Below are 121896 nucleotides of genomic sequence, written 5' to 3'. Positions count from 1 at the left end.
CCTCTCCTCTCCAGCCTCCACTTCTGGACTGCTCTCTGCCCCAGCCCCTTCCCACTCACTAAGCCCTGTTGCCTCTTATACAGTAAACAGCTCTGTGATCCTCAAAGGGCAGTATAGAAATTTAATGACTAATACTCAAGAAAAATGTGGAACAGGACTGGGGCAGATTCCCAAGGGAGGCCTGAAGTGCTACATTTGGCCCAGAGGTTCCCAATCCTTGCACTGTCGTGTCAATTCAAACTCCACCCTCCAAGCTGGTCACAGCTCTTTCCAATGTTCATCGAGCACACAACCTAGGAGAAAGATCTCCTGCACAACCCACCTCAAAATGTGTGGGAACTGGGCAAGCAGAACTACTGTGTTCTTGATTTCAGTGGGACTCTGGATCGGTCGATACACACTGTGCCCGTGCCTTTTCTTTGTAACCCTTTTTAAAAAAAAAATTAAGGAAAAAACATTGAAGCAAATTAATACAATACACACCAATTAATTCAAAGACAAGGTAGTTTAATGCCCTAGGAACCACACGCAGAAGGACAATTTTCAGCACAGGAGTATTTTCAAGTAGCAGCAGAGGACAACTCTGCCTTTGGACAGATGGTTAACATTGTATTAAAGAGTGTTTTATATAAAACATACACAGAAAGGTTAAATACCTGCAAACAAACTTTTGGATTAAAAGGATCTGAATGTGTTCCTGACTAGAAGTGTGATTTGGTCCCCAGCTGGGGGAGCCTTGGGTCTTTCAGGTCAGGGGCCTTGCAGGAGAGAAGTGGCAAGCCGGCTTGGAGAAACGGTGGAGCAGATCAGGGCCCTTCTTTGCAATGCCCACGTTCTCTTCGCATACCTTTAGGAAACTGGAGCTTTCTTCATTCAGCAGGCTAAGCGTGTGTGAGAGAATTTCTTACTGCTGGCTGCACATATCGTTATTGTGTAGCCTGCTGCTAGAGTAATATACTCTCTGTCTTCTCCTGCTCATAAACTGCTCTTTAGAGCGCTTCCTGGTTTGAAAAGTTCTTTACTGTGTGGAAGTGGGAAAGATATGCACTCCTTTAAACAAGGCAAGTGTGGCTCTATGCTGAAGATTTCATTCCTCTCATAAAGTGCATGTCGAGGTCATATGCATGCTGGACATGCAGGTGCATTCAGACGTGCACATGCCTGCTTTCTGCCAGTTCCCACTCCATACATATGGAAACAAGTTTCGTGTTCTGCCATCCACTGTCTCCCCCTGATGCAAGGAGATTCCAATGGGAGGAATGACTGGCTTGCAGGTGCCATTAAGGCTTCATGTTCTCCTGAATCCAGCTCAGATAGTGAACCACCTTTGTGTAGACGCCCGGAATGCCTTTCTTCCCACAACCCACGCCCCAGCTGATGATCCCCAGCAGGTTCATTTGGCCATTGTTCAGACAAACCAAAGGCCCACCAGAATCACCCTGCAAAAAGAAAAGAAAAAGGAGGGGTGAATTAAGTGAGCAACAGGTTCATTATTCATTTTAAAGTTCACTGAAGACAAGTCTTTAGCCACAATGAGCCACCTAGTCCTCCTACGATCAGCAGATCCAGGAACCAGTATCTAAATAAGCTACCTATACCCAGGTGCCAAAATGAGCTAACCTTTAAGTGGGTCAGTGGGCTTCCTTGCTGCTTTCATGACCGCTGTTTGCAAGGTCCATGCCAAAGAGATATTGTGATCTAGGAGGAAAGGGTGAAGCAGCCTTCCCCAGCCTGGTACCTGAAAGCTAGTTCAAAATGTTTGCATCCACTCCAAAAACTATATTTTAAAAAGGCCCCCAAAAGGAAATACAACAGAATCACAGAATTGTAGAGTTCATCATCACAAAACTCAAGAGGTTACTCAATTAAATTGATTGGCAGTGTTTCTCAAACTTGGGTTCTCAGCTGTTGTTGTACAACACCCATCATCCTTAGCTAGCAGAAGCAGTGGTCAGCCATGAGGGGAGTTGAAGTCCAACAACAGCTGAGGACCCAAGTCTGAGAAACACTGCTCTGCGCGATTCACTGCTGCAAAGTGCAGGGATGGTCGACAGCTTAGGCAGACAAAATTCATGGCGGATAAAAGGCCTTCTGGGTAGTGGCATCCAACCTGTGGAACACTCTCCCATCATATGTCAGATAAACAAATGGCTTTTAGAAGACATCTGAAGGCATCCCCTGTTCTGGGAAGTTTTTAATGTTTGGTGTTTTATTGTGTGTTTATATTTTGCTGAAAGCTGCCCAGAGTGGCTGGGGCAATCCAGTCAGGTGAGTTGCATATAAATATCATCATCATCATCATCATCATCATCATCATCAAACCATGGCTATAAGCCACAATGGCTATTTATTTTTAAAAATCCTATGTCCAGCTTCCCCCACCCGCTCTGAAATATGGGATCTCCAAAGTCAGATGTTATTTACCTCTGATCCTCAGAATCTAGAGACAAAAAATAGGACATTGCTTTGATATCCTCCTTGTGAGCTTTGCAGGGTGCTGGTCTGATCCAGAAGGGCAATTCCTAACATTCCTAGAACTGGGATTACCTTGCAGGCATCGTCAATCTCCCTGGTGTCTCCTGCACACAGCATGTTCTCCGTGACTGTCCTGTTTGAAAGGAGCTTGGGTGTGCATTGGCTGTCTGGATAGAGCCTCACATGTCCTTCCTTCAGACGCTCCGAGAAGAAAGCAGAAACTGTAGATAGAAAGAGAACATATTCATCTGGATTATTGTCTTAATACATAATCACAGTGAAGAAACTCTGGAGTGAATAAAGAGCAAGGACTGAATACTTCTTAATATTAGAGCAAAAGTTGCGATGTTGGATTGGCAGAAGGTTATGGCTGATGTTTATCTATAATAATAATCAGAGAACCTCTTTTGGACTTCTTGTCTTGAAAGAAAATTGAATGCCTGAATTGAAGACTGGAAAAACATCACCTAGCAGAGGGAAGAACAGCTGGAAACAGGACTTTGAATCATTCTTCCACCCCTCTTTTTTTCTTTGTTTTTGCTTAGATTAGTTTGTTGTTTAATTGTATGTATTATGAAAAGTCTTTAAAAAATCTTTTTTAAAAAAAGAAAAAAGGAACAGGTGCATATAGCCTAAGCACAGCACTGGGGCTGTTTGCAAAAGGCTTTCAAACCGTCCCATACTGCACTTTGAAGTCCTGGCAAATTGGAGCGTCAAAGTGCAGCATCACCTGACATCATAGTGATGTCAAGCGACTGACCCAAGTCTGGCCGGGCAGGGGTGGGGAGATAAAGATATTGCCCCCCAGTCAGAAAAGGTTCCCCACCCCTGATTCAACAAGTCTCTGCACCATGTTCTGCATACTGCAGGATATATATGATCACTGACTGTAGAGTCAGCCATGAAGGCACTTAAGAGTCAGAGGCTCAAATGCCAGAATGTTCCTCAATACCAAAGAAATCAAAGAATTCACTGCACACAGAAAACTAGATTTCAGAGAAAAGCCAGGTTTCTGCATACAGAGATATGCTTTTGTTTGAATGAGCTTTCCATCATGCAAGCTCTCCACCCCAGCCCTCTGAAGAGAGGCATCCCAGACACAGGTGGACATGCAAGGACCAGGCCCATGCGCTGCCTGCCTCTGCTCCAGGTAGCTGCCTTTTCATTGGCTTTGGAAGCCATGGCACACAGAAATTTGAAAAGAAGAAATGAAGTTCCCAAAACACGTAGGATAAAGGTCACCACTTTCGGGATCTGGCTAGCTCTAATAGAAGCCAGATGCTCTGCTGGTGTAAACTTGGTTCAGTCATATAGATCAGTTAGTAAGCAGATAGGAATTCAGCTCACAGACAAACACTGCATCAAATTAGGAGCAGGGAGATGTTTGTTGAGAGAGGCTGATTCTGCAGCTGTGCAACAGATGAAATCTGGCAACTGGACAGTCCCATTCCAGACCAAGTGACCTTAATTTCAGCAAGTACATAAGACATTTGTGAAACAACCCCCCCCCCCGCCCCGCTGCCACCTAGGTGAGTGGTGGTGAAGCTAAGGCATGCGTGCACTCAGAGCCCTCTCTGTGGGCACGCACCCCGTCGCCCTTTCCAACTCCCCACACTCCTATGATTCAATGGCTAGCCCGCCGGGCTGCACTTCTCAAGCCCACTTGTGCAGGAGGGAACAAAATGCCACCCGGCTTACTGGCACTTCTGCACCGAGGCGCTTTAAGACAGCGGAATGGAACCTTCCCGTTTCAGCTGCAGCCCGTGGATGGCAAACCGGCTACTCGCACATGCGCAGCTCCATTCAGTGCGCATGCTGCCCCTATGAACTGTGCTGGGGCTCCTCCCTCCCAGGCTGTGACCGAGATTTCCTTTTTGCCTGCTTGGTCAGGCCGGGAAGTAAACTTTCGAGCTGAACTCTCTCCCATCGCCATGGGTAAGTGCAAGCTCCTCCCTGCCAGGGGACACACAGTGGAGGGCAAAAGAGACTGTTTTGGTTTTCTCATAGGATTGTGGGGAGTTGGAAGGGAACCCGAGGGTGATCGAATCCAGCCCCCCTACAGCATCCATGACAGAAGGCCATGCAGCTTCTGCTTTGAAATCTCCCAAAGAAGTTTCTGGAAGGGAAACTATCAAAATGGCCATGTTGTCTGGGAGTAGTTCCCCTTTTCATGATTTCCCAAACAAGGATAATGCAAACTTTTACCTTTCAATAAAAAGTTGTTTGTATCATTGAAAGCTCTGTTATTGTGTTTTTCTTTTAAGACAAAATATGTTAATGTACAAGTTGTTTTTTTCTAAACTAAAACCTCAGTATTCAGGTTAAATTGCCGTGTTGGCACTTTGCGAAAAATAAGTGGGTTTTGGGTTGCAGTTTGGGCACTCGGTCTCTAAAAGGTTCGCCATCACTGGCCTAGGACTACTGCAAGGAAAGAAAAGGTTGCAGAGTTGTTGTTTTTTGGAGGGGAGGCTGTCAAAGGCAGTGAGAGACCCTCAGAATCCACTGGCAAGTTCTCCAACACTGCTCAACATTGCTCAAAATGCAGAAGGGGTTTGGATGCAGACTAGGAGAGGGAGAAATTTGCTTGGTTTGATCTGAAAAACTAACTTACATATTTGCATTTCCCAAACCACAATACAGTTATCTTTTGAGATTCACCCTTCTCCAAATTTTGCAAAGCACTTTTCCATACAAAAGATGCATACACCTTAATAAACAAACATTAGAAAAATCATGCACAGGAATGCCTGTATTAGTTAAAATAAGATGACTTTCATTATTTTAGGGGAAACTGTTTAGAAAATGGACATGTACAAAAATTCTCAAACTGATGCAGAAGTGTAACAAACTGGAAAGATGAGAAAGAGAAATGGACGGGGTTGGTGTCTCCCCAGCTAGCTACTGGGATGGTGCTTAGTCCTTTGAGCACAACTCTCAGAGGCCACCGTTGGGAGCAAGCCAGAAGTTCTTACATTCTTCATGCTTGCCGTAGCCTGAGATCTCACATTCTGTCCAGTCAGGCAGCTTCAGGCCAGGCTCTGGGAGGCAGACAGGACGAACGGAATCTGTTTCCATTGCACACTCATTGTACAAGGACTTCAGCTTCAGAAGAGCTAGCAAAAAGAGAAAAAGCAAAGAAAAACGCAGGATGGGTCAAGGCAAGAGGCTGGAGCAGGTGCAGATCTAGGTCTGTGTGTAGGGAGGGAAAGGTCTTACCAATATCGTTGTCAAAGGTGCTTTGCACAAAGCTTTTATGTACAACGTATTTCTCCACTGAGAATGTCTGTTCAGACCATTCCGGGTTTCTGCGGGAAGTCCTGCCCAACACAACCTTGAGACGACTGGTGTCAAACCTACAGAATCGGGGGGCGGGGGGGGGGACAGCTTTGGTGACTGCCAAGTTCAGGTGTAATTTATGCTTCTAAAAATACAGACTTCAACTTCCTTGCTCAAGCGTTCAAGGCCTTCAAGGTCCAGTTGTAACCATGGCTTTGCAGCTAACTGACCACCGTGGTTGTCCAGAAGAACTGGAAGGCCTCTGCTCAAGCTTCAGCTCAACCATGTGCAACATCCCTTACAGGGGGAGAAAACTGGCTGCCTTGCAAAGTTGCTGGATGGATTTTCATATAACAACAAAGCAAACATTTTGTGTCTTGGGGAAAAAAACAAAAAACCCTGCCCCAGACCTTGAAGGGATGTTTTCTGCCGGGGGGGGGGGGTATTGAGGTAGATGGAGAATTGGGACTTGCCTCCCAATACAAATAGCAGGAACAGGAGTGGGGGAGATCTGGACTGCAGCAGCAAACCCTCCCTACAGTAGAATCCCACCTGCTATTTTTACTCCAAGAAAAACCTGCACGAATGGCACAATTGATAAATGCACGCATGTTGCTGCCTCCCACTTGGCCCTTCATCTCCAGAACCACAAATTGCCTCTGACTTCAAGAGGCTTCCTGAGGGGGCAGCAAGTGCAGAAGAGACGGCAAATTGGGCGCTGGACTCTTACCTTTCCACAAAGCAGTGGGCAGCTGAGAGGACCCAACAGGAATGGATCAGGACCCCACCACAGAGGTAGGCCTCCACTCCTTGTATCCTGACAAAGATGGCCGCCTGCCACGGGTGGGACTGGATGTACGAGTAGAGGCCTCCTTTGATCCGAAACTGAGACTGACGGTACTTTCTCGTTCCACACGTGGCTGTAGGTGGCCAGGAAAATAAGGAAAATGTACCCCAGACTCAGATAGAACGTTAACTCTCCGCTTGGGGCAAAATGCTCTCACAGGGCCAACCTCTTCATTTATTTAGCACGTTGCTATCCCATCCGTCCTCTCAAAGGAGCCCAGGGTGGCAAACAGTTTAATGATAAAAGCATCTTCAAAACAATTCCACTACAGATGCAGACACAGAAAGATCTCTGCTTAAAAGTTGGAAGAGGAAGGTCTTTGGTCTCATAAGACAACAGACAGCAGTAGTATTTATCCCACCTTTCCTCCCAAAGCTAGAGCCAAGGTGGCTCACAACATTTAGAAACATTATTATAAAATACAAAGCAATGAAAACAATAGTAAAGGTACATCAAAACACCATCGGAGCCAGCAACTGAAATGCAGTATGCTGGCATTTTGCCCCACGGATAGGGCAGGCACTTACAGCAAGCCGGCACATTGCAGTATTCCCATTTCCTCTTGCCACCCCTGAGCACGTGGCACCAAGGCTGGGTGCTATTATCAGGATTCCTGCAACACAAAAGTGGAACAGGATTACTTCAGAGATCAAAAGCTCCCCCCGCTCTGCCCCTGCAAAGAGCAGCAGTGTGGGCTACCCAGGTTTGTAAGTCCCCTGAGGATGATGTTCTGGAGTTTACAGAGGGCTGCTTTATAACCTTCTTTGTTTTTTGCATGTACTTAGAACAGCTTTTTCCCAACACTCCTGACGTTTTGGCCATCAGCCCCATTCAATGCAGAATGGTCAAGGCTCTAACGAAGGTGCCACATTCTCACCATACATTTAAAACACTATGATACCACTTTAGAGGGCTTCCTGCAAAGAATTCTGGGAGCTGCAGTTTGTTAAGTGGCCTGACGGTTAGTAGAAGACTCCTCTTCCTGATCCGAGAGCTAGAATTCCCAGAGTTCCCTGTGAAGAGGGATGGGAATTGTAGCTCTGGAAGGCGAATATGAGTCTCCTAACAACTCTGAGCACCCTTAACAAACCATATTTCCCAGAATTATTTGGGGGAAAGCTATGACTGTTTCAAGCGGCCCTCCAGATGTTGCTGAATGATAGTTCCCAACATCCTTGGCCGTTTTTGTGGGTGCACGGGAGTTCAGCAACAGCTGGAGGGCCAAAGGTTCCCCACCCAGCTTAACACAACATGAATTTGAAACTGGTCCATGCCACAGAAAGCTCTGCATCAGCCGTGACTTCCTGTGTCCATCCATTCTTCCATCCATCCATCCATCCATCCATCCATCCATCCATCCTATACTATAAAGTCACAGGCAGGCCTGGAAACACTTGGGGATAGTCAAAAGCCATTAAATCCAGCATCATCTCCTCCTCCTTGTCAGCTTTCACAGACACTGTGTGAAGTGGCCTTTGGCCTCAGCTGTGATTCAAAGCCTCACTCAGAGTCCTTGGGAAGGGGGCGCTTGAGAAATTGTCCTCATCCCAATTTTATTCTAAAAGATCTGAATAGTTTCTGCACTGGAAAGCAATGCTATTGAAACTCTCCCTTGTTTTTACTGTTTTCAAGTTGGACAGAGCACTATGCAGGCATGTTTTGCAACAGCTTTTCCTTCTTTTGCACTTCTTCCCTTCCCTGCAATGCGTTCCCGGTGCACAGATGTGCCCTGGTAACACACTACCAATGCATTGCCACAATGCATCAAGGTCCCCTTGGGACAAGCCAAGGTACATTCAGGGATGGACCACAGATGCAGAAGGTCCCATGTTCAATCCCTGAAATGTTCAGTTAAAAGGATCTCAGACAGAAGGGAATTCTCAGTGAAAGTTGGAAAGTGGCTGCTAAACATGCCCTCCAGATGTTTCCCACCCAGCCAATGGTGGGATGCCAAGGGACCCACGTTCCATCTCCAGTCAGCGCCAATGCCAGTCAGTGCCGTATTGTGGTGGGTGCAGGGAATGTACAAGTCCACTTTCTGAGTTTCTAGATAACTGCATCGAGATTTATTGTGTGTGGTGTTTTTTTTTTACCAGTGTGCAAGATCATATATGCGTACACCAGTGGAACACACACCAAGACCCTGAATGCAATCCTACACAAGACCACATCCAAATTTGGGTTTTCACCAATATTTTATCAACAACCACATAGGCATTTGTAGCAAACATGAATGAAATGGCACAAATGGATTGGATGACCCCAAAAACACAGCCTCATCTAATTGCAGAATTATTTCTATGAATTCAGTAAAAGCAGCACACAGGGCAGAGCAAATCAGCGGGTTATTGTTCTTACACTAGATAAGGCAGAGCAGTCCAAACACATATCTTATCCATAAGCCATGTTTTGAATTTAGTTTTTCTTTTTGGACAGAAAACTGCAAGGAGAAAAGGTGAGGGTCTGCTTACCTGCAGAAGTTGTGGCTAGTGAGACCGAGCTGCTCTGCATCCTCCCTACGGGAATTGAAGACCAGCCCAGTAAGGAACTGGGAATCCCACCTCAAGCAAGCAGCACCTGATTCCGTGCGGTTGTGGGGACCTCGATAGTTGTTGCCTCTTCCAGAAATGCAAGTATGGCTTTCTGTGACAAAAAAGGCAGGTTTGCATCAGTCCCGAACCACATTCATTGGGGATATAGTTTGAGGTTTTTTCTCACTGCAGATTTTCAATTGTGAAGCCTACATTAAAAGCACCCCCCCCCCCCAAGAATCATAGGAGCTCCAGTTTACCTTTCACAGAGCTACAACTCCCAGCACCCCTGATGACCCACCAGTGGCGTAGCATGGGTTGTCAGCACCCGGGGCAAGGCAAGTAATTTGCGCCCCCTAACCCATGGATTTGCGCGCCCTAACCCTAACCCCCAGATGTTGCGCCCAGTGCGGCCGGCCCCCCCTGCACCCCCCACGCTATGCCACTGTGACCCACAGTTTCCAAGTTGAGGGGGGGGATGTGCCTTAAATGTATGATCCTTGGGGCAGGGATCCACTTTTCATCTGTAAAGCCCCATAGATGTTACAAGGGATGGGGCTGGTTCTTAAATTAAATTTTACATATTTTATTTAACTAGAAAAGTTTTAAATGATTTTTATTTAACTAGAAAACCAACACAGAAAAAGCCGAAAGTTACTGTACATGTCTTAGAACAAAGCTTACACATACCTAATGAATACGAGCCCTATTAAATAATTTGTAATAAACAAGATAATACATTTTTGCTGCAAACATGAAGGTATAAATATCCAAAATGCAACATTAAGAAAATGTTTAAGTTGAATGCCATCAGAACATTGCAAAATGGTTATTTGAAGCCAGCACCCTCCCATTTTTATTTAATTCATAATCAAGTCTCTTTTAGTATATATTGTATCTTCTCATCTTCTCTTTTTTTACCGCAATGAGCGAGTTTGGTCATTGAGGCCAACTACCACAAGTTTTCTACTCCATTTTCCTGCAAGCCTGGCAATAACCATATATGAAGCCAATGCTTTGTTTCTGCAAAACTAAACATGCTGCACAAATAGGGAATGATTGTGATGGAACTAGAGCTCAAGATTCCACGCAAGATTCTCGGAGTCTGGTGCATATTTCTTTTGAAAAGGAGCAGACCAAAATACAAGTGTGTGGGTGTGGAATTCACACAAGTTAATTTGGATCAGGGCCGTGATGTGGAGAGAAACTGCTAACAGCCTTCTTCCCTTTGGCTCCAATGCTCATAGCACAACATTTTCACAACCCCACCTGGCTCTGCCCCACTACAGAGGAGCCTTGAACCTACTGTTGGCGCAGGGAGGGAGGCTGCAGAACTCAAAGCTGTACTTGTTTCCTTTGTAGACAAAGCACCAGGGCATGGTGTCGGAATCGGGGTTTCTAGAGGAAAGGAAAGGCAAACACTGGGCATTTTGTACCATTAAGACATTTATCATAGAGGTGTGGAATTGTAGAGCTGGAAGGGACTCCAGGGGTCATCTAGTCCAACCACAAACCTTCTGGTTGATAGTCAGATGCACTGGCCCACTGCACCACTGGAGACGGCTGCAGACTCAGCTGCAACCTCAAAAATAAGGGAAAAAATGGGGGGGAAGCCAACATTTATGCTCAAAATAATGCACTGATAATTTTAAGGATGTAGGAAGAGTCTTGCTAGTTCATACAAAGAAACATCTAGACAGACGCTCGGTTCCCACAGCAGCCAACTAGAAGTCAGTGAAAGGCTTGGAAGCAGCCTTTCCTGGGTGCAACAGCACTTGCCCTGTCCCACCCCCCACTTGCTATTCAGAAGCCGACTGCCTCCCCCCCCCCCCAGGGAAGCATCACCTCCGTCAAGGCCAGTAGCCACTGACAGCCTTATCCCCCAGGAAAAGGTCAAGAAAAGGGCTGCCAAAATAATTAAGGGATGGAGTGACTCTCCTATGAAGAAAGGCTGTTGCATTGGGGACTTTTTAATTTAGAGAAAAGGCAAGTGTGAGGTGACACGATGAAATTTTATGAAATTATGCAAGGCATGAAGAAAGTGGTTGGAGACGTTTTCTTCCCTCTCTCATAACACACCCAATGAAGCTGAATGTTGGAAGATTCAGGATAGATTTTTTAAAAAGTATTTCTTCATGAAGTGCAGAATTCAGCTCTGGAACTCACTCCAGAGCTCTTTAAAAGAGGATTGGACCAATTCATGGAGGAGGAGGAGGAGGAGGAGGAGGAGGAGGAGGAGGAGGAGGGCTCTTGATGGCTGCTGGCCATTTTGACTCTGCTTTGCCTCCACCAGCTCCTCTTAGGCTCGTGGGAATTGATCTTCTCAACCCAAGTTGGTGGTTGACACTACGCTGCCTTCCTTGGGGGAAGGAGCTCCACAGTTTAATTCTAAGCCCTGAGGGAAGACGTCTTTCCTGTTGTCAGCCCTGAATCTTCCAATCTTCAGCTCCACTATATGGCCTAGATGTCTTCCTGTTTATTCCCTTTCTCCACAAAGCGCACACAGTTTCATGACATTATGATGAAATGATATTATACACCTCCACCTTGTGTGTCTTCCCCAAAGTCTCACTTACACTAAAGTAAAATGTTGTAACCTTTCCTCACAGTGGAGATGCTCTCAACCATTTTGGTTGCCCTTTTCTGAACCTTTTCCAGCTCTGCAGCATCCTTATTTGACAATGTCTCAATATTTCTCCCGCTCAGAGTAGATTTTGCCTACAAGGATGTATTTGTGGGAATGGATTTAGGCACAAGGGGAGGATACATGGTTTAGTTATTATCCTTCCTTGCTCACATTTGTGAGATCAACAGAGTACCATCCTTTGCAGCTTAAACTTTGAAGCTAAGAAAAGTTTGATTTAAGCTTCTACAAACAATAGTCCAGGATGCTCTAAAGGCAGACTGGATTTTCCTGGTATTACCCATTGTCTACCCCTTAAAAACAACAATCACACATTGTTTTGTAAAGAAGTAAAAGTAGTATTTACTTACATAATCTAGGTTGAGGTAGCAATTGCAGCACCAAATAAAAGCATGTTTATAACTACAGTTGTACCTTGGAAGTCGAAAGGAATCCATTCTGGAAGTCCATTTGACTTCCAAAACGTTCAGAAACTAAAGTGTGGCTTCTGATTGGCTGCAGGAAGCTCCTGCAGCCAATCGGAAGCCACAGAAGCTGTTGGAGGTTCAGCTTCCAAAAATAGTTTGCAAACTGAAACAGTCACTTCTGGGTTTGCAGCATTCAGGAGCCAAAATGTTCAGGAAATAAGCTGTTCCAAAACCAAAGTACGATTGTAACATCTAAGTTACCAAAGTACAAAAGGTAAGTTCAAAATTATGTCTGAGCTGCAGACCTCAGACATGGACATGTGGTCAGCTTGGAAGCATGACGAAGAACGAGGAGGCTGCCCAGGCTGGAAGGATGTAGTGCTACAGCTTCCTGCCAAAGCAGACAAAGGAAGTGATCTCACAGAGTTCTCTCTAGCAAATTTGACAAGAAAGCTCTATGAGCTTCCACCCCTTCATGTACCTATCTGGTAAAACATGAATTATTGGTTTGACTGCAATAATGTCCCACAGTATTGGGGGGCAAGAAGATGGGGGCAGTATTGGGGGGCAAGAAGAGGAAGAGGCCCCTCCTAAACTCACTTTCTCACCTGCAATAGTTGTGGTTTCCAAGGCCCAACCTAGCGGCATCTGCCCGGTACGCATTGTACAGCTTATTCCTCAAGGAATCGAGCTTCCAGTTCAAGCACTTGGCTCCACTCACAGTTGTGTTCCATGTCCCCATGTAGCCCTCTCCAGCGCCCTCGTAACACTTGGCTTTGGTATCTGAAAAAGGAGGAGCAGAGTATTCAGTCTCCCTCCTGTTCTCCAAAGGTACTCTGCACACATCTTGCATCCATGGGGCTGCTCAGGATCAAGATGGGAGATTGCAGCCGTGGTCACTGGGGGCTAGACGGCAGAGGCCTGTAGGCCACATGTGACCCCAGGTCTATTCTGTTTAGCTCCTGGGACTATCTCCAGGCCCCCCGGCCCTCAGCATCTCCACCCCTCTCACTAGCCCTACTTTGCAGCCTCTCCTCAAATGTTTTTGACTTGCTGGAATGTGGTCTTGAACTCTGATAATGGTTCTTGCTTGTCTGGCTGGAGGATAGAGAGGAATGCCACAGTTTGTGTGTAGAAACCAGCCTCATGAACCAAAGCAAAATTCACATTTCCTCCTGTGCCCATTTTTGCCCCCTGCCAGATGAGGTGGAGGATGGAAGAACCACAAGGCAATCTCCGCCAATATCTTCCCTGCTCTGTGATGCAGAACTCCTCCTTCCCCGCTATTCCAGCCATCATGGACTGGAAGAAACAGGAAGCTCATGACACTTTATGCCAGATCCTGCTTCCACGCTGCCTCTCCCTCACAGGCACAGCTAGCAAAGCCAGCAGGCCTGGCAGCCAAGCTACATACAATTTATTTTTATTATAATTTATTTATTACCTTTCTATACCACCTTTTTCTTCCAAGGAGCTGCTTGGGAGTAAAGGTGGTATATAAATGTAATAAACACACACACACACACACACACAGTGGTGTACACGGTTCTCCTCCTCCCCATTTCTTCCTCACAACAACCCTGTGAGGTAGGCTACAAATGCCGAGTGGCCCAAGGTCACCCAAGGTGCTTCCTGGCTGAGTGGGGAATTGAACCCTCCTCTCCCGGAGTAGGAGCTGGCACTCTGACCATCCCACCACAGTCACATCTTGGAACAAGGCTGCTTAAACTTGCTCGCTTTTATTGGGGGGGACGGGGACTGCTGCAGGTATACCAAATTCAGGTATTACTTCTAGAAATGAAAGGCCGCATATGCAGTCTTGTACTAATTAATCATAACAGCAGCAGCAGCCAGGCAGGGGGCCATTTTCAGTGGGGAACCAAAGCAGGGTTCTGATCTGGTTCAGGAGTGTTCTCCAGATTGGGGACCCACAGCTATTTTCCCCAAAAAGGCTGCAGGCAAAGAAGTTTCCAGTTCATATTATGGCTTCATTTGTGTCAAACGCAGATGTGGTCTTAAGCAGACCAGAATTTTTCTGTGTAAGCAACTGCAGCCATTGGTTTTATTTATTTTAAACTGCTTTTTGTATGTTGTATTTTTAATTGTTGGATCTTACGCTGAGGGAAGGTAATAAATCAAATGTGGGAACGTTGTGGATACTAGGAGATGATATATTGATTAAATATTATCCTTCCTAACTCACGCTTGTGAGTCATACAGCAAAGTTCATTCCCCAATATATAGCAGGAAGCTAGTTGGTGGATTCGGCTGAATCTCTATACTTAAGTAATCCAATCTGGCTTTGTTCAGGTTGGATTTTGTTCCTGGTAAGACCCCTTTTATCCCTCCTAAAAAGAATAAATACACAAGAAGCTTCTTTTAAAAGTAATACAAAGTTTACTCACATTCAGTTCACAGCTGGATCCTGAAGGCAAGCTTCAGCTTAGAGTTACGGAAGAGAGTTTGAGTTCATCCCATATGGGAATGAGCCCCTGTCCTGGTGGCTGAGAGTCAGCAGACAGCAAAATGCATCAGGATCAGGAGAGCATGGCATCAAGAGGAAGAAGCAGCATCAAGAGAGGAGGGCGGCTGCGTGACTGGACCTTTTGTGGGGTCTGCAAGGGCCACGCCCACCTACCTGGTCACATGCAGGGGGAGGATGTTCCAGACCAGGTGTAACAGGAAGTTCAACTGGCTGGATCAACATCCCCCTGTCTGTGTCCACTCTAGGCAAACAAGGAATGTTGTATTTGATTTGCCAATGGATTACTGTATTGGCCCAAATATAAGCCGCACCCGCAAATAAGCCACACCTTTAAAATTCAAGACTTATTTGCAGGTGCAGCCCACCTCCTGGCACTACTGCCCTCAACGGGGGGAGGCTGGCACCAGTGCTTGCCACCCCACTCCCCAAGCCGGTGCCGGTGCTCAGTTCTGAGGGTGCTGCGCGCCCACCTCCCAACACTACCGCCTCCTGGCACTACCTCCCCAAGCCGACACCAGAGGAGGCTTGGCAGTGGTAGGGGGCCTGTGCGCCACTGCCCCACACTCCCGGGCTGCTTCCTTGCGGGGGGAGCCACACCGTTTTGCCGGAGGCCTGCCCCCCTTCCCCCTTCCTTACAGTGGCTTAGGGGAGGCTTGAGAGACACGGTTGGGACGGGAGCTGTTGTCCCACACCCCTGATGGCCTTCGTGGGCAGCTGTTTCAGCAGTGATACTGTAAGGTCACAAATATAAGCCACACTTTAACTTTTCACAATCAGAATTTGGGGGGGGGGGAGTATGGCTTATTTTGGGGCCAATACGGTACAGTGGTACCTTGTATTAAGTACTTAATTCGTTCCGGAGGTCTGTTCTTGACCTGAAACTGTTCTTAACCTGAAGCACCACTTTAGCTAATGGGGCCTCCTGCTGCTGCCGCGCCGCCGGAGCACAATTTCTGTTCTTATCCTGAAGCAAAGTTCTTAACCCGAGGTAATATTTCTGGGTTAGCTGAGTCTGTAACCGGAAGCGTATGTAACCCGAGGTACCACATCAAATGCACCCAATAAAAGAGAAGCAAGGCAGGGGAGAATAATGCCTGCCTGCCACCTAGAACTGTTGTAAGGATTACCCAGATGAAAGCCAAATAAAGGCCAAGCGTCTACACAGTGGCTTTCAGCCCAAGTCAGGGCTCCTTATATTGTAAAGGTAAAGGTAAAGGTACCCCTGCCCGTACGGGCCAGTCTTGACAGACTCTGGGGTTGTGCGCCCATCTCACTTGAGGCGCCAGGGGCCAGCGCTGTCCGGAGACACTTCCGGGTCACGTGGCCAGCGTGACATCGCTGCTCTGGCGAGCCAGAGCCGCACACGGAAACGCCGTTTACCTTCCCGCTGGTAAGCGGTCCCTATTTATCTACTTGCACCCGGAGGTGCTTTCGAACTGCTAGGTTGGCAGGCGCTGGGACCGAGCAGCGGGAGCGCACCCCGCCGCAGGGATTCGAATCGCCGACCTTTCGATCGGCAAGCCCTAGGCGCTGAGGCTTTAACCCACAGCGCCACCTGCGTCCCATCCTTATATTGTACCCCACAATAAATGTGGTGCAGTGGTTAGAGTGTCAGGCCTCGGAGAGTGGGGTTCAAATCCTGTTCGATACGATTGAAGCCAAACTGAGATATCTACTAATTGACGATAACCCCCTAAGATCACTCATGGTTGCCAGATTCTTGATCAGCGTCCTATCCCTAAAGAAGAGAAACAGTCTCCTGTGTGGCTCGGATAACCCTTTTAAACCATGATCTATGTTTTAGGTGATATCACCATTGTTTTAAATCATGATCTATGTTTTAAGCGATATCACCATTGATATCCGTGATTAATTTATGAGCAGAGGGCGATGTATAGGTTACAAATTTATTGTAATGTATGATGGTCGTCCTTGTTTTTGTTTTGCTTCGGTTCCTGTTTGTCTTTTGTAAGTTTAGGCGATTTTAAATCTGGAGGTCTAAGTATAACATGTTGGTATGGGGAACTGTTGTGTAACGGGCCAATGGCCGTAATAAAGATCAATCCAATCCAATCCTGTTCGACACGGAGCCAGTCACTGCCCCTCAGCTTCACAGGGTTGTTGTGTGGATTAAATGAGGAGGGGGAGGCCCCCGTATAATACCTTCAACTCCTTGGAGAAGAAGGTGAACTATAAATGCAATCAATCAATTAATCAATCAGCCGTCCAACCACATTGCATACCAATTACTCACCAATCTCACAGCGCTTCCCAGAGAAGCCTGGGCGGCATAAGCAGATGAAGAAGTTAGAAGAGTATAATGCTTGCTTGCAGCGGCCCTCATTGAAGCACTGTTGCCTCCTGCTGCAGGCTGTCAGACAAAGAAGAAAGAGAACCTCAGGTTTCCCCCGCCAGCAGTCAAGTGCTTTCAGTTCCTGGGCCCATAACCTCTTGGGGTGGAGGAGCAACTCAAAGGCAGAGCGGCTACGTGGCTTGCAGAAGGTCTCAAGTGCACTACTTGCTGGCCTCTGCAGTTAAAAGGGGTTCTAGGGAGCCACATCGTGGGTCAGGCGTTTTCAACTACCCCACTCACTGCCTTTGGAAGCCTAGCAAGTTGCTGCAGGAGGAGGACAGTGAGCAACATCACAGGAGAGGTGTTCCTAGGACCAAGGCTAGACTGTCATGCTCCCGCCATCGGGTCCCAGGGCCCTATGAAAGAAGCTGCAAAAGTTTGGGTCACCCGCTTCATTGTCGCATCCTGCACCCAAACTGTCTCCCATATCTACCCATCTAATACCCACCTGTGCCTGGCACGATATGACAAATGATGCTGTTGGTCGCACACCGACAATATTCAAGTTCTTTTTCTCTTTGGCGTAGCCAGCTGTCCCTGAACTGGTAGATCTCTTGTGTTACTGGGTCTTTGCATACAACTGCAATCAGGAGAGAGGAAGGGCTCCTGAGAAGAGTCCCCCACACCACCACTTCCCACCCTCCAGGCACCAAACTCCCCTTTGCTCCCTGCTCAGCAGCAATGGTGGCTGGAAGTGGGAGGACATAAGCCAGGAGGCCAACAGTAGGTGGTGCCAGGTCTCCAGTGACAGGCAGAGCCAGCAAATCCTAGGTTTGTCACCATCTTCCTCCTCCCTGCAAAGCTCTACAAGGGGGACACTGAGATGGAGGAGGATGAAGCAGACCAACGGGTTACACGTAAGAAGGCAGGCAGGTGGGGGTTGTGGGACATTATTATGGTCAAACCAACAATTCATGCTTTGCTAGATAGGCACATGAAGGGGCTGAACTGATAGAGCTTTCCTGTGAAATTTGCTAGAGAGAACTCTGTGAGATCACTTCCTCTGTCTGCCTTGGCAGGAAGCTATTACACTACATCCTTCCTTCCTGCCCGGGCAGTCTCCTTTTTCTTTATCCTGCTTCCAAACTGACCACACGTGCCCATCTGGGGTCTACAGCTCAGACGGCACTTTGTACTTTGGTAACTTAGCAGTTTTAAACCTGCCTTCATTTTGCTACTCTAAACTCCTGCTTCAAGATTTAGATTATGTAAGTAAATACTACTTTTATTTCTTCACAAAACAATGTTTGTGTGATTGGTGTTTTTACGGGGGAGAAAAGGAGTAACACCAGGATATCCAGTCTGCCTTAAAACATCCTGGATTATTGTTGTAGAAGGTTAAATTAACCTTGCCTTAGCTTCCAAGTTTAAAAGCTGCAAAGGATGGTACTCTGATCTTACAAATGTGAACAAGGAAGGATAACAACTAAACAATATATCCTCTCCTAGTGTCTAGATCCTTTCCTTGAAAGCAGACTGAGGATGGTAGGGCACTGCCCCATATGCCCTCATGAACCAGCCTCCACTGCTCAGCAGTCACCCTCTTTCTGCCTCACTGCTGTCTGTGGTTGATGGGGCCATTTTGGAGCCTGCCACTTGCCAAGGTCCATGTGTGCTGTAAAGGAGAAAGGGAAATGTCTACCTTCTCTTCCAAGTTCTTGGAAATACTTTCAAACCTTGTCAGCCAAAGGGAGGGTGGTAAATCCAAAATATTTTTCCTTCAGGGCAGGGCATTATTTGCATCTGCATAGGGCTGCCAAGTGACCATAACAACTAGACAGTCCCTGTAATACTCATATTAATCAAAAGCAAGCTTCTGCCTGGTCCTCATGGCTGCAGAGAAAAGTTTGAAAAACCATGCTGGGCAGAGCCTCCTGACATCCCAGGAGCCTTGGGGGGCAAGGAGGCAATAGCTGGTGATTTTGGCCAGGGGGAGCAATGCAGGATTGGCAGTTGTGCTGCCTGATTTAAGCAGCCTGCTTTCTTCCAGTACACTCTGCAGTTTTAAAGTCCCCAGTGCTCACTCTTGTTGCAAGCAAACGGATCGTGCCATGTGCGTATCCGGGGTCAGCAACTTGGAATACTTGTGCAGCTAGTCCTGCTTGCCCGTGACCATTCTGCTTTGGCCCTACATTTCATTTATCCTCAACTTCATAAAACTGCTTGGCATTAAGCAGTGTATGAAATATTAATATTAATGGTGTTTCCTAGTATCCAATGCTAGTCAGGCTCCAAGTAGCCTCATTGAAATTAAAGCAGCCCAGCCATGTCCATTAACTTCCATAGGTCTACTCAGAGTAGAACTAAGCTCTGGATAAATCCCAATATTATCATTAACAATAGCTACTTTTACGCTACTTTTGGCCTTGCCATTTGAATCCCAACTTCATTCCATTTACAAAACCCAAGTTATGAACAAGTTTTTGAACAAGTTAGGTCACAGATTTCCATGCTTGCTTAAAATTCCAGTTACAGATCCTGAGCACAGAACGGGGCTTAGTTTGGTGCTCTGTGTGGGGACCCCTAGGACCGGGAGAGCAAAATCAAAATAGACCACCCAGTTTGTTTGTGTCTATCTGCTCAAAATAGCACACCCCACTCATTCATTTTGGAACTGGGGTGCTAATCCTGGCTACTTACCCTTTGACCGAGCTCCTAGTGCAGCATACCAAGAAAATTCCTGCCAAGACACAGAGGGGAAACGTTGGCTTTTTTAAGGAAAGACATTGTCAGAGAAAGTCCTATTTCACAGCTACTTCCTAAGCTCTGGAGCAGCCTTCCCCAACCCGGAGCCCTCCAGATATTTTGGGCTGCAACTCCAATCAGTCCCAACCAGCAAGCTAGAGATGCTTTGCAGCAGGAGGTGGAGCTCCATGTCCTGCCATTCCCAAGTGACGCAAAATGAGTTACGGTTTCTCTGGTGGTCCCTTTGTTGTTTAACTCACTTAAACACTGTTTTTTAAGAAGAGATAATTTGGCTGAGTAACCTAGTCACCCCCCCCCCCCACCAGAGAGAATTTGATTGGGTGGAGGTGCCACTACAGGCTAAACTGGCATCCTGCCTGAGGGGTGACCCAAGTGTCACTCCACCAGTGCAGAGCGCCCCCCCCTCCAAATGTCCAGGCAGGTGGTGTTCCAGAGGCAAGGAGGGACTGAGTCAGCCCAGGATCTACTGGATCCCAAGCAAGTCCCAATGACGTTGCATGATAGCATGGGGTCCAGTTGGACTACTTCAAGCTGCTGCAACAATTGTCTGCCTCTCCCCCAACACATCTCCGCCTGCCAGCTGCTGCACCAGTTAGGATTGCTCCCCCAAACAGTGTGCAGCACAGGACTTAAAACTAAGCACTGCACACTTACAACATTCTCTCTTGCTCCTTCTTGCCGTTCTGGGGGGCGGGTGTGTAAGGGATTGAAGCAAGAGGCCATGCCCCATTGTGCTGTCAGGGTTGGACTTTGGGACAGACATCAGCAGCAGGGGCAGAAGGGGTCCCCCAACAGAGCAGAGCTGGCCTTGTAATGGAAGTGAAGCAATACATGACCATCTCAAGAGGCTCCCCATCCCTCAAACCTGCTAAGGTGATTTAAGTCCAGAGTCTAAAATTACCCAACTGCACCGCAAGCTGGAAGTCTGCTTATCCCTCTTCTAATGCGCTGCTAAGGCGGCTGGAAAGAAAAGCCAAAGTGAACAGACAGGTTGGCAGGATGAGCTCTTACCTGGCACTGAATTGTGGCAAACCCTCCCAGCAGCAGGAGAAATGGGGAGAGTCCTTGTCCCAGCCTCATTCTGAAGTCTTTTCAAGGCCTTCTCTTCCAAGTGTAATCAAGAACTCTAAAAGAAAACAGAGGTAGGAGAGAATGCAGCTAAGGAAGACCTAACCCATCATAAAACTGCAGACCTCTACTTGGAGGAAGGGAGTTGCGATGGCAAACTCTGGCCCGGGAGCTGACTGGCTTCTTCTAGGAACTTTGCCCAAGACTCGTGAAGCACACACAACAACGGATGGCCGGGCAGCAGGAGCGGATCTCTCAGCTGGAGAGCTGAGCCTGGAAGCGCAACAGCAGCTGCCGCCGCAGCAGAACATATTTACTGGTAGATTCCAAGCCAGGCGCATCTGCTCCAGCATTTCAGCCCAGGCTGGCTGTTTGCGTTCTGGTCCCTCCCTTTGGCTTGCTGACGAAAGTAGGTTACTTGGCCTGGGAGCAACGGGGCTTGTGGTCTTGGCTCTCTGCTCATCCGGGTGGCGGTGCTTTCACCTCCTTGACTCACTTCCCTGCAGCCACAACAAGCCTCTTGTAGCCTTGAGTCGAGGCCAAGAGCCAGGCCTTTGACTGCTGCCCTTCTGGTTTAACTCTCCTGCTGCCATATTCACAACATTGTGCCCACCCCAAAAGAAGTTGTGGCTGTGGGTGCTCCATTATCCAAGTCTTCCTCCAAAGGCAAAATTTATTTTCTCCTTCCCCTTATCCCCATACTTTCCCTATTTTAAAATTGCCCTCTAAAGCTGCCTTTCCAGATGCTTTAGGCAAATTGGCTGAAACTGAGGGGAGTTTTGGTCCAAAATCTCTGGATGGAAATTTGAGCCCAAAACCTTGGAGGGCACACGGTTTAGAAAGGTGCTGCCATCCAGCCAGGTCACTGAAGGTTTCTGAAGGCCTCCTCCTGCAGAGCATCTTGGCTGTGAGTCCTGGAAGACTTGACCCCTGCCTTGCCGGCCTTTTCCCACCTGGCCTGGGAGGAAGGGCCCTGACTGACTCCAGCTACAAAAGCTGGGGCTGCTGAAGAGGCCAGAGACCATCTTGGTTTTCTCTTAGCACAGACGCATTTCTTCAAGCCTGAGCTTTCACAGCCAGCACCAACCACCATTGGCAGGACTGGTAGCAACCGCAGCAGGTATGTTCTCTGTTTAAGACAAGTGCTTTTTTCTGGGGGGACGCAGATCCCTAAACATTTTATGACACTAAGTTTGGCCTCATTGGGGGGCAGTATTTCAATATGAGTAGGAAAATGAGAGTAACCCTAAACATTTTTTTTAAGAAAAAAAGCACTGGTTTAAGGTAAAATTTTATTCTCTTGCTAATTGTGCTGTTTTAAATGTGCATTTTATATCAGACTTCCTTCTTTGAAATGTTTAAGTTTTTTTGTTAACTTTGCTGCGTTAAATGCACATTCTGTGGTTGACCACCTTTATAAGGTTTTGTTTTGAAATCTTTAAGGTAATGCTTTAGTTTCCTGTTAACTACATTACTTTGAATACATACTTTATCTTTGACTTTCTTCAGTAATGTTTTATTCTGGATTGTTATATTTGATGTTTTAATTTGTTACAAACGGCTTTGAGACTTTTTCTTAAAAATATGAAGCGGTATAGAAAAGAAAAGAAAAGAAAAGAAAAGAAAAGAAAAGAAAAGAAAAGTAATAATAATACTCTGCAAACATTTTATTTGGATGTCCACAAAAACCTGAGTTTACTGAGTGAGGGTAGCACTGTACTTTTTGTTAATGTTCGCATTTTAAAAATCATATTTATCTACCTCAAGCCTGAGGCAGAAGACTGGAGAAAGATTAATTAAAACCCTTGCTTAAAGGTAGCCACCTGCCTAAGGAAAAGAAAAACCTCCCAAGAGGTTTGCATTTGCATTACTTCATTAAGCTACCATCCTGGAACCTGAAAATCAAGGAATGGCTGGTGAGTTTGCAAGCAAAAGGAATACGTGTGTTTCAGTTTGCTTATTAGCTTAGGAAGGGCATATTAGGTTTGCATGAATGAATCTCTCTTTCACAGCCTTATTGAGAAGCTGTCTGCTTTCTATAGGCACAGAACACACACATTTCTTTTGTCTGTGAAAAGGTTTTGCGAACCCACAAACCACAGGCAAAAGCGGGATGAGCAAACTCTTCCTTCAACCTCTGCACCCTCCTTGTCTGGCTGGAATATGTCCTTGAAAGCTGAAAGTGACTCTCAGCTTGCAGGGATGGAGAACAGAGAGGTAGGTTTGTGTCTGTGTGTGTAAACCAGCCTCCTGTGCAAAGGCAAAATCCACATTTATTGCTCTGCCCCCCCCCACAGCATGTGTCCCCCACCCCAGAAGGCAACAAGGCCCGTGGACAAAGAAGGGGCTGCTCTACACAAAGTGACATTTTGCAGGGCCCCACAAGGTCCTTTTCCATGGTGGAATTGCTTCCCAGGGAGTCTCTCTTACCTCACTTCAGTACTCGCACTCCAGCAGAGAGACTGAGAGGGCTCAGTCAGTGGAGAAGGAGACTCAGGGTTGTGAGTTTGCGCCCCATGTTGGGCAAAAGATTCCTGCATGGCAGAGGGTTGGACTAGATCAGTGTTTCCCAACCTTTGGTCTCCAGCTGTTTATGGACTACAATTCCCTTAATCCCTGACCACTGGGTCTTGCTAGCTAGGGATGATGGGAGTTGTAGTCCAAAAACAGCTGGAGGCCAAAGGTTGGGAAACACTGGACTAGATGATCCTTGTGGTCCCCTCCAACTCTACAATTCTATGATCTATATCCTCTGCACTTTGCAAATGGATTTGAATCTGCACTGTTGCCCTCTGTTTTTTAAAAAATCATTATTGCTGTATTATGGTAGAAAAGTATTACGGCGATTTGCACATCTGAGTGCTTGGCACAAAAAGTTGACCAGCATTTTTTAGAAAAGAAACCCAGACACCACACCTGCTGTTCCCAGTGGCCAATGATGTGCAGAGCCCACTTTCTGTATGCTGGTGCCTGCGCCCTTTTCTCCAGCCAGCAACAAGGATGTTCCAAAAAGATAAAGCAATCTAACTGGATCCACATGTCAGAGATACAGCTGTGTTTACAGGGGTGGAAACTGAGTTTGGCAAGCACATCTCAAGGAAGCAAATGGTTCTAAGAACTCAAAGGCTGCCAGCTCCAGCCTGCTTCCTGCCCCCAAAGCCCCTGCCAGCCAGCTCCAAGGATCAGCCCCACCAGAAGGGAGTCAGCCTGATGCTTGTATAGAATATAATCCTGTATTAGAAAGAAGGAGAAATAACTTACTGAGCCACAAAGAGAGAGCTGCCTCTTGTAGCTCCCTTAGCAAGGCTCTTGCTTCCAGCGTAGGACTTGGCCGAGCCTGAATGGAAATTGGGAGCTCTGTAAGATGGTCTTAAATAGACTGAAAGCAGAAGGTTTGTTTTTAAAGAACTGGTTCCTAGTCTGAATTTAAGGAGGACAAACAGCAGACAGCTGGCCTTCCTCTGAGGTACCAGAGGACATTAGGAAAATGGGGATCTGCCTTCTGTTGAGGCAGACCGTTGATCCACCTAGGTCACTATTGTTTACACTTCCTTCAGCCCCATCCTACAAGTCAAGGATAAGGGAAGTGGTCGTGCAGCAGGGCCTGTGGCGGCACAGGCTGGCTGCCCCTGTTGTCCACAAGAAGCTTCCACTGGCCCATCGAGAGCAGTGCAGTCTACACTCTGCGGCAGCAGCTCCCTGGGGCTTCAGGGCAGGCCAGCCACACCAGGATAGGCAGACGACTGAAGCCAGGACTTTCTGCATGCAAATCTGATGGCACAGATGTGTCCTGTGTCCTGTGGCACAGAGCTATAGCTGCCCTTCTGTGACTGAGTTAGACCTTCCCCAGGCTATTAGATTGCATAGTTAGCTGGATAAAGAGTGGCACAAGCAAATACTGACAATCAAATAACAATACAATTACAGTGGTACCTTGGGTTACATACTCTTCAGGTTACAGACTCTGCTAACCCAGAAATAGTACCTCGGGTTAAGAACTTTGCTTCAGGATGAGAACAGAAATCGTGCGGTGGCGGCGTGGCAGCAGCAGGAGGTCCCATTAGCTAACGTGGTGCTTCAGGTTAAGAACGGTTTCAGGTTAAGAACAGACCTCCAGAGTGAATTAAGTACTTAACCCGAGGCACCACTGTATTTTCAAAAACTTATTTGGGCTCCTTTTAAAAAAACCTCATACATACACACAAACACCCACCCACTGTATTCTTGCTTACTGTGTCCTAGTACTGAGTATGAGAAGTAGATCCAAAATCTAGTATTTTGGAGAATGAATTAACTGTGAAGGGTAAAATATACAAAGCAGATGCCCAAGTCCAGCTTAACTAACATGGTCGTCACATAACTCAAAACTGAACATCTACTGGGTTATTTTGCACTGCATCAGAGTGGGTTGTTGCCTTACTATATTATTTTCTTGTTATACAAGTCTTTTATTTGTTTCCAGAAGAGACCAGCCTCTTTGAGGTACCCACCCAATTCCCTGCCCAAACAAGTGATCCAAAAGAATTGCTTTACAAGATAATAAACCAGCCCTGCTGTCCTTGGGGAACTTCATGCTCTTTAAGAACCCTCCTGGGTTGGTCCAAAATCCTACCTAATGCGGCACCTGTATTCTTAGGGTGTATTCTTAGTTTTAGATTTTGATTTATGTGGAAATTGTTTCCCATTTGGTTGTGTATTTTTTTGATGTGGTTTATTTATTGTTTATGACTTTTGTAATTATGTAAATCTTGTTATGCTGTAAGCCGCCTTGAACATTGTTTTTTTAACTGTGGAAAGGCGGCATACAAATAAAATATGATGATGATGATGACCTGTTCTTCCTGGAAGCCCCTGAACTGGGCCTTGGGGCAGTGACCCTCTCCCTCACAACCCTGCCTCTGATCCTGGAGATAAATCAGTGGCCACTGATAGCTTTATCCTCCACTAAGTTGTCCAAACCCCTATTAAACCATGCACTGAGTTCAGCAACCAGAGCTACACGCAGCAATCCAACTGCAGTTGCACCACAGATTTGCATTCAGGCATCCTTGCATCCTTTTCTCAGCAGTTTTATTTTTTACTCCTTTGTTATTGATCCCCAACATGAAATGTGACTTTTTCACAGCAGCTGTTCAGCATTCACACTGAGCTGTCCACCACAAAGCCAAGATCCCTTTAGTGGTCAGTTATTGCCCATTCAGACCACAATCATATACACACACGCGTGCAAAGTTGGGATTCTCCCTCCACCCCCTGCCTGTGCAACATTTTACCCCTGCATGCATCAAACCCCATTTGCCATTTGGCCTCCCAGTTACTCCTTTAGAGAGACAATCTGGAAAATCCAGCACCTCACAGCTCGCCCTGGACTCTGGGCTATTTATGAGGAAGTTAAAAGGCAAAGTGAGACAATACAGATTTTCTGTGACAACTGTCCATACTTCCATTCTGCTTCCTGCTGTTTCAATTGGTTATTGATCCACATGAGGATGCCTTAGCTCACGGCTGCACCCCACATACAAAAACATTTAAAACATGTGGTTCCTCCCCAAGAATCCTAGGAGCCATAGTTTGTTAAGGGTGCTGGAAACTGTATCTCTGTGCCAGGTAAACTACAGCTCTTGGGTGGCAGAAGCCATGCGTTTCAAATGTGTGGTGTTGTTGTGACCTTGGTTTACTCAGGACGGGAGCCTTGGGTGAGGGATTTCATGGAAAGAAAGCTCTCTAGATTTCTCATCACCTGAGGAAGTGGGAAGGCTAACAGGCCTTGATACCAGCATCTCACTGGCAAACATAGTAACGCAATAAACAAAATAAATAAAACGGCATTGATTGTGAACAGGCTGCACAATAGCAGCATCCTTGGCCCATCTGCGTCCTGTGCTGACACAGGGCTGCTCTGGGGGATCCCCAGAGCAGAGAAGCCCACTACAAAACCTTAAGAGGGAGCAACTGGGCATCACAATGATGCATCTGGACAGCCTGGCGTCTCTCTTCGCTGCCTCTTTATCTCTCTTCTCATTCAAAGGTTTCCTGCCCTTACAGTCTTCGCATTATGGGTACGGCTCACTAGCAGTGTATCAAAAGAGAGAACAAACACAGCTTTCCAAGTATTGCTTTCTAGAAAGGACTCAAATAGCAAAGACTTGAAAAGGAATAGCCATCCAGAAATGGTATAACAGAGAGTCCGAGAAATTGGCTTTAACCAAAAACCCAACCCAGAAGTCGTGCATCAGCAGAGGACAAAAGACAAAGGGAGCATTCTCTGCAGTCTGGCGAACCTTTGTTGCCTTTACAAACAAAGGAGAAGATAGTAAATCCAGTGCCAAAGGCAGTCTAAAAGCATGTGGACTGGATGGCCTTTTGGGAACATCTATTTTCTGCAAAGGCAGCCAGAACCCTCAGAAAGACAAAACAACATTATGTGACTCTCAAATTCCTGAGTGCTGTCTGTGCAAAAAGGGGAGGAGGGAGTTTCCCCACTCCCACTTATATGTAGTTGTAAAGATGTATGATGATAATTTGGATATTTTATTTTTAATTTTAATTATAAACCACTTGGAGGTGGTTAAAAAAAATTAAGCAGAATATCAGTTCTGTCCTGGATGCTTTGCTGAGATTCCTGCACTGCAGGGGGTTGGACTCAATGACCCCCGGGGTCCCTTTCAACTCTACAACTCTGTGATTCTATGAAATAGAATTAATTATTTACAAAATAAAGTGTGGCTTTCAGTTCTATTAGCCGCGATGGCTACTTTCAGTAGCACTGAAATCTCCAGAGGAGAGACCAGTTTGTGTCTTAGAATCATAGAATGATAGAGTTGGAAGAGACCACAAGGGCCATCGAGTCCAACCCCCTGCCAAGCAGGAAACACCATCAGAGCACTCCTGACATATGGTTGTCAAGCCTCTGCTTAAAGACCTCCAAAGAAGGAGACTCCACCACACTCCTTGGCAACAAATTCCACTGTCAAACAGCTCTTACTGTCAGGAAGTTCTTCCTAATGTTTAGGTGGAATCTTCTTTCTTGTAGTTTGGAACCATTGCTCCGTGTCTGCTTCTCTGGAGCAGCAGAAAACAACCTTTCTCCCTCCTCTATGTGACATCCTTTTATATATTTGAACATGGCTATCATATCACCCCTTAACCTCCTCTTCTCCAGGCTAAACATGCCCAGCTCATAAGGCATCGTTTCCAGGCCTTTGACCATTTTGGTTGCCCTCCTCTGGACACGTTCCAGTTTGTCAGTGTCCTTCTTGAACTGTGGTGCCCAGAACTGGACACAGTACTCCAGGTGAGGTCTGACCAGAGCAGAATACAGTGGCACTATTACTTCCCTTGATCTAGATGCTATACTCCTATTGATGCAGCCCAGAATTGCATTGGCTTTTTTAGCTGCCCCGTCCCACTGTTGGCTCATGTCTTGATCCATTTATGCCCGGTGCTCGTGGCAGAAGGCATCTATATATGCAAGAGGGTGCTGAGTGGGAGACGTGGAAGTCCTCAGGGCATTCGCCCCGCGCACAGAAAGTTAGAGGGTCGGGTTCTGTGTAGGCTTCTTCGGACAAGCCGTTTCCCCCTCCTGGCAGGGAGGTTTGGCAAGGCGGGGGTCCCCCCCAGAAGCAGCCCTCCCCAAGAGAAGCTTCGCCCGTCCTCCCGGGAGGCGGCGTCGGGGGCTTCCCCGCGGAGGGCGGATGCGAACCTGCCTCGGCCGCCTTGGACCACGACGCCCCGCAGGCGGTCGGAGCTCCGGCGCTGGGGAAGGGGGAGGGCGGGAGGGCGGGCCGAGGCCCCGGCGCCCGGGCTCGCTCGGCTCCGAGGGGCTGCCTGCCTGCCTGCCTGCCTGCCTGCGCCCCAGCCGCCCGGAGGGGCTCCCCGAGCCCCGCGCAGCCAGGGCCGAGGGAGGGGGCATCCCGGCCCCAAGTCCCGAAGGGCCGCCCCCTCCCGGCCCCACGCCTGCTTTCACGCGGCCCCCTGAAATCTCTTTCCTCGACTCGGAAACAAGCAGCACGTGCGGAGCGCCGTGCGAGTCGGAAGGCGGGGACTCCTGCCGGGACTCCGGCTCCGCTCCCGCCCCGCGGCCCCCGGCCGGACTCACCTGCCTGCCTGCCTGCCTGCCTGCCGGGTGGGCGTCCGCGCGTCGCGCTCCCGTCGCGGCTCCGTCTTAAGCCTCGGGCGGGCGGGCGGGCGGGCGGGGCCAGAAGAGCCCTGAGCTGCCGGCGCCGCCCCGAGGCGGGCGGAGGCCGCCGGCGACCCCCTCGGGCCGCCCCTTTCCTCCAGGAAGGGGCCGGCCAGGCCCTCGATGCTCCCCCGAGAGACCGCGTCCCCCTCGCCCCTGCCGGGCCAACTTCGAGGGGAGGGCGTCTCGAAGTGGGCCGGGCCGGGCCGGGCCGGGGGGCGATGAGGCTGCCAGCCCCTTTCCGAGGTCACTTTCAGAGCCTCTTGAGTGTCAGGCGCGTTGCGGAAATTGGGCTTCATTTTAAGAATATGGGGAAAGATTTGTTACCAATGAAGACTATCTGAGCGGGGTAACTTGTATGGTCTTTTATTCCAATGAGAAGCAGGGGTGCGGCGAGGTCTCCTGCTGTATTTGGGGGCCCCCTTCACCCCTTCACTGCCTCCAAGGCCTTCAGCCGAGGACTCCACGAAAACCCCTTCCATGGTCGGCGGGGAGTCAAAACAGGGCGTCATCCTCCACATCCCAGGTGCTGCGCCCGCAGAGAAAGTCCAGGCCGACTGCGGCAAAGAGGAAAGCCTTTGACCTGTCCCAATAACTCACCACCAAGAGGAGCCCGGCTGCAAGCAAAAATATTCTGCTGGCTTTTCATGGGAAACTAGGGTGGTGGCTGCAAGAGGCACACAGCTGCTGGGCTGGAGAAGGAGCAAAGGAAAGCAGCGGACAACCGTGTGGTGGCCCAGATGCCTCCAGAAACACTCGCTCTGGGGTTGGGTCATGGCCATGCTAGCTGCCTCACCACCAAGGGGTTGCCACCTTCTTATTTGTAAGCACACCCTCTGCCCTTGTGCTAATTAAGTTGATGGCTCACCATACCATAGAATCATAAGAGTTGGAAGAGACCCCGAGGGTCATCTAGTCCAACCCCCTGCAAGGCAGGAATCTCAGCTACAGCATCCATGACAGATGGCCATCCAACTTCTGCTTAAAAACCTCCAAGGAAAGCGAGGCCACAACCTCCTGAGAGAGTCTGTTCCCCTGTCAAAGAGCTCTGACTGTCAGAAAGGTCTTCCTGATGTTTAGTCAGAATCTCCTTTCTTGCAGCTTGAAGCCATTGGTTTGAATCCTCCCCTCCAGAGCAAGAGAAAGCAAGCTTGCTCCATCTTCCATGTGACAGCCCTTCAGATATTTGAAGATGTCATTCATATCTCTTCAGCCACCTCCTTTTCCAGGCTAAACCTACCCAGCTCCTTCAAGCGCTCCTCACAAGACTTAGTTTCCAGACCCTTGATCATTTGCATTGTCCTCACCTGTCAACGTTCCAGCTTGTCAGCATCCTTCTTAAATTGTGGTATGTCCAGAATTGGACACAGTATTCCAGGTGTGGGATGAGCAAGGCAGCAGAGAGTGGTAGATTTGGATTTGTGGGCTGCGATACCAAAAGTTTGAGAAGCCCTTAGGGTGGCTTAACAGGAAAGGGTTATCAAGGGTTATCAATTTCATTCAGTGAGCCAGCTGTGTGTGTCACCAGCATTAGTCTCATTGAACTCATTGGAAGGTGCTAGCCAAGATGTCTCATTCAAAGACTTGAAACTTTAGTTTAGTAGCAGTGTACACTACATAAAAATAGTGCAGAAATCAGAGGCACACACCAGAGGTCTTTCCTTGGACTTAAGGTATGGTTAGGCTTGGATTGTTGCCAAAGCTAAAAAATTAAGCTGTCTGCTTCAAAAAGCACAAAGATGCACAAAAACAGACAATTTCCCCCTCACTTGGTTTCATAGAATCATAGAGTTGGAAGAGACCACAAGGGCCATCGAGCCCATAGAATCAGAGAATCATAGAATCATAGAGTTGGAAGAGACCAGAAGGGCCATCGAGTCCAACCCCCTGCCAAGCAGGAAACACCATCAGAGCACTCCTGACATATGGTTGTCAAGCCTCTGCTTAAAGACCTCCAAAGAAGGAGACTCCACCACACTCCTTGGCAGCAAATTCCACTGTCAAACAGCTCTTACTGTCAGGAAGTTCTTCCTAATGTTTAGGTGGAATCTTCTTTCTTGGAGTTTGGATCCATTGCTCCGTGTCCGCTTCTCTGGAGCAGCAGAAAACAACCTTTCTCCCTCCTCTATGTGACATCCTTTTATATATTTGAACATGGCTATCATATCACCCCTTAACCTCCTCTTCTCCAGGCTAAACATGCCCAGCTCCCTTAGCCGTTCCTCATAAGGCATCGTTTCCAGACCTTTGACCATTTTGGTTTCTTCTTCAGTTGATTAGTTCATCGGAACAGAGGCAGCAACCACCAGCCACACCTAGGCACATGTGGCAGTTCAGTGCCACTAATGCAGCGGTTTGACTTCACCCCCAGAGGTGCACTCCACTGTCTCAAGTCCAACAACAACAAACAACAACACCACCACCACACTAGCAGCCGGTGCACAGAGTGAGGAACTACCTAGCAGAAAGGGTTGGTACATATAATTTTTATATTTATTTGCTTCCATTTCTCTTCATTTATACTCAAAGCAGTTAATAAATGGGTGAAAACACAGCATTCACAAAATGTTCATTAGAGGTTTTTAAGCAGAGGGCTGGCTGACCACCTAGCAAGGATGTTGTAGGCTAGGCAGTGGGTGGACTAGATCACTTGGAGATCCCCCCTCTGTGATTCTGTAGTATACACATTAAAGTCAGTTCAATTTGTATCCCCTTTTACAGCCCAACCCAGAATTGGCTTTATTACTTGTATTTGATGGACAAATACTCGGCAACTTTTTAATTCATCAGTTCAAGACTTATTATTGCTAAAAACTGGAAGGTTCTAAAACCCAATCTACAGTATTACAAAGCTGGCATCAAGAAGTGTGGAAACTAATCTGATGGGGAAATACACACATAAAAGCACAGTGAAAAGGAACAGAGACTAGCAAGTTCACTAGTAGAGGGAAATATAAGTGGAATCAGATTTATTGTGAGATAAAGCATTCTATTGAACTTTCATAAGAATAAGACTTTGGGAAAGCAAACTATTATTGCCAGCATAGAAAGCCAGCAACATCCTGCTTTTCATAAACACATCCTGCTATAGAAGGCAAGGCAAGAGAGGTTAACTGCAAAAGTGTGTTACAAATCTCCAACAGCCAGTTTATGTAAACAAAGGCTGCATATGTACCATGCATTTAAAGAAGCCTGGGAAATGCAGGGGTGAATGCAGTTCCCAGCATTCTGAGGGTGGGGGGCCATGTGCTTTAACTGTGCTTCCAATATATGGTGTGTGTGCAGCCAAAATGTGGGGCGGGGGGAGGGCACACTTTTGCGTAGAGAAATAGTGCAAGTGATTTTTTGTAAGCCACTTTGAGATTTTATTGCAATCAAGCAGTATATACATCTTGTGATATAAATCAACACATTAAAAAATGTGTTTTTCACCTTTTCCCTGGCCACCATTTCACAGTTGATGGGAAGGTTGTCACTTCGTGGAAGAAAATATGCTTTGCTGCAGCGATAACCACACAGGAACAACAGGAAAGCTGATTCACCTTAAATCTCACTTTGGATCTCGGCAGCAGTTTTTATGCAAAAACTGCAGATCAATTGCTCATCCAGGGAAGCCAGGGAGAGAAAAGGGCTCTTTCCATCAGGAAAAAAGTTGGAACGCCCTAGGATGAAATGTCATGCCCTAGCTTTCGCAGGGAGGAAATCCTGGTGAATCTCCAAAGATGACATGATTTCCATGTGTGCCCCATCTGTAGCTTTGCCCACGTCAGTCCTAGGCCTTATCACAACACTGGGGAGTCGTCACAGGACAACAATCTGATAGGAGTCACAGAGACACATAATGTATCTGGACCTAGTTATGGCTCCTAACGGGCAGTGATTCAACAACTAGAATCATGATCACCTATTGCTCATGCCAAGGAGAAACTGTACAAGTTAGCCAATAAGTTGTTGGCATGAAAGAAGTAAACAGTGAGGAGGACTCCATTTCCAGTACAAAGAGCCTTGTGACTTGCAATAATACTTTTGAAAATGTCAGGGTACAAATAATAGACTGTTACAACTGGATTTTGAAATGTTACCGTGTGAAAGCTTTTAAAAGTTGTGGGAAAGTGAGCTAAGGCGGGAGCTGATGACAGATAAGCAAGATAAAGATGTCACAGACATATGGGGCAAATAAATCTAGCATCAGGATTCTTGTAGCTTCACAAAGTGCAACCAGACTCAAAAGAGATATTGCAGAGATGGGGAAAGTCAGAAATGGCACTCAGAATGACCAGGGGATTGGAGCAAATGCAGGGGGGAAGCAGGCAGAAGCTCCAGACAGAATGCAAAATAAATCCAGTCACTGTGGCTCTAAAACTGAACTAATCCTAACATATTCACTCCACTCATTCAAGTTTACTCACAATGAATCACAGAACCAAGACAATAATGCCCATTTACACCACAAAGAGCTCGTAACTAGAACTCAGAACTCAGCAGCCAGAAACACCATAACCAGACACTGGAGAGACCTGTCAGGAGTAAGCATGGACCAATGGTACCAAATAGTATGGGAAACGGCCTTATTAGAAAAACTAACCAACAAACTGAAACTGACATGGGGACAAATAGAAGAAGACTTTATCACATACACAGCCTTTATCACATACACAGCCCAACAAGACAGTAACAAAAATCCACCAACAGCATACAAATCAATACAGTGGTACCTTGGGTTACAGACGCTTCAGGTTTCAGACTCCGCTAACCTGGAAATAGTACCTTGGGTTAAGAACTTTGCTTCAGGATGAGAACAGAAATCATGCTCCGAGGTACCACTGTATGGCTAACCTGATCCAAAACACCCACCCACCCCACTCATACTTGAAAACAAAGACCACCACAGCCAATCACAAATGAACAGCCACACCCTAGGCCACCCCCAACCTCTCTCACCACCAAAGGAACACAAGCAAATAGCAGAGAACCTGCACAAGCGATGCTGACACAAAAACCCATACATATATTAAGTAAAATAGAAACATTGCCACCTGACCCCACCCACCTTTCCCCCTCCACCTCTTTCCCCCTTTTCTTCCTAATGTTTCAACAAATGAAACTGATCTGTAAAAAATGTTACTTGAAGAAAGAGAGAGAGACATTGCACATACTTTTGTAAACCAAGAAAATATTTAATAAAAATACATTAAAAAAAACCAATGAATCACAGAATTGCAGAGTTAGAAGGGATCCAGCGGGTCATCTAGTCCAGTCCATCAGGTCCAATCAGCAAGACTGGGCAGCTTCATAGAAGATCCCCTCTTGGAACTCTGGCGCTGGGAAGGGAGCTGATTTTTCTGGTGATGGAAGGGGCCCTTCTTCACAACCAGGACGCCAAGTGGAAAGCTGCCACGTCATTAGCTAAGAAGCCAAATCGGGTCCTTCACTCTGAGCCTGATGCCAGAGCAGGACCCTCACAGGCATCTTTCTTTGAGCCCAGGGAACCACATTCCCCTCCCCCTGCGCCACCAGTTCACTGGCACAGAGAGCACGCCAGGTGGGAGGCCACAGAGGCCATTACCTGTCCAGTTCAGCCCATGATAATGACCTGGCCCACAGAACCCACAAGGGGTTCCAAACAGCCCAGCCCTCTGTGTGTCAGGGATTGGGGGGCTGGCCCTCTTAAGCGTCTCAGTGTCATTGCCTCCAGATGAGGGCATGGACTCTGAAGTGGAAGGGTAAGCAGGGCCAGCCCCACAAAGGCTCTCGATGAATCTGTGGTGCCAGTGCCCCACCCATTCCTGCCTGGGGATGTGGCACTGCCATTCTCTGACTCAGAGGACTCCGCTGGAGAAGAACAATAAAGACCTGGGGCTTCCCCCACTTTGTTGCAGTAGATTACTAGATTACTGGAGGAGGCTGGGCCCCTTTAGGTGGAGCTAACAATTATGTTGCACCTGCTGCTACTTCTGTAAATGGACTCAGTTTCAGTTTGTTCCTTGCTGGAGCAGCTACAGAGCACAGCCTTCAGAACCTTTACTTACACCCATGTTGGGCTTTGCTGCACAGAGGAACACAACAAACACTCCGGAGAGCTTACTGAAGGCAGAGCAAGTTGTTCCCTAGGAGCTCTCCACGGTGCTGAGACAACAGGCCTGCCTTGCTCAAAAGTCCTCCGTCCTCAGAGGAAATGACTCACTTGAGATGTCTTCCCTGCTTCCTAGACTCCGAGGTGGGACCAGAACAGGGCGGCAGTCTTCCTTGGAAACATAAGAAATGCACTGGGACTAAACTCGACAAACCAAGGATTCAAATTTGGCCTGTTAGGGTATTTTCCCTAAGCTATGCTCACCTGCCTCACAATTGATGGCATACCTGATGTTAGATGTGAGGGCAGGTAGAGACAGGGCTGCCAGTGCACAACTAGGAGCCTGAAAGAGCACTCCCAACTGTGCACCTGGAAAGGAAAGCAGGTGGCAGATTCCCTGTGAAGCACCTTCTCAGTCCACCCAGGCTGGCCACTGGTTCGTCTAGAACAGGAAGTATACAGGGGCTTCCTGTTCTAGCTAAGCAACAAGATCTCACTGAGTTGCGGTGTTGAACCTGGGACCATCTGTGTGCAAAGCAGATGTTCCAACTCCTTTTTTTTTTTTTTTTTAACAGAGCACATAGTTAAACTATGGAATTTGCTACAAGATGTCATGGTGGACATTATTCAAATCAGTGGCTGCAAGTCATGATGGTTGTACGCTGCCTCGGATGTCAGTTGCTGGGAACAAGAGTGAGAGAAGGCTATTTCATTCATGTCCTGCTCTTGTCCCTGACCCTTTCATGGGTATAAATGCGGGGGAAAGTGTGCATGCCTCACTCTACCCATTAAGCACATTAAGAAGTAAGCAGGCTTCAACTAGTCAAGAGTTGGGCCAAAATGGGCAGAGCCACTGAGATAACAGGCACAGCCCAGGCCCTTATTTGTAATTTGCAGGCTGCAATCCTATAGACACTCCCCTGGGAGTAGGATTGAACTCATTTAATTCTGAATATAGGATTGCACTGTAAATGCTATTTTATGAATATTTGGCTTTATTTCATAAATTTGAACATATTAGGCTGCCTGCATTTGGGACGTGACTGTTCTGCCTCAACCCTCCACCTCCAGCCTCTCCAAACTGGTGTTTGTGGTGGATCTATTCTAGTTTATCAGTTGTTCTAGGATGGGCTCTGATTGCTACCATATTGCTGTCTGGGAGGGGGGTGGGCTATCATACAACAAAAGCTTGACAAAAAAAACACCCTCAGAACATTTGTGGTATGAAAAGTTACAAGGTATGCACTGGTTGGAAATGAATGAGTAGGCCTACCCCAAAACCTTTGCAGGAGCAAACAATACAGTGCTGCTGCTGCTGCTGCTGCTGCAAGGCTATTGAAGAGAAGAAGTCGGTTGCAAATGGCTGCTTAGCAGAGGACCAGCTTCATTGTAAAAGAACCTTGCACAGGAGCCGCCTTGACTCCCGGCCTCAGCTGGACACAGCGCCACCTTTAGTTGAAATAGCCATATAACCGTTAGCTCTACACCACAACTGCTTAGAGATGCTAACAATTCCGTGATATATAAATGCCATAAATAAACAAATAAATAAAATGGTGTTGAAAGTGGGAATGTGTATGACCACCCAGATCGCATCCTGAGCACATCCTGAGTGCATAATGAAAAGGATGTCTGCAAGGACCTAGGTGCTCCTTTAGGTTCCCCACTACAATACTTCTGCAAGAATCCTTTCTGCTTCGCTGCTCAGGGGCAGAACTGAAAAAGAGGAATTTGCTGGTCAATTACAAATTCACATTTTCTCAATCAGTTGCTACTGATGAGTTTCACTGCAACAAAATGCTGCTTCCATTGCTTAATTACCAAGTCACGTTGGAGAATATCAAAGAACCATGTAATCTTTGTGATATTTTGATAACTTGCCGTTCCATTAAGCAATTGGATGACATCAGAACATTTTATCTGTGCAGCACACATCTGAAATGGCATTTCCCAGTAGATATGAATGCAGCCGGAAAGTCTTTCACCCCTACCCCTCTTATCGGTGTCATTTTAACATTCCTTATGGGAGCCAAGGGAGGGGCAAAAGCCTCTACTACTGCATCATCCTCATTCTTTTTTAAAAAAATAAAAGCATAGGCACATGAGAGGAGCCTGACTGCTGGATCAGCCCCACAGCCATCGAGCCCCACTTCCTGTTCTCACAGTGGCCCCTGGATGACTCCAGGAAACCCATAAGCCAAACCTTAGTCCATCAGCTCTCTCTACGCGGGAGACTTCCAGCAACTGGTATTCAGAGCCCGTTTTTGAGCCCTCTGTTCTTTGTGCCCAAATAAGTAGAAGGCTGGTGTGTTTTTTATTTGGTTTTCAGTTTATCCCCAATTTTAATTCTTGAATGTGTTAAATAGTTGTTTTTAACTGTTTTACCAATAATTGTATTGTTTCATTTTTTCGTAAACTGCTTTGAGGTGTATAAATTTTATGAAATAAATAAAATAAAGTGCAGTGCAGCAATGAAGGCAGGTCATTGTAAGAAGCTTACAATCAACTCATTTACATTTAAGCCCTACGTGATTTTTCCAGTTCCCCACACAATCAGAATTACACGGAGAGGCAAGGACGGCCACGTTATTGGTCCATGATATGAAAATGCAGCTCTGGGGCAGACTCAGAGGAACAAGAGACAGAGCCTTGGAGCCAGTGCCCCCTCTTCATGGACCATCCAGGCCAGAAGATGGAGGACTGCCTTCCCGGCCAGCCTTCCCCATTCCCAGGGCTGCAGAATAGGGCAATGGTCCTTTCAATCCTTAGAGTGGCAGGGCTAACAGGAGGTATCAGGTCAGTCTCCATAAGGCAGTGCTTCTCAAACTTTGTTCTCTGGGCCACACTTTCAGAATAAAAATTTGCTAGTGCCACACCAGTTTTTTTAATAGATAATAAATACATTGGAAAACAAAAAGAAACAACTCCTAGTAGTGCTTGATTTATAACTTGGAACACAACTGTTTTAAAGTATGATCATGGCACATCCAGAAAGTATAAAACAATGCAGCTACATAAGAACATGAATCATTCCTAGAGGTCCCAGGCCCTAAGGAAGTTAGATTAGCCTCAACCAGAGCCAGGGCCTTTTCAACACTGGCTCCAGCCTGGTGGAACGCTCTGTCTCATGAGACCAGGGCCCTGCGGGATCTGATTTCTTTCTGCAGGGCTTGTAAGACAGAGTTGTTCCACCTGGCCTTTGGCTTAGAATCAGTTTGATTCCCTCCCCCTCTTTCTTTTTCCTTTCTCCTCCTGTGATGAGGCTGCATTTTAATGTTTTAATGTTGTATTTTAATCTTGTTTTTAAGTTGTATTCATTCAACTTGTTTTTATTATTGTGGGGTATAAATAAAATTTTTATTATTATTATTATTATTATTATTATTATTATTATTATTATTATTCCAGAGGCGTTGACTTATGCCCAAGATTGTGTCTGACGTCATGTGCCTGGCCTGCAATGTGCGGGACATTACATTGTCAGCCTAGAGCGCTGTGGCTTCAATGGCCAGCAGCCCCTCCTCTCCTGCTCAGGAGGAACTGACCACTGAAGCTCTGCTCCATGCTTGGACTCCTGTCCCAATCAGCATTGAGGGGGGCCAGCCAACAGATATTGGGGGAGCAAAAGCACCTCGTCCCCATAGAGTTGGTGGCCCTGAATCATTCCAGAAATATAATTATAAAACGAGTCTCTTACATATGCACCTTAAGTATGTCTACAAACTCAATGAGAGGTGCAAACTTGTTTTAGCAGGGTAAGCGCCACCCTCTTAATCATTTTGCTTGTCCTTTTCTAAACCTTTTCCAACTCTACAATATCTTTTTTGAGGTGAGACAACCTTAACTTCACAGTACTCCAAATTATGGTTCCCACCATAAGGAACTTATGAGCTGAACCCAAACTGAAACTGTACCAACATTCGGCATGTGATGTTATCCAACGTGGAATGAACAAAAGTCACAGCTGGAAGCGAGGTGGGATCCTTCCTGCTATTGAGAGAGGAAAGAAAGATATGCTGTGGAGCCATAAGAATCCCTGCCCTCGTGCTTTCCTGCAGACAACAGCCTGGACGGCCCTCAAAGAGAAACCTTTTCCATAAACAGGAGCACCTGGCCTAAGTGGAGGTGCAAACCACATAAGATGCAGGAGTCTAGTGACTGGAGCTCCCAAAGGCCGCCCCCCCCTTTTAACCTTAAATGCAGGTGTGGCATTTAATCCAGATCTGATTGGAGCAAGGACAGCAGGGGAGCAAGGTGAAACATTTCCTTTGCAACATTTTTCCAATTAAATTGGTTGTGGTTATTATTCTGTATTAAGTTACATACAGTTTGCTTGCCGAAATGGCTTCTAGACTCTCAAAGATAGTTATTAAACCTTCTCTGAAGATTATTAGACCTTCAGTAGAAAAAAATTACCCTCCTTTCCCCCCATTCTAATATCAGCTTGAGTAACAATTCTTTGTGGGGGGGGGGTTGAAACCCCTTTCCCCTTGCAACCCTTCTCCAATCAGTTTCTGAAACACACACTATGGCTGTTTTAAGGTACTTAGGAAGCTGCCTTATACCAATTCAAAGCACAGGTCCCTCTAATTTAGTATCGTCTACACCAGTGGGTCTCAAAGGGTGTGGCAGGAGAAGATGAAAAGTGTGGCAAGAAGATTCAAGGACAATCAAAGAAACATTTAAACATTTATGTGTAGTATAATATAGTACACACACACACACACACACTTATTTGCAGAACATGGATAGGTATCTTTTCAAAATGAGAGCAAGAGCATCAAGTGATACTGAGGACCATCCTAGTTCTGATCGAGAATCACCATTCATACAGAGTGCTGGAGAGGCCCGTTTTATTCAACACCAGTAGCAGGCCCAAGCAAACCTCCAAAAAAGGAAGTTTGTCAACAATATATGGATGGCTATCTGAGTCTCAGTTTCAGGGGGAATGGAGATGACGATGTCCCTCAGCCTATAGGTTTGATCTGTGGTAAGAAGCTTTCAAAGTCCAATATGGGCCCAAACAAGATGAAAAAACGTCAAAATATGGAAATCTGGCACACATGAATATTTTGAAAGGCTTTTGGAACAGCAGAAATGCCAACGATCATATGTAAAAAAATGAGTAAAAGATAAGATTCAAATATATTCAGTGTGATGAGAGCAAATTTTTATTCTGAAAGTGTGAGAAAAAAGTTTGAGAACTACGGTCCTGCACTGACTGGCAGTGACTCTTACTCAACAGAAGGAGTTCCTATATTCTGGGTGCAGACTAGGAACATTTCCTACCTAAGATGTCAAGGATCAGACCTGGGACAGAGCCAGCCCAATACATTTTGCTGCTTGAGGCAAAACAGAAAATACCCCTCCCCCACTGCCACTCTTGCTGCTGCCTCCTCCTCTGCTGCCCCTGGAAAATTGTGTCCAATTCTGGGCACCGTAATTTAAGAAGCATGTGGACAAGTTGGGACATGTGCAGAGGAGGGTGACCAAGATGATCCAGGGTCTGGAAACCAAGCCTGATGAGGAAAGGTTGAAGGAGCTGGGTATGTTTAGCCTGGAGGAGACTGAGAGGAGAAAGGAGAGCCATCTTCAAATATCTCAAACGCTGCCACGTGGAAGAGGGAGCAAGCATGTTTTACCCTGCTCTGGAGGGAAGGACCCAACCAATGGCTTCAAATTACAAGAAAGGAGATTCCGACTCAACCTCAGGAAGAACTTTCTGACAGTAAGAACTGTGACAGTGGAAGAGACTCCCTCGGGACGCTGTGAACTCTCCTTCCTTGGAGGTTTTCAAGCAGAGGCTGGGTGGCCACCTGTCAGGGATGCTTGAGCTGAGATTCCTGCATTGAAGGAGGTTGGACTAGATGACCCTCGGGGTCGGTCCCAACTCTTAAATTCTGTGACTCTATTTTTATTTGTTTGTTTGTTTATAAATATTTTTTATTGGTTTTTACACATATTTTCCAGCATATCATCCTTTTAAACATCATTTCAAAATCTTTGGCTATCACAGCCTTAAATTTCCTTCAACCTCAACTGATGGTTTTCTAAAATCCTTTCTAATTATGCATTTTGTTACTACAGTTATTGCTATAAATTCAAATCTTAATACCTATTCTTAGTTCTTTTCACAATAATTTATATATTATTCCTTACAAAACTTCTTTTAACCCTACAAGCAATGTCAATTGGTTACAGTTACTTTCCAAATATGTTGAAAGCTTCTTCCATTCCTTTAGGAAAGCCTGGTCCTGCTGGTTCCAAATTTTCCAGGATAATCTCGCCATCTCAGCATAACACTGGGCTACAGCCCTTCCCTGCTGTGAAAATACGGGTAACAATAGGAACATTAGCTGTTCCAATAATTGATTGCCTGTGCAGACTGACCATCCGATCCACCAACGATCCAAATTTTGTTTAGAAATCCTTTGCCAAGTCTTTGCAGCGGTGGAGCAAGCCGATCGGGTGCCTGGGGCAGCGCATGTGCCACCGCGTCACTCCCAGGAGAGACGCGTGGCTTGGGCGCACTGCAGGCCCTGCCGTGAGTGCCGCCCAGCATTTTGTCACCCCCCTCAGTGGTGACACCCAGGGTGCACCGCCCCCCCTTCCTCCGCTCCTGAGCCTTTGCATCTTTTAGCTTTGTAATACAGTCAAAGAAAACACTGCCATTTCATTTGAAAGATATTTGAGTATCATACAGGCAGGTGATGCTCCTGCCCACAAAAGTTTGGAGGTAGGTGTTCAAGTATCACATGTTACCCAAGTGCCCTGTGGTTATTGTGTCTTATGAGCTGGAGTGGGAGAGACGCTTGAACGATTTCCTGAGAAAGCAGCTGTGGGTGGAACTTTTGTACCTACTCAGTGAATGCGGATTCCAAACAGCTCTTGCCAGAACTACTCATTGCGCTCAGCATCACACATACTGTCCCCACCCTGATTGCACATGGTCTCCTACCGGGATCCCAATGACCAAAAAGACACCCTGTTGCTACCAGCAGAAATGTACCACCCTCCCCACATTCTTCCTGAATTGGAGCTATCCAAAATACGTTGGGTATTGAGGAGATGCCCCCCCTGCCAGGCTACCATTGCTGTCTGTTGCTTCTTTCTGTGATGCATTCTTGTCTTCTCCCTTGGAAGGTTCTGCAAATGCCAGCCTAAGCCAAAGGGTGTTGCTTTCCTTTCACAAGGGGCCAGCTAATTAGATAAATTCCTGGGATTCCTGGAGGCTGACGGGGCGCCGAGCTGTACTCCTCTCCATGCCTGCAAATGCAGGCCAACTTGCTGAGAGCGGAGTTGGTGGCTCTGGGCCCCCGGCTGCCCAGGAAGTCTGCAGAGGGAGCCGCCTGGCTGCGCCCCGTCCCGGGCCCGGGGTCTGAGTGCGGCAGATGAAGCCCGTGCTCGGCGGGGAGGGGGGGCAGCGCGGGGCGCCCACTTGGAGGGAAGGGCCCTCCCCGCGGAACTGCGCCAGCCGACCCAAGAGTGATGCCTTTCTTTGTTAAATCCCAGCAGGCATTTGAATCGCATTCTGTTTTTTCATTTGTGTTACTTCTCTGTCTCTGCTCTCCCCGGTCCCGCAGGGGGTGGCGGCGATGAAGGCCTCCTTCCCTCCGCGCCAAGGAGGCGGCCCTTTAAGCGCCGGCCCGGCCCGGCCCGCCTCCCGGCGCCTCTCGGGCAAGGCGGAAGCCGCGGCGGGAAGGAGGGAGGCCTGGGCCATGGCGCCGCCTCTGCAGCCCCAGGGCAGCTGCGGACCCTGGGAGATGCGCGAGCGCCTCGGCACCGGAGGCTTCGGCAACGTCCTCCGCTGGCAGAACCAGGTGAGGGGAAGAGGCGCCCACGCGCGCGCGCATTCACACGCACACGTGTACCCCGCGCGCGGCTCTCGGGCCTGCGACGCGGAGAAGGGGAGCCTCGGAGGCCTCCGGGACCCGCTTCTGAAGTCCGCCTTTAGAAACAGCCCCTGGGAAGGCGGCGGCGGCGGCGGCTTCGCTGACGGGGAAAGGAAAAGACTTGGCTCTGCCGCTTCGCCTCCCGCTTGGTTTCCGTGGCAGTCTCCCCCCCCCGTCTCCCCCCCCCCGGCAGGAGGCCACCTCGGTAAACTCCAGATACATCTTCAAAAGGGTCAGCTTGGCCCGATGCGTGCTGTGTAATCCACAACTGTGTCCTGGGTCCGATGAAATGGACAGGTGGCACTTGAAGGCGCCATTTGCCTCCACTTGCGCTTTTAGGGCGGCGCTGCTGTGCCAAGACCTAAGAGAGCAGCGTGGATCCTGAGTGTGTGGACTCTGGGAGTTTTAGGAGATCTTTCACATGGCAACATTTCTACCTGCAAGGTATTTCCACATTGGATTTTTAATAAAAAAAACACCCGGCTGCAGATAGATAAAACATAGGAAGCTGCCCTGCACCAAGTCGGAGTATTGCTCTGCCTGGCTCTGTGGACGCTTGAGTGGCAGCCGCTCTTCAGGGCTGGAGACCAGAGCCTCCTTCCCAGCTCTGTCTGGAGATGCCAGGGACCAAACCCGGGCCATTCTGCATGCAAGGCAGCTGCTGCACCACTGAGCTAAAGCCAATTGCCACACGTAATAATGGGCGTCACTTCTACGCGTGGGGTTACCAAAGGACGTACAGGGAGCATGCCACCCTCATTTACAGATTCACACACCTCTGTGCTCATTCCACACATAACTCTATGCCAAACAATGTCCAGTGCTGTTGGCTCTTTCCTAACTGCTCTGAGTCTGTGTTCTGTTCATTATCTCTGCAATAACTGCTCCAGCACTGGCTTCTGAAACAGGGCAAGTTAGTAAATTGACCAACAGTTGGCAGATTTATTACTGAGTAGATTGGCTTCAGTAACTTGTGTGTGTGCATACACAACAAAAGGGCTGTTTGTAAAATAATCCTGATAGAGTCTGCACTTGGTTTTCTCCTCAGAGAGCCAGTGTGGTGTAGTGGTTAAGAGCAGTGGACTCGTAATCTGGGGAACTGGGTTTGCGTCTCCGCTCCTCCACCTGCAGCTGCTGGGTGACCTTGGGCCAGTCACACTTCCCTGAAGTCTCTCAGCCTCACTCACCTCACAGAGTGTTTGTTGTGGGGGAGGAAGGGAAAGGAGAATGTTAGCCGCTTTGAGACTCCTCCGGGTAGTGATAAAGCGGGATATCAAATCCAAACTCTTCTTCTTCTTCTTCTTCTTCTCGGATTCATATAAGAATGGCATAGGAATTTTGTAGCATCTGCAGCAGTACTAACGCTGTCACGGTTCTGAGAGTTTGAAGGCCAGAGCACTTGTTCCCATGAATAAACTCCCCCTTTTTTAACAGGAGAGTGGGGAAGAAATTGCTATCAAACAGTGTCGTCAGGAGCTGAGCCCACGGAACAGAGAAAGATGGTGCTTAGAAATACAAATCATGAAACGGTGAGCAGTATTGGAAAATGTGTGGCTTGTGTAAATATCACGGGCAGTGAACTTTGCCTTCTAGTAAATGCATTTAGCACCAGGATTTTAATCCTGTTTATTTACAGAGTTATCTTTTAGTTTGCCCCATCTTGAGAAGGAAGGTGTGGCAGCATTAACCCATTAAGCCAGGCTTTGGTTTTCCAAGTGAGGATGGGGAACTTCTGGTCCACAGGCCAAATCAGGCCCTGCACAGGTCCCAGTCTGGTCCACAAGGCCATTTCCCCCAAACTGTGCCCACCTGCCCAAGCCATATGTGGCATTAAGGGAAGCACTGCAAAGGACAGCCAGGAGCCTTCAAGTGGCAAGTGACGTTTGCTGTCAGGACCAGTCAGCTGACTGACAGTGACAGCAGGCCCCAGCTCTGCCCAACATGATGCTTCCTCCAAAGAGTTTAATATGCAGAATCTTCTTTCATGTTTTTGTCTTCTTGATGAGAATGGTAAGGACATTTATTTTAAAAAACCCCACCTCCTGCAACATGAAGCTCCAGGAGAATGTTTTAGAGCACACTGTCAGTTCACATGGGGGGATTGTGGGGCCCAGCAGGACGACCTGTTCTGAAGAATATGCTCCAGAATCTGTTTCTACACTTGTTTCATGGTGGACATTCAGGAATTGCATAGCAAGACAGGCCAATGTAGAAAGTGTTTCTCAGAAAGTTAGAAAGCCATTGCTTAAAGGTAAAGTGAGAGATCCACCTGAGATCTTACTGTGTTTTCTTTTCCTCAGGCTAAACCACCCCAATGTGGTGGCCGCCCGGGATGTCCCAGAAGGGATGCAAAACCTTGCCCTGAATGACTTGCCATTGCTGGCTATGGAGTACTGCCAGGGAGGAGATCTCAGGAGGGTGAGTGAGGGGCGGAAAGGGGGGGGAGACTGAGAAAATGGACTGGGTTTAATCAAACGGCTGCTCTGTATTCCCAGTCATAGTGAGGGCTTTGCCTGAGTTTGTGGCACAGAGGGAGGAGCTTTATTCTTCTCAAATAATGTGCCACCCATTAGTGGTTTCTTCTGAAGTTATCATTTAAGAGATATTTATTATTAAGCTTACATACAAGGTACGAGTATCTGCAGGCAGCAAGTGACAGGCTAGTTCCAAGCCCTTGAGAGCAGGGATAGAGTGTTGGTGCTGTTTTATGCTGGAATGCCCATTGAGGCCTAGATAGTGGAGAGGCAGGTGGTCAAGACTTCCTCCACTGTAGGGAGGAAGCAGGAGGCCCTGAGCATTCCTGGGAATCACAAGTGGGGGGAGCTGCTGCTGCGCTCAGGTCTGGCTTGCAGGCTTCTAGAGGCATTTGGTTGGCGGCCGCAGGAGAACAGAAGGCCTGATCCAGCAGGACACTTTTTGTGAATTCTGCTTGAATACCTTCCTGCTGCAGTTGCCGTCTTGCTCCCAGAGAAGGTTGCTAGAAATATGTGGTTGGTTTCTGCCGGAGGTTAGAGAAACTGGGGAAAACAGGATGCCAGAAGGACTGCTCTTATGTTCTTATGGGGAAAGAGGCAAATATGTTATTTGTTGCATTAAAATCCTAAATGTCTAAATTTATATTATTCTGCTTACATTACTTAAGAATGCAGGTGAAGGATAGCATGAGTGAAAATTCCACTATATCAATTTCTCTGTGGAAAGCTACTTTGAAAAGTGTGTTCTTTTCCCTGATGTGGAGATATTGTGCCTTCAAGATAGCTCAGTTGGCTAGAGCGTGGTGCTGATAATCCCACCCCCTTGTTGTTATATGCTGATGACGCGGCCATCATTTCACGTTCCAGACCGGGTTTGAATTATCTGCTGAGGAAATTATCTGATTACTGTTCTGGAAATGGTTTATCCATTAGTTATGAAAAATCTAAAATTTTAGTCTTCGAAAGAAGACTTTCCCGGTCTAAATGGGTGCTGGATGGCCATAACCTTGAACAGATAAAATACTTCAGTTATCTAGGGCTCACATTCCATCATACAGGATCTTGGAAACACCATTGGCAAACCTCCCTTCAAAAGGCGGAGATTACAAAGCTAGCCATACTCAGATTCTTCTTCACAAAGGGTGGCAAATATCTTCCAGCAGCCTTAAGGGTTTTCAACGCAAAGCCCGTTTCCCAACTCCTGTATGCAGCAAATGTCTGGCATAATGGGGACCTGCCAAAGCTAGATGGCTTTCAGGCAAAATTTCTACGATCTCTGCTGCAGGTACCCAACTCTGTCCTTCTGTTAGAAGCTGGTGAATGCCCAATTTCAACTAAAGCGTGGTGGGCTGCCCTAAAATATTGGCTCAGGATTTCAATGTTTAACCTAGGGAAGGGTTTGTACCAACACCTGACCAATGAGCAATTTGTCAGCAAATGGCAGAAAACCATGGCTAAAAAAGCCCCCTCTATTGGTCTCTCTCCCCCCCCCAACTGTATTACCTGGGTTATGAAGGCGCCCAAAAGATTTTAAATCAAAGATTATGGGATAATGCACACAGTGACTTGCGATCTCAATCACACGCAGTCTGTAGTCCGCTGGCAGTAGGAGTTCAATATGGGTATGTCTTTAAGTCAACATTTTACATTAAAAATCTGACAGTACCAAACTACCGAAGGCTTTTCACCAAAGCCAGACTAAATGTCTTTCCCTCTGCAGTGTTGGATGGCAGGTTGAGAGGAGTTCCCTACCAGGACAGACTTCGCTCATGTGCTCAAGACATCGATTCCATAAAACATATTTTGCTGCATTGTGCAAAATATGAGCAGGCCAGGGCTGAACTGATATTACCCTTGCTGGTACCTTTCCCGGGAAAATCAGAGGCTCACTGTGTCAAGTTCCTACTGGAAGACTGGACATATGCTAGAACATTAGCAGTGGCAAAGTTTTTTTTTTTTTAAAAAAATAATATTTATTAGAAGTTTCAAAAATTACAAAAAAAAGGCAAAAGAGAGAACAACAAAAAATTAACAAAACATACATAACAGTACATCAAAAAAGAAAAAAAACACATAAAAACCAATACACCAATAACAATAAAAAAACACACATCCAATATTCCATATCTCCATCCTTCATTTACTTGTTTCATCGACCTCCTCACACCTCCCTTCTTGTATTCTAGTTTAGTTATTTGTTTCCGCAAATTCTTTCCATCTTTCTCAATTTTTATTGAATAATTTGTCTTAACATTCTAACCTATTAGTTAACTCAGCAAATCCTTTCCATCTTTCACTATATTCTGTCATTCAATTTACCTTAATTTATTTTAACCTTATCTTTCTATAAAATACCTTAAAGCTTAAAACTTAATATTTATTTGTACATAATTCCTTATATCATTTCTACTAAAGCCAAATATTTTCATTCCAACATTTTCCTAATGCTCATTAATTTTACACTAATTCCCAATATAAGTAAAAAAATTTCTTCCAGTCTTCCTCCAGTGTCTCTTCTTCCTGGTCTCGGGTTATGTCAGTCCCTACTGTCCATTCCATCTAGTCCATCAACCTGGTAATCTTATGTCCGAGGCTCTTAAGTCTTTTCCATGTCCCTTCTGCAGATCTTCTTCTTGTTTGTACTTGCACTTTACCTTATCTTTTGTTGATCTCTTTCTTAATTCCTTTCCTTTCTCATTGAGGAGTAGGTCTTGGGGATGTTCCAACTCAAAAATATCTCTGTCTCTCCTCAGCAGATCGGCCCATTCCCCACAGTCCCATTCCCCACAATCAACAGTGTAGTCCAGAAAATATTTAAAGGCATGTTTCAAAGTCCCTCCAAACTTAAGGGCCCCCACAACTCCAGACCCCCCCCTGGCCCACTCCAGATTCAACCTTCAACAACAACGGCTTATGCTCCTGTAGGGCCTCGGGCTTCTCCATTTGTATTACTTGAGGTTCAACAGCAGCCTCCTCCATTATCTTCTGCGCTTGCACTTGCTCTGTCAAAGCAGGTTCCTGAGTTGGCTCCTGGATGGTTTCTGTATAAGTATTCGCTGTTTGTCCAAAATTTTTGATTGCAACAGTCATCAAGTCCATCTTCTCATGTATCTGCTCCAACAAAGCGCTTGTCTTGCAAAAGGCAAGCACCAAAACTTCTTCCAAACACATTTTTGTTCAAGGTCACAGTCTGATCCCACGATCCTTATCACCGCAGCTGTAGAGTCCCCAGATCGACTCCAGCAACAATTTAACAAGCTCCCTCTAGAGAAGACAATTTCTATTTGTATCCATCTTTTGAAAGCAGATCCAACAAAAGAAAGTTACTTTCATTTTTCAGATTTCTTGTTTCTTTTAAATGCAAAAGGCAACATTGGAGACAATTTGTTTCTCTTCTTTAACTATCTGTCAAAGGATGCTCCTTTCACAGTCAATGAACTTCACCAAAAATCTCTGTCTCTGACACCCCGTTCCCAGGTTTGAGACGGTGGAAATTTATCTTTCTTTACTCTCTCTCCTGCAGGCTTAAACAGTCAAAATTCCCCCTCTTTACTCCTGCTTCCAAGAGGGGTTTATATGGTTAAAACAGGAGGAATTTTAAACCTTTATGTACAACTTTCCAGACTTTAGCTTGCACAATTTTTGCTTCAGGCTATTTACAAAAGCGGAAGGTGGACTTCCTGTTTAGAACCTTCCCGCTCGAGTGCCAAATTAAAATGTTTCTTAGCCCAATTTTCCGTTCTACTCACGGGTACTTGTTTAGAGTCCAATTGTCCACAGGAAAAAGTCAGCGCTCTCCGGCAACGGCTGTGCAGCTTCACTCCACAAAAATAGCGGTCGATTCAAAACACCGCGCCGCTCACCCCACGTCGCTTCGGATCCCCGAAAAAGGGGTTTCCTTGCGTGTAGGGGGGGCGCTCCTGGTGTCAGCCGAATCCCACGTTCCCAGGCTTCCTCCGCCTGGGATTTTTAAAGGGTCTCCGCCTTCGCCGTGGCGGCAAGACCCGATTTTCGCGGAGTGGGTTCCTCTGGATCAGAGGAATTCCGCCATTGCCGATGGCGCTAACCCGGAAGTCTTAGCAGTGGCAAAGTTTTTATCGGTGCTTGCAAGAACAAATGAGCCCTATATTCTAAACAAAATGCTTGTTTAACCTGGAGGTAGGCTGTATGAATTGTGTATTGATTTGTAATGATTTGTTGGGTCTCTGGACCGTAATAAAGATTGATTGATTGATAATCCCAAGGCCTCAGGTACAATCCCCATCAGGGTGGATAAAAAGCAATAAATTTTGAAAGAAATTTTTTAAAAATGGATTTTTTTTATTTAAATCAGATTTTCTTGATTTAAATCAGATTTTTTTTTAAATAAAATGCTTTTGGAGGAAATTTTTCTCTAAAGAAAGTTTCTATTTAAGTTACATTGTAGTACAAAGGCTATTCATCAAGAAATAAGGATCTGTTGGGGGGCCACTAGGGGCGCATTGGAAGATGGCTGACAATAACATCTCTCCGGCCCACACGAGGTAATTAAGAGGCTGTGATGGGAGTATGCAGCCTCCCTTGTTGCCCCAAGGATATGGGGAACACTGCCCTTGCCTGCTGTGCCCATAAATCACCCCCAGATTCGAAAGAAGGGGGTGAGGGCACTAGGCAGAATGCCCTTGTGTGGACTCCGGCTCTCCTGGACGCTGTCCACTAGCTGCAGCAATTTGTAATAATTAATTTGGAAGAAGCAAATGCACATATTTCAAGTGAAGAAGGGGAGTGAAGACTGCTAACTGAAGGGACCTCCTTGAAAGAAGAGCGACGGGTCGGAGTAACAGGAATATTTCATGGAGAAGACACATTAAAGGCTGGGTATGTCAGCAGCGGGACTGGATGGGGGGGACGACTTTTTTTCTTTTCTTCTATGTGATTAACCAAGAACCCCTCCTCATACTGGATCCGTTGGCTAACTGACCTAAGCAGGATGTTTAAGGACTGTGTGGAAATGAACTTTAACCAAAAGTATGTTTTATGGAGATTGAGTAAAGAATAAGAGCTTTTGGAGTGATGCAGCAATAAAAACAGTCGCCAGGCTTTGTCAAAGGATTTACAGCCGGGAGGAGGAATGGATTTGTTTTCGGACTGCATTCCTGGCGAACCTCCTCAGAGGTTGGGAGAAAGGCGACAGACTTGTGAAGATTAACGACGGTAAGACTGTTTTTATTTAATGAAGTGATGATATACGGAAACCGTCTGAATATGGTTCTTGGATGAATAAAAATATCCACACAGGATTACAACTTGTTTTAACCCGCTTTGGAGAGCATCAGAGGTCACAATGAGAAAGGAAAAATATATGAGAATAACAAGAGATGTGGAAAACAATAAGAAAGGACTGGACAGTATTGTGAACATCATATGGACAGATTTGTGGACATTAAAGCAGCAGCAAGAAGATGACTGGATCCCCTTCAGAACTTGAAATATGGGTACCCCCAACAAAAATTTAAAATTTGGCTTTGTAATTTATGTAATTTGGTTTGATTTGATGTGATTGGTCGGTTAATAAAAAATATTTTTTTAAAAAAAGAAATAAGGATTTGTTTTAAGTTTTTCGTGTGTGCTAAAACTCAGTCTAAGTTGGGGTTTTTTTTAAACCGTTTAACCACATAATGGTTAACACATATGGAAGCTCAACAGAAACCTTTCTCATGTCCTCTCGTTACACCTTTCAGCACCTGAATCAGCTTGAGAACTGCTGTGGCCTGCGGGAGAGAGCTATCCTTATCTTGCTGTCAGACATTGGTAAGTGACCAGAGGTGGCCCTGTGGGGAGGTAAGGAGCCTCAGATGGCGGGTTTTGAGTGGAATTAAGGACAGCATATTGGGACGCGGGTGGCGCTGCGGGCTAAACCACAGAGCCTAGGACTTGACGATTAGAAGGTTGGTGGTTTGAATCCCCGCGACAGGGTGAGCTCCCATTGCTCGGTCCCTGCTCCTGACAACCTAGCAATTCGAAAGCACGTCAAAGTGCAAGTAGATAAATAGGTACCGCTCCGGCAGGAAGGTAAACGGCGTTTCTGTGTGCTGCTCTGGTTCGCCAGAAGCGGCTTAGTCATGCTGGCCGCATGACCCGAAAGCTGTACGCCGGCTCCCTCAGCCAGTCGATCACGACTGGACCTAATGGTCAGGGGTCCCTTTACCTTTACCTTAAGGACAGCATAGTGAGATGCAAACACCTGTCAGGGAACAAGCGCACTGAAATGAACAGGTGTGTGCAAGAACTCCTCATTTCAATGAGGATTTGGTGTCCCCTGGGTGGTGTGGTTGCAGATGCCTATCAGATTTTATGTCTCGGGTACTATCTCATCTTTTGAATATGTCCTTATCAAAAAAAAGATGTTCTCATACATGCAAGGGCTTTTTCTTCTATCCCTTGGCTAGAGTAGGAGTTAGAAATCAGGGCAGGGCAAAACAGATTCTCAGGAGAAATGTGCTCTAGCAGCTGGTCTGGATGGCCCCAGCTGTGAGGCTACTGCACCTTGTGCTTGTGTGTTCTTGCTGCTACACGTGAACTCTGCTGCTCTACTTCTAATGACAGACGCTGCACTTCTGGTGCTCTGAGCAGGGCCAGATTGAGGTTTGATGAGGCCCTAAGCTACTGAAGGTAATGGGGCCCTTTATATGTCCAGCTGTCCTTTGTCAAAAGCAAATTGTCTGTTTTTTGTGTTGAATATATGCTATATGGTAATTTATGGACCTAATAGGTATCTAAAGCCATTTGCCACTGTTGCTGTATGTAGGTTTTATTTTATTTGTTTTTTACCATATATTTTGGAAATGCACATCCAGGTTTTTTTTCCTTTAATTTTTTGGTGGCCTCCAAGAGAGTGGGGCCCTAAGCTATAGCTTGTTTAGCTTATACGTAAATCCGGCACTGGCTCTGAGCCTTTACAGTGCTGCTGCTGCTTTTCTGAGTTAACAACAGAATGCACTAATTGATTCATACGGATAGATTTTGGTCATGACAATACATTCCTCTCTCTTTCCCTCTTTCTCCACCCCCTTCCGTCTCAGCCTCTGCTCTCAGATACCTTCACGAGAACAGGATCATCCATAGAGACCTGAAACCAGAAAACATTGTCCTTCAACAAGGAAAAGAGAGGGTGGGTGATGCTCTTCTGTTAAGCTTCCCCACCTGTCACCACTAAGGCAGGGTGCTGGGCAGAGTTGTATCCCTCCTGCCAAAGGCGCTGTTTGAGAAGACTCAGTGAATAGGGGTTGGGTGTGCTTCGGCTAAGATACTGATCTAGCATGTTTACTTACAAAAGAAAAGACTAAGCTGGCTGGAGGTTTCCTGCAGCATGTTCTGGTGGTCTTGCTCAAATCACTTTGAATTTGTTGATGTGCAGGCATCCCTTTGCAGCGCAGATGCTCTCTGGTTGTGGCACTTTGGTGTGAATCATGAGGTCTGGTATATGGTGGGCTGTGGCAGGTTGGTCCTGCTTTTCTGTTTGGGAAAGTTGTCAGCTGTAGGGCTTAGTCCCTCTCAGCTCTGAAGGGCTGGCTGTTTTTTTGGAATCCTCTCCAGACGTGATCACACTACTTAACAATACTTTCGCAGTCCTCGATTCTTCCAAGCACAGAGAGGATGAATGGGATATTGTGCTGGGTCCAGAGCTGATCCAACTCTGTGCTTGTGCTATATATTTATCAGCCATTTGGGTGTTGTTTTTTGCCAAAGCTCTCAGGTTCTAGTTCTGTTTACCACAACTGCCGTCTCTGCTTTCTCTCAGCTAATACACAAGATCATTGATTTGGGGTATGCCAAAGAGCTGGATCAAGGCAGCCTTTGCACTTCCTTCGTTGGGACATTGCAGTATCTGGTAAGGATTTGCAAGTGCAAATAGCGTGCTTGCACCCAGGAGGGCACAATTAGGCAGGAGGAGTGGAAGCAGCACATTAAAGGCGGCAACAAATGGATGGGAAGCTGAGCTGTTAGGAACCAGGAAGCCAAAGCCAGTATCCCGAAGAAGCATTTCAAATGAGTTGCAAAAATGTTGCTTTCCTGGGTCCGACCAAGGGTCCATCTGGACACTTCTAAGTGGGACAAGGGAGGTGATGGCCTTTCAGTACTGTTTGTCCCCAGGATCTGATCCTTAGAGGTATGTTGCCTCTCTATACATGGCAGTTCCATTTTGCTCTCATGGCCAGTAGCCAGTGACAGACCTTGAACCGATATGAACCCATTTTTATACTGTGATCCTTGGAAAAAGGGTGATATATAAATGTAATTAATAAGAAGAATAGGATTTTTTGTGTTTTTTACCAAAGAATCTGTCCAAGCTAGTATCTCGCCGCATCTTGTGTTAGTGAATTCCACAACAGATTTACATTGTGTCATGGATTCCTTCCTGTCTCTAGTCCTCAGCCTGGCCATTGCTGTTTTAAAATTTATTTAAAATTCTATTTTAAGTAAAATCTGTCTTAAGGAAGTAGAGGGAAGGGATCATATCTCAAGTTCTCCCCTGGTTCGAGGGAGCCTTTTTAGGAAGCTGGGAGCTTGTGGGGTGTAGGATTGCATTCCACCTAGGAGTGAGTCTCATTGGACTCAAAGGGGTTTGCTTCTGAGTAGACAGGTAAAGGATTGCACTGCTAGCCTTTTCCTGGTTCTCAATGTTTCAGGCCCCGGAACTTCTGGAGCAGCAGAAATACACAGTGACTGTGGATTACTGGAGCTTTGGCACATTGGCCTTTGAGTGTATCACAGGCTTCCGACCTTTTCTTCCCTCATGGCAGCCAGTGCAATGGTGAGTAACTCTGGCTCCATTGTGAGGTCCTTTTCACTTGAAAACTGAGAATACAACGGTTAGTATTTTTCTTGGCAGGGAGGTGAGAGGAGGAGTTAATGCTGATCAGGGTGATCTGTAAGAAATAACTTAATAATTTCTATAGTGGTGTATAAAAAGAGGCACATTTTGCATCTGAGAGGTGAGCCTGGCTCCAGCTTCAAATAACATGTCTTGGCAGCAACCAAGATTTCCTCACCTGTTTGGCTATCCTGCCTGTCTCTGGTGGATGTCTTCTTTTTTCTTGCCATACTGGTTTTATTCACTATTACATTTGCGACTTCTGATTTAAACTGTGGCCCTCCAGGTGCCATTGGAGGCAGGAGCTGGTGGGAGTTATAGTTCAACAGCACCCGGAGGACCACGGGTTCCCCATCCATGGTTTAAATGTATAATTGTACAATCATATGGTGTCTGATTAAAAACAAAACAGAATCCGAACAGTCTTGGTTTTTTAAGCTGAAAATCTACTCCAGAGGCTGGAGAGAAGGGTGTTCATTCTGTCGCAGGTGCCAAGCCAGGTGGTCTTCTGCACAGTACCATTGGCTTCAGACGGAGAGAACCTTTCCTCCAGGTCTTAGACACAGTCCTCAGAGACAGTTCTCTGTGTGGTAATGAGTGTGTTTAGATGTATTTATTTCATTAACGCACATACTGTTTGATTGTAACAAAACCTCGAAGTGGTTTCCAAAAAATAAAACATCGCCTTTGTCAATAAAAGACCGCTGAAAATAGATATTTAGAAAACATTCAGAACTACTGAAAATCAACCGTAAGCTAAAAACAGATTAAAACACATGTAGCTTTTACGTGTCTGGATGGCTTGATGAAAAAAATGTTTGAAGCAGGTGCTGGAAGAAGTGCAGTGAAGACACACGCCTGGTGCCAGGAGGCAGGGAGCGGCAGACTCTCAAGTGCTGCCACACAAAAATGCAGAATGGATATTATTTGGTAGCTGCAGCAGTGCTAGTTCTGCAGTCAAGTGGGCACATGAAGAGTCAGGCAATCCCACGAGTAAACGGGTGCCAAGCTGTTAAGGGCTTTATATTCTAAGAGTGACTCATTGAACTTGGCCCAGTAGCAAATGGGCACTCAGTGCAGACTTCTGAGCAGAGCTGTAGTATTTTGACAAGGCCTCATTCCTGTCAACAATTGTGCTGCAGCATTCTGAAATAATTGCAGCTTCCTCATCACCACATGTAGTGGCAAGCCCTGTAGTGATCCACTCTGGAAGACACCACTGCTTGGACTTCTGGGGTCAAGGTATGGCTTAGCGTGACCAGAAAGGGCTCTTCCACTCCCTCCCATTTCCTCTGGAGTGGCCACAAGGGGCAGCCTGAAAGCTTCTGCTTCCATTTTAGCTTCACCACAGCTTGCCTTTTCTTCCAGGCAAATTGGTTAATGTTTAGTATGGCTGGTTGAGGTAAGCCATCCTCATAAACTCTGGTTTGATGTTGGCATGTTTCAGTTAACCAGTTTGTGTGGGTTTGGATGACACTGCAAGCTGTGATTAATTTAAAATGGAACCGAAAGCTCCTAAATTCTTCCTCTGCTGTAGCAAAAGGCCTTGGGTAAGCTAAAGTCTGAACCCACCCAATGTGTGCTTCTTCTTAGGCATGCAAAAGTCCGGCAGAAAAGTGAGCTGGATATTGTTGTCTATGAGGACTTGTCGGGAGAAGTGAAATTTTCTAGCAAGCTGCCACACCCCAACAATCTGAACTGGTAAGGAACGACTGACACCTCAAGGAAAACTCGGTTGCCCATTTTGCAGGCTGGCTGGGACTTTCCTTGTTTCTGGTTCTGCAACTCTCAAATCACAGTTATGAACAGACAGCAATTTATGCAAATGAGTTGTTGTTAAGAAACTTCCACTGCTTATTTTATGACTGGTCAACCAGGACTTGAGGAGTGTATTTAGAGCCAAAAAAGGCGAATGCTATTCTGTACAGAAGTATAGTGTCCAGATCAAGGGAAGTAATAGTCCCACTTGTCCACACCTGGAATGCTACTGTGTCCAATTCTGGACACCACAATTTAAGAAGGATGTTGACAAGCTGGAAGGCGTGCAGAGGAACGTGACCAAGATGATCCAGGGTCTGGAAACCAAGCCTGATGAGGAACGGTTGAAGGAGCTGGGTATGTTCAGCCTGGAGAAGAGGAGACTGAGAGGAGACATGATAGGAAGAAGAGTTGGCTTATTTATTGTAGTTCAGTCTTGCCCTCCCTCTAAGTGGCTCAGGGTGAGGTTCTGTTCCCTGTGGGGCAAGTTAGGTGAGTGAATGTTTTGTCCAAGGCCATCCATTGAGTCTTGTAGCTAAGCAGAGGTTTTAACTTGGGTTTTCCTTGCTCTGAACCCCACATCTGGCAATTTATGCAGCAACCAACAACAATTATAATTAAAACATACCACCATCAATGCATACCTTCATTTTTGAATAACATTCGTAGGGGGAAAGGATCCCTGCCCCCAAAAAGCTTATTAGTTAATTTGAGGGAATTGGGGAGGCAGGAATCCCATGGGATCCATCCTGTTGTTAAGGGTCCCGTGAATGGAACCATGGAGAGAGAATAGCAAGTCTGCAGAATATGTTATGTCTCTTAAACATAACTTTTAGGACTCTTCTCTGCAGAAAAGATGTTTGACTCATCCCCCTGCACACCCACCTCAGCATTTTCTTCATTCCAGTGCTTTCTTTTTCCTGCTTTCCTTCAGTGTTTTGGCTGAGCGGCTGGAGAAATGGCTGCAGCTGATGCTCCAATGGCATGCGCGGCAGAGAGGCACTGACCCTACATATGGCCCCAATGGTTGTTTCAAGGCTTTGGATGATATATTGAATTTAAAAGTAAGTGTTATTAATGGGGGGGGGTGCCTGTAGATTTCGCTTTATTTCCTTTAGATGTGACATTGCAAAAAATAGGGAATAATCTAAAGTGGCTTATTGGAGCAGTTGTGGTACAGAAACTTCTCTTGCTGCAAAATGGGCACCAGGAGTTCTGCACACATGGCACCACTTTCGTGCCAGTTGCACTGGCTGTTGCTGGATCCCAATTTGAAGAGCTGATGTTAACATTTAAGGCCATAAATGGTTTAGAGCTGAATTACTGAAAGAATTCCTACTCCTATAAAACCCCATAATCAAAATCTATGCTTGAGGTCCTTCTTGTGTCTCTGCTGGTGACATCCATTTGGCTGGTTGGTGAGCACCCAAGACAAGGTCATGGCCTTGCAGAACTTTATTCCACTGAATATTCATTTGGCTCCTTCAGTGTTGGCATTCAGGGAGGCCCTAAAAGCTTTTCGTTTTACTCTTGCCTTTCCTTCACAAAATTTTGGTGATTCAGTTTCCCTCATGCCTTATTTTTGTCTGTATCCATTCAGTGTTTCAAATTCCGCCTGAAGCTCTATTATTATCTACGTCACTTGGTGTGAGCTTGATACGGTATATAGCATACTATATAATTGCTCAAATAAATTATATGTGTACACATTTTCTGTTTTTCTGAAAGGTAATGATATTTTTATTTACTCAGTGCCACCAGTTAGCTAAACTGACAAGTTTTTATTAACTTTAAAAATTTTATTTGTTGAGAGAGTTGCATTACTGTATTCAGTATATTATATTACAGAGTAATGTATCAAATATTAGGTTTGTTTTTGTTTTTACTGTGCAATACGTTTATCAGAGATTTTCTTTGGAAAGAGGCATGACAAATATTTAAATATAGATAAGTGTGAAAACATTTTAGTGGCAGTTTCACAGCTTTGCTGAAGTAGGTTTGAAATTTCCCTATAAGCCACTTAGTGTCCAAAGATACATTTAGTTTTCTGGCTGATGCAGAGAAAGGGAGAGAAACAAGTCATGTAGATTAATATATGGTGCTGTGCTCCATCTGGTTGCACCACCTCAGAATGCAGATGGGAAATGGCTTGTTTGTGCCAAAAACATTCTCTATGCATGGAGTCCCAGAATCTGAATTGCTCTGAAGCAGAATTTACCCCTGCCTATTATCCTTTTTTTTACTCTGGCAGAGAGGGTGGTCTTGCTATTGGTGGCCTTTATTTCTGGACAAATTCTCAAACTGGAGCAAGTTGGGATGTGTCCTGTACTGGTTCCAGTTTCTCTCTGTTTTGGGTTTTTTTTTCTTTTGCAGCTGGTGCAGATCCTAGACATGGTAACGGGCACTGTGCACGTGTATCCTCTGGCAGAGGACGAGACCTTGCAGAGTGTGAAAGCCAAGATCCAGGCAGACACTGGCATCCCAGAGCAGGAGCAGGAGATACTTCAGGAAGGAGGGTTGGCATTATTTTCTGAGAAACCAGCCACTCAGTATCTGGCTGATATCAAGGTGTGTCCAATAACATTTTCACCCATGGGTACCAAATTAGCTCCTGTTGCTTTTGGAATACTCCCAGCTAGTGAAATTTCAGTTTTGTCCTTTACCTTAACTACAAACCCTTGGAAGGAATTGCCATTGTTTTAAAGGGATGGGGAGTGCAGAAGCAGGGGGATGGATTCCCCTTTTTGTGGGAGATGGTTTGGTTGAGAGTAAATTTGTGAGCAAAGGAAACCACTCAAGGAAAGATAACAAGGGAAACAGAAGAGGCTTGAGGGATGAGGAACAGGACTTGTGTAGCAATGAATGAGGTACTAATTTTCTCATTGTATTAAAAACACTGCATCTTTTCCCTACATAATGTTATTTCTTTCAGATAGAACACTTGGGAGAATGACTTTGAGTGACTCCTTTGGAGAACTAGCTATTAATATCCTATTTCTGTTGGCCGCTCTTAGTCCTTTGGATAGGGCATGATTGTAGGAGATGTTTCCAAGTTATAGGCCCCACGATAAGGGATCCGTGTTTCCTTTTCCTTGCAGCTAAATGATGCCACAGTTGCTGACACAGGCCTCTTCTTCCTGTTCGACAACCGAAAAGTTACATACAGGCCTCAGATCTCTCCCCGACCTCATCCGGAAAGCATTAACAGTATTCGTAAGAACCTTTTCTGTGTTTTGGTGCTACTTGGGGGGGGGGGGGAGAACAATTAATTGTTTTGAGATGAATATATAGTGAGGAATACTTGCTGCCTTTGTGACTGATTGGAAATATATGTGTGCTCTGTGCTTACAAAAATAATAATCCAAATTCTGCTTCAAGAAACGTGTAACATGTACAAATTAAGCACCTTGTTTTATTTGCTATATTTATATAAAGCTGCCCAATATATCATTCTCTATTCTGGTTACAACATAAAATGATAAAATACAGTTGAAAATGAAGTATCATAAAATAACAATTTATGGCATAAAAACTTGCAGCATATAGTTTTATATTTCCTTTCCTGGCATGACTGAGGAGGGGCAGTGAGCACTCCTCCAGCCACTAGAAATCCTCATACAGCTGAGGTCTTCTCTGGCTGCTGAGATTCTTCCTGGTTTTGCCTACACACTTTCAAGCTTATCTCTGCAACCGTATGGGCTAGGAACTTACTTAAAAAAATTTTTTTTAAGAACTCAGGACACCATACTATGACAAATCAGGTTTCTGTACATACATGAATTGCAGAATACATACCACACTGAACACAAGGCGACACGGTGGCAGCCTCTAGATGTGTCATTCCACAATTTCTGTTTTACTCGCTTTTCATCATAGGAAATATATTTTTGTATATTTTCTTGGCTACCTGGTGAGCTAGTTTAGCCTAAGGAGGATTGGCTTGCCCAAAGCCACCAGTGATCTGGAACAGCTGAGGGAGCTGGGCATGTTTAGCCTGGAGAAGAGGAGGTCAAGGGGGGATATGATAGCCATGTTCAAATATATAAAAGGATGTCACATAGAGGAGGGAGAAAGGTTGTTTTCCGCTGCTCCAGAGAAGCGGACACGGAGCAATGGTTCCAAACTACAAGAAAGAAGATTCCACCTAAACATTAGGAAGAACTTCCTGACAGTAAGAGCTGTTTGACAGTGGAATTTGCTGCCAAGGAGTGTGGTGGAGTCTCCTTCTTTGGAGGTCTTTAAGCAGAGGCTTGACAACCATATGCCAGGAGTGCTCTGATGGTGTTTCCTGCTTGGCAGGGGGTTGGACTCGATGGCCCTTGTGGGCTCTTCCAACTCTATGATTCTATGATTAAATATTATTTAAATATATATATATATATATATATATATATATATATATATATATATTGATCAGTAAGACTGAGATAACAAATTAATTCAGCCCCTGATGTTTTTACTGCAGAAGTTGGAATGAACTGAAAGAGTCAGGAAATGCTGGCAAGATAAGGAGCTTTTGGGATTCCTTGCCTGTGTAGACAAAGTTAGTTACCGTATCTCAAAACCTAATGGACACTTGTAAGTTGTGTGATGACAGGCAGGTGGACCGTGTAAGACACAGACTACGGATGCTCTCTCATTCATTGGTTGTATCTGCATCTCCTGGGAGATGAGCCAACAGGTGGGTATTTTTGCCACTGATGTCTGTGGCAGCGGTAGAACCCACGCCTATGATTGACTAGATAATTATTTGGTTCACCATGCAGGCAGGGGCTGAAAGAAACAAGTCAGGGAGTAGTTTTGGCTTGCTGGTTGCAGAACTGAGGATTTTTGTAGCATCCAGCTAATTAAGAGACCAGTCAAGTCCTGGGATAGCCTGAAAAAGGCCAGACATATTCTAATTTTGTAGAAACCAGCACTTGGCATGTAAAGCATACAAAATCCTAATTGTGGGTTTGGGTTTCCCCACTTGTGTCCCTCTTCCCTGTCGATCCTTCTCTTCTTTCTTCTGCAGTTCAAGATCCAAAGAAGAACCTCTCCTTCCTCCAGCTGCGCAAAGTGTGGGGGCAGGTCTGGCATACCATCCGAAGACTGAATGAGGACTTCCACCAGCTCCAGCACGGGCAGCGGGCAGCCATGTGCGTGATGGGATCCTGCTACGTTTGGGGCTGCCAGTTCTGTCCACTGGGCTCAGACCTCGCTGGCCTGTTCTATGAGCAGCCTAAGTGAAGTCTGCACCACAAAGGAAATGTTCCCTGTTCTGTGCCCAGAGACGCTTCAGTTCCAATGCCTTAAACATTTCTGCAAATTTGCATTATATTTATTTGGCCAATTGATTTTTCTTATGCTAGCCCAGGGTGAGAGGGTGCAGAGAGTCTGGGGCTATGGCTGGAAGGCCTGCCTTCTGAAACCTCAAGAGGGCTCCCAGGTGTTGTTCTGCTTATGCTTGTAGTTCTTGGGGCTGGAAGCCTTGCTTTAAAAAGGAAAGGAGAAACACGGAAATTACCAAGGGGCTAATTTTTTGCCCTCAGTAACCACATTTGTGTACCCCAGCTGTGTGGATTGCATGCCACTCTAAATACAGATTATATGAAAAAGGCTCCTGCTTGGCTCCTCTTTGGCTTTTTCTATGCCAAGGTTTTATTGACCAAGGCTTTTTGCATTTTTAGTTTAATCCGGACTGTAAATGTTTGATGCTGTCTCTATTGTTGTTTTTTTCTTGGCTGGTTTTTTAATGCTTTTTGTTGGTTTATATTATTATATGCTGCAGTGTTAGCGAGCCACCCCAGGAATATTTATAGACAGACAGTCATATAAATTTACAATACTGTCTTTGAGACTGAGACAGAACTACTGGTTAAAAGGTGCACCATGTCATTGTGCTGACGCTGGGTGGGGATGATGGCTGTGGAGCCCAAGCAAAGGGGAGCAGACAAGGTCTGGTCAGCTGGGCCTCCAAGGGGGCAACTCTTTCTCTCTCTTTCTGCTTGGTTCTGTAGGAGGAACCTTCTGCGCCACAACAGTACCCTTTCCAAGATGAAGAACACGATGGCCTCCCTATCGCAGCAGCTGAAGGCAAAGCTGGACTTCTTCAAAGCCAGTATCCAGATTGACTTGGAGAAGTACAATGAGCAAACTGAATTTGGAATCAGTGAGTTTAGCTGTTTTTAATGATAGGAAAGCAGTTGCTAGGACAGACCTCTTCCCTGGGTTTTGTTTGCCTTGATGCCAGGTCACGCTCTCTACAGTATCACATTTTGCGCTTCTTCCTCAACTGGACCACCAGAGACTGCTAAGAAATGATAGCAAGTCTGAATCCTTCCCCAGGCCAGAAAGCATGGGCTGGGTGACAGGGGGTTAGGCTAAACTTCTCCTTCTTCATCTGCCAGGATATTTTTGTGCAGGGAATTCTTGGAGGGAGAGAGAATTTAAACAAACAACAGAATTTTAATAGTGCTTATTTGCTTTATACGCTTAAGAAATTGTGTTTATCTTCTTGTCTGTATTATTGCATAGCTTGGCGTTGGTTGAGGAAAGTGGTTCCTGGCCTGCTCTCCACCCCCACCCCCACCCCCACCCGCGCATTCCCTGCAGTGACAGGAGTTGTGCCCCATGTGCTCTCACCCCATTTTCAATGTCTGATGAGAATCTAAATACTCCTGGACAGTTCCCTGCTTTCACAAGCTTTTCTTTTGTCTGTGGTGCCTCAAAGGCTTCCTGTTGACTTCTAGGATGGCCTTTGATCTTGGACTTCATACCTTTATTATATTGCATGTCAGAGCTCTCTAATCACCTCCGCCTCAGTGTGAACAGCAACAGACCCCTTCAGACCTCACCTGGAGTACTGTGTCCAGTTCTGGGCACCACAGTTCAAGAAGGACACTGACAAACTGGAACGTGTCCAGAGGAGGGCAACCAAAATGGTCCAAGGCCTGGAAACAATGCCTTATGAGGAATGGCTAAGGGAGCTGGGCATGTTTAGCCTGGAGAAGAGGAGGTTAAGGGGTGATATGATAGCCATGTTCAAATATATAAAAGGATGTCACATAGAGGAGGGAGAAAGGTTGTTTTCCGCTGCTCCAGAGAAGCGGACACGGAGCAATGGTTCCAAACTACAAGAAAGAAGATTCCACCTAAACATTAAGAAGAACTTCCTGAGAGTAAGAGCTGTTCGACAGTGGAATTTGCTGCCAAGGAGTGTGGTGGAGTCTCCTTCTTTGGAGGTCTTTAAGCAGAGGCTTGACAACCATATGTCAGGAGTGCTCTGATGGTGTTTCCTGCTTGGCAGGGGGTTGGACTCGATGGCCCTTGTGGTCTCTTCCAACTCTAGGATTCTATGATTCTAGTCCTAGCTCAGTTTAGAAAAGGGTTCCTGTAAAAATGAGTTGTTCTCAATGCCTCTTTTCATTAAACCATGTCTTGCATCAGCCCTGCCCTAAATTCCCATATTCCCCCATCAGACTTGGTTTTCACCAGCCACAGCATCTAATGTTTATGGTGACTCCTTGAGAAGGCTCAAAGGGATACTTTTGCTGATCTAGGAAGGGTCTCTTGAAAACCAGAGCTCTTTTCTTTTTACAGCTTCTGAGAAACTGCTGCTTGCATGGAAGGAAATGGAGCAGACTGTGGAGCTCTGTGGGCGGGTAGGCTTGGACTTTTTTCTCTTTTGTTTTGCTTGGATGAGTGTTTTGCCTTGCAAAGGATGGTTAGAGTTACCAGGCCATAACCTGTGAGGTGGCTGGGATCAATTTCTTGGCAATCCTGTCTGAATTGTTGGACTTTGGGAAGCAGCAGATTAATGGACGAGGAATAAACCCAAGATGTTCCTTGTTTCTTTCAGAGCTTGTGGGCAAGGGGTAGAAAATTAGCTGGAGATTAACAGAGTTGTGTGGTCACAGGAGGAGGAAGAATAAGAGGACCCAGTAACAATAAACAATAACAAGTACTTGAGAGCAGAGGTGGGCAGAGGCTAGATCTCTATGAGTGATTTGCAGTAAACCAGAATGCATTTCTGACTCTCAGTTGCTTAACCATGGCAGCAGCAGAATGACTCTCCCCTACCTGTCCTAAATTATACTGCTGAAATGAAAACCTTTTGAGACAAGCAGCTTTGATATGAAAATAGCTTGGGGAGGGGCTGGAGCTCAATGGTAGAGGATCTCTTTTGCATGCCAAAGGTTCAGATTCAATCTCGAATAGCATCTCTGGCTAGGGCTGGCAGAGAACCCTGTCCCAAACCCTCAAGAGTCACTGCCACCCACAGTGTAGATAGCAGGCAGTATAGACTGTGAGCTCCATCCTGTTCTGGAACATACAGTAAATTCCTGAGCTCAGAATTCTCTTCATTGTGCATCTTTTGCATCAGGTTCTGGTTGGTGGATCTTGATGTTCTAGTAACAAGCAAAGTGGATCCCCAAGCCTGATGTCTCCCCACCCCTGCTTTAAAGTGTTCCAAGTATCTTTAAAAAACCTTGTCTTGGTGATCCTTGTACCAGCCCTGCAAGACCTGGTATTGCATATGGTATTGCACCCATATGGTTGATGGAGAGCTGAAGCTGAGAGTGAGGGCTTACCAAAGGCCACTGACGAGGACTGTGTTACTAGTGACTTAACAGGGAAAGCAATGAATAAACTGTGATAACTATCTGTTAAAAATGAGCAATATAAAAATGTAACTCTTTCAGCCAAACCACTTAAAATAATAATTAGAACTAGTTCAGTCACATCCCCCAAGCTGCTGAAGTCTGGCTAGGTCTTTTTATGGGCCATTGTGATGGTTGTGATATGCTCTTTTTGGCTCTCTTTCTGGTAAGGTATTTAGAGAGACTTTTGAAACAAACAGCTAAGTCCAAATAATAATCACAATCACAATTAAAACTGATCTGGCTAAAAAGATACCCAGAAAGATACCCAAAAAGATACCCAACAGCAATAAGACCTTAAGCAACATTCCAGATCATCTTAAAGATGTTAATGTGGAGGCCAGATGAGCCTCTTTGCAGAGGGCAAGCCATAAGAGGAAGGCCAGAATGCAAATTTCCTTCTTGTCAGCACCTGCTGTGCTTTTGCAAGAGGAGCACACAGGTGAGAAGTGCTAGGTTTAGGTACTAGAATTATGCCAACACCATTGTCTGTCTTGCTGGCTTCAGAGGTAGAACTTCAAGTATTGTCAAAAGGCTCTGAAAATTATACCTTCCAGTGTGTTGGCCAAAAGCTAACAGTGTGGCAACAAAACATCTGTATATTTGTTTGTTTTACTTGGTTGGTTGGCTTTGAAATTTGTTTCCCCTGGATGGATCTTAGTCAGCCTTCACTAACCTGGCACCCTCCAGATGTTTTGGACTACAATTCCTATCAACCCCCATTCGCATGGCTGTCATGGGTGGGGCTGACGGCAGTTGTAGCCCAAAATATCTGGAGGGTGCCAGATCGGTGAAGGCTGCTCTTGAGGAGTCAGCAGGTGGGCTCAAGACTGCAAGCCCCTCACAACACCAGCTCTGGCTGTGAATTTTGAGTCAATGGCAGAAGGCAGAGCGCAGGTGCCTGGTATCAAAAGGGCATTTCCTCCAGCCTCCTTGGGCATGATACAACTGTCTCATTGCTAGCCTGGGATTGTTTAAGACTGGCTGGAAAGAGCTGGGTTACCTGCAGCCTAAGCTACTGGAAATAATGTCTTGCAACATGACCAAACCATTCCTGGTTTGCTGTCCTTTCCTTGTCCCCTCCTCTGCCTCCCAAGGAGGAGGAAGTTGAGCAGCTGGTGAAGAAGACGATGGCCCTACAGACAGACATTGTGGACCTGCAGAGAATCCCACAGGGCCCGAAACAAGGGAGCTCTCTGGATGCCCTGTAAGTAGTTGCTTGTAGTGCCTTTGGTTGTTTTAGCCCTTTCCTAAATACCATTTTCTCCAGTATCCATCATCCTGGGGCAGCATAAAATCACCTTTGTTTGATAGACATGTACCCTGGGAAGAGGTCAGATACGCATGTGTAACACGTCAAACATGATAGCTTTTATTTGGGTTTCCCTATATTTAAAGGACAGCATAGGAAACTTAGAAAGTTCGACACACCTAAGTCATGGAATCCAGTGGCACAGCACTTAAATATACCTATTTTAAAAATTGATTTTTAGTTTTTTTGGTGCTAACTTTCTCTAGGTTGCACTTATAGCCAACCTGGACAGGTCTGATCCAGCCCCACAAGCAAATTTTTATGCCCCCTGCCCATCAAGACTCCACCAATTTTGTTGGTGGTGGCAGAAAAGAAAAAATTAAGGTACACACCACGCTGGAGTGGGTGGCACAGCATAAACCTCTCTGCCCTGCCCAGGGCCCAGTAGCCTGATGACTATAGGAGGCAAATTGCCCCTTCCACAGCCATCAGAGCAGCCATTTGATGAGCTGGGAGGAGCCATCACTTTTGCCTCCTCATCTGACCCACAGGGATCAGCAGATTTTTTTCGGGGGGGTTGTGTGCCCTACAAATGCAGGTGGTGCCCACGCCTACTGCTGTCATGCGACCCAAAGGAGGTTATCCACGCCAACACACAACATAGCCAGGTTGAAAAGACTGGTGCAACTTATCGAAATCTGGAAGGCAACAGGCTGGGGGAGGCTAATCTAATCTCTCTCCCTCCATTGTATACATCCAGCAGAGTCTCACCTGAACTCTAGCATTTCAGGCTGCAGATAGGTTAAAGCTCCATGCACCAAAAAACCAGTAACAGCATATCATGAAGAAGACTGGCCAGAACTTTTCTTCTTGCCTAGTCTTTCTAGTTACATGTGTGCAGGGGGAGCAATCAAAGAGCATCCTCCTGGTCACTTGGAGTGGCAATGTTAAGGGATAGGTTTTCCACTTTATTCTAAGAAATGTATAGCTGAACCTTGTGCTGGCTAAGGAAATTTGCATTTTAGATTAAGAATCTTCTGGGTCTTGTTAATCCTTGGGATTAAATCTAAACTGGCAAATGAACAGCAGATCTGTATTTACTCCACTGAGAGGCTGCAAGATAATATGGCACAGAACTTGAGTTGCTCCTTGTTCCCCCCTCCATCTCCATACGGAAGAGTGCCATTGTCAATAAGAGAGGAGTACTAGAAAAGGGGGCAGGAGAGGCACTGAGGAAAATCATGTCAAAAGAAAGGCTGATGTAGTTATGTTAGTATTCTGTTTGTTCTTTTAAGTTGTTGTTAAATGATGTTTTTATAGTAAATTTGTCTTTTCTGTTTCTTTTATAGAGAGGGACAAGCAAAGGACTTGTACCAGAGACTGAGAGAAAAGCCAAGAGGTAAAAAAAGCCTTTGTAGCATAGGAATCTTGTTGCCGCATGATCTGTTCCAAAGAAAACTGACTACAGCTGGGCACAGGAGAGGAATTGCCGCAAGACCATGTGCTAGCACTGCTTTCTCATCTCACCATTTCCCCAACCTTGTGCTCCTTGACAGTGCTGTGGAGATGCATGTTTACAATCCCCGTTCTTTTAGCATTAACATCCCCCACCCGTCTCCTTTGAGACTTCTGTAGTACAAAACACAACACAGAATAGTGTGTTACTAATAATGAGAAGATTGTTACCCCTTAACATGCTTTTGCCTCACTTTTTTGTGGACATGGTGAGGGATGAATACTAAAGAGCAGTGACTTGCGTTCTGGCAACCAACAGCATTTGGTATTCCATTCACATTTCACTCTGCTGAACTAGCTGTTACCAGTTGGCTCGAAGTTTTACTGAGCAATGTTGAAGAATGCCGCCAAATATAGAGCGGTGATTTTAATCTGCATTAGTGGCAGTGATGCCAAATCCAGAGAGGGGTATTAATTTATACCAGAATAGATCCAATCTTGCTGAAGCTGTTCAAGGGTTTTAATTCCTTTGCCTGTTGCCCAACAGTCACAGCAATGGGGGCTGTTTCCTTTCTTATGTCTTTGAGGAGCTTTCTCGCTCCTGCCCCCACCCTCTGCCTAACATGCCACTTGATTCTGCACACTTTTTGTCTAGACCAAAGGACTAGCGGAGACAGCCAAGAAGTCGTGAGGCTACTTCTGCAAGCAATCCAGACCTTTGAAAAGAAAGTCGGCCTCCTTTATGCTCAGCTCAGGTAGGACTCCCAAAGACCCACTCTAGTGAGGTTGTCCTGGTTACTGGGAATAAAGTTGAAGTGGGGGGATACTGTTTAGTGGAACTCTGCCATTGTCCCACACCTCTCAGAGTTCTCTGTCTCTCCCCTTCTCCTTGTGCTAGTAGAGCTGATGACACGTGATTAGAAGGCTATCTCTTCTTTACAGTAAAACAGTTGTCTGCAAGCAAAAGGCACTGGAGTTATTTCCTAAAGTGGATGAAGTGATGAGCCTGATGAATGAGGATGAGAAAATGGTTGTTGAGCTTCAGGATAAACGGCAGAAAGAGCTGTGGAACCTGTTGAAAATTGCCTGTGTGAGTAAAGTGGAATATATTTTTCTGGTTAGGAACATCAGATTCTTCTCCATCTGGCGAAGATCAAGTAGCATTAACTGTGCCCACGGCTCCCTCCCAACTCTCAACATCTTCTGAGAACCCTTTCCCCATCATCTTGCCTGCTAAGAAACCAGTGGGCTTCACAAATTCTGAGGGCTCTAGGCCAGACTTGTTGGGCCTCACGTTAACTGAGTGTATAACCCTAGAGCATGCCCCGTCCTTTCCTGTTGCTGCCCCCTGCATTGTGAACTTTGTATTACTGATATTCTTCAGGGATCCTGACAACTGTTTGGAAATCACTGGCAGCAATGCCTTTAAATGAAAATAGTGTATTTCTTCATATTGCATGTAGAAAGCTTGATCTGTGTTCTTCCTCTCCTGCAGAGCAAGGTGCGTGGGCCTGTCAGTGGGAGCCCAGACAGCATAAGCGCATCACGCCTTAGTAATCCTGGTCAACTCTCATTGCAGGTTCCAGCCCTGCACAGTAATTTACAGGATCCTGGGATTAAAAGGTAATATTTAAGGCAATGGTTTGCTCTCATAGTTATTGGTTACCTCTGCACTGGTCTTCAGCAGGTGGCTTGGGACCACTAGTGTGTCACGGCCTGATCCAGAATGCGGCAGCTAGACTGGTGACTGGGAGCAGCCACCAAGACCACATAACACCAGTCTTGAAAGACCTACATTGGCTCCCAGTATGTTTCCGAGGACAATTCAAAGTGTTGGTGCTGACCTTTAAAGCCCTAAAGGGCCTCGGTCCAGTATACCTGAAGGAGTGTCTCCACCCCCATCGTTCTGCCTGGACACTGAGGTCCAGCGCCGAGGGCCTTCTGGCAGTTCCCTCGCTGCAAGAAGCAAAGCTACAGGGAACCAGACAGAGGGCCTTCTCAGTGGTGGTTCCCGCCCTGTGGAACGCCCTCCCACCAGATGTCAAAGAGAAAAACAACTACCAGACTTTTAGAAGACATCTGAAGGTAGCTCTGTTTAGGGAAGCTTTTAATGTTTAATAGACTATTGCATTTTAATATTCTGTTGGAAGCCGCCCAGGGTGGCTGGGGAAACCCAGCCAGATGGGCGGGGTATAAAAATAAATTATTATTATCCACAGTGGGTCATAACAAGGGCAGCAGCCCCATGCAAATATATGGTAGAAGAGTAAGAATTGGGTCCCCAACTGCATGTTTAGATTAAAAGTGGGTACTGGGTCTGAAAAGATTGAAGGTACCTGTTCTGCATTACCCTTTTGTCTGCAGTTAGTTGAACTGGGTAATACTTTCCCTTGCTGTTTCCCTTGCACACGCATAGACTGTGTCATCTTACAAATGTGTCTAAAGTTCCTGTGTTGCATTTTTGTATGTTACATATGTGCTGCAACTCGCAGGCAATACTCGTCACAGATTACCTTGACACCGGTGATGGATACTCATGACAGAAGAAAGGTGTGTGACTGGTAGCATGCTTGGTTGGAGCTGGCTGACTTCACAAGGAAATACTTTACTGGCTTCCAATAACATTCTCAAAGACAAACAGATTCATTCCTCTGTTCAGCATTGCAATGTACATGCTTTTTTTCAAGCAAGGAATGAATTATTTTTAAAACATGCACTGTATCACTTTTTATTATCTGTTCTCAGCCAAAGGGAGCAAACTTTACACTTCCTTTGAAGAACACCCCTTTAGTCACACAGCAAACTGTCAAACTGAGGGCAGTCAAAGCAGTTTGTGATTCACTTTTTAAAAACAAAACAACAAAAATAGGTTCTCACTAGCCTAGTGAAGGCATGAAGCAGCTCTGCTAATCCTGGCAAAAGTATGTCGTGATGAAAAAATGGACCTCCTTTATGCCAGTTCCTTTTATTGTGATATTCTTAAAAATCTTCTCTGGTTTGTTTTAGTGAGGAGTTACTGATGGAATCTCGAAGTCTCTGCAATCAGCTAGAGAATGTGATGCACCACACAATGAAGGATCAAGAGCACAGCTTTATGGTAACATCTTATGTTTTCTGTTGTAAAGTGACTGGGGCGAGGGGAGCGGAGAGACTGATGCTTTGCTAGTACAGTCCCTGCAGGTCAGTTTGAAAGTGGGTGGCATTGCCCCTCTCTCAGACACCTGATGTTAGATGGTTGAAAGGTAGGTGGCCTTCCCCATATGATAGTACCAATAACTTGTTTCTAGCCAGCGAGAAAGCACTCTTATTTAGACTAGCTTATAGTCACACAAGAGAGGATTTAACCTGAGCTGAAAAATACTTTGGAGGAAATTGGACAGGAAGCCACAGTTTTTATGAATGAGGTGTCTCAATAAGCACTTGTTTTGTTTTTAGGCTCTGGACTGGAGTTGGTTGAAACTTCAAGAGGAAGAAAGAGGAAAAGGCCTAGAACAAACCCAGATGTGAAAAGGGCCACTATTAAATCGCTTAAAAGCTAACATTTTAAAAGTTGGTAGCCTGCTATGAATTGAGGCCTTGTTGAGAAATCTATGCCTATTGCCCACTGACTGATTGTATTCATTTTTTACTCTTAATCATCTGTATATATAAAATATTCTGTTTGTGAACTATGTTTGAGTGTAAATTCTCTCTAGACCTGCCTAAAGCATAAATTGCCCACTCTGACCATTTCCCACTTGGTATTTATTAAACCTCTGACTTGCAAGCAAACTTAGAAGCACCAGTTTTAGAAATAGCATACATGCAGGATATAGGTCAGTATGCACCATTACAGATCAGGATAGCCATTCAGGGAGGCTTACCTCTTCCACTAGTACCGTAAGTTGGTCTCTGCAATTAGCTTTGAACTTAATGGTCACCAGGTACAGGTAACCACCTTTGTTCCAGTGATGCTGACTTCAAAGGACCCCATACCTTGCAAGTTGTACAGTACCCAGTGCAAGCAGAGGCAATGCCAGGTCTAGCTTAGGCAATAAAGTTCAAGCAGCTAAGGCAGGTTATGTGGTTGGGCATGCAGCTACAAACATACTGGCTTAAAAGCCTAAGGACCATGTAACTTAGGGGTAACCAGTTTGGTGCTTGCTAGCAGTTGCTGGACATACAACTCCACAGGTTTGCCAGAGGTTGAATTGAGGGATGTTGTACAGCAGCCTTTGGGGAGCACCATGTTGGCTGTCCCTGATATAACTACCGTATCCTGTGAAATGCATTGCCTTGAACAACAAAGCTGGTAGGATCCCAGTGTTTGGATGGGGTCACACTGATCATAATGAGAGAGATAATAACAAGATGGCCTTTCCAAGGACAAAATCATGTTCTTTCCTGCACTTAACAATGCAGAAGTGTTAGGTCCTCATTTTTCCATAGCCAAAGTATCCTTCTGACTGAAGCATCTGAAGGGGTTCACAACTCAAGGATGGACTAAAGTTAAGATCTGGAGCACTGGCTCTTCAGACCTTGGCATTGATTGCCCAAGCTATAATTCTGAAATTTTCCTCGAAATTAAAAAGCTTAGCAGATTCTCACAAGATTGTAGAGATGTGACAAGTGTTAGAGATGCACTCTGACTGAACTGGGCTTAAAGTACCTTATACACACTTCCACTGTCAACACTCCCATCTAGAATACTGTGTCAAATTCAGTTACAAGAAAGCAGAACTGATTCTGGTGGTGCTGCTTCACTGGCCTTGAAGTACTTGGGTTACAGAACTACTACAATCAACCTGACCAAGTCTCTGTCCAAAGCTATGAGAAACTACTGAATGTTCTCCCAAAACATTTCTCTCTCAGGCAATGCTGGTTTTGCTTCAGCTATGCTGCAATGGGGGAAGCACTTTACCCAAATACTTCTTGATGCCAGAAAGCCCTAGCTAGGGTTTGGGGGGAAGGGATTTCAGTGCCTCATCTGAAGCGCTATTGGAGTTTTGCATTCCATATTGCTGCACAAGAACTCAACTGAGATTGTGAAAAGAACTTCAGACCAGGCAGACACTGAACCAATCAAGTAAATTTCCTCTCAAGTTGCTGCCCTGGAAATACTTGTTCTTAGTTGTCATAACACTGGCCAGACAAATTTCAGCCCTTGTTGTTGTATCAGTCAGTGCTGACTAAACTAATCTTTCCTGCACCCTGAAGGTCAAAACTTTGCTTCATATGCCTCAGGAGTATCTAGATTGTGTCCAATGCTACACACACAGAGTTCCACTAATGGAACAGGGCTGCCCCTTTCTCTCCCCACACCCTCAAAACCTGCTCCAATCTTCTGGAGTGGATTTTGAGAGTACGGGAAGGGGAGAGTTTTGTTGTGCAAGCAGGTCTGCTGCACTTGGGAAACAGCAGCACTGGACATGACCCCATGTCCCTATCCTTTTGTCTAAAGCACACAGACACAAAAGAGAACTGATGGCATACTTGACTTTGGTAAACATTAGTTGAGTACTCTCCTCCCCAAAGGCACCCCCATTCTTGTTACTCAAGAAAGAAAATGGCAGAAAGGCTAGCCCCCCCCCCCCCCGAATAGTCAGTGCTGCTATCCAACATCCCTTGTTTGGATCCCACCTCAAAGCACCTCAGCTGAATTACATGCTGAAACTACCAGACAGGACTTAGCCCAACGCTTTAGCACAGGCCAGCCTATAGTGCAAGTGAGGAGAGTGACAGTTGCCTGCTTCCCTTCCATCTACTGAAGAGAATGAACATTCAGAGTAACGCAAATGTCCCTCTCTAATTGCCAGGTGTTGCACTTGTCTAGCAGAGCAATGTGCTTTACATACAGCCACCCTCCAATTAGATTCCACCTAAAAAGATTCCACCTAAACATTAGGAAGAACTTCCTGACAGTAAGAGCTGTTTGACAGTGGAATTTGCTGCCAAGGAGTGTGGTGGAGTCTCCTTCTTTGGAGGTCTTTAAGCAGAGGCTTGACAACCATATGTCAGGAGTGCTCTGATGGTGTTTCCTGCTTGGCAGGGGGTTGGACTCGATGGCCCTTGTGGTCTCTTCCAACTCTATGATTCTATGATTCTATTAATTAGATATGAGAGCAAAATGTAATACAACCCTCTCTCCTTGTCTCCCTATTGTAGTTTAGTCTTTCGCTTTTTAGCTGTGTGCTAAAAGAGACAGTAACCATACAAGGAGTAACTTCCAAATGTGATTTTGATTTATTTCCACTTTGATGCAAAACCAAAGCTTTCACTACAGCACAGAGACCAGTTATACAAAAGGTCGTGAGGTGCAGGACATGCAGGATGTGATGTAGGAACACAGAAGGATGGGAGATTATTTCCTTTCACCAGATGCTATGCTGTCTTCTGAGGAACACATTTTAAAGAAACTGAGGAACTGAACTGAAATGTAGCACAACCATTACAACTTCCATGCATGCCTTCAAGTATTGCCCTTCATGGTAGGTTTGCACTCTCCAGACTTCAAATGTTGGGGGTTACAACAATTCTTTGGAAGAATATCAAGTTCACACTTTTTGAAGTTTCACGGAAGAGTTTAAGGCCAGAACATGTGGGGTTTGTTTTCTCCTTCATCTTCCAAATAAAGATCTAATACTTCATTAAAACCTACATTAAGCTTCGAGCTCAAATCCCAGCCCAATTTTATGGCCGCCAGTACTGAAATTCTTGCCATCAATCAGAGCAGAGAGAGTCAACTTCACACCTGGGAGAAACACAGTGCCATTATTAAGAGAATACAGCAGACTATCAACCAGTAAGGGAGAATAGGGGGGAAAGTCAGAAGAGAAGACTCGCAGCTGAGAGAACCAGTGTGTGCTAGATCTCAAGGTAATTCTTTGGTAAGACTCCCATGCACCGAGGTTTCTCAGGCAAGTTGTTCTCTCTAGACACACACTGGCTACAATAGCTTCCCTTTGTGGCAGGATTTACTCAAGGCATAATCCAAAAATAAGGTGGCGCATACTGTTCTTTACAGGGTTTGGACCCACTACCCCATGATGCCCTGGAAGTATCACTGGAATTTTCTAACTCGTTTTGTCCTACAGCCAAAATGCAAGCAAAATTAAGGTATGCATTCAATACATTCAACAGTTTACATACCAGGTCGTAAGGTCTGAGTGTAGCCAAGTCCAATGAGGCTGGCATTATTGACTTTGGCCTAGAAAGAAAAAAAGGAACATTCAACAGCGTTACCAGTTTTTACTTGCCTTCCTGAGAAAGTTTATGAAGAGTCAGCAGTCTTCTAGAACTAGATCTATCAGTAAAGAGATGGAAGACGCTGGTAGTTATATGTTGGCAACTGCTTTCTGAGCATAAAAAGTCCCTCCTTCACCAGTCTGGGTAAAGGAATGGTGCCCACACTAGTGGAAACACTAATGTTATTGCCCTTAAGCATCAATGTAGTCAAAATCCATTCTCCTGTGTGTCACGAAGAGGAAATGATCACATGCAATATAGTCAACATTACCCAGAAGGAAGGAAGATTGGATGTTAAACAAAACTTAGGGTAAAGGTAAAGGGTAAAGGGACCCCTGACCATTAGGTCCAGTCGTGACTGACTCTGGGGTTGCGGCGCTCATCTCACTTTACTGGCCGAGGGAGCCGGCGTACAGCTTCTGGGTCATGTGGCCAGCATGACTAAGCCGCTTCTGGCAAACCAGAGCAGTGCACGAAAACGCCGTTTACCTTCCCACCGGAGCGGTACCTATTTATCTACTTGCACTTTGACGTGCTTTCGAACTGCTAGGTTGGCAGGAGCTGGGACCAAGCAACGGGAGCTCACCCCGTCGTGGGGATTCGAACCACCCACCTTCTGATCGGCAAGCCCTAGGCTCTGTGGTTTAACCCACAGCGCCTCCTGTGTCCCTAAAAAAATCCTCAAAAACACAAAAGGCTTCATTCTTAGTAAGATGATAAACCTAAGCCCTTAACCTACAGGTGGAATACTGCTCCATATAAAACAGTACCCTGCATGCGGAAAGGCTACATTCAAACCCTTCTCCCAGAGGACATATTCTATATGTAGGAAATTCAATAAGAGCACTCACTCCACCTGAAGTTGGACCTGGATGAAGACTTATCTACCAAATGAGATCTCAATACAGTACGTAGGATTGATACCACTGCCAAATACACCAAAAATCTCACAAATAGTGGAAGTCTTCCTACTCCCAAAGTTGATTCTACACAAACAAGTCACAGCTAGCATAAAACAAACAAGTGAATTTGTTTTTATAAGACACTAGTCCATACTGAAACTTTCACTTGACAACTCGTATCACTGTAATTGTTCCATATAGGGTTCATACTAGAAAAGGTTAACATAAAGGAACATAAGGAAAAGGTTAACATAAAACTTCTGCTATTGTTAAGACTGCTCCAAAGACATCTGAGGCATAAAGCCAAGAGGCAAGGAAAATGGGACAGTGCTATACAATTAACTTGAAATTATCAGCACACATGTATAACATACTGGGAAGATGGCAAAATTCTTACCGAGACAGAAGCTTTATCATCCAACTGGTACTTGGTGGCAATACCAAACCGAGTGTTATTACTGCCAGCGGTCCAAGCAAGACTGACAGATGTTTCAATGTTGTTATTAACCTTCTGATAGATGGAGCCACCAAATTCAGTGCCATCATTCCTATTTTTTAAGAGATCAAATGAAGATTCCATTTTGCCTTTATAGAAGTTTTTCAACAATTGCAAATATTTGCCCTTATTCTCTTTACCTCTACCCCAGCCTTATTCTAGCTTGCATTGATTTTCTGTTTTTCTAGTCCGTCCCCACCCCACCCTGCTTTTAGGGCTAAGAGTGGCTGACAACAATTTTGAATAAAATGGTTAAATCCATATATATTCCCTTCTTGTCCTGACATTTTCCCTACTAGACTAGAGGTTCTGTAGCTTAAGTTAGACTTAGGTTAATATATGAAGATGCACCAATTATCAGCTGGAATAGGGAAAGATCTGAAATAATGACAAGCATAGAAATGATATTTTTTTCCCCAGCTGGATTGAGAGGGAAGCACTTTCTGATATGAAGCAGAAAGACCAAATATAAGCTAAAATGTTCCTTTCTAAACTGCACTCTGAATGCAAGAGCAAGTGAATGGAGACTGGAATGAGCCATTTCCCATCCAGATCTCCTTAGCTTCAGCATGTGCCTTCATGATGGAATATACCCTGCTCCATGCAAATTAACTACCTCGGTGCTAGCATAATGTGAGAGAACCAAAAGTAATTCAACTGTGCAGTCATTTCCTTTTTAATGAGTTCCTGGATCCTGGCAAATGCCCTAGAAATCTACGGAGACTAAGAATTGTGCTCTTTCTGGGAAAGAACCATAGATGGTCAGAGAAGACTTGGTTTGCAACCTTCAAGACTGAAGGCAAAGGTCACCTTCAACACAACCTCAAATTTAATCCCTTTCATGTATGCATATCGCCTGTCTTAGCAGAAAGCTGATATTGCATATTTTATTGATTATGTTTTATTATGTTTTCTGGTTTCTGTACATTCTGGCCTCCTGACGACAAAGAAATACTTACACATTTGTGTGCAGCTGGAAGTCTGCTGCCTTATATCCCAATGCAAAGTTATTCTGCGAAAGTTTGGACTTGGCTGTATCGAAAGCCATCTGATACCCAGCAAGCCAACCTTCATAGCCCAGAACAGCCCAGCCATGGATGGTTGGTCCAGCGAGGTCAATGTCAACATTACAACCTAGGTTTAGATACTCCCGTTTATAGGATGTCTTCAACTTTCCACTCTTCTTCCTGGGAAGGTGTAAGAACAGGGAATCAAGTTTAATCCCATCTATAACCTCTAGTAGGCATTTCTTACAAACCCATACATTTAGCAGAAAACTGGGCATGAATTACCCCTGCGTGCTACCTGATGTTACATAATTGATTCAGTGTCACTGTCAATATTTCAATACATTCATTTAAAGACAGCCTTAAGCAAAAGAATAGGAAAGCACCTCCTATGTGAGCTAGCAGCTCCAGTACAACAGTCTGCAAGTGGTACCATCACCTATGAGGAAAGCACCCAGCTAAAAGTAGCCCTCTCGAGGGATGAATACTTACCCTGTGTTTGGTACAAACATGGTTTCAAGGGTCAGCTTCAGTCCCTCAGCCAGCTGAAGTGAAAAAAGAAAAATATAGTACTCGTCTTTAAAAAATAATTACTTCATAAGTGGTATTTTCTTCCTACTTTAACTGCTTCTACTTAGCATTTCTTGTTCTTTGTAAATTATGGTAGTCTGCAGCACAGAAAAATGAAAAAAAAATGTATGATGGAAATCCTAGAGAATCAAAAGTTTTCAAATGTTACAGTCTTTGAAAACCAGGCCATTATACATTACCTCATTATTTAGTGCCACCTGTGATAAAATGGAAGGTTCCCAAATTACATATAACTGAAAAGATCTCACACTTTTTGCCTCAAATACCTAACTAGCAGCCCAAGTACTTGTTGTTTCTGCATATGAATTCATTGACATACTAATTATATTTCTTGGATTGAAACTCAAGAACTCACAAAAGCACACCTAGGCATTAATTTTTGATAGATTATAAAGCAGCCTCACCATTTGACGGTCAAGGTATATTCAGAACACCAATTTCCCCTACCTTCAGAGGTAAGGTGGCTGATAAATGGTGAGAGGACCTTTTCAGCAATGGTGTCTATCTGTAGATATAGTCTGTAGATATCTCCAGATATAATCTACATTACATTACTACCAACCACTAACTTCAGAATCCCTCACCCCCACTTAAAAAACTCCCCACAACATAGAAAAAGCTATTTTACACAACTCATTCTTTCCCCATAAGCCTTTGCTTAATTTCTTCTAATTTACCTGCTATGCTGAAGTCATGATTCCATTTCCTCTTACCTTATTCTCCATGGACAGTTCTGTCCCCAAGGTGTTGTCAGTGTTCCATTTCTGAGTGAACGTAAGTCCATAATCCTTGAACTTATATTTGGTCTCTAGGCTGCCTGAGGCTTTGCCTGTGTCTGTGTTGGAGGAACCAGTGGTGATAAATTCCTGTAAACATACATTTGAATTACAATGCAATCATGTTTTAAAATGAATATGCAATTCCAGCAAATCATGCAAGCTTTAGTTCCGCCTACACAATATGCTTTATAATCACCCTGCAACATTTATTCACATCTGCACTGGATTTCATGGTCCTACCACATCTAACTTCTCCTTTCTGATGTCTGGAACCAACAATTTAACAACAAAGGCTTCATAAGGTACAAAAAATTACAATATATTGGGTGCTAGACACAGCCACCAGAATGTTCACTGAAGGGCTTTCTGATAATACAGTTTCAATCTTTCCTGATCAATATCCTGCCCTACTTCCAAATATTCTTTTAAGTAATCAGTTGGAATCTTAATACACAGCAGTTTTTTAATCAAGTGTGCAACACAGAAGTTGTGTTACATGAGGCTAATACTTCTTTTCTTCAATAGTGTTGAAAGACTCATACTGCAACTGCTCCATTGACCATCTTAATGGAGCTTGCAGACCACCATTTGAGAACCTCTGGTCTAGGTCATTACTCTTTATTTATTTATTTAAAAGCATCTATAAACCACTTATTTTTAAAATGAGCCTTGCATATCAGGCTATATATGTTACTATTCAACAAAAAACCCTTCTAGTCAGCTTGCCTACAGTCTGCCTTTGTTGGCTATTTAGAGCCTAAGAGGCACACACAGACACCTATAAGCTTTTGTGACCACCTAAAGCCTATTTTTATGTGCCACAGGAATCAGGCAAGTAGCTGATGATCAGGGTTATAAATAGCCAACTGCCTAATCTAAAGTTATGAGTCTGTGGGCACAGCCCATCTTTTTAAGTTATTTTTTGTACAGTGATTAGCTTCTTGGTGCTAGATGCTAATGTTGCCTTAGATACTGTACAATTTTACACACATACAAGTGCCTGACAACAACTTACAAGCTAATGAGGAAGAGAAGCAATTGGAAAAAAGAAAACAAGAAGGCAATTTTAGTTCAGAAACATGGTTCAGCTTCAACACAGATTTTCCCTGGCTTAAAGAAGGATATGACATCTTGGGTAACTTTCTGTGTGTGTGTAGCGGCCAGTTAAAAATAATTCCTAGATCCTCTTTAAAAAGGTTGAGCTGGCGCCAGTGGAGGAGAAACATTTCATTTAACTTTCTTTGTTTGCTGAGTGGGAAGAAAAGAAAGAATCTTGCAGTCATATGATCAGACCAGGATTTTCCTGGCAGCTGCAACAAGATCTGAGTGGGGAAAGCAAGAGTGCACACAACATATGTTACTTTTCATCTTACAACTGTCATATGTGATGGTTGCTTAGACCCCCATATGTCTGCAGTGCCAAGCTCCACTTAATCTGAGCCAATCCCCAAATTCTGCTTTTGACGTGACATTTCAGCTCAGCACATACATGTGGAGTTATAGGTCTTCATGACGTCAGACAGATCAAAAAGGAAGGCCACAGCAGCATAGAGGCCTTCTAGCTTTACATGATTTTGTTGAAACACATAATGGCCAGGAACGTAACTCCTACATAAGATGCGAGTTACCTGTACTGTGCAGTTTGCAGAAATAAATTTTCTGAAACAATTGAGCAGAACTAGAATATTAATGGTCAAAGGGGTGGCACATGACAACCAACAAACACTTTGGGAAGGAATAGAGCTCCAAGGAGGGCAATGAAGTGCCACACACCACACTAAAAAGTCTTTCCAAGATCCCTGCACTTAAGAGCCTTCAGAAGATGCTGCTCACATCTCTTCAGCAATATGGATATGCATAAGAAGTCCTGTCATTATAAATATACAAACTGCTGCAACTTCCAGGACCACCCTCTTTTCATATACAGTGGTACCTCTAGATACGAACGGGATCCGTTCCGGAGCCCCGTTCGCATCTAGAAGCAAACGTAACTAGCGATGGCACAACTGCGCACACCGCTTTTCGCTGCTTCTGTGCATGACGTCATTTTGAGCGTCTGCGCATGCGCAAGTGGCGAAACCCAGAAGTAACGCACTCCGTTACTTCCGGGTTGCCGCGGAGCGCAACTCGAACACAACCAAGCAAACACACACACACACACACACAGATTCCAAGAGGAGGTTTTTTTTTAAAAGCTTAAGTCCTGCTGCAAGGTGAGCAGGGATGCTACTGGCTGGATGGGGAGCTCTCCATGAGCCACCAGTTCCTCACCAACTACTTCAGAGATTTAGTCACCAAGTGATACTACTCAGAAATACTAACTTCTAAATTTGAGGCTATCAAAAATAGCATGCCTGTGATCACACTGCTGTCTCCAATTCTTTTGACAGTTCAAGTGCAAATGCTACTGATGTATGGAGCTGTACACAATGCAACATTTAGTGTCTGGTTAACCACATTTACGGGACGCGTAACCCTTTACCTTTAACCACATTTACTTAGCCATTAGAATGGATTAGGAATGGCAGTGGGTCATGGTCCAAGTACACAAACCTGAAGGAGAGATATATAACAAGAAAGCAAATACGTGGTTCTCTTACCAGCTGAATAAACATCCAAAAATCAGTGTTGCATGTAAAAGGGAGAAGTCACGTTAGAAGTTAGCATCTTTAATAAGTCAGTAAAGGTGAACCAATCCAAGTATCCATACTGCCATTTCCACTTGCAGAGTCAGATTGTTTAAGCCATAGTTCTAGCTCTAAACTCCTTCAAATGATTATCTCTCCCACTACAGCTATTCTGAACATGGCAGACAAGTGGACAGGTCATGTGTCACCAGTCAAAATCCTTTCTTCACAGTTTACTAACAGCTGCTCCATGAGATGTCAAGCACTCAGGAGTCAAGCCTCAGAACACTAAAGCTAATACTGCATGGAGGGGTCCTAAGTATAACCTTCAGGACACCCCAAACATACAGGAGAAGCAGAATGTTAGGTGTGTACATTGACTCTGCCAATGCTGTAAAGGTAATATTAGTGCTCCACAAACTCTCCTGTTGCAACAATAATTCAAAGTACTCATTACTTACCACTCCGCTGGAAGACTTGGTCTTCAACTCTAGCTTGACCATTCCAAACCCTGAAATTGCCAAAACATTCGTTTCTTATTTATACCACAATAAATGAAGGAGAAACAAAGCCCAAGAAGTAACAAATTGGGTGCATCTGCCTTTAAAAGGAGCTTGTGATGAGCACCAATAAAAAGAGAGGCCAGCTTAGCTCTAATGGAAATTCTAGGAATCACTTGACAGAGACCCACAGATTTTGGCAGGCACTGGCAACATCTGGTTGACTGAACAACTCTGATTCAGGGAACTAATGGCGTCCCATCTCATTACAAGGGTCCTGTTGGATCAGATCTAGCACTCAACTACCACAGCAGCCAAACAGATGCCTATGGAAAGGCCATAAACAGGATGTGAGTACATGTTCACTTTTTGGAATCGTGCTAAGATTTGGACATTTTGGGTGCATTTTAAGTACAGTACCTCCAAAGAACAGCTCAAAGACAATCAACAAACCCCTTTAAACTCAGGGAAACTGATATGGGGCTCACCTATGTTATGCCACACTTCATATTCTCAAAATTCCACTAAAGTTGCAGCGTTGCTGCAGAGACAATCCCAGAGCTGAATATGCAAGCCAATATGTGGCGCAGAGCCCGCTTTAATAAGCCTAAAGTGAGCCATGCCAGTTTTTGAAATCTGCAATCACCATAGAATGGAGGCCCTCATCCATCTTGAGAGATTATGGACAAAGTCAGATGAGGAGAGTCAGAAAGCAGAAGACTGAAATGCAAGTGTTGCAGGCACCAGCTCAAAACCAATTGATTCATCTGAGAATTTAAGAGATGGGCTTTCCTTCCTGCTAGTGCTAGTTTTTAGCTCGTTGTGTTACATTTTTGGAGGAAATGAATATACACTTTAAATAAAATATAGCATTTAAATAAAACAAGCATTAACTAAAACATCAAGGGATGAAAGCAAGGCCATCAATCCAATAAAAACTCTTAAGGATGGATGACAGATTGATAGAGTGAAGAAGGATAGAGAAACTAGGCAAAGGAGCAAGAACACTTCAAAGATGTGAACAAAAATATGCCACATCTGAAGACCTTTAGCAACAGATTTCCAAAATATTTAGAGAATATATGCATAATGCTAGCATTTGTGGCCACTGTCCTGCTTACCATATCCTTTGTTGAATACATCCCTGGCAGATTTCCCCAGGTCACAGTAGGATGGTGGGATAGCCATGGGGTCTGGAAGAAGCAAAAAAACCAGTACATATTTGGAAATAAATGAGCATGTATGAACACCATTCTCAGCAATTTCTTGCCACTACCTTACATGTCACATATGATGAAGAACCATGAGTCTATTCATAAATCTTCCTTTCCGACTATCAATAATTTTTTTGAGGGCAAAGAAATAATCCAAAATTTGATAGAAAGATTTAATAGTTTGAGTTCAATAACATATTTATTCCATGGCACAGTCTGCTAAGCCAACAACTTCTTTCTCTTGTGTTTGGTTCCAAGAGCAACAGAATGGCTCCTTTGTATCAACAGCTTCCTCATCAACCTTAAAAGCCTTTGATCCAAAATTCATATTGGCTCCCCCCACCCCACTGCCACCCACAGAAAATTGCCAGGCTTGTGGGAAGTGACAAGTCTTTTTACAGCAAGGCCAAACTCCACTAAAGATACTTGCTGCTTGATTACTTGGGGAAGTAGTTTCGTTTCATTATTCCCAACTCCATGTACTGGAAAACCTTGTCTTAAGGAAATAAATTTAGTGGTAAAAACTAAATTGGCTGTTGACTCTACCCTATGAGGTGTTGACCTATTGGGCTGTACAGAGAAACTTATGCATAGCTATCTTGCTACTCTCAAGCTTCTATTTCCATTTCCCCCCTAAAGCATAGCAGGAGTTCTTCTGAACTTTGCTGAAGAAGAAATCTATTCTTGGCACATTCCTCTCCAATGTCACCTTCAGGAAGATAGCAGCGGTCAAAACGCAGAACTGCTTTGCAAGTCTGACATGTGGGATATCAGCAAGCCAGCTTTGTGCTGCTGGATAACATAACTCTTGCTTTTAAACACATCATCTTAGTATTAAGGTTCTAAAAAATTATCTTTAATATCTGAACTTCCATATACGTATAGATACCTGGGGGTCTAGCAGGACCACAGCTGAACATGGTTGCAGACTTCTTATTTCACAATTTAGCTCCTAAATCATTTACTTCTCAACGTGAACCTACAGGACTCTCCTCTAGCTCTTTGATATACACCTGTCAAATATGGGGGGGGGGGGGAAATGCATGCATCATTAAAGATCAAAGCTATCACTTATAATACCTGCAACCACTACTTTTATACTCACTGTAACGCAATGTTTATACCAAACCTTCAAGGACAGCATGACAGGCAAACTTAAAAAAAAATACACATTAATTAATATCACTACTCTACTAGGTTTAACCCCTGAAGGGAAGGAGCCGCTTCATATAAGTCCAGAGGTGTGAAAAGCATGTATGTGCAATATGTGGGGGATAGGGACAGGGAGATAGTATATGTGGGCATGTGCACTGGGAAACTGTTTACAACCAGCTTCTCAAATGTATACATAAGTTATACATAACATTCACATACGACAGGTCTACTTGAAGAGACCCTTACCTTACTATACATCAGACCAACCTCTCCCTTGGAAAAGGGAATATGACACCTATGATTATCATTATCAAACGCCTGCCAGCTATAGAGGCTCCAAGCCTTCTGCTTGGGGGGAAAGGGAGTATCTGTATGCAGTCAGCTCTTGTAATTACTGGCAGCAGTGCATTCTGAATTCAGCCATTCAATTCCTAATCCAGCTCTTCAGTTCATTCAGGTGAGTCAATTCCTTCTATAAAGTAGATTCACTAAAAAGTATGGATCCAACCTAAGCCTGACCATTCTCTGTGTCTAATTCTTTCAATAATAAATCATGGTTCCAAGCTTTCCTCAAGTCAAATTAACATTGATTCTGGAGGTATTTCAAATCAGCCTCCCCATTTTAGGCAGAATGTGTTAATCTGGACTCTCCAAGTGGAGATGGCTTTTTATTTTATGTTTGTCTGCTTGCTTCCTATATGCCTCTCAAAGTATTTTTTAGCCCCCTTCGATTTCTTCTCCCTTTTCCTTTCACATATAATTTGTGCCCTATTCCCACCCCCAAGTACAGGCAATTTCTTCCATCCCTCCTCCCTGCTCCTTGTACAATCACTTCCTCCTATACCAGCTACCATCTCTATTCCCAGTTTATCATGACTTTTAGAGCTGCTGCTTGTATCTGTCCCCTGTGAGAGGGGGTGGACTGCAGTGCTAACACTGATCTGGAAGTGGGCTAGTTCTTCTTCTTTGGCGACCACTCGTAGCCGAGTAAGATTGTCTTCCATGAACACGGTTTTAACAACGAGGCCCTAAGTGACTGTGGAGGCCAATTCTGGATCCACACGTCCTTTCACAGTGGGGACATTGGTTTCCGGGGGGGGGGGGAGTTGATCACGGTGTGGCTTTGCCAAGCGTGCCTTCCTCTTAGCACACTTCTCCCTTAGGTCCTGAGTTCGAGTGTCTTCAAAGCCCATGACACCTTTGGTAAAGGCTGTTCTCCAACTGGAGCGCTCGCAGGCCAGTGTTTCCCAGTTGTCAGTGTTTATACTACATTTTTTTAATATTTGCCTTGAGACAGTCTTTAAACTTCTTTCGTTGAACACCAGCATTACACTTTCCGTTTTTAAGTTCGGAATAGAGTAGTTGCTTTGGAAGACAATCATCAGGCATCCGCACAACATGACCAGTCCAACGAAGCTGATGCTGAAGAATTATTGCTTCAACACGGGTGATCTTTGCTTCTTCCAGTGGGCTAGTGCCCAATGGTGGTCCCCAATCCTCAGTTTCAGAAATTATGATCTATACTAATAAAAAGTGCCTATAAAAAACCCTTGTCAACTGAATGCAAGGCAGGAAAAAGAAAATGTCTGAAGACATTTATACTCCCAAGAAAGAAAAAGCTACTAATCTTTTTCCCAACCCTTCCTTTTCTGGTGAAATTCTGTACTGTGCATCCATCATTTCAGCCTAATATGATGTTTTACCACCAAGCCAAGCCAGCCCAATGAAAGATACTGTGTGCCATCCATGTACATTGTAGTATTGCACTTTAGGAATATTTTAGATAAGAACAATTTGTATTGTTGTAGACAGAATAGTTTTCAAAGGTAGCATTAGAAGCAATAATTATTATTTTGTTCTTTTCTTTTTGCTCTTCCCAAGATTTTTTTTAAAAAAAATTCACAATACAATAAAATTGTATTCAGAAACATTAAAAATAGTGCCAATAATAATAGTAATCATCATCATCATCATCATCATAAAGTTTATTTACATCTTGGCTTCTTCCACCCTCTGCCTCAAATAAGAGATTGTATTTTTAAGGAAATTAAATTGTAACATATTTAGCATTATTGATCTGCAGTGTTGCAGTTTTGAGACTAAGAGATCAGTGGAGAGAAAACCAGAGTACTAATTTATTGGCTTTTATAAACATATTGTTTAATTCATGAGTATTTTTTTAAGTTTTCAAATTGAAGCCCACTCTGCTTTTAATTAATGTGCTATTTCTAACAGGTTCCCCAATTGGTTAATTTTCAGCTGAACCAGAAGAGAAGGCAAAAGAGTTATCGTAAGAAAGCAGTACTGAGTTATGTGGGGGCTTTGTGCTCCAACCAATCCTTGGGACTACCACCTGCCAGGGTCTGTACAGACTTAATGTCCATCAGGTGTAGTGCCCAGCCAGCCTGTATTGATTCACATCTCAGCCATTTCTGTATGTGCCAATGCCACATACTGAATGAAACATGGACTGGATTTTCCTATTCCGAAACTGCAATTGTTGTGCAGCTTTTCAAGAAGTTGCAGTCAGGCTTTTATGGGTATGTTCGTAGCAAAAGGAAGAACAAAGAAACAGTGGGGTCACTCAGAGAAGCTGGTGAAATGCAAACAGGGGACACAGAAAGGGCTGAACTCCTCAATGCCTTCTTTGCCTCAGTCTTCTCTGATAAAGAAAACAATGCCCGACCTGAAGAATTTGGAGCAAATGATTCAGCAGAGGAAACACAGCCCAGAATAACTAAGGAGATAGTACAAGAATACTTGGCTAGTCTAGATGTATTCAAGTCTCCAGGGCCAGATGAACTGCATCCAAGAGTATTAAAAGAACTGGCAGATGTGATCTCAGAACCACTGGCAGTCATCTTTGAGAATTCCTGGAGAACAGGCGAAGTCCCGGCAGACTGGAGGAGGGCAAATGTTGTCCCTATTTTCAAAAAGGGGAAAAGAGAGGACCCAAATAATTACTGCCCAGTCAGTCTGACATCAATACCAGGGAAGATTCTGGAACAGATCATTAAGCAAACAGTCTGTGAGCACCTAGAAAGGAATACTGTGATCACCAATAGTCAGCATGGATTTCTGAAAAATAAGTCATGTCAGACTAACCTGATCTTGTTTTCTGACAGAATTACAAGCCTGGTAGGTGAAGGGAACGCAGTGGATATAGTCTACCTTGATTTCAGCAAGGCATTTGACAAGGTGCCCCATGATATTCTTGTAAAGAAGCTGGTAAAATGCGGACTTGACTATGCTACCACTCAGTGGATTTGTAACTGGCTGACTGACCGAACCCAAAGGGTCTCATCAATGGTTCCTCTTCATCCTGGAGAAGAGTGACTAGTGGGGTGCCACAGGGTTCTGTCTTGGGCCCGGTCTTATTCAACATCTTTATCAACGACTTAGATGATGGACTCAAGGGCATCCTGATCAAATTTGCAGATGACACCAAACTGGGAGGGGTGGCTAACACCCCAGAGGACAGGATCACACTTCAAAACGACCTTGACAGATTAGAGAACTGGGCCAAAACAAACAAGATGAATTTTAACAGGGAGAAATGTAAAGTATTGCACTTGGGCAAAAAAAATGAGAGGCACAAATACAAGATGGGTGACACCTGGCTTGAGAGCAGTACATGTGAAAAGGATCTAGAAGTCTTGGTTGACCACAAACTTGACATGAGCCAACAGTGTGATGCGGCAGCTAAAAAAGCCAACGCAATTCTGGGCTGCATCAATAGGAGTATAGCATCTAGATCAAGGGAAGTAATAGTGCCACTGTATTCTGCTCTGGTCAGACCTCACCTGGAGTACTGTGTCCAGTTCTGGGCACCACAGTTCAAGAAGGACACTGACAAACTGGAACGTGTCCAGAGGAGGGCAACCAAAATGGTCAAAGGCCTGGAAACGATGCCTTATGAGGAACGGCTAAGGGAGCTGGGCATGTTTAGCCTGGAGAAGAGGAGGTTAAGGGGTGATATGATAGCCATGTTCAAATATATAAAAGGATGTCACATAGAGGAGGGAGAAAGGTTGTTTTCTGCTGCTCCAGAGAAGTGGACACGGAGCAATGGTTCCAAACTACAAGAAAAAAGATTCCACCTAAACATTAGGAAGAACTTCCTGACAGTAAGAGCTGTTCGACAGTGGAATTTGCTGCCAAGGAGTGTGGTGGAGTCTCCTTCTTTGGAGGTCTTTAAGCAGAGGCTTGACAACCATATGTCAGGAGTGCTCTGATGGTGTTTCCTGCTTGGCAGGGGGTTGGACTCGATGGCCCTTGTGGTCTCTTCCAACTCTATGATTCTATGATTCTATGAAATGCCAGACATTCAGACATCAAATCATTCCAAGTTCAGTGCTGGCACCAACATATCCAGCGTACTTAGTGTGTGGCTACTCACCTGGCTGCATAGCACGACTATGAGAAGCTCAAAGGCTACTTCTGTCATCCCCAGCCACCATGGCTATGCTGTCTGGAGTTGATAGGAGTTGTAGTCCAAAATGTCTGACAGGCAACAGGCTGACGAAGGCTGAGCTAAGATCTGCCTGTTTACAGCTCTCATACAACAGGGTTTAAAGTAAGCACTCAAAACCACCCACCCACTTCTCCAGTCTATCCTGGGTGTAAAAAAATTGCTTCCTTGAGACAGTGACAAAATTCACTTTGATATCTATAACTATGATAAAGTAATATTGGCCTCTCCTGACAGATCTGCCTGCCCATCCAATGCTCCTATTATCTTTGCCACTCAAAACGTTTCCTATAGCTCTAAACCAACTTTCTTGTTAGTGATAACATTTTAAAAGGTTGGCATTTCAGAAGGAAACCAAAGCAGCATGAGTTTAACCATACTACCCTTTCATTTTCAGCAGCAGCAGCTCCCTCTTTGGAGTTGCTCTGCAAGGAATCACAATTAGAATGCCCATGAAGAAGAGAGGTAAGCACGTGTGGATGAACCTGGGCACACACGACTGCAAGAATAGATATATACACTTGAGCAAGATTGAGAGGTGCTATTGAATGCAGTCCACCTGCAGATTTACAATAGTCCTGGAAGCCAAAAGAGCCGGGCAACTCCTATGTCCACCCAATACAATCATTGTGGGGTTACTACAAATTTCAGGAGGTATCACAGACACACACAAAAAGCCCTATGGCCACAGCACTTATTGTGGAATTATCAGTATCGAACTTCCCACCCTTAGTTCTGCATCAAAATAGTAGTATTTTTGTTTAAAATAAAATGCCCAATTGCTGAGATTCTGAGCAATTCCACTGACATTTTCATGAATGTGACACCTCAGGAGATTTCACAAAAGTTGTATGTCTATCTACAACTCTCATGCTTCCATTTAATGATGGATGAAAAGGAATTGTGTATATGCTCTAATTCAGTTATTGCCAGGGCTTAAGCTTGCAAAGATTTACTTTTGAGTCCAGTTAAACATTGCTCTCTCTTACACCCATAACTTACCAGCATGTCTGTCAGACATAGATAGTGGAGGCCTTGCTTAAAATTCTTGCTCAGCCTCAAAGCTCTTTGGATAACCATCCTCTCCAAATGAGGGGGCAGTACAAGCTATCCTGAGCTCTTTGAAAGAGATCAAAGCAGAAAATACCATGCATGTACAAATGAGCATCGCCATCTCAAGACTCTCTCTGTGCAGATTTTAAAATCTATGCTTTTCAGAGAAAGGCCAACACATTTTTAAACCAAGCCACTGAATTCCAATAAGCCTACTAACAACTGCTGACACCATGCAAGTACAAACCACCTTTAACTGTGGTTTTATTGTCACATATTCCCTTTTGCTGTTACCCAAAAGCAGAGTTAGAAACGCAGATATGTAAACTAATTGCCAAATGGCACCTTAAACCTGGGTTATGGTCGCCACAACAGAATATCTAAGCACTATCCTTATTTCTATACTGCTTTACATTTTAAAGAAAAAAACCCTAAATGATATACAACACAACACATTAAAACATCAAATAAAACAATCCAGAATAAAACAAATTTAAGCCTCAAGGAAAATATTTCAGATTCTTCTCTAAGTGACATTTTGCTTTCCACATATTTATTTACCTATAATAATAATAATAATAATAATAATAATAATAATTTATTATTTGTACCCCGCCCATCTGGCTGGGTTTCCCCAGCCACTCTGGGCGGCTTCCATAGAAACCAAAAATACAGTAAAATATCACAGATTAAAAACTTCCCTGAACAGGGCTGCCTTAAGATGTCTTCTGAATGTCAGGTAGTTATTTATTGCTTTGACATCTGATGGGAGGGCGTTCCACAGGGCAATGAGGGAACCGCCAGAAGGCCCTCGGCGCTGGACCTCAGCGTCCGGGCAGAACGATGGGGGTGGAGACGCTCCTTCAGGTATACTGGGCCGAGGCCGTTTAGGGCTTTAAAGGTCAACACCAGCACTTTGAATTGTGCTCGGAAACGTACTGGGAGCCAATGTAGGTCTTTCAAGACCGGTGTTATGTGGTCTCGGCGGCCGCTCCCAGTCACCAGTCTGGCTGCCGCATTCTGGATTAGTTGTAGTTTCCGAGTCACCTTCAAAGGTAGCCCCACGTAGAGCGCATTGCAGTAGTCCAAGCGGGAGATAACTAGAGCATGCACCACTCTGGCTAGACAGTCCGCGGGCAGGTAGGGTCTCAGCCTGCGTACCAGGTGGAGTTGGTAGACAGCTGCCCTGGATACAGAATTGACCTGCGCCTCCATGGACAGCTGTGTCTCCAAAATGACTCCCAGGCTGCGCACCTGGTCCTTCAGGGGCACAGTTACCCTATTCAGGACCAGGGAGTCCTCCACACCAGCCCGCCCCCTGTCCCCCAAAAACAGTACTTGTCTTGTCAGGATTCAATCTCAATCCATTAGCCGCCATCCATCCTCCAACCGCCTCCAGGCACTCACACAGGACCTTCACCGCCTTCACTGGTTCTGATTTGAAAGAGAGGTAGAGCTAGGTATCATCTGCTTATTGATGGACACCCAGTCCAAACCCCCTGATAATCTCTCCCAGCAGCTTCATATAGATGTTAAAAAGCATGGGGGAAAGGACGGAACCCTGAGGCACCCCACAAGTGAGGGCCCAGGGGTCTGAACACTCATCCCCCCACCACCACTTTCTGAACACGGCCCAGGAGGAAGGAGCGAAACCACTGTATAACAGTGCCCCCAGCTCCCAGCCCCTCTAGACGGTCCAGAAGGAAGTTATGGTCGATTGTATCAAAGGCTGCTGAGAGATCCAGCAGAGCCAGGAAACAATTCTCACCTTTGTCCCTAGCTCGCCGGAGATCATCAGCCAGCGCGATCAAGGCAGTTTCAGTCCCATGGTGAGGCCTGAATCCCGACTGGAAGGGATCCAAATGGTCCGCATCCTCCAGGCGTGCCTGGAGTTGTTCAGCAACCACGCGCTCAATCACCTTGCCCAAGAATGGAAGATTTGAGACTGGGCGATAGTTGGCCATACTGGCCGGTTCTAAATATGGTTTTTTAAGAAGCGGTTTAATGACTGCCTCTTTCAGCGGATCTGGGAATGTTCCCTCGCAGAGGGAAGCATTCACCACCCCGCAGAGCCCATCGCCCAGCCCTTCCCAGCTTGCTTTTATTAGCCAGGATGGGCAAGGATCAAGGAGCCAGGTGGTTGGTTTCACGCATCCAAGCAGCCTGTCCACATCCTCGGGGGTAACAGATTGAAATTGATTCCATGCAACTTGACCAGACAGAGCTCTAGCACTCTCCCACCCCAGCCCTGCTCCCACAGTGGCGTCTAGCTCCTTATGAATATGAGTGATTTTATCTGCAAAAAACTTTGCAAAATCGTTGCAGGAGATCTTGGGGTCTTTACAAGGCCCCGGTGGTAAAGGTGGTTCCGTTAAATTGCGAACCACCTCAAAGAGTCTCCTGCTACTATTTTCTGCAGATGCAATAGAGGCGGTGAAGAAAGTCTTCTTTGCCGTTGCTATCGCCACTTGGTAGGCTCGACGTTGAGCTCTACCCTGTGTCCGGTCGGATTCGGAGTGAGTTTTCTGCCACCGACGCTCTAGCCGTCTCAGCGATTGTTTCATCGCCCTCAGCTCCGAAGAAAACCACGGGGCTGTCTGGGCTCCATGCAATCGGAGAGGGCGCTTCGGAGCCAGACAGTCGATAGCCCTGGTTAACTCCGCATTCCAGCGGGCCACCAGGGAATCAGCTGAAAGGCCATCCACATGGGATAAAGCATTCCCTACCACTCTCTGGAAAGCATTTGGGTCCATTAAGTGGCGGGGGCGGACCATCCGAATTGGTCCCACCTCCCTGCAGAGGGGAAGGGTCGCGGAGAAGTCCAGTTGCACCAGGAAGTGATCTGACCATGGCACTTCTTTTGTTTCACTTTTACTTAGTGTCAGATCACCCACGTCACTAGAGGTGAACACCAGGTCTTAAGGCATGTCCATGACTATGAGTTGGGCCAAACTTATTCAGGGACAGCCCCATGGAGGCCATGCTTTCCACGAAGTCCCGAGCAGCCCCTTGTAAGGCCGTGTCGGCATGGATGTTAAAATCCCCTAGGACAACCAAACTAGGTGTCTCCAGGAGAAAATCCGCCATGATCTTAAGCAGCTTGGACAGGGAATCCTTGGTGCAGCGGGGAGGTCGGTACACTAAAAGGAATCCTGTACTGCCCCTATTGCCAAACTTCCAGAACATGCACTCAGAGAACTGGATCTTCCCAGTAGGACGCCAGGTGCAAGCTAGTGACTTCCTAAAAATCACTGCAACCCCCCCTCCCCGCCCACATGACCTGGGTTGCCGTGCGTAAGAGAAACGTGGTGGGCAAGCAGCAGCAAGGACAGGCCCATCTGCTTCCTCCAACCAGGTCTCTGTCAAACATGCCAGGTCAAATCCTCCATCCACAATCAAGTCGTGGATGGCAGTGGTTTTATTCATCATTGACCTGGCATTGCACAGCATGACACTTTCAGGTCATGTGGGTTTCCCCTGTTGATTCCAGTATCCATCCGGTCAAGGCCAGACTCGGAGGCAGGGATAGTCTTCAAACAACGACTAAACCTGCCTCCTCGGTAATGACATGGTCTGGTCTTAGCGTAACTCCGCCTCCTGCCCATGATCACCGAGATCGGATGTCCCAGTGCTTCCCTCCCTGTGGAACTTGTCCCAGCCATCGTGTTGGCTGGGGCCCCACTCCCAGGCAGCCCTGATCCCGCCCCTTAAAAACAAAATACAAACTATACAGAACCAACAACAAAAAACAACAACAAAAGGAACAGAACAATTATACGAAAATTAATCCCCAACCAACTATACATCCCACCCACCCCCAACAAAGGAAAAAAGGAAATGTTTGTTCCAAAAGTTTGTTCCTGGGCCACGCCCCCTGGGCCAGTTGGAGAAGGCCCTGGAAGGGAGCAGGCCCTGCAGTCCTCACCCAGCTGATGGTCCAAGGCTTTCCCGCAGCAGGAGTCCCTTTATAGCTGGGGGAGAGGGCCTGGGCCACGCCCCCTGGGCCAGTTGGAAAAGGCCCTGGGAGGGAGCAGGCCCTGCAGTCCTCACCCAGCCAATGGTACCTACTTAATTTATAGAGCTGCCCCATAGCAGAAGTACTTTAGGAAGCCAGTGTGGGATAATGCTTAGAGTGTCGGACTAGGACCTGGGAGATCAGGGTTCAAATCCCCACTCACTCATGAAGCTCACTGAGTGAACATGGAGTCAGTCACAGTCTCTTAATTTACCTCAAAGAGTCATAGTAGGGATTAATTGGGGGTGGGGGGGGAAACCATGTACTCCTTGGAGGAAAAGGTGGGAGATAAACGCAATAACTAGGGACGCAGGTGGTGCTGTGGGTTAAAGCCTCAGCGCCTAGGGCTTGCCGATCGAAAGGTCGGCGGTTCGAATCCCTGCGGCGGGGTGCGCTCCCGCTGCTCGGTCCCAGCGCCTGCCAACCTAGCAGTTCGAAAGCACCTCCGGGTGCAAGTAGATAAATAGGGACCGCTTACCAGCGGGAAGGTAAACGGCGTTTCCGTGTGCGGCTCTGGCTCGCCAGAGCAGCGATGTCACGCTGGCCACGTGACCTGGAAGTGTCTCCGGACAGCGCTGGCCTCTGGCCTCTTAAGTGAGATGGGCGCACAACCCCAGAGTCTGTCAAGACTGGCCCGTACGGGCAGGGGTACCTTTACCTTTACCTAAACGCAATAACTAAGTTATTCTGCCTACATGCTTAAGAAAGTTGGAGGGGCCAGCCAGATGGAGATGTCAGTTGCCACCTGGCATTCAAAAATCTCCATGTGGTCACAACTGGACCTGCACAGTTCGCAAAATGCACCTGATGCCTGGCTAATTTTGAACACTGCTTAAAAGAAGAGGAAGAAACCATAATAGCTTGTGCTTTGCACAGCAAAGGTCCTAGGTTCAATTTCTTGGTATCTCCATTTAAACAAAAAAGGAGGATCAGGAAGCAGGTGATGTTAAGCCCTGGAGAGTTGCTACCAGTCAGAGGAGACCATGATGAGCTACACCAGGCTCCCATCACCCCTTGCTATGGGCCATGCTGGCCGGGGCTGATGGGACTTTCAGTCCAGCAACATCCGGAGGCCACTACATTGGCTAACCCCGAACTAGACTGATAAACAACCCGATCCCACACAAAGCAATTTCACACATTCCCATAGTTCACCTGTCAATAAACTGCATGTAGAATTATTAATTGCATCTTTATCACCCCATCATCACTACTTGTTCTCTAAACAGTGTTCAAATTAGCCAGGCGCCAGACTACTGGCCACTTGTGACCAAGTGAAGCTGCTTGGGCACTGCCAGGATGGTGCCTGACATCACCACCATCTGGAAGTGCATACCTGGGAATCTTGGGGTCTTAACTGTTTTCACACACTAATGCCACATCTTGCAGAATTCTATCAGTTACATTTTATCTGCACAATCATAATGAATTTCAGGAACCAATATGTTTTTTCTGTGCAGCCTGAGAATGAGCAGTGAACAATGTTATAGCGAATTGTTGCTTGTCTTCACTTACCCCAACCCACAGTTCACAGCTGTGAATAATATTATTATGTTACGAATGGTCTGTTACCATTATGAAAAACAGGTTGGAATAGGCTACAGCTGCTGTATTTCAAAAAGTGAAAATCCGGACACACACAAAAATACCACTTTTGAGCTATTTTTTTGGGAAATCAGCAAAAACGACACTGCTGACATGGCTTACCATACATCTGGATTCTCCCAGACATTTTGCCGATTTCTGCTGGGACAGTGCTTCCAACTACAGTAGTCCAGGAAATTCTGGACGTATGGCAACCCTAGAATAGGCCGTTATATGTGGGCTGTCCCTGGATAAAGTGACTTTTCTTCTTTAAGCTCTCAAAGTTCTTAACCTAGCTCAGGGTTCCTCAACCTTGGCCCTCCAGGTGTTTTTGACCTACAACTCCCATGATCCCTAGCTAGCAAGACCAGTGGTCAGGGATGATGGGAAATGTAGTCTCAAAAATATCTGGTGGGCCAAGGCTGAGGAAGCCTGACCTGGCTCAAAGTTGTCATCTGTTAGCCAGATGTTTAACTGATAATCAATCATGATCAGTCCATCATTTGAAAAATAAAGACTTTAGAACAGTCTTGCCCCAAAATGGAAACCAGATGTTCTGTTCTGGTGGCTATAACCTTGGTTTAATGAGCCATTTGGTGCCTAGCTTATATATCTGAGTTTCTGACACTACAGTACCTCTAAAGAGCTTGAGATGGCAGACAAGCCTGCACACTTTAACCTGACAACAACCCTGTGAAGCAGCCTATGCAGAGAGATGGGGGGTGGGGGTGGGAATCCCCAAAGCCATCCAGTGAGCAGAGATTTGAACCTGTGGCTTCCTCTTAATCTCAGTTTTTTCTCTGGAACACACTTGCAGAATAAAAATTTGCTGGCACCACACCGATTTTTTTATCGTTGAGAAATATATTGGAAAGCACGATTAGCAGTGCCCTCGGTATCCTGACACTTGACAGTCTTGCTCTCATACTGAAACTATTCATATTCCGCAAGTAATTTTTTTAGAAAAATACTTTGCTGCCATAATATATCATACTACACTGAAAAGTTCAGATGTTGCCCTTGAACCTTCCCGCCCCGCCTGCCAGCTTCTCCCTTTGGGTTCTGCTGCCTCAATTTCTTCATTGGCTTTCCTTCTGCTCATTTTGTATGCCGAAGATCGCAGGGCGCTTCACACCGCCCAATACATAAGCGGCCGCCGCCGTCGCGGGGTCTCCCCGCCGCCCTCCCCCTCCCCCCTCCCGAGCGCGGCCTTGGCAACAGCCCTCAGGCGGCCGGCCGGCGGGCGGGCGGGCGAGCGGGCGGGGGCTGGAGGCCCGCCCTCAGAGGGCGCAGGCGGCGGCGGCGGCGGCGAGGGGGCAGCGCTTCCCCACAAGGCCCTCGGCGCCCCAGGCCAAGCCGGGCCCTCTCCCGCCCCCCACCCGAAGCCTCAGGCGGCCCCGCTCGCCGTTGCCAGGGCGTCGCCGGGCTCCTCCAGCCGCGAGCCGCCTTCCCTCGCCCGCCTTCCCTCGCCGCGCACCTCAAGGGCTGCCGCCGCCGCCGCCGCCGCCTCCTCCGTCAGTCCGTCCCTCCTTGTCAAGCTGAAGGTCTCCGTCTCCGCGCACTGCGCAGGCGTAACGCTCGGGGCCCGGCTCTGGCCCCGCCCCCTTGCCGGAGCTTGCGTCTCAAGGCGCAGGCGCGGCACCAGCCTCTGCCCCGCCTCTCTTTCTCTCGCGTCATCTCTGCGCAAGCGCACAGATTCCTTCCGAGGCGCAAGGTGGGGCTTCCTGGCCGCCTGCTGTTCGCGAAGGGGGAGGGACCCCCGGGGTCATCTAGTCCAACCCCCTGCGAGGCAGGAAACCTTTGCTCCCCGTGGGGCTCGAACCCACAACCAGGAGATTAAGAGTCTCACGCTCCACAGACTGGGCTGCCCCCGTTTTTTGTTTTTGATTTTCAGTTACAAATAAATTAGAGATAAAAAAGGAGAACAGAGAACCAACAATAACAACATTTGTCCATTTATTCCTGCTCTGCACTGTCTCGTTTCTTAACCAATTACTGAGTCACAAGAGAACTGTTGTTCTATGACTTCTAAGCTTAGGAGTATTTGGTGAGTTACTTTGTCCAAAAAATTTGAGAGTCTGTGTACAGTGTCCACTGGATCACCTTTATACACATGTTGACACTCTTAAAAAGCTCTAGTTAACAAGACATAGTAAACTCTTACAGAAGTTATACTAGTTTTTCTTCTATATGCTTGGTAGTTCTATCTTTAACAATACTTTACACCAGTTTTCTTGGAACAGACATTAAATTAACCAACCTGTAATTTCCAGCAAAAAGCCCCTGGATTGCTTTTTTAAAATGGTGTTCCCTTGACTGCTTTCTAGTCCTCAAGATATGGAGGCTGTTCTTAGCAACAGGTTATTTTTGTTAGAAGATCAGCAATTGCACATTTCTGTTATTTAAGAATTCTTGGGGGCTTGCCATCCAGACCTAGTGATCTGTTAATTCTTATTTAAGAAGGCCCATTACTTTGATTTGTCTAATTTTGTGTTTTTGTTTTCCTCACTGGACGAAACTACCTGAGCTGCTAGTGCTTTGTATGTTAGTACCAACACCCTGTACATGGGCCAGCAGCAGATTGGCAGGCAGTACAAATCCTGAAAGCATGGTTTAATATCCTGGCGGGAGGGAGTGGGTGGCACTGTGGTCTAAACCACTGAGCCTCTTGGGCTTGCCGATCAGAAGGTTGGTTTGAATCCATGCAATGGGGCGAGTTCCCATTGCTCTGTCCCAGCTGCTGCCAACCTAGCAGTTCGAAGATACGCCCAAAAGTGCAAGTAGATAAATGGGTACCACTGCAGCGGGAAGGTAAACGACATTTCCATGCACTCTGGTTTCTGTCACAGTATCCCATTGTGCCAGAAGCGGTTTAGTCATGCTGGTCACAACTCAGAAAGCTGTCTGTGGACTCGACCTAACCGTCTAGGGGTCATTTACCTTTACCTTTACCTTACCTTATATCTTGGCTGAAGCCTCCTGCCCAACCTCAAAGAGTAGCCCCATATAGAACGCATTACTGTACAGTAATCCAATCCAATGCATGGACAGTTGTGTCCAAACTATCCCAATCCAGGAATGGCTCCAACTATCTTACCAGCCTAACCCATTTTAGCAGTCTGAAGTGGTATAGCCCACCCAACACTTCGGTCCCATCACCTCATTTACAGAACAGGCATCCAAAGGGTATTCTGCAGAGGTGTGTCTGTCATGTCAACATCATTTAGGAATATACCTGTGTCTATGATTTTATGGGCAAAGGAACAATATAGATTTTGGGGGTAGGGAAATGGTAGATGGAATCAGCCAAGGAGAGGCAGAGCCAACTTAGTTTTGTGCCCCTGCTCCTGGCTGCCGAAGAGGGCATCAGGCCCATCTCCTCTAGCATGCCATCCCCACAGGGGCCCACAAGCAGGACCTGAGTGCAACCGTGCTCCCCCAGACTGAGGTTCTTTGGGCTGTGTCCCATTTGCCCAAACAGACCAGAAACCACTGTGCAGAAATATTATGAGGTTGTTTTGTTGATCTCTGGAAACTGGAATTGCTTTGTATGGAAAGTAATAATAATAATAATAATAATAATAATAATAATAATAATTTTTTATTTATACCCCGCCCTCCCCAGCCAAGGCCGGGCTCAGAGCGGCTTACAAGCATTAATAAAAACAAGATGAATGATTACAAACTTAAAAACAAAAATAAAATACAACATTAAAATAATGGAACATTAAAATATTAAAATGTAGCCTCATCGCAGGAGGAGAAGGAAAAGAAAAAAAAAAAAAAGAAAAAGAGAGAGAGGGAGAGGGAGGGAGGGAGGGAATCAAATTGGCTCCAAGCCAAAGGCCAGGCGGAACAACTCTGTCTTACAGGCCCTGCGGAAAGAAATCAGATCCTGCAGGGCCCTGGTCTCATGAGGCAGAGCGTTCCACCAGGCCGGAGCCAGAGCTGAAAAGGCTTCTGGTCGAAGCCAATCTAACTTCCTTAGGGCCCGGGACCACTAGGGTGTTGTTAATTATGGACCTTGAGGCTCTCCGTGGGGCATACCAGGAGAGGCGGTCCCGTAGGTACGAGGGTCCTAGACCGTGAAGGGCTTTAAAGGTCAAAAGCAGCACCTTAAATCTAACCCTGTACTCCACCGGGAGCCAGTGCAGCTTGAAAAGCACTGGGTGAATATGCTCCCATGGCAGAGACCCCGTGAGGAGCCTCGCTGCAGCATTCTGCACCCGCTGGAGTTTCTGGGACAGCTTCAAGGGCAGCCCCACGTAGAGCGAAAGTAGGAGGGTTAGGCAACAGAGAGCAGTTGTCTTGTTTTTGTTTAGTAGTTTAAAATGACATGGCTCTAGATAATGGCTGCTGCAATAACCCCTTTTTGACTTCCTGCTTTTATCAGCTTTGAAAGCTCTGTAATTTGTCAGATTGATAGGTGGTAACCCTAATGCTGCACATGTAAAGGAAAATGATGCAAGCACCAGCCTCCTAAAGTTGAAGTCTGCTATCCATTCTGTAGTCTCACAAATCTGCACAATGTATTCCTTCGACATTTCTTCTGCAATGTTTACTATTTTGCATTATTTATTTTGATTTTGCTAGTTATGGGAAATGCAAGAACATAAACAAATTTTAAACATTCTCTGTGGCTTCGGAGATTTCAGCAGACATGACCTATATTTTCAAGCAATTTTCACAGCTATGAGGTCTAGAAACTTGTTTATTAAAAACAGAAAGCTGAGACACTCAGGAATCTGAACTCTATACTACTATTATATTCTGCTCTTGTGAAACCTTTGTATGTACACAGGGCCTCTCCAGACTGATGTCTTTGTTGGGGGTGTGTGTGTGTGACTTGATCGTGGATGGAGGACTTGACCTGACATGTGCAACAGACTTGGTTGGATGAAGTAGATGGGCCTATCTTGCCACTGCTTGTCTGCCAGCCTTCTCTTCCGCACAGCAACCCATCATATGGGTGGGGGAGGGGTTTGCAGTGATTTTTAGGAAGTCATTAGCTTGCACCAGGCATCCTATTGGGAAGACCCAATTTTATGACAAAATAAAAAAATTCCTTCCAGTAGCACCTTAAAGACCAACTAAGTTAGTTCTTGGTATGAGCTTTCGTGTGCATGCACACGAAAGCTCATACCAAGAACTAACTTAGTTGGTCTTTAAGGTGCTACTGGAAGGAATTTTTTTATTTTGTTTTGACTATGGCAGACCAACACGGCTACCTATCTGTAACTCCAATTTTATGAGTGCAAGTTCTAGAAGTTGGGCAATAGGGGCATTACAGGATTCTTTTTGGTGTACCAACCTCCCTGCTGCACCAAGCATTCCCTAGCCGAGCTGCTTCAGGTCATGGTGGATGTTTTCCTAGAGATACCTAGTTTGGTTGTTCTAGGGGATTTTAACATCCACACCAACACAACCTTACAAGGGGCCGCTCAGGACTTCATGGAAAGCATGACCTCCATGGGGCTGTCCCTGAATAAGTTTGGCCCAACTCATAGGCGCAGACATGCCTTAGACCTGGTGTTCACCTCTATGGATGTGGGTGATCTGACACTAAGTAAAAGCAAAACAAACGAAGTGCCATGGTTGGATCACTTCCTGGTGCAACTGGACTTCTCCACAACCCTTCCCCTCTGGGACGGAGGTGGAACTGATTTGGATGGTCCGCCCCTGCCACTTAATGGATCCAAATGGTTTCCAGAGAGTGGTAGATGTTTTATCCCATGCTGATGGCCTTTCAGCTGATTCCCTGGTGGCCCACTGGAATGTGGAGTTAACCAGGGCTATCGACTTGTCTGGCTCCAAAGTGCCCTTTCTGATTGCATGGCGCCTGGACAGCCCCGTGGTTTTCCCCAGAGCAAAGTGCAGTGAAACAATCGCTGAGATGGCTAAAGAGCAAGTGGTGGAAAACTCATTCTGAATCGGACCGGACTTGTCGAGCCTACCAAGTGGCGATAGCAATGGCAAAGAGGACCTTCTTCACTGCCTCTATGGCATCTGCAGAAAACAGCAGCAGGAGACTCTTTTAGGTGGTTTGCAATCTAACGGAACCACCTTCATCATTGGGGCCTGGTAAGGCCCCCAGGATCTCCTGCAATGATTTTGCAAAGTTTTTTTAACATCTATATGGAGCCGCTGGGAGAGATCATCAGTGGGTTTGGGCTGGATGTTCATTAGTATGCGGATGATACCCAGCTCTACCTCTCCTTTAAATCAGAACCAGTAAAGGCGGGGAATGTCTTGTGTGAGTGCCTGGAGATGGTTGGAAGTTGGATGGCAGCTAACAGATTGAGGTAGAATCCTGACAAGACAAATACTGTTTCTGGGATACAGGGGGCAGGAAGGTGTGGAGGACTCCCTGGTGCTGAATGGGGTAACTGTGCTCCTGAAGGATCAAGTGTGTGGCCTGGGAGTCATTTTAGACTCCCAGCTGTCCATGGAGGCACAGATCAATTCTGTGTCCAGGGCAGCTGTCTACCAGCTCCACCCCCATCATTCAGCCTGGACACTGAGGCCCAGCTCCAAGGGCCTTCTGGTGGTTCCCTCACTGCAAGAAGTGAGGTTGCAGGGAACCAGGCAGAGGGCCTTCTCGATAGTGGCACCCGCCTTGTGGAATGCCCTCCCATCAGGTGTCAAGGAAATAAACAACTATCTGACTTTTAGAAGACATCTGAAGGCTGACGTATAAGGGTAAAAATATATTTTTTAATTGTTGTTGACATATTAATAAGGCATTGGTGATAATTTATTCTGCTGTATTAGTTCTGTGACACTTCCCCGATACTACATTATTGCCGTCTGGACAAGCTGTAGTGCAAAATACATGGGGGGGGGGGAGAACCCAGAACATTTGTGGTATTGTTGATTTTTTGTGGAATTTCAGCTGGAAGTTTTCACCCACTTCTCTGACCCCACTGTGGGGCTGCCCACCAGATCTCAGATTTAGGAAATCATTGTCAGTCTCTGCGCTTCGCTTCTCCTGTTGTGTCCCTAGTCAGGCTCAAATCTTTTTGTACACTTATTCCTTTAAGCACCAGGGGGCAGTGCAGTGTCCAGCAATATGCATTGCCTCTTTGACATGACCCAGTGCTCACCTGTGAACTACTTTCAGTGGGCAGAACAAGATTAGTGTTTTACAAGAGCACTCAGGCAGTAATACCTTGGGGGAAAGGGGACAAAATACTTAGGGTGACACGCTATGCCTGCCTGTTCCATTCAGTGCCTCTTCCAAGGGAGTGTATAGTCTTAGCAGGTTCACTGATTTTGCTGCTCCTTTTAGCAACCCGTTTCATCGCTTGAATTTTTGTTTAAATGGCAGGATATTAATCCACAAGTAAATAAGTCTGCATAGATTTGCAGTCTTTATTAACTAAAAAAATAACCTCCACTAAATGCAATAAGGTGTTCTTGCTAAATGTGGTTCAGTTCAAGCTGCAAAAAACAATCCGCTGGCAACTTTCCCAAAGCAAGCTGAAGGGCTGCGCTGGGAAACCTTTGTCCTGGCACATGTTGTTGGATCACAGGTCCTGGCAATCCTTCCTGCTGGCCGCTGGACTCCAACATCTGGATGGCCACCAAGTGTGGAAGGAGAGAAATGTGGGAACTAAAGTAGCATATCGAAGTGGATGGGGTTTTTTTTACCTGGAAAGTGCTAGGCCTCGTTTTTTCATCCACACCAGTTCCTAGTTTCCAGGGTCAATTCAAGATGCTGGTGTTAGCCCTGAATGACCTGGGACTCCTGTCCATTCGTTTTCACATCTGAAACACTACACAACACCATGAAGAATGGTGGGCAGCCACAGGGAGCAGGTTTATTGCTTGAGTGGCACCCACTCTATGGAATGACTTGCCAGTGGAGATCCTTTAGGCAACAAATACTCTGGAACTGAATCTTTCTTCTGGTTTTTTTAAAAATGCTGTTCCCAGAAGCTCTTTATACAATAGACAAGCAAGCAAAACTCTGTTTCCTTCGCTTAAAATCAGTGGAAGAGGCCTTGTCCAGTGATCTACCTTTTGTGAATGAGAGCAACTGAGCTGATCAAGACTGCCTCTTCAGATGTATGGAATTCCCTATCTGGAGAGATTTGCCAAGCAACAGTGGTCTCTGTAATATCACATGTAGAACTTATCTGCTGCTTTTGTGTGTTCAGAGTGTTTCATATCGATTAGCTTATAATCCTTATAAGCAACACTGTAAGGTAGGCCAGTGACATTACCTCTATATAGCAGATGAGAGGCTAAGGCCAGAGGGTCTTTCATACGACTACCAAGTGACTTCAGAGCAGAGGGGACTTAACACTCTGACACAGCTACAGGTCAAGACAGTCAGATTTTTAATGCATTTCCCAGCTACTGATTAGAGTCATTCAGTTTTTAACATGCAGGTGCCTGTATTGTTGTTTTCACCAAGTGTATCCCGTGCAACCCAGTCCCATCACAACTGCTCTCTTCCAGCGTGGTCAAGGCAGTGCTTTTTCATAGCAAGTTGGATTTAAAAAGGCAGGCTCTAGACAGCACTTAAAATAGCTCTATATTATCAAGCAAGTCTCCATAGCCAAGATCCTCTTATGATTGCTCACTGTGAAGTCCTATTTAGCAAAGTCTCCAGCAACGTTGAGTTTCCTATTTTATTGCTCCCTGATGAGAATAGCTGCAATAACAGCAATAAATTGCTGCTTAATTTTGTTGCTTGGGGCAAGGTGTAATCTTACAGATTCCCTTTCATTATTATTTTTTCTTAATTGAAGAATAAGAGCCATTTTGCTATAAAAGGGAAAAAGGGGGTGCTGAGGAAAGGAAACCTGTTAAGGGGCAAATTATAACTAATCCCCTAGTCACTGGAACGGAAAATATTAAAATGACTTGCAAGGAATAATCTGTCAGTAAAAGACACTAGTCCTAAAACTGAGATGTTTGCGTTTCTGCATTAAACAGCCTAGAACTGCAACTGCATTTTGTTTCACTAAAATGCTGCAAATGAGGTCTGAAAAACAGAATAAATTTAATGCAAGGAATACTTTAATGCACTGAAGTGTGTGAATGAATAATGGACATTCTACTTTAAAGGCTAACTACAAAATTAGTTTACAATGAAGCTTCTTCTCAGAACTGCAGCTTCAGGCTACAATCCACCAGAAGGAAGGAGAGTACTCAGCCCAGGTTTGTATCAAGCCCATGATACAGAACTGTATTCAGATTACTCATTAGTTCACATTCCAGTAGCTTAGAACCAGGAGAGATCAATTTACAGGCCAGGCAAAGCGGAAATACTTCAATGGTCTTTCCTTAAACAGTATTTCTGCATGTTCCTGCACTTACACTAAAATCTCACCACAGCCACAAAGCTGCTGTTCAGACTGGCAGCTGCCACCAAGGCCTAGAAAGGATCTCATGGGCCTGCCTGACACACTTTAGAACCAGAGCTGTGGGGAAAGCAGCTTAAAGGCTTTAGCTGAGGAAGCAGTTTACACAGGCAGTAGGTTGGGACTGGGCTCCACCGACAGACAATGTGTGACAGGCTCCCACAACAATGAGCCTTTTTAAAAACAGCGCACTGGTTGCCTGTTTGCTTCTAGGCCCAATTCAAGAGGCTCATATCCATATAGTTGAGGTAGCAGAGTCATGGCTTGCAGCTAATAGCCTTATTCTCCTGCTCAAATCTGAACCTGCCTGCAGAGGTAAAAAGGTAAAGGTACCCCTGCCCGTACGGGCCAGTCTTGACAGACTCTGGGGTTGTGCGCCCATCTCACTTAAGAGGCCAGGGGCCAGCGCTGTCCAGAGACACTTCCGGGTCACGTGGCCAGCGTGACATCGCTGCTCTGGCGAGCCAGAGCCGCACACGGAAACGCCGTTTACCTTCCCGCTGGTAAGCGGTCCCTATTTATCTACTTGCACCCGGAGGTGCTTTCGAACTGCTAGGTTGGCAGGCGCTGGGACCGAGCAGCGGGAGCGCACCCCGCCGCAGGGATTCGAACCGCCGACCTTTCGATCGGCAAGTCCTAGGCGCTGAGGCTTTAACCCACAGCGCCACCTGCAGAGGTAGAAGCCCATTAACTGCTGACAAAAGAAATGAATTTGAGCCAAACAGAGCAGGACAGCAACAGCCAGGGATCTCAGCCATCTTCCTGCAATGCAGGTTACTGGCAAAAGATCTACATGTGCTCTCCAGTCAGTTACAGAACCAGCGGGCTTGGGCAGTGAGCTGAATATTCAACCCAAATGCACAACAGAATGTTCACCCTTATTGCACCAGGTTCGCAGGAGGGAATAAGCTGTACAATGCAATAAAACTTGAATCCGAGAAAGTTTCTGGCTATCTGGAGAGTAGCACCAGTGAGCTCAATAAAGTAGCAGCTAGACAGCACACCCCACCACATGCAGGATGGTGCCATATTCAGCAAATCAACCTGCTCTCAAAATATGAATGGAATAGAAACATTTCAAACACTCAAAATAGGTCAGCGAAGTGGGTGGTATCTGAGAAGTTGGTTAGTAGCTGCAACATCAAGTGGTCTGTTTATACACCCTTTTTTTCTTCTTACCTTCATTACTTTCTCTGTAAGTGGTACCTCGGGTTACATACGCTTCAGGATGAGAACAGAAATTGCACAGTGGCGTTGTGGCAGCAGCAGGAGGCCCCATTAGGTGAAGTGGTGCTTCAGGTTAAGAACGGACCTCTGGAACGAATTAAGTACGTAACCAGAGGCACCACCGTAGTTTGCTGCCACAACAGTGGTGGTGCTACCGGCAGCATATGAAGCTTAGTTCCTTCCCCTTACAGCTCCAGGTGATCTATGTCCATAACTACTTGTCCATAGTTTTTATATGTTTGCTGCTTGCACAGCTGTTTTAAGCTGCCGCCTGCATAACCAATTTTGCACAAGCTGACAACAGCATAGTGTGCATTCTGCAGGTGTGGATTCAGTCAAGTATTAAAATAATCCCAACACAGGTAGCGAGGTAAATGCATTGGCATCAAGCTCCAACTCAGGCATGACTTCATAAAGAATGGTGTGCATTCCAGAAACTTCTAAAATGCAAGTAACTTCATCCTGCTCAACTTTTGTTTCCCCTCTTCTGTATACAATGCAAGTTATAGCAAGAGCCTCCTGATTTAGTACACCTCCAACCTTGACATTCAAACCAGAAACACACAACACAGCAAGATAGAACCTAGCACTTTATTAAGAACTTTAAAATCAACTTGGAATTGAACCAGACATACGTAATAAACGCCCAGAAAAAAAATTGGAATGCAAAAGGCACTTCCTGCTTAGGACACTTGCCATGGAATGGGCAGGTAAACAAGCTGGTTTCTCTGTACAACACCAGCCAAGTCAGCCTCTCCCAAGGCCAGTTATCCTGAGCACTGCCCTCCCCTGTTTTACACAAGCCAGACCCCCTGCAGGTTGTGACCCAAGGCTTTTCTGTAGGACACCTTGGCCTATCAGGGAATGCTGGGTACTGTCAAGGAATTTATGGTGTCAAAATAAAGTTAAAAAGCTGCCATTTGAGACCAGGGCTTCTCTGTACTCACACCCTATCCCAAACACAATAAATAAGCAAGTATAAAAAAATTTCAAGTATGTAGGGTTTTCCCCCACGTCCTTTCCAAATGCACTTACACTCTGAAGGGAACTGGCTTCTCTGTAGCTACGCCAGTACTTCAGAATGCAGTTTGGACCTGGCTTTGAAAATAAACCCTGGGAGTTTTGTGCAACATGAAATTCTTGGCTCTTCTAAAGAAAAAAATTCCAGGTGCCAAAAGTATGCAGCCTACAGACCTCAGGCACAACCCGGTGACTTCTCTGCAGTACATCACAAGGCTGGCCAAGGGCCCGCTTAATAAAAGATGGTGAGGTTTGGCTAGTGCTAAAACTGTGCATAGGATTTTTTTTTATAAAAAAAACCTTTATTACGTACATCCCCCAAGAAGATAAGAGCAGAAAATGATTAAGGTATGGTGCTGACTGATTTTAAGAGAATAATACCATGAGTTGTGGGACCAAAAATGCCTCAATTAAAAAACCACACAAGGCTCGAGTTCCAAAATGGAACTTGCGGAGCATGCAGGGCCATCTGCTAAGGCGGCGATGACTCACTCACAAGAGATCAGGGGAGGGGGGGCATCCAATCATTGCACCATCCTGCTCTAGATATCCGGACAGAGACTATGTGAAACCACGCAGTGCACATTAGGAGAGAGGCATCTTGCTCATTGTTGAAAGGAAATTCTCGTTAGCCTTTGGGCAACACAAAGGATTAGACTGAAGCACTGTTTTGACTACAGCCTGTTCTTCTGTTTTACATATAGCGCCTATGCTCAACTGGCTCTACACATACGTCAAGCACACCAGGAAGAGGAGAAAGCACAGTGCAATTGCGGTCCCCGGAGGACTAATATTCATGGCAATGGACAGAATGTGCCAAATTAAGAGCAGAGGACAGGACCAGTTTAGGGAATGGGGCTCTTTCCCACAGAAAAGCCTGGAGGTTTCTCTGTAATGCACACCAACAGGTCTGGGGAAAGAAGCCCAACATATTCAGTATTTAAGCTTTTTGGGCACTTCCCATGGGAAGTTGTCCCTACCAAAGTGGCCATAGGCTGCAGTCTTCTGATAAATAGGCCTCTTCAGATCCAGATCCCTGGAATATACAAGTCCGTAACTCAATACAAGGCATTTATCAAGCAAAGCAAAAACCAGCTACACTGAAGGGGCCACTTGGATGTTCAATGCTGTAGTCCCAAGACATGGACCAACGGCTACTTTGTACACAGGAAGTAGATGGGACCCATTTGCTCCCAATTCTGGGTGCCAATGCAAATACATCCCAAGGAAACTAAGCCCCTGGGCTCAACTGACATTACAGAATACTTACCCTCCATTATGAGTGGCTACATCCAACTGTAGATCACCACAAGTTTCTCCACTGGGAATGGTACTCCCTATCTGAATAATCAGCTCATATTACAACCAAACCTGCCTACTTCCAGCTTGGAGCTTTTAGAAGCAGTTAGTCAGTGTAGGCAGCAGCACCACTCAGAACACCCATGTTTGCAGAGCTAAGCACCCACAACGTCACACTTTGATTCCAGGACAGTACAACATAGCTGGCCTTGGGTGTCAGTGGTTGGGCCAAAATACCCAGAAGATCTCCGGAAAATGAGCTTTAATACTCAAAAGCACATGACTGAAGTGCCCAAGAGGAGTCTGTAATAACTCACAGAAATCCTCATATCCCTGCACTATCCATACTTTCCAAATCAGTGCAAGAGCCACAAGGGCTGTGCCAATTTGCAAGGGTGGATTTAATATTACTGTATCTATACACCACTTGCTGCATTAAAAGAGAATAGCTTTTCAATCTTGGATATGTATGCCAATGGTGCAACTCCAAACTGGGGATCATGGCCAGACAGCAACAAGCTACTTTGTTATCAGCCACCTTTGCCCCAAAATGTGCTATTCTAAGATATTTCTCATTTTCTGTGCCTTCCCCGGCATGTCACATAATAAGCTCTAATTTGCCTTACTATACAGTGACAAAGAGGCACAGACTAGCACACCATTCTGCTTTAACTACATATTAAAGAGCAAGCACTACTTTGTTTTATCTCTAGAAAAATGAACCACCCCAAAGCTCCTCTACAGTGGTGCTGGGGAACTGTCTCCACCACTCCCCAGGAGACTAGGTGTTTTGACAAGTGTCTATGGTAGGAGATTGTGCAACATCATGTACATTTAAGGCAGACTGCCAAATGGTAATGCCTTATTTATGCCTAGTCCCATCCTTATTACCTCCTTTTTATCTGTCTGAATATTACGTGCATGCACCACCATGTTTTACCTGACAATAACCCCTGGGCGGAGGTCAAAGTTCTTCTTCACAATGTCTAGCAGTTCATGCTCAGTCTTTTGGGAGGTGCCGTAATGAAAAATGGAGACTGACAGTGGGTGGGCCACTCCAATGGCATAGGAGACCTAAGAGCAAAGTTAATATAAACCAAAAGCATTAAAATGTGTGGTTTCAGCTACTTTGTAGGGTATCCCATTTCTCTTCTCCCTCTTCACAACACCATTATTCCAATATTTCCCTCTCAACTTTCCTTTCAACCCACACTCCCTAGCCAGTTGTTTTTACTACTAATTCTTAAGTTGTACCTCCATAATGAATTCTGAATGCTTATTTCATCCAACTTCCCTTCCCTTCTGTGTTTATTTTAGAACCCAAGCTTTGAAAAGACACGTAACAGCACAGCCACACATCAAGTTGGCCAATACTGCATGGCACCCAAGTAACTCTTGCCAGAACAGGAGTTGGAAATGTGGCATCCTCCAAATGCTGCTGGGATGCCCATGAGCCCCAGCAACCATGGCCAATGGTCAAGGATGATGGGAGCTGTAGTCTAAGAAACCTGGCAAGGATTGCAATGGCCACTGCAAGGCAGCATTTGAGACTTACTGTGGCACTTATTACAGGTACAAGAATCATGGGGGTGCTGGGTGTATTAATACAAGGACCGCATTTTTCAGAAGCAGCTGTTATACAGCTGAGCATTACCAGACCTGATTTACATCTCTGCTGCATTGCAGCTGCCTAAAAATCATGAACGTGCCAACTGTACACACTTCCCGGCTTCTAATTGTGCAACTATACTATCAAAGTAACATCTTAAACCCCCAATACTCATTTGAAGAAAACACTAATGTTGCAAATCTTGGGAAAATGCATCTCGTTGCCCAGAAACAACAGACTGAACATACCTGAACAAGCACTCTCCGACAGAGACCAGACTTCACAAGGGATTTTGCAACCCAGCGAGCAGCGTAAGATGCTGAACGGTCAACTTTTGTGTAGTCTTTACCAGAGAAAGCACCACCTCCATGAGCTCCCCAGCCACCATAGGTATCAACAATGATCTTCCGGCCAGTCAAGCCAGCATCTCCCTAAAATTGGCAATTTTCTTCATTATTTACCGTATTTTTCGCTCTATAACACGCACCCGACCATAACAAACACATAGTTTTTAGAGGAGGAAAACAAAAAAAAAATCTAAACGAAACAGTGGGTGTATGATTTTTGTGGTTCATGCTGTGGCCACAGACATGTGATCTGACGGTGAGTTTGGGGTAGCCCAATGCAAAAATCCTGAGGATCCATGTGGATCTGTGCTTTGTAACCATGTTTTAAGTGGGGAGGGAAGGAAAAGCACTCAAGGGACAAGGAACACGTGTGGGGTGGGTGGAGAAGGATGCTGTTAATAATGCAGAAGGGGGTATAAGCGGAGAAGGCTCCTCTCCTCTCCCGCTTTGCTCCTTTAAAGCAAGCAGGCTCTGCTTCTCTCCCTCCTCCCCAGCTCGCTGAAAAACTTTGCTGCTATTTAGCCAGCTGAGTGGGGAGAAGAGAGGGACAGAGAGCCTGCTTGCTTTAAGGAGCCAACCGGACAGGAGCCACTTACACTCATGTAAGCGGCTCCTCTCGCTCTCCCTCTTTGCTCCTTTAAAGCAAGCAGGCTCTCTGTCCCTCCCCCCCCCCCACTCAGCGGCTCTTCTCCTGCTTTGCTGTTTCAAAGTGAGCCACGGAGGAGGGAGGGAAGGGGAACCATGGATCCTCTGCTCACGACTGCAGCAGATTCCCCCCCCCCCCGCCATCCGTAGGCATTCGCTCCATAACACGCACAGACATTTCCCCTTACCTTCTAGGAGGAAAAAAGTGAGTGTTATGGTGCAAAAAATACGGTATTTGCCAACCTTCCTGCAGAGTCCATCGCATCTGACTGGACACAACACCACCTGTCTATAAGACTGGAATGAGGAACCCGTAGCTCTCCTGATTGTGAACTCGCATCAGCCCCCAGCCAAGGTGTCCCATGATCAGGGGAGGAAGTTTTAGTCCAATAACATGTGGGAGTTCAGAGGCTCTCCACCCCTAGTCTATAGCAAGGCAAAGCTACCAGAAGGAGAACTGTGCTGTGTTTCTAGACACTAGAACTCTAGATGGCATATGGAGCAAAGGCATTTGATTTGTCACAAAAGCATGATGCTTCTGAACTGTAACACTGTAGCTGAGATCTTCCAATAAGGTACCATCAATTGTACAGATTAGGCAAGGGACAAGAATCCAACCTTCATCATACCTGGGGGCCACCAATTACAAAACGGCCACTAGGCTGCAGGTGGTAGACAGTATCATCATCCAGGTATTTTGCAGGTACAACAGTTCTGACCACTTTCTCTTTCAGGGCATCCCTCATCTCATCCAGCCCAATTTTATCATCATGTTGAACAGAAATAACAATTGTATGGACTCTAATAGGGATGACTGCACCACGGTCTTGTCTGTACTGCACAGTCACCTAAAAGGGAATCAAGGAAAACATAATTTTTGCATTATTTCATGTCCAAGTTCTTCATACACTTTGATTGTAGTTTAAAAGGCCTTAATAGAAGATTGACTATGGTTTCCATTTTCAAGACCTTTCAATGTTAAGACAACGCAAGTTAAAGACAACATTTACCTGAGTTTTAGAATCTGGTCGTAGCCAGGGCAAGGTATGGTTACGACGAAGCTCTGCCAGTTTGGCGTTCAGCTGGTGTGCAAGGAGAAGAGTCAGGGGCATGCACTCTTCCGTCTCATCCGTAGCATAGCCAAACATCAAGCCCTATTTTTGTAACCAAACCAAGATATGAATTTCAGCTTCCTAAGGTGAAGTTTTAAGAATGTACACCACAAACAAATTTTGAGTAATCCGCAGCCTCTTATAACACTGACCTGATCCCCAGCACCAATGTCTTCCTCCTTTCTGTCAAGATGAACTCCCTGAGCAATATCAGGGGACTGCTGCTCCAGGGCAACCAATACATTGCATGTCTTGTAGTCAAAACCTAGGACACATACATAATGCTTGTAAGTCCCAATCTTATTAACAGTCAACATTTCTATTCAAAATTAAAACAGCCAGAAGCAATCCAATCTGCTTACCTTTTGAGGAATCGTCATAGCCAATGTGCTTTATTGTTTCACGAACAATTTTCTGATAGTCAACCGCAGCTCTAGACGTGATCTCCCCAGCCAGAAGGATCATTCCTGTCTTTGCAGCAGTTTCTGCAAAATACAGAACCAGAACTGTCAACTCAAAGTACAAAGGAGTTGCAGTTCTTTGACCACACTCCCAATAGATTCCATTTCTATGGTCAAGGGAACTTACCACATGCTACTTTGGCATCCGGATCTTGTTTAAGATGTGCATCAAGGACAGCATCACTAATTTGGTCACAGATCTTATCTAAAATCAGAAACAGCTTCCATTACTTTTCAGACCTCAAGGTTGCCACTATTTCACATGTTAAAAAGTATTCAGCCAACACCCATGCAGGTTTGAGCCTTTTACGACTTTTTTCCTGGTATCATCAACCAATTAAAGAACAGCTGTTTGTGTCAATATGGAACTCCCTTTCCCAAGAAAGCTTGATCTGCTTGTTTTCTGGTAACAGACATGGATAGAGGACTTTATAGGAGACCTTGGTTTAGGAAGAGCCACTGGTTCCTGCTGACCTGTTGCAACTGCTAGTTTTGACATTAATGACTTATACCAACAATACAACAGAAAGACCCAGCATTCACAATTAATGGTTCAGCAGAAACCCTGGGAAGTAATTAGGCACCAATGAATGAAGTGGGGAAAATTATAATTAAGCAAAACTTGCCAATGCTTGATAGCACAAGTTCAAGCTTTCCTCATTCCCTCTAGACACACAAACAAAATTATCCTCAGAATTGCACAGGTGTCCCGCAGTTCTCAAGCTAGTTTTGGTTGACTAAACCTTGCAGCTCTCTGTATTTCCTACCTACTGGTTTCCACATGGAATCTGCACTGTTTGAGATGAAATTTTAAGGCTGTGCATCCAAGCAGTTTGCACCTTCAAGGTATACATGTTACCTTTTATTCTGCTGCCCTTATATTTGCCCTTTACAAATAATGCCTCACACCCAACCATGCATCTTGGCATTAAGATTCAATCGCTCCAATACTGCATTGATGACTCTGAGTTTCTATAAGCAGAATGAAAGGACCTAGTTACAAAACACCCACTCAATGCTGTAGAACTTTACATAATCTAATCCTACAGTTGTACCTTAGAGCCCAAATGCCTTGGTACTCAGACGTTTTGGCTTCTGAAAAGTGTTCCAGTTTGCGAACATTCTTTGGAACTCGAACATCCAAGTCAGCCAATCAGAAGCTGCACTTTGGTTTCCAAACGTTTTGGAAGTCAAACAAACTTCCAGAACGGATTCCATTTAACTTCCAAGGTACAACTGTACTTGCCATTTTGAAATTGGAACTGCTTTCAACCAGCAAAGTCAACCCACACTGCAATGAAATTTATTATAGAGCACTCGTCTGGAATGCCAAAATGCTTTACAACCCCTTATGTATGCTTCAGTGATGAACACAGCCTGACACATAGTCCTTAACAGCCATTCTTCAGATGTGATCTACCATTTCATTCAATGGTCAAGATTTAGCCATCTTGTTACCTCTGAGGCACCAACGTGCCACAGATAAGGCTCCCCACCACCAACACTTCAGCTAGTGGTCTAGACACATGAAGTCTTTAAGAGAAATATTTAACAGAAATTCTAAGGCATACTTCAAAAGCCATCAATTTGTTTAATGTGTATAACTGGTTACTGCCAGAAGCATTGTCTGCACACAAGGCTGCAGGCTATAAATGCAGACTAGTGTCATCCTATATCTAATCCAGAGAGAACAAGATGGCAGTGAGGATAAATTACCACCAGCACAGGATTCCTAAATATGGCTAAGTCTGAGACAGAAGATACACAGCTGCACACACCACTAAATGAACATTTTACAGTATTATAAAATAGACCTCCAGCTTGGAGTTCCACCTAAGCCAGAAACGAAGAAGCTCTAACAGCACAGATTTAGCAGTCGTGCCAAAGGTGGATGTTGTGCTTAAAGTGTTTATTCTATCAAGAGGTACTAAGTCGTCAATACAAATGCCTAATCTACATAAAGTTCAGTTGCATGACATACTCATTTGACTAGTTTCACAGTATAAAGTTTCACAGTATAAAGAACTTGAACATAGTCAGAAAGCCCAAATCAGAATATTTTACAGAAATTTAAACACATAAAAATAGTGGGAAATTTCTAAACAAGAAACTAAAATAGCTCCCTAGGGGACTGAGTTACAGAAGGAACAAAGGTCTAGCAAGTATAAAGAACAGGCACTTAGAATTGTGGATTTCAAAGTCAGAAGAACAGATGTCATTCACTGTGTCTTGGAAAACAGAATAAAAGCACCAGCGATGCTTTTCTGCCCTGTTCTCTGCATACTACTCAGGCAAAAAGAAGCCGGATACCCAGCAGTCGTCCCCCCAACTGAAAACACTACAAGGTGCTATTCTTCAATGGAGCCACATGGGTTCAACCACATGGCAGAAACAGAGGTGCAACACCTCCCCCCCTTTCCTGCAGCAAAGGAAAAGGCCAAAGCTAAATTCCCCTGCATCGAAGAGTCCTTGTTCCCACGCAGCCTCCTGGCAAAGGCTATCTTTAGAATAGTACAAAAAAGCACATATGCCCAGCCACCAGGATCGGGGACAGCCTTCTCCAACTCCCGCCCTCCCTCTATGCATGCTGCATGCTCTGCCCAGACATCATGGCGGAGAAGGACAATGAAAGCGCAAGTCTCCTCCTCCTCCTCCAGCGTCGTTGGGCATCCAGACCGTTTTGAGCCGACAACGAAGTCTTCCGCTCTGTGTAGTTTTGAATTGCTTTTTGATTCTGTGTAACGTAGACAGATACGTGATTGTGCGTACTTACATGAAAGCCCACCTGCTTCTGTATGTAAAAGGCAGGCGCTTGGTCCTTGTCTCCCCCACCCCCGTTTTTACACGCGCGCGCTGCAGTTTTGGGCTTCCGGCTTCTGTCTTCCATTTCCACACACCCCAAATCCCTTTTCTCAGGGGCTGCTCCCTTCCTACCATCCACCGTCCCTCCCAAGATCGCGCCATGCGGATACCACGTGGTCGCCTGCAATGCGGGGGCGCGTCCCCGAAACCGAGCGGGAGCGCGCGCTCCGAGCCCGCTTTCACCGTCTCCCTCCCATGCCGCCATCGCGCACTTTCCCTTTGTTGCCCTGCCCCCCCCCCCCGCAATCCAGGGGGGCAGCCGGGAACCTCCCGCTCCTGTCCGGGGCGGCCGAGCGGAGCCTGGAAGCGGCGCCCGAGACCCCAGCCCCCCCCCCCCCGCGCGCCCTCGTGGCGCTTCCCCCTCCCTCAGCCGCCCAAACGGGCCTCCGAGAGCCGGACGCGAGCCAGCCAGGCAGCCGGAGGGCGCGCGCCACAGCACGGCAGCCAATCAGCGAGAGAGCGGCCGGTCGGCCGCGCGCGCGCCCCCGGCCCCACAGCCGGGTTTTTCGCCCCCCGCGGGCGGGCGGGCGCGCGCGCGCGCCTCCTTCTGCCGCGAGGGCGCTCACCTGGGTGCCCCTCCCCCACCGACTCTGAGGTGAAGAGGAAGGTGCCCTCATCGATCCTGCTGTCGCGGAAACCGTTCATCATCGCGCCGGAGTTGAGTCGCTGAGGAGAACGAGGCGGAAGCGTGGCCGGAGCGCGCCGCGGAAGAGCCCACAAAGCAAGCGAACGAGCGAGCGAGCGAGCGAGCGAAGGCGGGAGAAACGCGAGTGAAGAAGCTCTGGCCCCTCGCCGGAATGGAGGAGCCGGCCCTCCGGCGCGGGCATTTATAGCGCCTGGCCCCGCCTCCTCCGGCGAAGCCCCGCCTCCTGCTCCTCTGACTCCTCCTCCCTCAGGCGAAGCGCCTCTTCCCCGAATCTCCTCAGGGCGGCGCCGGCCGGCCGGCCTGCCTGGCATTTCCCCTGCGCGCGAGGGCGCGGGCTCCGAGGACGAGGCGAGGCCTGCAGCGCGAGGCGCCGGCCGGCCGGGCGGGCGGCCATCTTGACTCCCTCCGTTCCGCCGCGCGGGCCCGGCAGCGGCTGAGCTCCCGCCACCCGGGCGCCATGCTCGCCGAGCGCATTGTCCCGAGGGCGAGCCGAGCCGCGGCTCGTCGCTCCCAGTTTCGCTCGCCCGCCCGCCCGCCCGCAAAACTGAGGGCGCTTCCTCCCCGCCCCAGCCGGCATACTGGAGAGCGCGCCCCCAGGACAGACACATTTTCAAATAAATTCGGCATTCGATCCATAGGTATAGGGCGCTTTCGCGTTTTGAGACGTAGGCTGAAAGGATGCCGTGGTATAAACTCGATGGGGCTCCAGAGTAAACGGGCATGGGATCGAAGGCCTCCTTTCTCCGTAAAAGCGATGCCCGAAGCAGGGAGATACCTTACAGTCCTTGGAGGGCGATATTTTAGAACCGAAGTCCTTCCAACACAGCATACCCTCCAACATTTCTCTGATGAAAATAGGGACGTCCCGTTCCATAAGGATAATATTACTATTTATACTCCACACATCTTACTGGATTGCCACCCACTCTGGGCAGCTTCCAACATATATAAAAACAATAAAGCACTAAACTTTTTTTTAAAAAACCCTTCCCTTTACAGGGTTGCCTTCAGATGACTTGGGGGTCAGATAACTCCATACCCTCCCAACATTTCTCCAATGAAAATATGGACACTGCACAAAATTCTGAGGAGGCATAGGAGCCAACTCTGAGTCGAGGGGTCTTTGGCCTGCCTAAGATATGAGGGAGGTGGCCCCCCCAAGTTGATGGACATTGCCATTGCCCTGAGAGGAGGTGCAGCCCCCCTTCGTGGAGGGGGGATTCTTCCACCAAGGGCCACGTCAACGGGCGGGCTCCCCCTGCACGGGCAGGCGGCACAGCATGGTACCACTTGGCGGGGGGGGGGCTGTGGCGGCATCAGCGGCTTGCCCGCCCTGGGCACTGGCAACCTATGCTATGCTGCTGTATTGACCCCTTCACACCCAGAACCCATAGAAAACATTTATTGTACTCCTGAGCTAGCCAAACCTAGCAGATGCAGAAGTCACTAGATCATGTTAATGCAGCAAGTAACCAATGAAGAAGAAAAACCCACCCAAATCATGTTCTGATGCCAATTCTGAACCACAGATGATATTCCAGAAAAAAATGGCCTGGCACACCAAATTCTGAGCAAACCAACAAAACTGAAAAGTCATTTCATGCATATCAGCTTCCAAGCTAACAAAACCAAATTTACGCATCACACAGCATTAGATGGGATTGATTCAGCTATTAGCCTTCACCCCACCCCACCCCCCGCAATGCAGTAGATGTTAGTTATGCAGGAAACTATTTCAATCTCACCTTTAGATTTTTCATGTGTTGCAAATTGCTGCATATGCAATCCATAAGGTCATTTATCACACCCCAGACTCCTTTTCATTCCCAGACAATAGCTACAGTAGCCTCAGCCCTAGCCACTTGAAGAGGCAGCTTAAAAGAGAAAAATATATTATAAACTGTGATTATGATTATTAATTGAATTTCTATACCGCCCTCTACCCACAGGTCTCAGGGTGGTTCACAGAAAACAGCTTCCATACGATGTAACATGAGAAGCTGATTTGGGGACAATGGATCCTTTAATTCTTATATGCATTTTTAAATGGACTCTTGGGCTTGGAGGCACATTGAATTTGTTTAAAGTTTAAACTATTTGTATCCCTCTCCAAAAGGGATGCGGGTGGCGCTGTGGGTTAAACCACAGAGCCTAGGACTTGACGATCAGAAGGTCGGCGGTTTGAATCCCCGCAACGGGGTGAGCTCCCGTTGCTCAGTCCCTGCTCCTGCCAACCTAGCAGTTCGAAAGCATGTCAAAGTACAAGTAGATAAATAGGTACCGCTCCGGCGGGAAGGTAAATGGAGTTTCTGTGCGATGCTCTGGTTCGCCAGAAGCGGCTTAGTCCTCCTGGCCACATGACCCGGAAGCTGTACGCCGGCTCCCTCGGCCAATAAAGCGAGATGAGCGCCGCAACCCCAGTGTCGGCCACGACTGGACCTAATGGTCAGGGGTCCTTTATCCCTCTCCACAAAGCAGATGCTTCTCTCAGCAACAGTATAATAAGAGAATGGGGTTAGCATTGGGCACTAAAATTTCACCACAAAACACTGGGATTTGGGGGATTTAGATGTTGCTGCTCAAGCAAAGCAACCGGGGAATTTTGAGGGAAACAGAAGAGTTTTGTATTAGGAGAAGTTCCATCAATAACTTTTTGAGCTTCTATCATGGCTTTGTTTAAAAGCAAATGTTTTCCAGATGGGCTAGAAATGCAATTTTAGAGATAAAAGCTTCCAGAATTCTGTAATGGATCTTTCCAGCTGCTTGAGCTGACGGAAGAAGCTGGCTCTCTACCCACCATGAGAGAGGGTGAAACCTACCATTAGTCAGAGTGAGGAGGGGGCAGCAGTGGGAGCCATTCTGCAGCTAGAGAGTTGAATGAGTGGCAGCAAGCAAGGTGTAGCAAGCAAGTGCAATGGAGGACGCTGCCCCATGGCCGGTTTTGAGGTGAGGTGCAGGAGGAATGCCAGTTCAGATTCTATTCACTGAATCATTGAATTGTAGAGTTGGGTGGAACTCCACCTATGTTGTGACGTGGGGTTTGTGATTTCAGCTCTCTTGACATAATATGCTGGAGACAGTTCTCTAGTAACACTTCTTTATTAAAGCAACAAGACTGAGACCTGAGGAGGGGAGAGCTACATTTATAGGGACAGGGAACTAGCTAGAAGGGATACATTTTGGAGGGAACAATATCAGGCAATCACAGTCCTGCCTTTTGGAGGAAACCAATAAGACAGAGGATCCAAATACAGCAGCTTAAATGAACCAATAGTAGCTGTACCCTCTGGAACCAAAAGGCAGTTACTTTACCCTAATGCAAATACAGACAATAATAATACAGATATAAAATCCTTTGACTCAATACACAACACCCCTCCCCCCCTAGTGAGCACAGCAGACGTAATCTCTCAGGTACTGTGGGGTCCTACAACTTCTACTTGATCTCCTGACAACAGGTGTTGCCGGTTCTGGATTGGGTGTCACCTGTGGTAGGGGGGCTGTTATAGGGGTTTCGTCAGGAACAGATGGAGTCCCAGACATCTCAGGGTCCCCTACCTGTACCTCGTCATCCTGAGGACTAGCAGACCCTGGTTCATTTGCTGAAGGCCCTGGTGATTGCACCTCTGGGCCATTTTCACTCTGGTCTTGCAGCTCTGCGTCGTTAGCCAGGGATGAATTATCAGACTCCTCCCTGCTGAGCGCCCGGTGCCTCAGCTGATCTATATGTCTCCTCCAAACTTGCCCATTTTCCAAGGTCACATAATAGGACACAGGTCCACTAGCCCGGGTGACCACACCAGCCACCCACCGCGAACCTCGTGAATAGTTCCTCACCCAGACCAGATCTTCAGGGGCGAAATACCTTGTTGTGTCAGTCTCAGCCTGGGGGTTTGCTCTTGAATTACGGTTTGACATTTTATCCGGGTGGACATAATCCAACACCGTTACCAATCTTCTACCCAAGAGCAGCTCAGCTGGCGACTTGCCCATCGCAGTACACGGCGTCGCATGCTGCAAAAATAACATTCGCGCGATGCGAGCTGACCAGTCACCCTCCATTAAGCGCGCAATGGATTCTTTGGCTGTTCTTACCATGCGCTCCGCCTGCCCATTGGAGGATGGGTGAAAGGGCGCGGATGTGACCCCTCTTATGAGGTTATCAGCCAAGAATGCCCTGAATTCTTGGGATACAAAAGCTGCCCCATTATCTGATACAATGGTCTCAGGTAACCCGTGGGTTGCAAACAGCTGCCTCAACACCTTGATTACGGCAGCTGATGCCATGCTAGGGACCGCCACTTCTAACCATTTGGAATATGCATCGACGATAACCAAAAAGACCTTCCCCTGGAATGGCCCAGCAAAATCTAAGTGCAGCCGGCTCCAGGGAGCTCTGGATTGCTCCCACCAGTGAACTGGTGCTCTGGCCACTTCTGGCCGCACCTCTTGGCATGCCTTGCATGTTCGTACCCATTGTTCTATGTTCTGGTCCATTCCAGGCCACCACACATAACATCGGGCTAGCGACTTCATCCTGACCATTCCCGGGTGTCCCATGTGAAGCGTCTCAAGAACCCTGTTTCTCAGTGGTGCTGGGATGATCACCCTATCTCCCCACAGGAGACAACCCTTATGCATGGATAACTCGTGCTGCCTTGTCGCATAAGGCCTGAATTTGTCTTCATGCGGACCACCTGGCCACCCCCTCCCCACCCAAGTGAGCTCACGGGAGAGAACAGCATCTTTCCTCGTTTTCTCAGCAATATCAGTAGCTGTTACAGGAGCCCCCGGAAGTGTTTCCAGCATCATTACGTGCTCCGCTGGAGCAGGATCCTCATTGCTCCTGCCAGGAAGGGGCAATCGACTCAGCGCATCAGCGTGGCACAACCGTTTCCCCGGCACATGGGTCAAGGTGTACTGGAACCCGTTCAGGAATATAGACCAACGCAACATTCTGGGGGAGAGAATTTGTGGCGTTTGTTTGTTCGGGTTGAACAACCCCAACAGTGGTTTGTGGTCCGTTTCAATGGAGAAATGACGACCGTACACATAATCATGGAACTTTTTGATTCCTGCCACAATTGCAAGCACCTCTTTGTCAATTTGAGCATAGTTGCGCTCCGTGGGCGACAACGTACGGGAATAGAAAGAGATGGGCTTTTCCGACCCATCCGGTTCCCTATGACTCAGCACAGCCCCCAGGACGTATTGAGAGGCATCACATGCCAGGACCAGCGGCTTCGATTCATCATAATGAGCAAGGACGCTCTTGCTACTCAGCATTCCTCACAAGGAGTCAAAAGCCTTCTGCTGCTCCTGCCCCCATCGCCACACATTCTTTTTCTGCAACAGTCTATGTAATGGTTCAGCTACCGAAGCTTTCTGGGGTAAGAACGAATGATAAAAGTTAATAAGTCCCAGGAATGACTGCAACTCCGTCTTGTTCTGTGGTCGTGGTGCCTCGATGATGGCCTTAACCTTAGCATCTGTGGGGTGGATGCCTGATGCATCAATTTTAAACCCCAAGAATTCCACAGTTGGCACCCCAAAACTGCATTTTTCCTTTTTTAGTTGCAACCCCACCTCCTTGAACTTGAGCAACACGGCACGGACACGCACAACCAGTTCCTGTGGGTCTTTTCCAGCAATCAAAACGTCATCAAAAAATGGCAAGACCCCCGGCAGACCTCTTAACAGGCGTTCCATGAGCCCTTGAAAAATCCCTGGGGCCACACAAACTCCAAATTGTAATCTGTTAACTCTAAACGCCCCTTTATGTGTGACGATAGTCTGTGCTTCCGCTGATTGTGGGGTTACTGGCAGCTGTTGGTAAGCTTGTGCCAGGTCAAGTTTGGCGAACACCTTGCCCCCAGCCAGTTTAGCCAACAGATGTGATACGACTGGAATGGGGTATGAGTTTCCCCTGAGTGCCTTATTGATAGTACATTTGTAATCAGCACAGATCCTGACTTCCCCATTTGCTTTAAGGGGCGTGACGATTGGAGTCTCCCACTTAGCGGAGTCCACGCGTGAGAGAACTCCCTACTTGACCAATTTATCCAGCTCTGCTTCGATCTTGGGTTGCAGTGCAAATGGCACTCGCCTTGGTTTGAGTCGGATTGGGGCCACCCCAGGGTCCAATTCGAAGTCAACTGGGGGCCCTTTATAACAACCCAGTTTTCCATTAAAGAGACCAGCAAATTCTTTGCATAATGCCTCACTCATCTCAGGGCAGGTTTGGATTGAATTAAGCCCTGATATACTCAGTCCCAGGGCAGGAAACCAGTCAGTGCCCAGGAGACTGG

General features: G+C 46.0%; 4 protein-coding genes and 2 long non-coding RNA genes across 10 annotated transcripts; 2 read left to right on the top strand and 4 right to left on the bottom strand.

The window, feature by feature from the left end:
• Positions 1 to 490: 490 nt before the first annotated feature.
• On the bottom strand, positions 491 to 28915 carry PLAT (plasminogen activator, tissue type). Of its 3 annotated transcripts, none has more exons than XM_079989276.1 (14): positions 28897 to 28915; positions 20736 to 20848; positions 19659 to 19698; positions 17467 to 17598; positions 16920 to 17036; positions 12789 to 12963; positions 10436 to 10527; positions 9070 to 9241; positions 7126 to 7211; positions 6482 to 6671; positions 5692 to 5828; positions 5448 to 5588; positions 2548 to 2696; positions 491 to 1439 (listed from the first exon to the last, which is right to left on the bottom strand). In XM_079989276.1, the coding sequence occupies exons 2-14, from the start codon at positions 20802 to 20804 to the stop codon at positions 1281 to 1283; spliced, it is 1659 nt and encodes a 552-aa protein (XP_079845402.1). In that variant the 5' UTR covers positions 20805 to 20848; positions 28897 to 28915; the 3' UTR covers positions 491 to 1280. The 3 variants fall into 3 exon arrangements, with proteins under 3 accessions (XP_079845402.1, XP_079845401.1, XP_079845403.1); XM_079989275.1 differs by lacking the exon at positions 28897 to 28915 and adding an exon at positions 28618 to 28643; XM_079989277.1 differs by lacking the exons at positions 17467 to 17598; positions 28897 to 28915 and adding an exon at positions 28618 to 28643.
• Positions 28916 to 42624: 13709 nt separating this feature from the next.
• IKBKB (inhibitor of nuclear factor kappa B kinase subunit beta) lies at positions 42625 to 71042 on the top strand. Of its 2 annotated transcripts, none has more exons than XM_079988998.1 (21): positions 42625 to 42864; positions 44371 to 44465; positions 45237 to 45354; positions 51131 to 51200; positions 52472 to 52560; positions 53191 to 53280; positions 54080 to 54204; positions 55858 to 55965; positions 56957 to 57086; positions 58396 to 58590; positions 59121 to 59235; positions 61037 to 61160; positions 62022 to 62173; positions 63604 to 63665; positions 65762 to 65871; positions 67266 to 67315; positions 68027 to 68126; positions 68314 to 68461; positions 68951 to 68994; positions 70378 to 70468; positions 70807 to 71042. In XM_079988998.1, the coding sequence occupies exons 1-21, from the start codon at positions 42640 to 42642 to the stop codon at positions 70876 to 70878; spliced, it is 2313 nt and encodes a 770-aa protein (XP_079845124.1). In that variant the 5' UTR covers positions 42625 to 42639; the 3' UTR covers positions 70879 to 71042. The 2 variants fall into 2 exon arrangements, with proteins under 2 accessions (XP_079845124.1, XP_079845123.1); XM_079988997.1 differs by having other exon boundaries at positions 68867 to 68994.
• Positions 62164 to 64921, bottom strand: LOC307223195. The gene is made up of 2 exons (XR_013842024.1): positions 64084 to 64921; positions 62164 to 62432 (listed from the first exon to the last, which is right to left on the bottom strand). It is a non-coding gene; the product is annotated as an uncharacterized lncRNA (long non-coding RNA).
• A 2528-nt stretch (positions 71043 to 73570) lies between the features above and the next one.
• VDAC3 (voltage dependent anion channel 3) lies at positions 73571 to 89898 on the bottom strand. 2 transcript variants are annotated; one of them, XM_079989028.1, is made up of 10 exons: positions 88266 to 89897; positions 83601 to 83724; positions 82619 to 82690; positions 81459 to 81508; positions 78305 to 78457; positions 77493 to 77545; positions 76953 to 77180; positions 75895 to 76045; positions 74500 to 74557; positions 73571 to 74101 (listed from the first exon to the last, which is right to left on the bottom strand). In XM_079989028.1, the coding sequence occupies exons 2-10, from the start codon at positions 83629 to 83631 to the stop codon at positions 74010 to 74012; spliced, it is 888 nt and encodes a 295-aa protein (XP_079845154.1). In that variant the 5' UTR covers positions 83632 to 83724; positions 88266 to 89897; the 3' UTR covers positions 73571 to 74009. The 2 variants fall into 2 exon arrangements, with proteins under 2 accessions (XP_079845154.1, XP_079845155.1); XM_079989029.1 differs by lacking the exon at positions 83601 to 83724 and having other exon boundaries at positions 88266 to 89898.
• Positions 89899 to 104645: 14747 nt separating this feature from the next.
• On the top strand, positions 104646 to 106895 carry LOC307222603. The gene is made up of 2 exons (XR_013841809.1): positions 104646 to 104675; positions 105037 to 106895. It is a non-coding gene; the product is annotated as an uncharacterized lncRNA (long non-coding RNA).
• Positions 106161 to 115743, bottom strand: LOC307222602 (S-adenosylmethionine synthase). The gene is made up of 9 exons (XM_079988000.1): positions 115509 to 115743; positions 112208 to 112285; positions 111982 to 112104; positions 111772 to 111884; positions 111518 to 111661; positions 111137 to 111355; positions 109764 to 109946; positions 108847 to 108980; positions 106161 to 107643 (listed from the first exon to the last, which is right to left on the bottom strand). The coding sequence occupies exons 1-9, from the start codon at positions 115588 to 115590 to the stop codon at positions 107541 to 107543; spliced, it is 1179 nt and encodes a 392-aa protein (XP_079844126.1). The 5' UTR covers positions 115591 to 115743; the 3' UTR covers positions 106161 to 107540.
• Positions 115744 to 121896: the final 6153 nt, after the last annotated feature.

Source organism: Podarcis cretensis (genome assembly GCF_951804945.1).
Source record: "Podarcis cretensis genome assembly, chromosome: 8".
NCBI lineage: Eukaryota > Metazoa > Chordata > Lepidosauria > Squamata > Lacertidae > Podarcis > Podarcis cretensis.
Note: the sequence above shows the minus strand (reverse complement) of the source record. Positions and strands in the feature narration are given on the sequence as shown.

Bases quoted from the DNA above. Each gene is read 5' to 3' on its own strand.
- VDAC3 (XM_079989028.1), bottom strand. From the start codon at position 83,631: ATGTTCAGCTGTGGTCCTGCTAGACCCCCAG. The intron at 82,691-83,600 runs GTATCTATACGT...TGCTTCTTCCAG, and splicing joins TGGTCCTGCTAGACCCCCAG to ACCCCATGGCTATCCCACCA. The intron at 77,181-77,492 runs GTAAGTATTCAT...ACACCTTCCCAG, and splicing joins ATGTTTGTACCAAACACAGG to GAAGAAGAGTGGAAAGTTGA.
- IKBKB (XM_079988997.1), top strand. From the start codon at position 42,640: ATGAAGGCCTCCTTCCCTCCGCGCCAAGGAGGCGGCCCTTTAAGCGCC. The intron at 54,205-55,857 runs GTGAGTAACTCT...GCTTCTTCTTAG, and splicing joins TCATGGCAGCCAGTGCAATG to GCATGCAAAAGTCCGGCAGA. The intron at 63,666-65,761 runs GTAGGCTTGGAC...CTGCCTCCCAAG, and splicing joins CTGTGGAGCTCTGTGGGCGG to GAGGAGGAAGTTGAGCAGCT.
- PLAT (XM_079989276.1), bottom strand. From the start codon at position 20,804: ATGAGGCTGGGACAAGGACTCTCCCCATTTCTCCTGCTGCTGGGAGGG. The intron at 12,964-16,919 runs GTGAGTAATTGG...CTCCTTTTTCAG, and splicing joins TGGGAAGCGCTGTGAGATTG to ATACCAAAGCCAAGTGTTAC. The intron at 5,829-6,481 runs GTAAGAGTCCAG...CCGATTCTGTAG, and splicing joins GCCCACTGCTTTGTGGAAAG to GTTTGACACCAGTCGTCTCA.
- LOC307222602 (XM_079988000.1), bottom strand. From the start codon at position 115,590: ATGATGAACGGTTTCCGCGACAGCAGGATCGATGAGGGCACCTTCCTC. The intron at 111,662-111,771 runs GTCAGTGTTATA...TTACAAAAATAG, and splicing joins ACATTGGTGCTGGGGATCAG to GGCTTGATGTTTGGCTATGC. The intron at 108,981-109,763 runs GTATGTTCAGTC...CTTTGCTCTTAG, and splicing joins GTCGGAGAGTGCTTGTTCAG to GTCTCCTATGCCATTGGAGT.